The sequence below is a fragment of the Thamnophis sirtalis genome, unplaced genomic scaffold (genome assembly GCF_051295495.1).
Source record: "Thamnophis sirtalis isolate CommonGarterSnake01/CBP01778 unplaced genomic scaffold, rThaSir2_p1.2 scaffold_3, whole genome shotgun sequence".
Classification (NCBI taxonomy): Eukaryota; Metazoa; Chordata; class Lepidosauria; order Squamata; family Natricidae; genus Thamnophis; species Thamnophis sirtalis.
The window spans coordinates 99,428,965-99,573,143 of NW_028261383.1; the positions used below are offsets into that span (position 1 = coordinate 99,428,965).

Here is a 144,179-nt window from a genome sequence, read left to right on the forward strand (position 1 = left end):
TTCTCTAATATAAAGGTAAAGGTTCCCCTCGCGTATATGTGCTAGTCGTTCCCGACTCTAGGGGGCAGTGCTCATCTCTGGTTTCTGAAGAGCCAGCTGAAGAATCCAAAGACGTCTCCGTGGTCATGTGGCCGGCATGACTAGATGCCGAAGGTGCACGGAACACTGTTACCTTACCACCAAAGGTGATTCCTATTTTTCTATTTGCATTTTTACATGCTTTCAAACTGCTCAGTTGGCAGAAGCTGGGATAAGTAACGGGAGCTCTCTCCATTACGTGGCATCAGGGATTCAAACTACCAAAATGCCGATCTTTCTGATCAACAAGCTCAACATCTTAGCCACTGAGCCACCCTTCCTTCTCTAATATGCCATGCTAAAAACAACCTGTAAATGTGTGTCCGTGTCAATAGAGTTGACTTGGGGCAAGTTTAATTTTTGTTTTAACTCTAAAGTCTAAACCGGTCGGACCCCGATTATTTGAGGGTCTGTTTCCCTTTGTGAACAAGATCTGCAGGTGAGACTGTTTTCTCCCACTGTCAAATTCTTGGTATTCGATTTTTTAAATCTCTCCTTCATTATTTTATAAGTAACTCAAGGCAGTGAACATACTGAATACTCTGTCCTCCTCTATTTCCCCACAACAACAACAACCCTGTGAGGTGGGTTGAGCTGAGAGAGAGTGAATGGCCCAAAGAAAGCTTTCATGCCTAATGCAGGAGAAAGAGACTTTTAGGGGTGTTGGTTAACAGGCATAAGAAAGGATGTGCTTAGAGTTGTCTGCCCCTTTCTTTGGGATCGGGTTTGAATGTTCATTGATGGAATTTATCGCCTTGTGTCTGTGTCTAAGAGACATATTTCCCAGTGACAAAAGCTCACAAGGAACACACTCCCCTTTAGACTTTCCCATTTAGCCTAGAAAGGCTGAGGACAAAGCTGGAATGCCAGGGAGGGAAAGTGCGGAAGTAACCAATACAACCCTTATACTCCTCCACTAATGCACTTTAATGATGACAAAAGGGAGGCTTTATATCCCTAATCAATCTCTTTCTTATCTGTAGTCTGTATCAGTTTCAACAACTAAGAAGCTGCATAATAGTGCCACCTCCTGGAAATAAATAATAGATGTTGTAGAACATGCCCTACTTCGTAAATACTTAAAAGAAACTTTCTCCCTCCTTTACACACACACACACACACACACACACACACACACACACACACACACACACACTAGCTGAATTGCTCACAGAACGCAAATCAAATGCATTTTGACTGTTTTGTTTGATATTGGAAAGCAGAAGAAAGAGGAATTGGAACTATCTAGAAGAGCTATTAATATTATTTGGTGCTCTAACATTAGTATAAAATCTTCCTTTTATTTCTGGGTATTAATATAAATCCCAAACTGTTAAATGACCAAGACAAGATAGCTACGTCAGCTGGTGGATAAAATCCTGTTTGCCCTTCTGGTCCTCTTTGCTGCCTTGAGATTTTTTTTTAACCTTTTTGTTTTTAATGGCAAGCAAAGTTTGATGCTAAAGAAAAGACAGTGCTCCTTAAAAAGTTTTCTATCTGCCTCTGTCTGTAAATGCTGAATTTAGATCATGTTCACAGCATGGACTAGAATCAGTGCAAATAACACTGTGCTTGATATAGAAATGTCCACCATGAAATGATGCTCCACACCAGCCTTGCCCAACCTGATGCCTTCCAGAGACCCATGCTGGTTAGGTGCTACAAAAGTTCCTTCCCAGCAGGTGCTCAGATAAACCAATTACAGAAGGACTTCATTTCTCTAATCACATAACATCTGTTTTTCCTCCTAATAGGCTGACTCATGACATGCTTAAACCAAACACTGGATTCATTCATATATTTCTGGAACACCACAATCAACAGAATCATTGTTCAAAATTATGGGAACTGAAGTTCAAATACTTGGCCACAATCAGTTGACAAAGCTGCCTTAAAGATCTTGGGACCTCGATTCTTAAATGACTCGATGCACCAATCTGTCTTCGCACCTTCTGTCTCCAGGTAAGGCCTTGTTGCATATTTAATAATCACCTGAAGTGCAATCAATAGACATGAGCCCAGGACTTTCTTTGCAACCGTCTTCAGGGCCTTATCTGTACCTGTCAGTAGTGTATGAATTCTGCTATCTTATTGAGGCAATTTTACATGCTGGGTTATTTACCTCACTGGTTCAGCTTGCTATGTTTCAGTGCTAACATGGTGCTATTTTTCGCTCTATTTTTATCACTTTTTAAAAAAATAAAGAAAAAGATTCTTTAGCTGTGTTACTTGACCCACTGAAGAGTCAAAAAGAGGTTAAGCACACATGGGCATATGAATAATTCAGACCCAGTGAGAGGCAGCCATTTGTGTTGTTCTAGAGGCACCATAGGGGTAGTGTCCATGATAAATAAAGTGTTGTATTGGCCATTCCCGCTAGCAACCAAGCACTGTGCCTGAGAGACTGAAATGAGGGTTGTTCTATGACCTTTTAATCACTATATGGCAGCTCTTGACATGATCTGGCCCCAAGGAGCTGGAAGCAAGAGTATCACAAGTAACACACGTTGACAAGGAACACTAATGCCAGCAGAGTGATGCATTTTTCACTAAGCCAAACCGCAAAGAATAAAAAGTAGATGGAAGCAGGAGCAGCGAGACAGCTGGACACTTTCTAATTAGCAATGGCATTTGAACTGAGATGTTACAGGCCAGATTTTATGTAGTTCCTTTTAGAACCTACTGGATTTGCGGCCTGGTTGGGAAAGAGTGAATACTTGCAGCAAAGCGTGTGTTAAAGCTATTTCAGAGGGAAATCCATTCCTGGACCTCCAACGGTTGCAGGAAGAGCTGTGAGCAGCAGCTCAGTCTTCCAGAGTCCTTTGGAGAAAGGGGAAAGCAGGAGGGATCTCTTCCTTTTTCCAGAGATCCCTAAGCAAACTTGCTTCCCCAATGCCATCAGAAGCAGGAACACAGCAATTGGGTAACTGCAGCCAGCCCACCGAACCGATCAACTTTTTTGCTATTAAAAGGAATGGGGTGGAAGTTGCCCATCCTATGTTCCTCCTCTTAGTTTGAGTCTTTACGCATCCAACAGAGCAAACCAGATGATTTCAGGAAATCCAAAGGTAGAAACAAAATACCATCCAATGATAGTGGACAACCCAAACTAACCCACAGATGACATTGTTTGCTCATTGGCCACAGATAGCAAGACTCTGCAGAAGCGAGACTCAAAAAAAGAGAGAGAAAGGGATAGAATCAGTGGACACTTGGCAGTACACATAACCAAGTATTTTCTTCTTAGAGAGAAGAGAATATGCAGCGGTTTTTACTGTCATGCCCTTGGTTAGTTTTCACATTTGCACTGTGTCTTCTGGACCAACAGGAAGAATCCAAGCTAAGACTCTCTCATTTCTGCCATTTCACAAGCCACCAGATAGTTAGCCTTCAGTCTTAGCTGCTGCCTATTATATTTTTTTATTTTTAAAAATCTGTATGGCTACCCATCCTAGAGTAAAAATCTGGGTGGCTCTCAACAAATTTATCCTTTGCCTTCCATGCAAATTTTGCGTCTTCTGCAGGAAAACAAGGAGACAATGCAATTGCAAAGCTAGAGCAGTTTGTTTCCTTATTGGCACATAATTATTAAGGGAGATGCTAGGCAGCTGCTTGGCTGCCCACAAAGGCTGGTTGAAGGGCAGAGAAGGGAAAAGAGCAAAGCAGAAAATGCCGATCTACTTTCATCTTTCAGGTTCAAAGATGCCACCTACCTATATTTTTAGGACAGGAGATCAGTAGCAAGGAAATAGGTTTGACTTCCTAAACACCCATTAGATACTATATGGAGGATTCCTTGTAACGCTTCGCCACTCCTTACTGTTCTCGATTCCTAAGTATTTAACACTTAGTATGTTTTGTTCTGTCCTTTACTTTTTTGGTGGGGAATACCTTCTTCTTCTTTGAATAGTAATTTTATTAAAGATTATAATTACAATAGCACAAATGAATATAAACTGAAAAAAATAGAGGTGAAGAAAATAGAAAGGAAAGTGTGATTTCCTGCCCTCAACTATTCCAGTAACTTACCACTTTCTCTTAAAATACAACAAATGATCTCTTCTTCCCATATCCTCTTATCTATAACAAACCCATAAAGCTTTCAGTCCTGAAGTCAGCAAGCCTATTGTTATCAGACATAAGAACATGTTTTAACCTGTGTCAAATAAATCAACTGTATGTTCCTCTTTTTGCTTCTAACAATTTCAATCTTTTGTCCCTTCAAATAATGTTCTAGATCAGTGGTAGTCAACCTGGTCCCTACTGCCCACTAGTGGGTGTTCCAGCTTTCATGGTGGGCAATAGGAGTTTGCTGTAACTCTGCTTTATAAATTTTATAAAGTTACTTCCCTACTTTATAAATCACCATTACTGTGGAACTGGTGGGCGGTTAGAAATTTTTACTACTACCAGAGATACAAAAGTGAGCGGTAGGTATAAAAAGATTGACTACCCCTGTTCTAGATCTAGAACATGATTTTTCACTTTTCTTTTGTCCCTTCTCATTAAATTCTTCAATGCTTTAACAAGCCTCTATTGTAAATCCAGGATAGGAAAATTTTATATTGCCAGTATAACATCTTTTTCTATATCAAGCTCTATCTGATTAGGTAGATCCTTTTCCTCTACCATAACAGCATTTAGAAGTCTGCTGGTATCTATAAGGTAAAGGTAAAGGTTCCCCTTGCACATATGTGCTAGTCGTTCCCGACTCTAGGGGACAGTGCTCCTCTCTGTTTCACAGCCAAAGAGCCAGCGCTGCCCGAAGATATCTCCATGGTCATGTGGCTGGCATGATTGAATGCCGAAGGAGCATGGAACGCTGTTACCTTCCCACCAAAGGTGGTCCCTATTTTTCTACTAGCATTTTTTACATGTTTTTGAACTGATAGGTTGGCAGAAGCTGGGATAAGTAATGGGAGTGCACTCCATTACGCGGCACTAGAGATTTGAACCGCCAAACTGCCAACCCTTCTGATCGACAAGCTCAGCATCTTAGCCACTGAACCACCATGTTCCCTACTGGTATCTAAGTTAATTAAAACTAACTTCTGGATCTATTGTTCAAAAATATCCTTTGGTAGTTAAATATTTTCCTTCATTTTTTAATTGTAAGTCAAATTTAACTGTTCTTCCCCTTTACTGTAGTTGTAATCTTTAGTTTTAAAGGTGCCAACTGTGGTTTCAGCAAGATGATTATTCCCTCATCTCCCAGAACTCTAAAACCAACCCTAGATCACTATCTTGCAATCTCCTCAGGAACGGCTGTCTAAGCATTTGTGGGCCAGCTCAAGTCTTCTTATTTGGAGAGGGATTATCAAAAAGTTGTTCTATTTGCTTTTTGACTATCTTCAGTCTGCCATTTCTGAAAGCTCATTGGAAACATTTTCTACTTTTGTCCCCTTCCATTTAAAAAAGGGGAGGGAGGGAGAGAGGGAGGGAGGGAGGGAGGGAGGAAGGAAGGAAGGAAGGAAGGAAGGACGGACGGACGGACAGAAGGAAGGAAGGAAGGAAGGAAGGAAGGAAGGAAGGAAGGAAGGAAGGAAGGAAGGAAGGAATTAATTAATTCAGGGGGAAAAATAATATTTTAAAAAGACAGAAAAAAATAACTACCTCAACACAATGTGCTTTTACAAATTATAGGTATAAATTTAAATTTAAATTGAACTCTTACTCTATGATCTATCATCATTTTTAGATCATCTATTTTTTCTCAACATCAAACCTATGTATCCTAGATTTATTTTTCGTTTCTCACAAAAGTCCAAATGGCTTTTCCAATTGGCATTGAACTCAAGTGTCTTTTCTAATCAAAGCTGTCAGTAGCCAACTCTGCAAATTCATCTTCACTGTTCGCTCTTCCATTGTGGACATCAAATCTTTCCACTGCATTTATTTACTATTTTGAAGTAAACTTCACACAATTAATTCAACTTAAGATGACAGACCAACTCACATTGTCAAGAATTTTATAGAAAAAGGATAAGTAGCAATAAACAAAAGAGGATAGAGGTAAGAAAAAATGAGTCTTCATTTACAACACAATTTTCTATATCTCTATATACCTCTATCATTGCAAAGTATCTTGTTTACATCATGTCCACTGTTTCATTCTTTGACTTTTCTTCTTTAAACTTCTCATCTTTTTTTTTCAGGTTCTCATCATCCAATGACAACTTTGCTCTGCCTTGTTTATCTGTTTAGTGATTCAGTCTGACTATATGATGAAATCACCCCATATACACATTCACGACATACCCAATTTCACTTGCATATAACAAACAGATCAGAAACAAATTCATCTTTTGCTTCTTTCAATATTAATTTCTAATAACCTACCATAAATCTTGGTTACAAATTTATACAACTTAAGATGTCTCCATCCATCTTTAATAAAAAATTATATCAAGATATACACATTCACTTGCTCAAGTTTGTGTGTGACTTGCAGTCATTCACTCAATTTTGCAGTGGCTTTTTAAAAATCTTTAAATCCATCAGAAATAGAAAACCAACTAAACATACTGGACTGTTTAATGACTGTGGGGTCCTTGGTGTTCTCTGGTTGAGCTCAAGAGGTCAAGTTCAACTCTGAGCTACAATTATTCTATTATCTTCTTCTATTGTTCAATGACTTTAAATTATTATTATTAGAGCAGGATGAGAAACTCAGTTTATCCATGGTGTAAAAACTACAGGGAAAATAGCATTCAAACTATGTTTGGCACTGAAGCAAATAATGATGACAAGAGGGGAACAATGAAGCTTAACTAAAAGCAAATTAAGTCATTAGGTCCAGGTGACCCTCAGCCAAATGCTTTTAAAGAATAAACTGTTAATTTTCTAACAAAAATACACTGCACATTCCAAAGATCAGCCTCCATACTAGAAGGATGACACATAGCCAATGCGCTTAGAATTATTGAGAGCAGGGCAAAATGATACTTTTAATGAGACCTCAAGGATAGGCTTAGATCTTACCTCATTAATACTGTAATAAGTATTTGAAAGATTGTTTTTGTATGAACCTGTCCAGACATTAAAGGTCACAAAATCCCCCTTTGAGGCCATGTTTACAAATGCTTGTTAGATCCATTAGAGAAAGATGTTTTCTGAATCACCCCTAAGCTACAGAATAGTCCCAAGAGTTTTATAGTCCTTGCTCATTCTGTTTTCAGGACAACCGTCAAGAACATTCCTTTTCACTTGGCCTTTTGAGTTAGCCTCATAGCTTAACTGATTTTGTTTAACTTATTTGTGTTTTATTGTAGATCAGTCTATTTTTTTTATTCATTTTAAGTAGTCTGCAAGTAGAAAGGGAGGATATAAAATGGATGATCATCATCCCTTTATTTCTCAATTTGTAAATATGCCTCCCCTAACGCCCTCCAGGCTTAAATCGAATTTTAAATGTTTCTTGCAATATGCTTATATAATGGGGCAGGGACATGACCATTGTCTTCTTTATCATTTCTCTTCAGCATGAGAACGTTCTTCTTTCTAAAGCCTACATACAACTGGCTAAATGTAGGATTCTGACAGTAATTCAGACTGAAGGCAATCAACAGGAGAACTAGATGAAATACATCACTTGACTGGCATGGGATTTCATGATTCTGAAGACTTCTCAGACAAACACCAGTATTTTCTCTCAATATCCCTGGCCATTTCACCATCCTGTGCCATGACGGCATAGTGATTAGAATACAGTACTGCAGACTAATTCGGCTCATTGCCAAGAGTTCAATCCTGATGGATGGGGCTCAAGGTTGACTCATCTTTCCATCCTTCTGAGGTTGGTAAAATGAGAACCCAGATTGTTGGGGGCAATAGGCTGACTCTGTAAACCGCTTAGAGAGCACTATAAAGCACTATTAAGCAATATATAAATCTAAGTGCTATTGCTATATTAATTAATATCAATGGAAGGTAGCTCAAAACGTAAGAGAGATCGTCAAACTGGAGAAGGTTGGTATAAAGGGAAACAAAGAGCCTACTTCACTTGCCGTGAAATCTGATTCTATAGAGCTCCAATTTTCTTCCTTCCCCTCACGGGATGCTGACTGCATGAAACACTCGATCCACGCACTGTCAAAATGGAAAAATCAAATGGAAACAAAGCTCCGGGGAAGTTTTTAAATAGAATCCTGTTGCTTTTTTTGCTCTCAAGGGTGTCACACACCAAATTACTGGGATCGCCTTCTCTCAAAAGGATGGTCAACTCTAAATAAAGGCCAGGGTGACTTCACTTCTGACATATCAATATTTCCACTATATATAAATAGTCCAGAATTGCTATTATAAGTGCCAATATTGCACATGCATGTCAAATTACATAAACATTATTTTTAATAAACTCTGTACCTTGGCTAGAAGTAGGAAGGACATTCTCAAGAAAAGCCTCAGGCAAGGAAAATAGATTTATTGTATCCACATTTTAAAAACTGCAGGAGATTGATCTCCATGCAAATGAACCTTTTTTCCCTCTTGAAGTTAAGTTTGTCTGAATTTAGCAAGCGTCTGAAAAGCATCCATGTTGATTAAAGAGTTAACACTGATTAACCCAACACTTGCAAAATCTAATTAACTAAATAGACCAATGTATCTCCAATATCAGTTGTCTGTCCATTCTCAGTGAGTCGAACCCTCTTTTGAGCTAGGTCTATATGAAAGACAGCTTCATCTAAAATGGGAGACTTCTCAGCATCTTCCTTCCCAAGCACAGGAACACGTCGGGGTCCCCGGAGAGGATCATCAAATCGCATTAATTTTACTTTGGAAAGATCTGAAAAAGAATTTAAAGACATAATTGTAAGAGAGGTAACGTTAGTATATAAATCACAAGAAGACTGATGCAAAAGACGTAACAAAAATGGATAACTTTAACAGTATAAGCTGCTGTTGTTGCCTGCCCAGCTTCCTGAAAAAGTGCCTTGATAGAGGCTTACATTTTGCTCTTCGGGCCCACTGCTTTAAAGGATGGAGAAACCCTTCAGAATTAAGGCTTAATTAAAAGGCAAGGGAGGAGTGGAGTACACACGACATTTGATTAAAGATGTGACTCATTGAGCAGAATCACCTAGAGAAGAATCCCCATTTTTCCATCCAGACAGAGATGCATGAAGGCTTTGAGTTCCCTGAATGTTCTATTAGACTTGCAAATCATGTTTACATAAGGAGGCAGAGTTTCACCCACAATTCCAACCCTCTTAAGATACACTGAAGCTCTGTCAAGCTAAACTTCCAGGAGCAATTACTACATAGTACTGACTCCATGAGGGATTTGGGGAATTTCCAAAAGATTGTTTAATTGTTTTAATGATGTTTAAGATGTAGATTGTAATGATATTTCAAGTACGTTATTGAAAAAATTAACTGAGTACGGTCTGTATGTTAACACAACAGAACATTTTTTACAGAACAAAGTTTTTTTTCTTGCTTTTTTTTACGCAATGTATTAGCAATATGAACCACTTTCTTAAATTGTGCTCCGTGTTTATCAGTGAAGAGCCCACTTTAAAAGGGCTCTTCACAAAGAAGTCTCTCATCTGCTCACTCAGGTTGCTGATAAAGACTAGCCCTTGAGAAGTGTCACCTCCTCATCATTTCCAAGACATTCTCCTAATATCTTTCTCTGATGACTTACATAAAAAATAGAGGGACCACTTAATATATTTCCATGTTAACACTAAATTGGGTGGTATTACTAAAAGACAAAAATAGATTTCAAGATGCTCTTTAAAGATTAGAGGAATTAACTGAAAATTACAGAATGAAATGGAGGTTCTTCACTTAAAAATCAAATATACATTACCTCGGTAACAGTACTTGTGAAAAAGATCTTGCATGCAAAACTGAATACAAATCAGCAATATGATGTTGCTGGGGCAAAAAAATCAATATTGGGCTGAGTGTAGTTTCTAAATTATAGGAGACATAGTTCCACTTCTTTTACATGGGTCTGATTCAATCATAGTACTGTATTGAGGTTATGGGTGCCACACATTAAAAAGGATTCAGAGTAATTGGAATAGATTCAGAGAAAAGCAATGAGGATGATAAAGAACAAGAAACCAAGTCCCATGAAAAGAGATTGAAGGAGTTTAGAATATTTAAAAGAGAGAGAGAGATGATAGCGGGTTTTCAAAAAACTGAATGGATGTCACACAAAAGAAAGACAGGACTTGTTCTATATTGTTAGCAAAAAAAGTTCCTAACAATCAATGCAGTTTGATAATGGAAGCAATTACTCAAGATAGGTGATGGATTGCCCTTCACTGGATATATACAAGTAGAATGTAGACAAACAAAGAGGATACATTAAAATTCCTGACCTACATAGGAGATTGGATTCAAAGGGCGGAATAACCCCTTTTAATTTTATGATTCTCAATGGGATCACTTACCTCCTAGTGAGAAAGAAGTTGAAAACTGTACACAAGCACCTCTAATCTACACACGGGGAAAATCTAATCTAAAAAAACTACACATTCCTTCTCTACTCCTTAGTCTTTGTCTCATTTGAATCTGTCTCTTGTTATTGATGGTCACATATACATATTTCCTTTTTCCTGGCAATGCCTATAATGACTCTCACCAGGCTAATTTTCTATTTCAGCATATACATGTCACACAATATTTTCATGCAAAGGCTGAACATTAGATAAATTGAATTAATTAGACAATTAATTAATTAGACAATTTATTAATAATAGTTCAAATTTATTAATTAGATAAATTAGATAAATCTTTATCTTCATTAGATAAAGGGCTAAAGGGAACTGAGCATTGGCTTAAATGTCTCTTTCCAACATTGTGATGTTAATTAAGTTCCTCCAAAAAAACCACCATGTTAAACACGTCCAAATCCTGTTACAACAACTGACTTTAAAAGTCACCTTGTATGATATTGTTTTTTCTGATATATTACAGCCAGGAAAAAATCTATATGTATATACTTGAAGCTGCACTGAATAAACATTTGCAGGGTTGACAACAACAACAACAACAACAACAACAAATAAGCAAACCCCTCCACCAAATCCCTCCATTCTCTTCACTGTTGTAATTTTAGATCATTATGCATCCCAAATGGCTTCACTTTAAGGGATTCTTAATGGCAAGTATCTATTTTGGTGAAATACTGCCAAGTAGTCCAATATTTTCCTTGTGAAAAAAGGTAGCAAGATGTCATCTTAAAATTATCCTATTTAAAAATAGCAATGTGCTAGAGGCAAAGAACTTCAGACCGTTTTAGGAAAATCTAACAGCAACTATCACAAAACGTAAGGAGTTATTTTTCTGGAAGCTAAGACTCTCATTTACAGAAGTCTCTGCCTGTCATGTCTAAGACACTTCCCTTCCCCTTTTTTTAGTATTTCATTTCTTCATTTCTAGTAAATTATGTTACAGAGGGGAAGCTGAGATGAAAATCAAGTAATGGGTTTAGCGGTTATATCATTTTATATGCTATTGTGAAGGGGAAAGGGAGGAGCAATTATAGGCTGGTTTGATACTATTCTTTCCATAAAACTAGAAAGTGTTCCAATAAAAGCAGCTAAGTTATCTGTTTTGTCATGAGGTACAATAGTCTTTTTTCCCCTTTTTTGAAGAAACCTTTTCAAAAACTACAATCCACTTTTCAAGGAATTGCTAAACAGAATTTTCCTAATGAGCCGGCTATTTTAGTCTTCCTAAGTTCACAGTTCCCTTTCATCAGGCAATCTTTTTAAGTGTCTGCCTAACTGTGACATCTTCTGAAACAACCATTCAGAAGAATTACTGATTTAGTCTCAATGGCTTTTCATTCACTTCAAAACGGGTCTGGTTGTGGATCTCTCATAATTGCCTGCCCAAGTTTGAAATGTGTTGTACTGTTTTCGTTCGTCTGGCAAGACAAGTTATGTATTTTTCCCCCTCAACTGTTTTTTAAGAAAACAGATTCACATCAAAATATGAAAACTGTCCCTTTCCCTACGATCAAAACACACAAGCAGCTGAAGTGATGAGAAAATAAATTATCTGTGGAAAGTTTGGGCCTAGATATAACTCCCTATTTGGATATAACTGCTGGCATCAGCAAAGACACAGAGCAAACAGGACAATATCTCCTTGTGAAAGGAAGCTTTGTCAACTCTTCAGCACAGCAGCTATGGTTCGGGCTCAAAGTCTTGGTGACTTTAAATAAAAGATTACAATTCTCACGAAGAAAGGCCTTTACTGATTAATGGTAAGAATTTAAACATTCAATTTATGAAGGAGAGTGTGGAGTTAACTTAAAAATAAAAAGTTTAACAATCTGTGTTCTTAGAAAAGAATCTGTGCAGGAGTAGAGTGTAAAAAAGAAAAGGCATACAAAGACAGTGTCATGAACTTCCCTTTTCCCCCTCCTGGGACTAGAAATTTGGAAGAAAAAGCATTAATCATTCAATGATCAACATTAATCATATAGCTGATCTATGATATGATATAGATCATATATTGATCTATGATCAGAGTGATCATATAGCTATCAGCTTCAGCAAAACATGATTATGTCATGACTGGCTGCTCCAGCAGGCCAGGGGGCTTGTGAAACATCCAGCCCCATGGAAATTGTGAATGTTGCGTCTTTTTTAAAGTGTTGTCTTTGTCTATTTATCCCCCTTCCCTTGTCAGTTGTGAGCCGCCCGGAGTCCTCCGGGAGTGGGCGGCATACAAGACAAATAAAATGAAATGAAATGAAATGAATTATGCTCCCCACAAACATTTTATCTGATGGCTTATTTGCTAGATTTCTATTTTTCTTTTTTGTTCAACTGCCAAAGGAGTCAAACACTTCCCTCTCCCTCCCCTATCTTTCACCAAAGCAAGAAGGTTGTGAGATACAAATGAGCTGATTGACTTGCCCTAAATCACTCTGTGAGCTTCTATATCTAAGGGTAGACTAGAACCTGGATCTCCGCATGTTGGCTGGCATCGTAACCACTACACTATATTGCCTCATCACTCACCACATAAATTTATTGTCAGTCAGAACTATCCATCTGCCACTGCACCTCTTTTGCCATAGAGGTTTCCTAAACCAAAGGACCTTTAAAAAAAACCTTCTTAATATTTTACCAGGATTAGCAGCATTTAATAATCATACTGATGTTAATATGCATTTTAGTTTCAGTCTATATTTAACCACATGTATCCAAATTTAAGCTTTAGAATAAGGAAAATAATGTAATGATAATGAAGCAATTTCTATATTCAGAAGTTCAAGACAATTCTTGTTACAACAGTGATTTGGAAGCATTTTCTATTTGAAAAATACAACATTGTTTTACTATAATCTAAAATTACAAATGTGATTTCATCTTCACTAATAAAATATATTAAATTTAACATATTTGGTTTCTACTAACTTAATTTCCTTTTGGCAAGCTAGAAAGAACTACTTTTTCACCACAACACTGAGTATCATTTCTGGCTATTGAGTGAGGAAGTCCATTTGCTTTTTTCCTTTAACATTGCAAGACATTATGGTCTATTGCTTTGAGATAAATAGAGTGAATACTTCTCACTTCTAGCATATCTCCAGAAAGGTAAGACTTAAAAGTTCAATCATTACAAAAGTATGAAATGAGCAGAAGGGGTAACTCAAGACACATATGACTAAATTAATGCATCACTCAAACTGAAATTATAAATCTGCTGAAAGCCAATAATTATCACCAGTAGTACCAATTGCACATCTGGAGTTTTGAAACCAGCTCCTCTACGTATCAGAACCTCAACACAAACTCCTTCAAGTCCAGATCATAAGGGATTGAGCTTCAGTTGGTCTTAGACAAGAGATTTAGATATAGTGCTGTAGGCTTGTGGAGACCAGAGATGTGTTCTATTTCTTCTTTAAAAAATCTAAAATCTGTCTGAAATAAAAACTTGAACCTGAGTCCACATCTTACCTTTAATTCCTCTGTTCATCTTCACTAAGCGTCTTATTATTGCATCTCGGCCATCCCCTTGCCTGACTTCAATCTTTGTAGAAAAGTGTCCATTTGCTGGTTGAGGGTTTATTAGACAGATAGACACACCAGGCTGTAAAGAAAGTTTTTTTTTAAATCTGTATTTTGCATGGATTTTTCAAAGTCAACTGGGGACACAGAATACACAGGCTTATACCTAGCATCTCATCAATAAGTCTGGTTTCCAATTGTGCTACACATACACAATAATTTCTTCTATTATCTGTAAATTATCTGCACTCATTTCTGACACAGTTGTCAGATTTTCCATGTTCTGCATTATACTCAGATATGCTATTGTGGTGGTGATATTCTTACAGAACTGATGGATAAACAGTGGGGGGGGGAATCATGGAACTTTTGATAAGGCAACAAGATTACTGTATGGACAAAGATGGAAAGAACTGGCAATACCTATGACAGAGAAATGGTTGGTAAAGATGATAGAACTTGCTGAGATGGCCAAAATGACTGCCTAATTAGGAAAAAAGCCAGTATCTACATTTAATTGTTGACTGGAAACCCCTTATGGACTTCTTGCATAAAACAGGGGGGAAATGAACATGATGTATGATTTTGACAATTAGATATATTATAGAAAGAAGAGAGTCATAATATAACTTTAGAATAGGTGTGTCCAACCAGCGGCCCACAGCTAGTAATGCAACCCCACAAGATCATAAACTTTTAATGTTATTATGTCATTTTACATTATAAAACTGTATTATATATTTTGTATGCATCTGAAAACAATTCCTCTTCACGCTCTGTGACCCAAGCCGAAGTGTTGGATGCCCATGCTTTAGAGAAAGAAAGAAATTTACAATTGTATGTATAATTACTGTAAAGGAAATCAAAGGCACTCCTTTATCTTTTTTCTTTCTTTGCCATTTTTCTTCTGCCATTTTTTCATTCTGTACTTTAGCTTTTTCATTGCTCTTTTTTCATTCATTCATTCCTTGCTCTTTTTTCCTTCTTAATCTATTTTAGTTTGCATTAATTTTTGCTTTAATTTTAATTGAAATTAACACTTTTAATAAAATTGTACCCAAAAAGACAATGAAATGGGGGAATAGTGCAAAGGAAGAGACTTGATAAGTAACCAAGAGGAATAGGATAGTTAGAAGTGATGATCTGGGTCCCAAGAGGGGAAAACTTTTAGAGGGGCAAGACTAGGGTAGAAAAGTAGTTGCCCTTCCCCTCCTTCAGCATATGATCTTCTTACCAAAAGACAAAGCAGCGAAGAGCAGCACCAGAATAAGGGACAAAGGGGGAGGAGGCACCCTAATGTGGATGCTAACACCAAAATCAGTGAGTCATGTCTATGACAAGATACACAGCTGTGATAAATTATGAGAAGAGGATAACAAGATGACAGTCAAATCAAGGAAGACTGGTGGAGGGGATCTTAATAGGGATAATATAACAGATAGATGGATAGAAAAATAAGTCATGCTAACAGAGAAAATAGTATAGTGCAGATAACAGAATGAATTGGTATGCAAAGGAAGTAGGTTAAAGCTGGTACACAAAAGAAATTATCAACTGTTGAATTAAGATGTTGCCAAACAAAAAGAGAAAAAAAATCTAAAATCAACTGTAAAAATACAAAAGAAAAGAAAACTGCAGTGATTAAGACTTGTTGGGAATCGGTTGGAATCAACTAGGGCATTAGGGCAAAGAATGAAACCAGAATATCAGGGAGAGAACTCAAAGTTATAATAATAGAGCAGAATGAAAACACAACAGGAAAATCAAAAGATTATGAGAACAGTACACTGATGACATAGAAATAAGCTCTAAGAGATACAATAAATAAGTTATTGTATATAATAGTAAATAAACATAACTTGTGCAGTAAATAAAAAAGCTTCACTATTCATTTCTCTACCAAGATTTTATTTCCCATACTGCAAACTGTGATTCACCATCTTTTTTTGTTCAATGAGGGCTGTCAAATTTCCTGCCAGGGCTTCTATCATTCCCAAGCTTTTGACATACATCAGATTGCAGTTCGGGGTTCCTAAACTGCTCTCTACTCAACAGTTCAATTTGCCCATTTGATTGAAGCACAGAATCTTCTTATTAAGAGAAACTGCCACCGAATCCAATTCAAAAATGTGGTACATGTAAGAAATTCAGCAGCCTTGACCAAAGCTGTCACAAAAGGATAATTAATACAGCCAAATGCTCAGTCTTTCTACCCACACAATAAAGTAATACGCCGTGTCCTGAAACAGCTCGAGTTTGTGCTGTTCAGAAATATTCCAGCATTTTCATTCAATATACTTTACAAATTATGAGGTGAAGTATTTAATTATATATGGTAATTGATCTAAAACCTAGCCAGTAATTCCATATTCTGGAACAAAGCAAAACTAAATATTGTGATAGAAGGTGGATATGCAACCAGTTACTGTTGGGCAGGGATATAATATATAAACACAGAAAGCATCTGAAACTCCTCATTATGCTTAGAGTTGTCACTTGTATTCTTTTTAATTCTAGGACTGTTATTATCCAGACAACGTTCACAATTAAAATTAAACATGAATTAAAGTAATAATATTATAGCAAGAGAGGAAAAAGCCCCAATGCACTATTACCATTAATAATTGAGCAAGTAAGAATACACAGATAAGCTGTCTCACCTTCCAGTCTTTATATGCTACAGAGGAGTTCTCTGTAGTCACTTCACACATCATTTGTCAAGCCCTACACAAAGCAATCTCAGTAGAGAATGACACAATTGTAGCTTGGAGAAGAGAAACATTTAATTCAAGGGGTGACTCTTCTAAGGGAAGCTCAGTTCTCAGAGACTTCTAGTCAATTCTATGGATGTAAGGAGTATAAGATGCACCATGATTTTGAAGAGGTAATTTTTTTTTAAAAAGTCTTTGCATTCTGCAGGCCTCCCAAACCCTCTACATGTCTCATTTTTTGCACACAAAAAAGTGGGGACATGCAGAGGCTTTGGGAGGCTTGTAGAGTGCTCCTGGGAGCTCCGGGGGGGGGGGGGGGCGGCAAGAACGGCCCAATTTTTGTTCTCTCTTTTTTGCCCTCCCCAGCCCTCAGGAGCACTTTGCAAGTCCCCTCCGCGTCTATCTTTGCAAAGGGGGTGGGGTTTCGGTAGGCCAAAAATGCTGTATTCAGTGTATAAGACATACCCAGATTTTCACCCTCTTTTTATACTCCAAAAATACGGTAAGTAGGAAGCAGCAACTTTCTATAATAACCAAAAACAGATACTTAGGTAAATCTCAGGAACAGCCTTAGCCTTACCTACCATCATGTTCCTAAATATGTTCTGTTCAACTGATGACTTGCAGATTGTGGATCAATTCTTACAACACCCACTAGGATTTTATTTTATTTTATTATTATTTATCACATTTGTATACCATTTTAATCTTACAGAGTCACAGGAGATCAAAGGGTATAAAAGACTCACAGAATCAAAATATATTTTAAAAAAAACATTAAAGACAATCAATTTACATAAAAGGAATAAAAAAATTAAAACCAAGTGCAACACTTAGAAAGAATGCAGACTAGCAGGCTCTACTCTATCATAGGATGTCCAAATTAGTTGACAGAAGCATTTTTAAGAGCTTCCTGGAAGGCCAATTAGCTTTGAGGCCAGCTTCGCCTCAGGAGGAATGATATTCTATAGTGGAGGATATAGCAGAAAAGGTGCCACCTGATGAAACTCCCTAGCTGACAGGACTCATATCCTGCACTTTGAATTGGACCCCTTTAAAAACAATGCAAACTAGCAAACAGCGCAACTTATTCAGCAGAGGTATAACGTCTGCAATTTTTGGAATGCACCTAACTGCCCATGCCACCACATTTAGCACTGGCTGAAGTGCCTAGATACTCTTCAAGGGAAGCCCCATGTAGACAGCACTACAATTGTGCAATCAGGAGGTGACTAGGACATGAGTGTCTGACAATAGACCTAGTCGTTACTTTTAAAGCCCTACATGGTTTAGGACCTGGTTACCTGAGAGACCGCCTCCTGCCATTTACCTTCCAAAGACCGATAAGATCACACAGATTGGGCCTCCTCCGGGTGCCATCGGCGGGTCAATGTCGGCTGGCGACCCCCCGGGGGAGGCTCTTCTCTGTTGCTGCCCCGGCCCTATGGAATGATCTCCCCACTACTCTTCCGGCCTTCCGTAAAGCTACTAAGACCTGGCTGTTCCGGCAGGCCTGGGGCTGTTGATCAGCATCCAGCCCCATTTTAAGTGGTATGTATGTTGTGTAATTTTAAATAACCGTATTTCTATTTTTAATTTTTATATTCCCTTGTTGTCTGTAAGCCACCCAGAGTCCCCCTGGGAGTGGGCGGCATACAAATGCTAATAAACTTCCAAACTTCCAAACGGGAGCAGAACACAAAGCTGAGCCAAAAGCATTCCTGGCCACAACTGCCATGTGTTCTTTGAACAGGAGCGATGAATCCAGAAGAACCCACAGAATGTGCACCGAGTCTGTCTGGAGGAATGCAACCCCATCCAGTAGCAAAGATGATGAATCCCCAGATACAGAAAACCTTAAACCCAAAGACACTCAGGCTTGCCAGGGGTTTAGCTGGGTACGAAATAGGAATGATGGAAGCAGAAGTTTGATGAAGTCTAATGTAAAAGTAAAGCTCTCACAGAAAACAACAAACCATTGGGAATAACATTCCTGCAGGGACAAAAGAAGAAACAAAAAAAAAAAACCCAAACTTACTTCTACTCTGAATACGCAAAACGGCTTTCCAGGGCAACAATCTTCTTTAATTTTCTCATCTCCTTCAGAGGCAAATTTTAATTCTATATGTTCCAGCTTTAGAAGAAAATGGGAAAATCGTTTTTAAAAATCACTTCAAACATATTAATAAGAAAGCTCAATTGTATCAAACAAAGTGTTTCATTGTTAAATAAAATCATTTTTTGTGACTGATTAATCAGTTCTTATTTTTAAAAATTCCACAGCTTTGATTCTTTTTCTCTATAGATTTAAATGGATCTCAAGTTCAGAGGTCTGAGCCAGGAAGTGTTCCATTTTGGGCAAGTTTGGCAGTTTCAAAGTTATAAGATGTTTTATTGCTTCAGTGACTATTGCACACGTCAGATTCCAACATTCCATTATTTTTTTCACACATCAAAGCCTTTACTTTCTTCAAAGTAACTGTTCAAATCTCATTAAAAAAACTAGGTGTTTTTTTTTCTCACAACAAATAACATAATCAACAGAGTTATTGAAATAAATATACTAACTGTAATCATAGTCCTTTGCATCTGAATTTTTCTAAATTGGGCAGCTAAAAAATTCAAATAAATATACCCCCACTAAAATCAGTTAGAAGCGGCAATTTCTATTTATAGTAAGAATCATTAAATTTAGAGAAGGAATAAACACTGCCCAAAAAAGACTGAGAACTTCCAATAATTTTCTCAACTTGGGGGAAAACAACAATCTCAATAGGGTAAAACATACATCTGTCCAGGCGATAATAGGAAAGGAACATGTTAATTATACGCTGGTTTCACTTACAGAAGATCATTAATATTGATTTCAGGGCTCTAATTCTGGATGAATTCTTCCACTAAATATTTTTCATTTGCCAGCATTATACAGGATTTGATTGGATTAGGAAGCTATTCAGATAAGAACTGGAAAAGGTGCTTCAGAGGAGACAACAGCACACTAGGCAAACATACAGATGGCTCTTTAAAGAAGCCACATCTTTTCCTGAGTTTGATATGAGGTAGCTATGCAACTTCTCAAAAACATATACTTGCATTAAGCAGTCATTGGCAGGACACAGCAAGATGATTGCACCAGCTGTTCCACCTTAATTCAAAGCTGTATTTTCCTGGGATGGGTAGCTATTGTACAAGTCTGGGAAAAGATGTGGCTTCTTTGAAGAGGCACCCATTGATTTATCAAGGATGGCCACCTACCTGAAGCCAATTTTTCAATATTGCATATCCCTACAGTTGGATTGTTATTGTGACTCAAAATGAAAAATAAATATGGAGTTTTCTTTTACAGACCCATGTGCATAGGACACATATGTACACGTGCATGTACACACACACCTTATAGATAGACTTTGTATAACTAGCTAGGGGTTGAAGATAAACAGGCAATGGATATTGAGCAGTGTTTCTCCACCTTTGCAGCTTTTAAGAGGTGTGGACTCCCAGAATTCTACAGCCAGCATGCTGGTTGGGAAATCCTGGGAATTGTCCACACATCTTAGTTAGCAAGATTGAAAGACAATGATGTAGAGATTTTTCAGCAACAATGAATCTTACCAAGAGCTGAATATCATTAAAGCTTTCCTAGCAAATGCTCACCTCTAAGGAATTCGTCAAATAGACTATATTCTCCCGCAGGACAGCCTGTTCATCGAACTCCAGCTCCAGATCAAGCACATGGGATCCCTTCTTCTCTAAATTTTCCTACCAACAATAAAAAGCACAAGTTTTAAAATGCATCAATGAAATGCTGAGCAAATGTTTGATAGAACTTTTCTAGTAGGGTTCCCAGCTGGTCTATGAGTCCCAACAGAACCAGTTGCGAGCCAGTTTACAGAAGATTGCCAATTCCAGCCACAATTTTGAAAGCTCTTAAAAGTAACTTGTTTTTGTCTCAAATCTACTTTTTAATATTTAAAAAAAGCCCATTTAGAAAAATGTTTTAAAAGAGAAAACTATTTCTATTATTATTGTTATTTTTTAATTAACTAAATGTATATGCCACCTGACTCCCAGCAACTCTGGCAAGCACATAAAATGAAACATCTCCAAGGGGCAGAACTTGCAGATCAAAAGCCATATGAGGAGTTTCATATACTTTTAATAGGAGAGCCTTTGCCTCCCTCCAACAGCTTGCTGAATTTTAATTGTTGGGGACTGCTTTGCAAAAAAAAAATGTATATTTTTTTTGCCAACTCATAATGCACATGCAGTGAGTATCTAATAAGCCTTTTGGTGTCTGCAAGAGACCAAAACAATACCAAAGCAAGCAATACAACATTCCAAGATAAATGAGGTATGAGACTACATACCTACTCAATTCAGACTAAAATTAATACCAATCAATCAATCAAAATACAACTGTAAGGGACCTTGGATGTCTTCTAGTCCAACCACCTGCTCAAGCAGGGGACCCTATACCAAACGTGTCAAACTCAGGTCGTCACAGCAGCATCACATGACTTATTTCCCCTTCACTAAACCGGGCATGGCATGCCCAGTACATGATGTATCGAGCCCGCAAGCCGGGCCCTGCCATATACCATTTCAAATAGGTGGTTGTCCAGTCTTTTCTTAAAAACCTCCAGTGATGAAGCACCTACAACTTCTGAAGGCAAGCTGTACTATTGGCTAATTGTCCTCACTGTTAGGAAGTTTCTCCTTAATTCCAAGTTGCTTCTCTCCTTGATTAGTTTCCATCCACTGCCTCTTGTACTTTGGAAAAATAGGTTGACTCCCTCTTCTTTGGGGCAGCCCCTCAAATACTGCTGTTACCCCTAGTCCAGTGATGGCGAACCTTTTTTGGCTCACGTGCCATAAGTGGACGGAGCGCAGGGGGGTCGTGTGCAGACGTGCCACACCCATAATGCAATGTGTGACCGTCCCAGTGCACATGGAGCTCCATGTCATTTTTTGCATGTTTTTTTCGGCCTCCCCAGGCTCCAGAGGCTTTACAGGAACCTGGAGAGGGCGAAAACATCCTCCCCCGCCCCCTCCCCCCCAGACGCCCTCCGGAGGCTTCAGGAACCTTCAGGAGGCTTCTCTGAAGCCTCCAGAGCAGTCAAAACGACCCTCCGAGCAAACCGGAAGTCACTTCCGGTTTGCTCAGAGGGTCGTTTTGAGCACTCCGAAGGCTTCAGAGAAGCCTCCTGAAGGTTCCTGAAACCTCCAGAGCAGTCGAAATGACCCTCCGAGCAAACAGGAAGTCACTTCCGGTTACTCGGAGGGTCGTTTTGGGTGCTCCGAAGGCTTCAGGGATCTTCAGGAGGCTTCTGGAGCAGTCAAAACAACCCTCCAAGCAAACCGGAAGTTCGTTCCCGAACTTACGGTTTGCCTGTAGGGCTAGTTTTTTTGTGCTCCGGAGGCTTCAGGGAAGCTCATGAAGCCTCCAGAAGGCCTCCGGGGGCGTGGGGAGACTCTTTTCGTCCTCCCCAGGTTCCTATAAAGCCTCTGGAGCCTGGGGAGGGTGAAAAAAATGGCTTTAAAAAAGGACGAACTCAGCCAAATGGTTCCGCGTGCCACCTCTGGCACGCGTGCCATAGGTTCACCATCACTGCCCTAGTCCTTCTTTTCTCTAGATTGGCCATACCCAATTCCTGCAAACATTTTTCATACCTCCGTTAGAAGTGTCCAATAAAGACACAGGTTAGAAAATAATAAAGCTGAATACTGCATAATCAATGGTGCAGTATGGCTACTCTCAAGGTGTTTGGAAAGGGGAAAGCAGATAGTTATAGTAGTAAAGCAACAGCAACTCAGATTCCTAATCCAAAATAATAACTAATAGTGATTTTGGGTTGGAGGGAATCACTGTTATCTTATCCTTTTCCTCCTCTCCTGAAAGCTGTGTGTTTCAGCAGGAAAAGACCATTTGATTAGTGCTGAACTGAGGTAAACAAAGACTAGATGTCTAGTATTTATGTGCTGTGATGGGATTTACATGCTCCCCCAAGAGAAACAAGCCAACCTCTACACAAATAGGGGAAATGTTCCTTCTTACATGCCAAAAAAACAACCCATTAACCATCTTTTTTTTTGAAGTGTGCAGCACATAATACTCATTAAAATTAATATCTGTTGTGAAATATATTGTCATAGCCTTACTTTACTTCCTGTGTTCATCATCAAGTGACACACAACTTTATTGCAGAACATCTTCAACGTATGCACTAAGAATCTATTAGGATTTCTAGCATACTTCAGGTAATTCATACAGAAGGAAGAAAATGTAAATGTGGTCTAAATAAAACATTTTTATTGGTTTTCCCCATTATTAAAACATCACAGCAATCTTTCTCTTTGAGAAGACAGACTACTATGCAGTGTTGCAACCAGAAGCTGTAGAGTAGAATAGAAATCCTTGCTGCAGCTACAGGCAGAAGGCGGCATTTTCCAATAACAACACAGTAACTTTTCCAATTCAAGAAACACACTAAGTAAAATGCAACCACTAATATAATTTATTCTTTTAGTTCAAATTTTTAAAGTTTGTTGAAATGATACTGCTTTTCCTACTTGAGCTGAATTCTTATTTGAATTCAAGTACATTCCCAGTTGGAAGTAAATTAAACATTTAGCTAATCATGATTATATAAAGAGGGAGAAGGTGTAATTGCCACAAACAATGTTCTTTTATGTTCTTAAATGTTTAATTGATTGATTGAGATCTACCTGTAATGTTTCAAAGCACAATCTTCTCAAGGAATCTATAAGGGCAAGATATTTATCAAGGAATCTATAAGGGCAAGATATTTATCAGCCACCTGTACTATCACTTACATCCCTGGACCTGTTCTTCTACCCCACCCCTGAAACATGCAGTCAAAATTCAGCAAGTGGTCCTTCATCAGCTGAAAATTGAAGTGGTGAGCAATTTCACACGCAAAGTCCTACCAAGTAACCCCATGGAAAAATTTAGCCCTGTCCACTTTAAATCATCAACCTGCTCACCCTTTACGTGTTTCCCCAAAAGTTGTATTCCACAACAAATAACTAGTGTGTCCTTATTACATATAAACAATGTTCAATAAAATTAATGTCGATAAAATGCCATTTCAAAGTACAGTACATGTTTAGCAATAAACATAAATAATACCTTCATAACTCCTGAAGGAAGGATAAGATACACAGTTTGACTTCAAAGGCAAGTCTATATAAAATATATTACAGTCTAAACTGGATGTAACTAAACCAGAACCAACAACCAGGTAATATTTCTCTGGTTAGGGTTGAAGTGGGGGATGATAGATAGATAGATAGATAGATAGATAGATAGATAGATAGATAGATAGATAGATAGATAGATAGATAGATAGATAGATAGATAATCTATTTATATCAGGACATCTCATACAAAACACATAGTAATCTGAAACAGAAATAGTTCTGATGGGACACAACTTGTATGATCCTGTTCATTTTTTCTCCCTCTGAATTTTCAAAAAAAAAAAAAGAGTTGTGTTTCCATATCACTATTCTATCCTGCGCCATACTTACATTTTCTTCCACATCTCTGCATAATTTCCAGGAGTCTCATAAAATGCAAGAAGCAAGCCTATAAGCAGGAATTGTAGCATAAATAGCAAAAGGCTGACCTTAATCATTGCTACAAAAGGCATAACCCTTTTCATGTATTTTTTCAGTTCTGGCAAGGAGCTGAGTTCAGTGGCAATTATTTTGTTGTCTGGAAGCTGTCCTCCATTGGTCTACAACAAAAAACAAACAACACCCAATTATTCTTCTATTGACAGTTCTATAGGAAAATCAAGCACAAATACCCCTCAATTGGATCTTTTATTTATTTTACCTTCACCAGTCTTATTATTGTACCGAGTTCTGAAGCTCAATGAAGTGCAGATAATCTACTTCATAGGTGTCAAAGTCGCAGCATCATGTTGCCATCATGTGACATATCAAGACGTTTTCCCTTTTCGTGGAGCTGGGGTGGGCATGGCCAGTGCATGACACATCCGGCCCACAGGCCACCAGTTTGACACCCCTGATCTACTTCCTCCAAGACTTTCTGAAGCTATCACCCACTATCTTCTCCATAATCTTCCCCCAAAAGAGAAGGTTGGGAGAACAGTCAAAACAATGTTCTCATTTGTTTCTCATTTGTTTCTACAATTATCTGCTAACCTTTCTATTTGCTTAAACATCATTGTAGATCCCTTTTCCCCCTGAAGAACTGCTTCACCCCAATTTTAAATGCTGCTATTTAAAAGTTATTCTTTAATGAGTTCAGAAGACCACTGGGAACCCCTCTATCCTGCTAAGCCATGTTTCTATATGTAGCCATGCTCTAAATATCACACCTTGCTCAAAATCATTTAGGACAGCTATTCCCTCGGGCTGTCACAATTTGTGGTCCACCGAGCAGAACACAGCTGAGTAATCACACCCAGCCTGCTGAGCTGTCCACAAAGATATCAAGAGGGCTCCTGATTCTTGCTGGCTACCTGAACTACAAAAACAAAGGAAAGGGAAACAATTGGCTGTCAAAAGATACAATAGCCTATGATGCCATGTTGACAGCCTGAATTGGGCTTGCAGGATCTTAAGCTGCAAAAGAAAAAAAAATCTGTTCCAGGCATCACTTTTGAATACTACATCCATAACTCACTTTTCTCTGCCAGATAGAGTTGCAGCAAAAAAAGTAGGTTATTTCAAGCTAACAAAGCAAGCTGTCTGGAAAAATCCAATCCTATTCTCCAAGACTGTGCTGCCAAAATGTGGGGGCACGGAAGCAAATTTCCTTCTTCTTTTTCCCTCTAAAGCAAAGTATAGTGTACCCCCACTAGTCTAAGGATACTTCTATTATATTGCCACTTCACAAATCCTAAATATTGTTCCTGCAACAGTTTGCAACTGTCCTTACTGCAATAATCTAGAACTCCAGGTAAGGCAACCCACATGCTCTCTGTCCAATCTAGGCAGAAGTGCAAAAGCTCTCCCACCATTGCTAGTGGCCTCTCCTTTGTTCCATTTAGTATTGTGGTAAAAATAAAATATGTGGCTAATAAGTAAATAAAACGAGGCATAAGGATAGCTAATGGTCTTGCTTTTTTCTGCAGATATTTATGTATTGCATTTCTTTCCCTCCACGTTCAAATAACTTTCAGTTTTTAATTATCATTTAATAATTAATAATGATTAATTACTACTTTAATTATTTATTTATTTCAGGTTATGTAAACATCCAAGAAGGCTTGCAATAAAGCAAAACACAAAGCATGACGGGGCAAGCAAGTTAAATTCATACCACTAAAGTCAATTAAAAGTTAAAATCCTGGCAAATAAGCAATGTTTTTTTCTATTTTCCTAAAGATTTATTTAGACTGATTCTGGATGTGTATAATTAGCATGCTGGTTTTTAACCCATGTTTTATTTATGGTCCCCGTTTGCATAAACAGGAGGTTAAAAATATTTGAAGCCACGAGAGAAATTTAGGCAGGATAATCACCTGATAATGTTTTCGTAGAACCGACAGTGTGATGTGCTGCCACGGAGGGTAGTTCTTGGCCACATAAATGGTGCAGTGGGATGGCTTCTGTGGTATTTCTTTGTTGCCCTTCTAGAAAACAGCAAGGAAAGTCTTGCTTAGCAAAATGCGTGAAACTTTCAAACAATAACTGCAGAAAAAAGGACATGGATACTTACTTTTCCTTTTCCTGGTGCCATGTAGTTTTTTAGACGCAGACGGAGATCATGGGCTACTTCTGTCAGATACTGGGAAGACTGGACCAGGATTTCATCTACTACCCCAGGCACAGGCCAGGAAGCCTTCATGATGGATTCAGCCTTTATAGTTAACACATATGGATTGGGGGTGAAGAATCTGGTGCAATATTCCCATCATTCTGCAATATACAATCCCTCCCTCGTTCGCCAGTGAATGAAAAGCAGTACCTTGCCCAACAAGCTCCAAATATATTCACACACATGAGGGCAGATTGGAGCTAGCAGGAGAGTCTGTGATTCAATAAACTGGAACACCAATTCTCGGTGCATTCCTTCTACGGCAAGTTCCCGGTACTTGTCTTTCGCTGCCTGAAAGAGAGCCAGCAAAAGCACCGTTAAAACTATTCCAACGGTCAATGGAAAACATGGCATAAAAGACCATTTCCTTGCTTGTAAACCACTTATACGCCCAAAGTAGATTATTATAAGGGAATGATTTAATTTTGTAGACCCAAGCACTAGCTGGAATTCGAACCAAATAACAGCCTGCCAGTTTCATATTACATATCTTTATATTATGAAGGTTTCTGAAAGAGAAGTGGATCACCATAGACATAAAAGTCAAGGATAACTGCAGTGGTATACTATGTACTGTTATTTTGAATCGCCCAATATCAGAAACTACTGTAAAGAAGTGTGGAAAATAGAAGCAATAAATATAATCTATTATTATGCCTGGAGAGTTCAGAGAGCCTTGGAATGGGGTTGTGCAAAGGAGTCAGGGCACATTATTACCAGCTATTGTGTATATATTGGGGAACTGCTGACACCTCATGGACAATTATGAAAAACGTTCTCCTTCTTATGAGCAATTGAAAGCAGAATACCGTTTTTTATCCATTTGTCTTTTGATATTTTTTATAAATAACCATTTTCTTTAATTATTTGGCCTCTTATTTTTTTTCCTCTTTCAATTCTAATTGCCAATCTGATCATAATAATTCTAATTTATTTAGATTTAATTAAGTCTAATTTATTTATACTGTCCCATTTAGCACAATTCTTAATCTCTGCTCCTTAACATTGAGGATAGATCATTCTCAAAAAGGCTATAATTCAGCAGGCGGTTATGTTTAAAGTCCAAAGTCAATCTTTGCATTTCCCATTCAGTCAGGGTTCTGCAATCTTTTTTCAGATGAGTTTAGTAATCTCCTAAAATACACACACTTTTATTTTACAGCACGTTGGGATGCTATCAGAGCATGAAAAATGAGGTTGGATGGCTTCACAAAGCCCATGGAGAACAAGATGGGAGAGAAACTGGGAAGGTACAGATTGCCCCGCTAGAGCTCTTCATAGGTTGTGGCCTGCTTAAATTCTGCTAAGCTGAAGCTGGTCCCCATAAGTTCCATTATATGATTGCTGGATACAAAGGGAATACTCTCCTGGGATTGCTGTTGGCAGGTTAATTCCAAAAAGGGCTCCTTCTTCGGGATGGCCAATTGTTTTATCTTCACATACGAGTATAGAGAAATAGGGAAGGGGTTGATGCTACAGGTGGCGCAGTGGTTAAATGCAGCACTGCAGGCTACTGCTAGATCAGCAGTTCAGCGGTTCAAATCTCACCGGCTCAGGGTTGACTCAGCCTTCCATCCTTTCGAGGTGGGTAAAATGAGGACCCAGATTGTTGGGGGCAATATGCTGACTCTCTGTAAACCGCTTAGAGAGGGCTGAAAGCCCTATGAAGCGGTATATAAGTCTACTGCTATTGCTATTGCTATTGCTATTACAGTCTTCTAGATTTATTAATGGTGACGATGTTATAGAATAGCATTGGGGGGAGAAGGGGTAGGAACATGGCCTTAGAATAAATAACAATATAACAACTGACAGGAGGAAACATGGTAATGTACTGCAATTTGACCATGCAGGAAAAGACAGTCTGGTTCTTTTCAGATTGCAATCTACACAATAAAGTCAAGGTGATTGGAAAGATGAGCTTTCCAACATAAAATGTCATGTTAGTTACTGGTAAAACATCTCATAGCAGCACAACTGAATTCACAGGATAGAGGTGCAGTGGTCTAAAATTTCATCTCCCAAAAGTGCCCTGGTTCTTCACACTTCTGCCTCTACCTCCCGCTCTATATAGTAGTGTCTAAATAGCTCTTACTGCCCACAATTATCTTTTAAGGTTTACCTCAACTGGCATCCAGCCTCTAATCTGCCATACCAAAAAGACAGAGCTCCCACCACCAGTGCTGCTTTTCTGGCCAACTGAAAGCAGAGAGCGGATGAAAAGCATTCTATAGCACCACCTCCTGGCCCTGTAGTACTGAGGCAGTTTTCTTCCCCCTCGCCTTTATGATAGACTCATCTCACAATATTTAAAAAAAATCAAACTTTATTTTTTTTTAAAAGATAGAATGTGAAAATCTGTAATGTCTGTAATTTGTAGCTTTTAGTAATCAAAGGGGAAAAAACCCATTCAAATGCATAAACATTATCATTGGAAGTGTTCTTTCTTTTAAATGCTATTTTATACTGGTTTGTTTTAACATACTATTAATACATGGCTTACATTTCTTGCAATTTACTTTGACATCATTTGTGCTAGAAAGCAGAATCAAATGTTTAATAATCTACATTCTGAAGAACAAGTACCCTTACCTGAAATTCAAAGAATCCAGTTTTAAGAGCTTCCTTAAACATCATCTTCTCATAGTTTTGTTCTGTCTTTATTATGCCTGCATTCATTTCACTAAGGGAGAAGAAAGCTAGAATTAGAATAGAAATGGAATTAAATCCAAGGTTTTGTGACAGAATCCTATAAAACTGCCATAAAGTAAATCAGATCATGCAATACTACCACAGGACCATGCAAGATTGCCATAAAACATTAATTTTTATTATTATTTTTTTAGAAAATGTAGTTTCCCTTAAGCAAACAAGTTGACCCTTCCTCAAGGATACCTGGCAAAGACCCTGTCGTTGTAGGTTCTGGCAGGCCCGCTTCTTAAACTGTCCCAGTTAGCAAGCATTTCTTTCACCCACTCCACCCATGTATAGAGGCGGAGAATGCCAGCATCTGCCATGGATTCCACAAAGTTTGCATCTTCAACAGTATCCCCTGCGTCAGCCAGCGCCAGCCGCATGCCTGAAAGGGAAAGAGGTTTCACTTTCTAAAGCAACAGCAAAAGACATACAGTCCAACAGCTGGGAGGCACCACTCTTGCTGTGAAAGGCTACGCAAAGCATTCAAAGGAGGCATTTTTTTCAACTCAATTTATATAAGTAAAGCATACCCTATTTAATGCCACCAAAATCACTTCATTCACTGTGCTGTTCCCAGGCTTTCGCTATGCTTGCATGAACACACAAGCAACCGTTTCCTTAGGATTACCAATGAAACAAAGTGATTTGTACATCCTAAAGCACACACATGGGCAACTGGGAAAAGTAGCAACCTCAGATCTTCTAGAACAGGGCTGTCAAACTCCTGGCCCATGGCCATGCCCAGTTTAGCAAAGGTGGGGGGGAGTGACGACACCATGATGACGTTGAGTTTGACACCCCCGTTCTAGAGGATGTGGCTCTGTCACTCTGCAATACAGCGTAAGTATTTTTATTGGGAAGGAACACCAGAACTTAAAGCAATTATAAAAATGTGATTTTTGATTTGTTAAATTTCCAATAGGTTATGCATTTAAGTTTTTCATATGCTGATCAACAAGGTTTTCTCTTTTAAAAACAGGGAAGGCTGTTTGACTAGATAAACTGTTATAAAATTGGTAATATAAACTCTATTATAAGATAGACATTACTGATATATTATACAGCCAAGCAGAGTTTTCAAAATTCAAACATAATCCAATGTGTCTCCTTACCATCAGCTGAAAATTTATCTATAGCTTGACTCAAAGTAAGAAAATTGCCTGTAGATTTAGACATCTGTTAACAAAATCAGGAGAGAAAAATATAAATAAGCATATTTAAAAGATGGTCTGTCTATCAGAATCAGACCCAAAACTTAAATCTAATGGGGGCAAAGAAAGAGAAGTATATTTTTATCTGTTAGCTATTAAAAACACTGCTAAATCCGCTATCAACCCAGACAAAATACAAGATAAACTTGCAAATATCACCTAGTTACCCCCAACAAATCTTGGAAACCCCTGACTGATTCTTGGATGAGGGAAACTATCGAAAAATCTCGGCGCTATAAATCAAATAAAGAACGCTGTAGACTAAACTGGGGAAAAAGACACCAAAATATTATAGAAAACAATGACAACCTATTTTGGCTGTGATGTCTATAAACAAACATGGGTGGGTCCATGTAGTCACTAGGAATCAAACTCAACTTTAGAAAGTTTTCTCCAACCCAGCTGTTTGTACTATGTGTATTAATATAAGTTCTATTTCAATAGTCAATAGAAACTTCAATCTTCTTTGTGCAAGTTTCTGAAAACAACTTTCTTGTGAAATTGTGTTTGTCAAAAGTTATTCTCTTTTAAGAGCATAGTTAGAGAAACCAAGGTTTCAATAAGCTTCAAAAACAGAAAAGGGCCACAAATATATATTTGATACACACTACAAAATATCAGTTTGGATTATTAAAAATCAAATGTGTGTGTGTGTGTGTGTGTGTGTGTGTGTGTGTGTGTGTGTGTGTGTGTGTGTGTATATATATATATATATATGTTTTCTGAGGTTTTCGCGGGTGTTAGTATGTAGGTCTCTAGTTGTTCGGGTTTTCTCCCGCGTAGAATTGGATATGTCTTTGCGACGTTTCGACGAAGTCACATTCGTCATCTTCAGGCTGCTGCTGACTACTTCAGGTTTGGTGTTTCCAGGAGTAGTGTGGGATCTTGGCTGTTTGTCCCTTATAACTGCTGGTAGGGGATTAAATTTTAACTGCCAGTAGGGGATTAAGTTTTAACTGCCAGTAGGGGATTAAAACTGATTGAATGGGGGCTTGGGTGTGTCTTGATTAGGTGGAAGTGTGTCAATATTTGGTGGAAGGGTGTTCTGTTCTGATTGTTTGGGAGGTTGTGTTTCCTGTGAGGGTAGGAGGGGTTTTGAAGAGGCTGATTGTGCTTTAGCAGTTTGGCTTCTGGTTCTGGGTCGTGCCTCCTCATCAGTTTGTGTTTTTGGTTGTTTTCTTTGTGGATGTTTTTTGGTAGTATTCTGTGTGGCTATTGTGAGTGTGGGCCTGGTCTCATTCTTCATGTTTGGGATTCGTTTGTTAATGAGGGCGGGTTTCCAAAGGGCTGGCAGGCGGGAGGTGTCGTCACGCCTGTTCATGCTATGTGGGTGTTTTTCTATTTCGATTGCTTCCCTGATTATACGGTTGTTGAAGTGTTCGGCCTTGGCGATGGTTCTTGTCTTATTGAAGTCAATTTTATGTCCTGTGGCTTTGAGGTGTTGGACCAGGGAAGAAGTTGGTTCTTCTTTTTTGATTGCATTTTTGTGTTCTTCAATGCGTGCACTTATTCTTCTGTTGGTCTGTCCGATGTATGTGGCGGGGCAAGTAGTGCATGGGATTTCATATACTCCTTGATTTTCTAATTCAATTTTGTCTTTGGGGTTTCTTAGGATGGTGGATATTTTCCGGTCTGTGCAGAATGCTGTCTTGATGTTGTGTTTGCGGAGGATTTTGCTGATTTTGTCTGTGGTGCCTTTTATGTATGGGAGGAGGGCTTTTCCATTTTCTTGTTCTCTGTCCTGGACTTTAGTGGGGGTTTCTTTTTGGATTAGGTTGGTGATCTTATTTCTTTGGAATCCATTGGATGTCAGTACACACTCTCACCAACGTACTGACATCCAATGGATTCCAAAGAAATAAGATCACCAACCTAATCCAAAAAGAAACCCCCACTAAAGTCCAGGACAGAGAACAAGAAAATGGAAAAGCCCTCCTCCCATACATAAAAGGCACCACAGACAAAATCAGCAAAATCCTCCGCAAACACAACATCAAGACAGCATTCTGCACAGACCGGAAAATATCCACCATCCTAAGAAACCCCAAAGACAAAATTGAATTAGAAAATCAAGGAGTATATGAAATCCCATGCACTACTTGCCCCGCCACATACATCGGACAGACCAACAGAAGAATAAGTGCACGCATTGAAGAACACAAAAATGCAATCAAAAAAGAAGAACCAACTTCTTCCCTGGTCCAACACCTCAAAGCCACAAGACATAAAATTGACTTCAATAAGACAAGAACCATCGCCAAGGCCGAACACTTCAACAACCGTATAATCAGGGAAGCAATCGAAATAGAAAAACACCCACATAGCATGAACAGGCGTGACGACACCTCCCGCCTGCCAGCCCTTTGGAAACCCGCCCTCATTAACAAACGAATCCCAAACATGAAGAATGAGACCAGGCCCACACTCACAATAGCCACACAGAATACTACCAAAAAACATCCACAAAGAAAACAACCAAAAACACAAACTGATGAGGAGGCACGACCCAGAACCAGAAGCCAAACTGCTAAAGCACAATCAGCCTCTTCAAAACCCCTCCTACCCTCACAGGAAACACAACCTCCCAAACAATCAGAACAGAACACCCTTCCACCAAATATTGACACACTTCCACCTAATCAAGACACACCCAAGCCCCCATTCAATCAGTTTTAATCCCCTACTGGCAGTTAAAACTTAATCCCCTACTGGCAGTTAAAATTTAATCCCCTACCAGCAGTTATAAGGGACAAACAGCCAAGATCCCACACTACTCCTGGAAACACCAAACCTGAAGTAGTCAGCAGCAGCCTGAAGATGACGAATGTGACTTCGTCGAAACGTCGCAAAGACATATCCAATTCTACGCGGGAGAAAACCCGAACAACTAGAGACCTATATATATATATATATATATATATATATATATATATATATATATATATATATATATATATATATATATATATATATATATATATATATATATATATATATATATATATATATATATATATATATATATATATATATATATATATATATACCGTATTTTCACGACCAAAAGCCGCACCGGATTAAAAGCCGCAGTATCAATTAACGTTAATTTTTTAAACTTTTTCCACATATAAAGCGCACCGGGTTATAAGCCGCGCTCAGAGACCCGGCTCCCCTTGGTTCCTCATCGAATCACGTGCGCAGGTTGCAACTTGGAACTCCGTCTGCCCGAGTTGGGGCATTTTCTGGCTTGGGACGCTCCGGCGGCTTCTTCGGGAGGCAGCCCGCCGGCTTCGGCGAAGGCTGGGACGGAGAGCGCGGCGACCGTGGAGCATGTGTAAAGTACTTTCGCCCCCACGCCGGCCCCCCTCACCGCGCGCCGGCCTTCGGGGATGAAGGGGCAGGACTTCCCGGGTGGAAGGCATGCCTGGCTCTGCGGCTCCAGCCCCAGCACCTTTCGGCCGAGCCTCTCCCGCCAGGCGGCCGCCTTCCTCCGCTGAGCGGCCCCGCGCAGCCTCGCCACCCCGGGAGATCGCCAGCGCGGGGGCCTGGGGCGCCGCGGCCAGGGAAGCCAAACCAGGCGGCGGCGGGCAGGGCGCCCGGGTTGCGGTCCCCGAGGCGGGCGGGTGGGCGCACGTGGCAGGCGTCGGCTAGCGGGACGTTTCTGGCGCGGGAGGCTTCGGGCTCCGCTGCTCTCCCGGCTCTTGCCCGGCCGGCGTGGTGTGCTGGGAAGACCGGCGCCGCACCGGCCACCCGCGCGCCCTTGACCGGCAGCGCAGAGCCGGCTGGGGCGCGGAGCAGAGTTAGGCAGGGCGACTGCCGGGGCGGATGGGGTGCTCGGCGCCGGCAAATCCTGAAGGGCTGCGCCGGTCTGCCGTCCCTTCTTGCGGCGGCGGGGGTGACGGAACAGCTCAGTCTATAGGGGCTGGGAACTGGGTGGCTCTCTGCTCGCCCCCCGGTCTCCGACTGAGAAAGTAGCGAGGTTGAAGGGAGAGACCCGAGGGACGTGTGCATGCTTGCGAGCTTCAAGTTTGAGCGTCGGGAGGGAGAGATTTTCTATCTTTTTTCACACATAAAGCGCACCGGGTTATAAGCCGCACTGCTGGTTTTTGATAAAATTTTAGGATTTTCAGTGCGGCTTATGGTCGTGAAAATACGGTATATATATATATATATATATATATATATATATATATGATAGAGATATAGAGATAGATAGATAGATAGATAGATAGATAGATAGATAGATAGATAGATAGATAGATAGATAGATAGATAGATAGATAGATAGAGATATAGAGATAAATATATAGAGATAGAGATAGATATATAGATACATAGATATATAGATATAAATATATTTATTATATGCTAGAAAAACAATGTGGAGAGGAAAGTCTAACAATTAAATGTTCCATAAACTTTCTGCCTGCGTTTCCATATTTGGAAAAAGAACTTTAAGTCATGTTAAGTTCAGCTTCCTAAGTAATATCACAAATTAACATATTACTTGCTGCTCCTTAAACTGAGAAAGGATTTAATTCATAACTATAGTAATCAGAGATGTTCAGTATAGATTCAAAAAGACATCATACCTTCTCTGAATTAAGGAGAAGATGCCCATTTGCTCGGACAGATACAGGCCATTTTTCTCTGCATTGGAAGACAAAGAGTTTCATTGTTTTACATGATTTTTCATATTCAAAACAATCTTCTAATTTTTAAATAAAAGCACTATTTTAAAAACACTGACTGTGCACTATTCTTTATTTTAGCATTGTTTTTTCTCTTATTGGTTATGCCAATGTAATAATTCTTTGTATTCCTCTGTGTATTATTTTCCATCAAATACAGGTAATCCTCGATTTATGACTTACCTTGAAACAGACACACCAAAAATACTTCACTAAAGGGATAATGTAGAGGAATTTGTTGTCTACAGGTAGTCCTTGATTTATGACCCATACTGAGCCCAACATTTCTGTTGCTAAGCAACATAGTTATTAAAAGTGAGTTTTGCCCCATTTTCCAACCTTTCACAGTTGTTCAATGAATCACTGCAGTTGTTAAGTTAGTAACATGATTTTTAGGTGAATCTGGTTTTCCCATTGACTTCGCTTGTCAGAAGGTCACAAAAAGGGATCACATGACCTCGGGAGACTGCAACCGTCATAAGTGAGTCAGTTGCCAAGTGTCTGATTTTTTTAATCACCAGACCATGGGGATGCTACAATGATCATAAGGGTGAAAAATGGTCATGAGTCACTTTTTTTCAGTGCCACTGTAACTTTGAACGATGACTAAATGAACTGTTGTAAATTGAAAACTACCTGTGGTTAGAGACAAATTTTACTCCAGACTCCAAATAGTCTAACAATTTTTCTGAAAGTTTGTGAATTATTTAGCACTAGCTATAATTCTGAAGTACTGTGACCTACACTATGATCGGAGTTTAATATATATATTTATTAAGAAATTCTGATTAAGTGCATAAAACCTTAAGTGCATCAAGTCTTTATCCTAAATCAAAGTTCACTACCACATGTTCAAAAAGTATGTGAAGCTTTAGATGTAGCAACTGGTGGCATCTTCTGTACAATGGTAACCATTACTTCAACCCATTTTTCTGCTTCATAGATTTAGTTGTACAATTAAGGTCATGGCCATGCTACAAGAACCAAATTTATTTAAACTTTACAGATAACTATCTAAACACTTTCCAATAGAATTAACTTAGGGCCATCCAGCCCCTAAGGATGCAGAGCAGCCAAAAGTCATGATACTTCCAACAAAATGCTTCATACTGGGATAAGGTTCCTTTGCTGCAATAGTCTTTTATTTTCTCTGAACGTAGCAGTTTTAATCAAACCCAAAAAATCCCATTTTCTTTATCTATCCACAGAACATTGTTCCAACAGCTTGATGGATCAAACTTGTGTTGTGTAAAGGAAACTCTAATGCTAGCAACCAATATGTACAGTTTTAAAAGGGGAGTGCCGCTGGTTGTCTCAATGCAATTCACCACTTTAAGATTGCTGGGCTTCACATACTTTTCCAGTGGAAATAGTGAACACTGCAAGTTCAAAAAAATATAACACAGTAAGTATCCTGTTTGAAGTGATGTTTGTTTTAACCAGAATCTCTTTATCAACTAATATGACTTTCATGAATCTTAAATCACCTTATAGGTCACAGTATTGAAGAATTATGGGTAGTTCTAATAGTTCCCAAAGATTCTTTCACTCCCTTAATTGCTAGAATAGCTATTCAGAGCCTGGAGCAAATTAGCCTCTAACAAGTTGAAGCAATAAAATATGACTCAGAGGAATGCACGGAATTATTATGTAACTGGCAGAGACAACAGGGAAGAAAAATACCTATAGAAAAAAACCTTTCCATCCCTCCCAATGCACTGTGCAGCAAGCATGGGATCCTGATTTCACCCCATTTGCTTCAGTAGTGCAGAGTAAGCCAGATGTCCTTCAGACAGAGAAGAACTAATGATTATCCTTGCGGGAGTCCTTTTCCCACCTACTGGTATTGTAGGACTTACATCTGCAAAATAATGTAGCTTGACGGAAAAGGAAAAAAAGGTAACTAACAAGCATTCTAGGCATCGTAAGATAAACAGTCTTTCAAAGCTCATTAGCTGGGTCGCACATGAGTGGATCGCACATCAGCCAAGGAATTCCTTATGGAGATTGGGATGATCTCAGTGAATCTGCAACATTTACTCATACTTGAGCCAAAAGCATGATAGGAACTTTCCAATGTATTTTAAAAGTTCAATACAGTGGAAAGTAAACTAAGGGTACACGGTACAGTTCATGGACATCACACCTGTACAAATTCAAATTGGGCAAGCAGTAAAAGACATAATTAATTAACATTGGGAGACTAGATAGTCAACAAGAAGTGATTCAGCAATGTATCGATTACACACGTAACAAACTGGCTCATGCTTTAATTCCATACTCAAGTCTTGTAAAAGAGCAATTCATTTTAATATAGTTTTGCCTGCTCAGACTTCTTTTCCTTTTCAAAGTTTGCGCAGGTTGTGATTACTTGAATTAATACAGCTGGAGATGCAACTTTTCACAGACTAACCTCTGATCTGGCCACATGGCTACATGATTGTAAAGGTAGTAAGACAAGTGATTTGGAACAAGATCCTTGCCAGAAGCACGTATATCCACTGGATACCAGTACTCAAACTCTTGCTTCAGTTTATCCAAAGCCTCCTTAGGGATTTTTGTTGCGGGGAATGGAGCCGTCTTAAAGAAGATGTAGTCCCATACCTCCTCTGTCATTTGGCTTGCTCTGTGTATAATAGGCAAAAGTTATAAAAAGAAAGGCTGCAGGTTTCCCTACTAACTGAGCACCTATTTGGTATGATTAATACATACACCATCACTAAATATGGTTTCATTCTTCAATGAAGAATGCTTTTAATTTTAAAAAAGGACCTAATTTTAAGATCTGAAACATTTTAAATAAGAAAAAAAATCAGTTGGTATTGATTTATTAGAATTTTTAAAGTATCAAAACAAACCTAAGGGTTACCCAAGATTAGACATTACCAGAACTGTAATTCTAACAGATTATTCTTCCATATATCAAAATTAGATGTAGCTGATGAAAACTGTGCGAATTTTCACTGTTCGTTTGTTTGTTAATGATTGACAACAATCTGTTAGTTAAGAAGCAGTGCAGTGGTTAGAGTGCAGTACAGGCTACTTCTGCTGACTGCCAGCTGCCTGTAATTTGGCAGATCGAATCTCACCAGGCTCAAGGTTGACTCAGCCTTCCATCCTTCCAAGGTGGGTAAAATGAGGACCCAGATTGTTGTGGGCAATGTGCTAACTCTGTAAACCGCTTAAAGAGGGCTGTAAAGTACTGTGAAGCGGTATATAAGTCTAAGTCTATTGCTAAGTGCTAAATTACCCATTACCCTGAAAATCCTGGTCTGAAACTAGTATGTTATTCCACTAGTTCTGAAGTCAGAATCTACCATTAGAGTTAAGGTCACACTTATAGATTTCTCTTATGTTTTAACCTCATGTGTGGCTCAAAATAATCTACTTTGTATTTTTTTTTAATTTTCTTTAGGAAATGCAATCAATACACTTGAATTAAGACATCAAATGCAACAAACTGTTCCCATAATGACCCGATTGGTAGTTTTTAAAAAGCCATGATCCTATAGATTACTTAACATTATTCCTGTCATGCTAACTTGAAGATATTATATAAATAATCAGCATCATAAGTTCTAATATTTATGGCAGATAATAAAAAATAGCCATTTAGAGCAACATTTGTGACTGAGGAATGGAATGGAATGGAACAAGATCCACATCTTTATGTTAGTATATATCTGTGAGCCATGACAGAGATACACTCAAGACACAGGAGAGACATATCCATTTGCTTTTTTGAGTTTTGTAGGGTGAAATTAAGTAAAATGTTTTCAGAAATTTAGTATATATATTTTGCTTCCTATTTCCTGGGAAATAACCCCAAAACACAAATTTCACTGTTGAATGCAATATGACTTACAGTATGTTTACTTTTTATTTCTTACAAGACAAGGCAACATTTGCAAGAGAAGGCACTTACCACACCTTATCACCACTCCCTTCTCACCTAATGCCCAGTGGAGATTCTCCTTGTCCATTCAAATTATCAGGCTGTAGGAAATGAGCAACTGTATAGTAGGCCATGTAGATAGTAGAATCAGAGAGAGATTCTATTAACCACTGCTCATCCCAAGGCATACGAGTTCCTGGAAGATGACAAAATATTTTCTTAGGCATTAATCACTGACATTTAATATTCTATCCTCTTGCATTTATGGAAGAGATGAGGAGGGAATTGTCAAAACTATACCTAGTCAATCTCTTACCATATGACACTTTGCATTATATTAATGCAAAGGCAAACATACTGCTTTCATGAGAAATCTGACTTAAACATATTTAGGCACTACAGGAATTTATATTGATGGCCAAACTCAATTCTAAATCAATATACTGTAGAAGATAAAAGTCCATTAAAAGTACTCTATGTTGAAAATTGAGCTGTTCATACATCATATGAGTCTTTTCATAGGTTTTCCAGTTATATACTAACTGGTCGATCATATATGGAAAACGAATAAAACAAAATAATAAAAGTGTTGATTAATAAAACACTGTTACTGGCTGATCAATAGAGCAGTTTTCCTACCTAGGCCGTACGTCCTTGAGCAGGCATGTTCCTGGAGCCAATTCAGGGTGGCTTCAAAGTTTTTTCTGGTCTCCTCACAAAAACTGGGAAAACCAAAGCATTAATTATCTATATGTCATATATTAACCCTCCTCCCTGGCACAAACCCCACACCTACGTCTCAAGGTTTTTCAGACATTCATGGGTCTGCTGCTTCCAGGTCTCTTCACCATAGTCCAGGTACCTTGGGGAAAAGAACCAAATATCGTAGGGAGTAAGAAAGATGATCTTGACAGAAATAGGCCGGATGCTTTACTAAAACAATGAATGGAAAAGCATGGCTTTAAGTCCAAAACAAGCAGTAGGAACTTGGAAGAGTTGCAAAAAGCAGAAAAGTGGTAATCAATGCAACTGTAACTTTTATTTTATTTTCAACTTACCATTGGTCACAGAGAGCCACCACACACTCATCTGCAGATCTAGATATAACTTGTTTCTCGGGTTCCATATAAATCATTGCTTCACCCTGAAATAAGGAAACAGGGAGGAAATGGGGGTTAAAATGCTGAGACAACAAAGTTGAAAAGATGGAAATCAGATTATGATTATTTTAGCATTTTAATACTTCATATCAGCAAATTGGATGGGGAGGGATATGATTCTAAGAATCTCAAAGAAGGGACTGTAGGACTGTGTGATAATCCCTTCTTTCATGGAATTCAGTATATTGTATGGACAACAGATATTACAAAAGGCAATGTGACTTATATTTAATTTCCCTAAGTAAAATTGCAGCCATGCAAGTTCGTTTTGAATTTTATTTTGGTATCAGTTCTCTTAGACTGTGCATCTTACTGCACCTAGGAGAGCACAAGACAATCACAAAAGATTTTCCTGTCCAAAGCAGGGGGGGAAAATCTGTCCTTAAATGATCTGATTTCTCAAGAATGCCTTTTCCCCATAGCTGCAAAGGTGCCCAATGGAAGTTCTCTAATGCCTAAATTGCAAAATCTCAAACCACAGAAAGTGGGTTTGGGAGCAGACTACTTGCATGCTTTAATTCAGTTCTCCCTTATACGCAGGCGAACAGGCATACTCTGCCCTATATTTCGTTGAGAATGGATGAACATACCACTTACAGAAGTTACAAAACTCTACTACACTGTCCTCTGGTGACTAAAATGTGAAAATACACTTTTGTGCAAAAGAAAACCCTCCAATACAAATACCCCAGCTGCACAAGTTTTTAAGGAAATAGCAGTGGGAAACAATATTTAAGAAAAGAGTCTTTCTTAAAACACTTGAGAGTTTATCAAGCTTGGCAGTTTCAGAGATACAACATATCTCTCCTTCTCTTGTGCATGTTAAAATATTTTTCAAATCAAAAAGCTGCTTTAAGCATGCAGAGAAAAGATTTATAGGCAGAAAACGAAACAGTAAACTCTGCTGTATAAAACTATTTTTAAAACCCCAATTATTTCTATTTGATCCAATAGGCTAAATGTAATTTATTTTTCCATTAAAAGAAATGTGTTTGATTTCAGGCTATTGGTGGGGTTCTTGGTGTTCTCTGAGCTTGGTAGTTTTCTTGCAGTCATTTCACTATCTATCTAGGTCAGGGATCCCCAACCCCATGGGCCGCAGGCCAGTACTGATACACAGCCTGTTGGGAGCTCCATTTGCGCATGCACAGGATTAGGTTGTGAGCACAAAACCATTTTCTCCACCCCCACCACCGCTGCTGGCCCACGGAGCCAGAGAAGTTGGGAATACTTATCTAAGTAACATCTTCAGTGTTAGAGATGCTTTTTGGCAAAAAAAAAACCCCACTCCCCACCACCACCACCAGCAGTCTATTTCTCAAGCAATTCTATTACAATAAAACCAGCATTGTTTTGTAAAAACAAACTGGAAAAACTGTGTTAAAACCTCAGAATATCAAATGGATTATATGTTTAAAAAAAAAAAACACCTCAAATACAGCTTGATTCCTGCTAACTACGCAGACATGTTGGTGCAGCTTTCATGGCAACAGTTAGAAAATCATAGGCCACTGCCTCTTTCGGGAATACTTTAGCCTCCAGTCCTGAGATTTCCTTGAGGTTTACATACTAATCAGATCAAACCTGCTTGGCTGGTAAGCCCAGAGAAGATTGGCCAGGTGCTGCTATCTGCTAAGGCAATCAATATATGCACACACAAACCGTTACGTACGTTGTCTACCATCTTCTTCTGAATAAGCTTCTTGACATCCTGAACTCTCTGGCCTTTGAATCCATCCACAAGCATTACCTAAAAAGAGTAGTCATTGCAGAGATTAGAATCAGCACTGGCTCATTTAGAATCTGGGGAAGGCAAAGTGGCCTCTCACCCTCTTCATTCTAAGAGATGTCCTACTGGGAATGTCGAGTTAAAATTGAATGGGAAGGAGTGCTCTGAGGCAACCGCTTTCTTGGGCAAAGCAGAGTAGAAGGTGGGAGGGGAGCCCATTTTTGCTTCTTGCAAACCAGACAGAGACACATATGTATGCTGCATAGGCTACAGTAAAGCATCCTGCTTAGTTTTTGTCTACGGGGAAGCAAGTAGATAAGTACCGCAGGAACAACTTCTCATATTTGGAACTGCATCCCTCTCATCTGCTAGTGCATAATTGATGGAATGTGTGCTCAGAGATAATAGGGACTTTGGAGAGATTTCATATTCTCCACACCTAAACTCCACACCTCCCAAGGCGGGAAGGGGACGGAGGCTCCTAACATGTGAAAGGGAGATATGTAAGGCAGGCATGCAGAAAGAAAAGTGTTTTTTCATGTTCAGTTAAACTTACTCCTTCATAAAATCCTTTCAGGTATACTCTCTCTTTGGCTTCTGCAAGTTTCTCTCTGTCGTTCTGACTCTGGATCTTCAGCTCCTCACAGACCAGTGGAGCAGAAAGGTGGCCATACCCAGGGATCTCAATGATAGGTATCTGGGAATATAATGACAGCACTGTGTAGTTTTCAATCATGTAAGCAATCAAGAATCTTATAGGAAATTCAAGCCGGACTCCTTTAGCCTTTGAAAATGGAACTGCTTTTTATGGTTGATCAACTAAACAAATCTTGTTTTCAGTCTTGTGGGCTAGAAGCATAAAACATAAAAGAAAAGAGGTGAAGCCTATCCTGTTAATTGTACTCATGTGTAAGAATCTTTAACTTATATAGTATGTGGATATATGTTCCACCAAACCTGGGTGTTTTGGTTGTTTCCTGAAAAAAGGATCAAAATATTAACAGAACTTACCAGTGTTATCAATATTCTATGTAGCAGCCATTAACCCAGTTTCAAAAATAGTATTTTGTGACCACTTTGCACAGCGCTTGGTAGCTTAAATATCTCACGCTCTACTAACTTGCATGCTATAATGGATCCAAGGCAATGACGGCAACAACAGCCTCTGCCTGTCCCCTTCTAATGGATAGTTTCAATTTGCGCAATTTGAGGATAAGAAGAGTTTCTTTGCAAAAGTGAGAAGAGTCTAGGGTCTTATCTGCTGTCAGTCTGCCATCACACAAAGATGTTTTTATTGGAGCAGACATTTGACCTTTTGAGTTGGTTTGCCTGCCGAATTAGATGTTAACTGAACAGCTACTGTTACTTTACTTTTACTGATATCTCACACCCATTTCTCAATGGGTGCCTGATTACCTCCTTAGCTATGTTCTTAACTGATATATTACTTATAATTTCAGCTGCATTTTATTCCTATTTTATATGTAGTTATCCTGAACTTTTTGACAAACAAAAAGAGAGAGAAAGGTGCTTGTTTAATTAGCAAATGAATTTATTTTTCATTTCTTTCCATTTTCTATCTTGCACTGAATGTACTACCATTCGGCTTGTGCCTACAAAACTGGGTTCCCAGAAGGGGGATAACTATAGTTAAGGGAATGATGGGTAAGTACAGATTTTCCAAATTAGCTCAATCTCCTCTACTCAACAACACCGATTAAATTACAATCTGACTAAAGTAGCTGGGATATTGTGCAAACCCAGCCTCCAAACTGAATGAGAGCAAAGAGAGGTTTCCTAAGACATTTTGCAATGGAACATTTCTCTTTAAAATAATGAATGGAGCTGTCTTATTCCTTTGCCTATGGGCAAGATCAGGCTGTCAGGATCTACAACAATTCTCAAATCTCTTTTGCCTTTGCTCATTTAATTGGAAAAGCAGCCCAGCATTTCAATAGGGCAGAAGCCCTCATGAACTGCTAAGCTCCTTGCAGTTATTCTTGTGCCACTACAAAGCTATGCTCGTGGGAATTTTCCACCCAATAATCAAAGTGCTCAATGCTTACAATAATCTAGTTCATTAAGTAAAGCACATGCCAAGTTAACAAGAAGCCTTTCCAAAATAAATACAAGCATCAGGGCTAAATTCAAGTCAATCCGTTTCTCAGGAATCTTGTTTCTCAGACCTCTGGAACTGTTTTCAAGAGTGTACAAAAACAAGCGTTGTTTGTTAACCCTGATTTTACTGAATACAACTTGGGGAATAAATGGCATTTCCTCCTATCTCTTCTAGATATAAAAATCTTTCTTCTGTTTTGATAATGAGCCCCTTCAAAAAGACCAACTTAATGCAAGATTTAGCAGCTGAAATGTGTTAAGAAAACAGCAAGTAGATATCACATCAGTTTATTACATTCATTGGAAGATCCTGTCTGCATTGTTTCACCAATATTTAGCAGACTTATAAATCTGATTGAAATAATTACTAGTATTTAGTAAAAACATCTATAGCATTCATTTCTTTCTGTACTTACAGGTTCAAAAGGCAGGACCATTTCATCCTTAATGCCGTACTTCCCTCGAAAAGCCTATGAAGAAAATCAGAAACAAAACACCACAGATCAGATCCACAAAACCTAAACTGAAGAGATGTTTATTTCTTCTGCACAAGCTGACTAGTTAACACCAGCCACCTGTACAAAAAAACTTTTACCAATTTATAAAATACTCAGATCAATTGGTAAACATATCTTTAATGCAAGCACTTGTACAAAGGGTGAGAACCATATTAAATGGGCACTTCCCAGCTCTCCTACAAAGTGATTTTTCTAAACAAGAATGAAGAAATGTCCAATTCTTTTTAATATTATTAATAGATCTTTATTCCACCTTGTTATATATTGTGGTCAACTCCAATTTGTTTAAAAATATCAGCCTGGGTCCTTATTTTATCGACCTCGGAAGGATGAAAGGCTGAGTCAACCTTGAGCCCCATCAGGCTGTGGGCAGAATTTGCCTGCAATACTGCATTCTAACCACTGCGCCATCACAGCTCTTAATACATAGTTTTGTCTGCTCAGCACAAAGAATTTTATGTAGATCCACATATGCCTATTAAAAATATACTAAAAAGATAAATGAATGCCAACAGCACCAGGTGTCAATACATTCAGAGGATCTCCATAATTCTTAAGAATCTCACCGGTTTCTTCTTTAAGTCTTTCAGGGCTGTGATGTCATCTGGAGCATCAGATGGTACACTTGTAACCACTCCAGTACCTTACAAGGAACCATCAAGAAACATAGATCAACACATTGTTAGGACAGAATTTGCACTAAATGTGAACTCCGAAAGGGATGGAATTGTACATTTTAACTTTGCCTTGTGGTTACATATTCTCCGTAATCCTCAGTGAGGATAAATCTGACAATGTAAAGGAACATTTTTATCCATAAATTTAGAGCCTTGGAAAAAAATGATGGTTTTAAATTATACAGTGTATAATTTATGTTTTATCCATCATTACAGCAATCCAGAATATCCACATGACTGTATTAATAGGACTACCATGTGGAATCCTAGACCCCTTTATGCACATTTTTTCATAAATAATAGCTATATAAAGTCAATATATTTTAGCAGTAACCAAATACATGCTCAAATAATGAATCAAATGTAGTTACTACCAATTATAGGCACCAGATTATAGATGGACTAATTCTTCATTACTAGCACAAGAAAGATCATATTGTAAAAGACAACATGTGGATAACCTTAAATCAAAGTAAAAGGAGAAGAAAATACGAGTCACTTTCATACAGTACCTTCATATGTTTGTAAAGAATCCCAAGATTTTAAAGGAGACAAAACACAGTAGTTTAATTTATCTTCTTGTTTTGATGACTATACACAAGAGCTATTATTCCTCTTATGCAATCCATACAAAATATTATTTTGCTTGAAAGAGCAGAAACAAGACACTGCAGAAAAGTTTACTTAGTGTAGATATTGGTTTCTGGGCCAATATCTCCAGTAATCAATAGAAAGATAAAAACCTTTCTCCTGTAAAAAAAATGAGTGCTAAAATGCCATAGTTTTTACCTTTATCTTCCTTAATAGTCAACATTGGAAGAGCATAGATGACTTTATAGGATGTCAGAGGAGCAGAAAGTGCAGCACCAAGGATCTCCTACAGAGAAAAAGAATTATGTTAAAAGTAAGGGAAGTATGTGTTCCTGTTTGACATATGCAAAATAATTCAAAACTGACGAACTTTCAAAATTGGGAATGCTGCTTTAAATTTGAAATCATGGTTCTGTGTTCAAAATAGATCGTTCCGAGTCATTTGAACTTATTTCAAGCTCAGACTTCTGGAATAGCTGTAGACCAGTGGTATCAAACTCAATTTCATTGATGACCACATCAGGATTGTGTCTGACTTTGAGGGAAGGGGCGTGGCCAGGATGGGCATGACTGGCGTGGGTGTGGCCAGCTCGACATCACTCATTGAGGCTCCGTTTTCGGGCCGACAGCCTCCTGCAGCCCTCTGCCAGCAAAACGGAAAGCAAGCTCCATTTTCGCTGGCAGAGGATTGCAGAAGGCCGTCACAGCCGAAAACAGCCTAGAAAGGCTGCGTGCAGTCCTCCTGAACTCTGTTTTCACTGTCAGAGGTACCGCAGGCTGGTCCTTCGCTGTTTCCAGCATCCCCATGGTTATGTGATCCAAGTTCGGATACTTGGCAACTGACTTGATATTTATGATGGCTACAGTATTCTGACTAGCAAAGTCAATGGGGAAGCCAGATTCTCTCAACAACTGTGTTACTAACTTAACAACTGTTGTGATTCAATTAACAACTGTTCAGTGAACCAAAAATTTGGGCTCAGTTGTCCATTAGTCAAGGACTACCTGTATTGTATATTAAAGCAAATCTAAAGTCCTCAGAATCTGCTTCATTTTTTGTTAGAAGATCCTTATTAGAAATAACGTTCACAAGATACTCACTTCTCCCATCAATTCTTTCACGACAGGTACCACCCCATTGGTTTTTGTGAAGCCTTGGTAGGACATATTCCTGGCTGCCCTCTGTGTGCAAATAAAAATATCCCCATTCCGAGTCTCAAACCCAATGTACTTCATATCAGGCCGAACCCAACAATTAGTCTGCCCAAACATGGTTTCTGGTCTCAAAGTAGCAGCTACCAAGAAGATATTCTTTCCTCTAAGGCCACTGTAAAAGAAAGAAAGGGCAGTTTAGAAAAATATATTTAAACAAAAGTTCACTTAAAAGATAAAAACAAATAGTATTTTCTAAAATCTATGCCAACATACTTAGTTAGGGTGTTTTTCTTAGCATGTTCATCCCAAAGTGCATTGCTAAATGTCTATGAAGATTCTCAGTCATCTAGGATATGGTTGTCCCAAAGGTGCTTTTTTTCAAGAGGCAACTGGACTTTCTGGTTTTTCTTTGAAGATGTTTCACTTCTCATCAGAGAAGTTTCTTCAGCTCTGAAGCTGAAGAAGCTTCTTGGATGAGAAGTGAAACATCTTCAAAGAAAACTAGAAAGTACAGTTGGCTCTAGAAACATCATCTTTGGGACATACATCTTATCAGTAAGCTGTCCCTTCTAAGTTGACAATGAAACCTATTCACTATGGGAACTTTCCTCTTCTTTTTCCAATCTTTGCACAAAGACAATTTAAAAAGACAGCACATCTTTGACTTACAAACATGACTGTTTATTGTGTTCATTTTGTAAGGAATAAACACAGGGAAGTCACTATATCAATAAATTCAAAAAAAAAAAAGTAATAAAAATGTTCTTCCAAAACCATCTGGTGCATTTTTCCATTTTTAGATATAATCTAAATTACCATCTTCTCTAAAGGAAGCCACGTGCACAGATCCAAGAATAACCAAGCATTGATCCATATTGTCAATACAACCTGATGCATTTCTTAAGGCTATTCAGTTCAGTGGAACTGATTTCCAAGTGCCTTTAATTGTAGATCAATAGATCTTTTCATTTTTTCCAATGTTGAATGCCACAAATAAGACTCAGGAAGTCAAAACCTATTCCTCTCTCAATAACTTATATCCAGTGGTATCCTGTCCTCTATGTGAAAATTTCTACTTAACTGATCAACCTACATGGCATAAATTAGTCTAATCTTAATCTACTTCATCAGCAACCAAAAAGCCACACATATCTGAACACACTTCTAAAACCTTTAATATGTGTTTTCAATAAACTTTTAGCTTTCTTCTTTTTTTCTACTAACATCAGTATAAGTAATTATGCCGAGGCCTACCTTAATTTCAGAGGGTAAGGCTCTATCACCTTCATTTTGATTAGTGTGTATTCTTGAGGTCCCACACCCTAAGAGACAATATATAAACAATTGTGTCACTTTCATTTGTAATCTCTTAGAACTATTCAGTCAAACCAGTCTTTATACATTAGACCCGGCCTGCCAAACTCCCAGCTCACGGACCAGATGTTTCACATGCTGGCCACGCTGATGTCCAGTTTAGCGATGGGGGGGGGAGTCCCAATATGTTACATAATGGCGCCATGATGATGTGAGTTTGACACCCCTGTATTAGACTACAACAAAATCATTAGGGCAGGGGTGCCAAACTTGTGCCATTACAGACTTGTCACATGACGTATCACGTTTTTCCTCTTCACTAAACCGCACATGGGCGTGGGCAGACATGGGCTTCACAATGCTGCATTAGAGTGATTTGTGTATTAATCAGATCTTTGTTTTTATTGTTACTGTGAGCTGACTAGGATCATTATATGATATAGGTGGCCTTATAACGTCTGTAAATAAATAAATACATTACTTTGGATTGGAAGAGAAAAGTGTGTTTCAGAGTTGGGATGGTAGCAGTGAGAGGAAGTAACTCAGGTAATACCTGTTAGCAACTCCTTAAAGCATCTGCATCTTTTCCCAGAATCACAAGATCGGTTTAAACAGTTGCAGACAGATGCTATATACATTTCAAGGCATCTTATTTTTCATTAACGTGAAGCATTACATAATCCTGGTATTAATAACAAGGAAAGAATTATGCCGCACGCTCCCAACTAGAAAATAATGCAAGAAATTGGTGATTCTATGGAAATCTAGTATAAACAAGCTGCTGGTGACACAGAAGCTAGTGTCCAAGCAGCTTTTCCAGAAGCTTGAGTGCCTAGGTGACTTTCCATTTTTATCTTCTCTGAAAGTTGACTCAAAGTTCCAATTTACAAATAACTTTTAAATTATCTTTCCTAATTCTGCTATTTGCATCCCAATACTATAAAAAAAGTTATTGAATCAAACTCAACTCTCCTTACATCCCTGTTTCCTTGAACATAAGACCTCATTGGATAATAAGCCCAATCGGGCTTTTGAGTGCATGCCCTAAAATAAGCCCTCCCCCAAAAAATAAGTCCTTCCTGAAAATACTGCAACCCAGCAGCAGCCATGAGGTAACCACATTCACTGCCTCAAGCACCTCAAAATAATAAGACCTCCCTGAAAATAAGGCCACGTGCTTATTTCGGGGGTCAAAAGAAAATAAGACTCTGTCTTATTTTCAGGGAAACATGGAATTATACTTCATCTTCTTGGCAATGATATATAAGAAGCTGCCATTGGTTTAATCTGGAGTACTTTTTCAATTTGGGACTCCTGGTACTTGAGATTCTAGCAAATACTAACCAAGTTGGACACGCCTTGGCTCTTTTTTTTTAAGATACTAAGATTGGGTAATCCACTGCTACTACTACTATTGATTATGATTTCTAAGTTCTATCTAATTTCCTTTAGTTTTCTGTTTAGGTGTTTCAGTCAATTAGATGACTGAATAAGCTTAACCCTTTAAGAAAGAAAAGGCTTTCCGTAAAAAATCAGGAGACAGTAGTGAAAATGGGCAGGGTGGCCATTTTTCCTGATCCTCCTCTTCCCGCCTACCCTCTGGCTTTAATCTCCAAAGTCTCAACTCATTAAAACATAGTCCTATTTTTTAAAAATCCTTTATTACCTCCCCTGTTTGTCTATCATGATCCATGCAGGGTTGACCATCTTTTGGTGAATAAATAGTATACCTACAAGGCAAATTAAGTCATTGTTAAAATGTGGGTACATCCTAGATATTGAACAGGGAGTATTTTGCATTTGGTTAGTGTAATTGAACATCCATGCCAGATAGTCTCCTATTATGCAGACTAATTCCAAGGAAAATTATGCAGGAGCATCATTTTCTTTGCTTTAATTTCACTTTTTCCAGAGAAGCCATAAGCGGGGCCACTATAAGTAATAATGCTGTACTGAATTGGGCACTTATGCCAAGTAACTTTAGCAGCCAGACATAAAATGGAACTGCTACATTCAGAACCATATCAATATTCTTTGAAATGTGTGGATCAGAACTATAATAAACCAGGAAAGAAAGTTGGAAAGTTATTGGTTCACTGAATAAAAGAAACAAAATATTTTATATCTGGAGTTCAGGCTAACAAAGATTATTTATATACGGAGACATAATCTATTGATCTACCTTACTCAGCTGTGTCTAGTGAAGTTAGCTGTGACTCAACCACAAATCATTAATTGTATAGAAATATTGAAGTGGGAGATTTTAAAAAGCTGCCATAACAAATATTGTTTACAAGAAACTCCAAGGACAACTTAGGCCATGAAATAGGAAAAACTGTGGACCTAGTAGAATTCCATCAGAATGGTACACAACCACAGAATATTTACTGGCAAGTATAATCTTAAGACATTTGCAATAAATCATTTAAGCTATTACTATATTCAATTATAGTAATATAGAAAACTGATATTTATGTAAAAAAAAGTTTTTACCATTATGTATTCTTTTTTTAAAATTGCATAAGCTTAACTAAAGAAATCAAATAAAGATAAAAAAGGAATTTCAAAATTAAGTATAATAAAAACATTTCAAAAAGGATCTTTCAATAACACATTCTTCCCTTCCTATCCATTTCATTTTCACAAACGGTTAACTGCTCTTATATAACTATGCACTTATTTACTGAGACATAAGTATTTTCAATTTAATTGCATTATTTTGACCACTGTGCTTTGTTTTTTTTCCTTTGATTTAATTAAAATTTAGAGAATATGACAGTTAGAACAATTAATCAGTGGAACAGCTTGCCTCCAGAAGTTGTGAATGCCCCAACACTGGAAGTCTTTAAGAAGATGTTGGATAGCCATCTGTCTGAAACGGTATAAGGTTTCCTGCCTAGGCAGGGGGTTGGACTAGAAGACCTCCAAGGTCCCTTCCAATTCTTGTATTGTATTGTATATTGGGTGTTAATGTTCTGCAATATGTCAAAGATCTCTCACCAAACAAAATCATAAATATGGGATGGATGGTTCAGAGAACCCATAAGCAAATCACCTTCACTACTGTATTTTTGACATAATTCAAGCAACTAAGCAACAGGAAACTGTGTTTAATGTTTTATAAATGGACACATCAAGAAAGCACTTACCGTTTTCCAAATTTGATTTTCTTTCTTTCTCTGAGAGTTAGAAATTGCCACCGTACGAAAGCATCATAATAGGGGTTGACATCGGTAGTAATAAAGGAACGTCTCCAATCTACCTGGTAAATCATGAAATAAAGGTCGTTCATAGGTGGAATCCAAAGAAATTAATGGAGAAAGGAGAAATTTAGTTTTGAATTTCATAAATAGCAATCACTATTCCCATGGCAAACTGCTTTTAGAATTTCTAAATATTGAAATTAGAATGTAATATGGTGCGGTTATATCTATCCTTAGCAAAAGCAATCTTTACATACTATTTCAATTCTTTAGATTGTTTGTCCTCAGTAAGAATATCAAATCGCAAGCCTAACATTTACAAAAGAAATGTGAATGCCTTTGGACAGTTTTCTAATAGATACTTCTCATAGTCAGTGTGCAAACCGAGGCCTACATATCAATAAAAAATAGAAAAGCATAAAAAAATGAAATACTTTTGATCAACAACATAAGAAATATGTAATACCTTTAGTCCCATGCGTTTTAAATCTTGAAGAGCCAGAGGTGGGAAATAGCCAAGCCAATGTTCAGCCTCTGAAAATTTTATTATTTCTTCATCAGAGAGGCCTAAAGATTTCATGATGCCCCACTGGTATTTTGAGGAGCCAGTCTTAGCAGCAGCTTTACTCTTTAAACAACAGGGGAAATGTATATATCTCACAGTTAAATGCAATATTTTCATTATGTGCATAAAAAAATCATTAAAGTTATAGAAGGACAGAAAAGTTCGTTAAATATTTCACATTAGATGAGAATTCCTACAAATTTACAGTTGTATTGCAAGATGTAAATAATCTTCTAAAAGGAACCATAAATTATTCATACTGCAAATCAAAGCTGGTTACCAGTAGCTTTATGAATAATTTCAAAAGCTTCATGAAGGCAAGCAAGTCAGGCTTTTATCACTGGGAAGGGAAGAAGAGAGAGTGAATGATATAGAACTGGATGGCAGGAATAGAGAAAAAGGGAGAGAAAAAGAAGACACAGAAAAAACAAAACAATAAGTGATGGTGTGCCAAGTTAGATACAGTCCTTGCGTATAAAGGAAGGAGGAAAACTACTACAGCCTTGCTTGAGTACCTTTTTGCCCTTAGCTTTATCTTTAATGACCACTTCTTGCTTTGATTCCTCTTCCTCCTCCTCCTCTTCTTCATCTGGAAATTCTGGTGGACAGCCATACAGCTCCATTTCTCGTTTCAGCTTATCAGCACATGCCTAAGAGAAAATACACTAGAGTTCTGTAAACTGTTAGGGCACATGGATGTAAGATCTGGATGGTGCCACATACATTTATATATTTTTATGGTTGGTCACATAATCAGCCAGCTGTTTCGACTGGTTACTATTATTTCTAAACCTAGTTTGTTATTGCTCCTCTGTGGCAACAGTTAAAATCGATAAGGCTATACATCTTTTACTCTGGTCCATGCAAAGGATGACTGATTCATCCTCTGACCCTGCCAAATTCTTTAAAATGTTATGCATTACTTTTCCAAAGAGAGTAAATGGATATTTCCACTCCACCTGTGCAAACAGAAAAGCTGTTTTGAAAAATCAAGTAGATTCTTCTATGGGAAGAACACATATTTTCTTTAATCTTATCTTTTTTCTCGGACTGTAACTTCTGGAACTTTCTGGAAGCTTGTTCATTGCTACCCATGTTTTACCAACGGTTTTTATAATTGAGAAGCCTTTAAAAAGCAAAATTCAATCTTAGAAACAGGTTGTTTCCATAGTCCCACTGAGTGTACTAAATCCACTGAATATACTTAAAAGTACCATAAAAGAGAACTGTGAACTGTGGAGTCCTTGGTGCTCTCTGAACTTGGATTTTTCATTACCTAACTAGGTAACATCATCATTGCTAGAAGCACTGTGCAACCCCACTCCCTTCTACAACAGATGACATTACTTAGTTGGGTAATAAATTGTCTGCAAGAAAATGTACAAGCTCAGAGAGCACCAAGGACTCCACATTTAAATGTAATTTTTGAATCTGGGCTGGTCATTTTAAGCATATAACTTTTAACACCAAAGAAAGCAAATTTTACCATAGATGTGAGCAATTTTGAAATCAGCCACATGATCAAGGATTATTAGGTCCATAAAAAACTTTAGATTTAATCCTAAAAAGGGTATGGAAGTTTCGACTGTAGCTGTGTGATCCTACAAACAGAAGTGATTGTTTTAACAAATCTTTGCTCCATAACATCTTTTGTGAATTGAATCTAATGTATTACAATGCCCCAGAATCACCTATATCCTAAGATGGGCAATTCCAGTATACTAACCAAATGTGTACATGAGATACCTGCTACATTAAAATAAATAGATTAAAAATAATGTTGTTGTTTTTTTATTCAGAAACGGAATGCATTTTTGTCCATACAATTAAGTGATTTTACCTTAATGGGCATGCCAGTACAATGAAGTCCAAAAGGAAATAGGCATTTCTTTCCTTTCAATTTCTGGTAACCAACTGCAAACTGTAAGACACATAAAAACGAGATCAAGCATTAATGTCTGAGAATAGGAAAAAGAGGGGAAGATAAAACACAAATGGTTAAACTACAAATTATTTATTAAAATGCCTCAGCAATTTATTTCCCTTAGGAAAAATTCAAGCAAGATACAGAATTTGAAAGAAAAGAAGCCATTTATTTCAATGTCTTTTAAAAATAGAAATTAGAAGCAGTTGAAATCCGATGGCTGCTTATGGTACAACAGCCAAATTAACATAATTTTCATTGCATTCAATGGGACAGTTTTAGGTAAACCTATATGTGATTCTAAGATGATAATTTCTCTTCTCCTCAGAGGTTGTAGACATGAAACAATACATTCTTAAAGTCAGTACGAAAATTATTGTTAGGGTTGTAATACTATTAAAGTAGCATGCATTAATATAACAAAGATAATATTACATATAATAAATGTTTCAGCAATATGAAATTCCATGGTCAATGAGCTGAAGAGTTTGCTCTAAATGAAAACTTTCTGGATTGAAACAAAGAGAATAAGATCTATTATTTCAAGACCATTTAGTTATTTTTATATGTCTGAATTTTTCTTTTAATCTATTTCTCTTTTATGTTTTTTTACCTGTGATGAGCCACTCAGAGTTACCTACATGACTACACAAATAAATAAACATTAAATGTGTCATTAGAAAAATAGCAGATTTTATACATTTCTATTTTCTATTTCTATTTTCTTTAGAAGTGCTTCACAAAAGCACTAATAAAAATTCTTACCTCACATTTTGATAAAGAAAATGTGTGTCCTAGGTGAAGCCGGCCATTCATGTATGGATAAGGAAAAGTAGCAAAATATTTCCCATTGCTGAATGGAGATTCAAAACATAATTTTTAAAATTAATTAATTAATTTTCAGAAATTCAGCTTAAACACAGCTAAGGTTATGGTCCTATAAATATTTCTTGACTTGTCACTGCAATATAGTATGCAATATAATATTCAATAACAGGAACTTTGAGGGCCACATTTGAAACAAATGAAGTGACCTTGTTTAAAAATTAAAATGTTATAGAAGTGTTAATTGAATGATACCTACTTAAAAAAGACTTAAGCTACTAAACCTGGGTTTTAACTGATTAAGTTTGTATATCATTAAATACAGTGGAAGATATTCCATAACGTCTGAACAACAGACAAATTCACACAATAGAATATTTCCTTGCTCATAATTACACATACCTCTGAAAAGCTTCACAAAAATGGAAATTTTGGTCTGAATGAAGGACAAATAATTGAAAAAGAAAATTCTGCATACACATACACACACACACACACACACACACACACACACACACACACCCATGGGGTGTGATGGCTCAGACGTTAAAGACACTGAGCTTATCAGATGGCAGTCTAGGTTCAAGACCCAAGTACTGTGCAAAGGGGTCAATTCCTGTTATTTGCCCAAGCTCCTCCTCACCTAGCAGTTCAAAAGCTTGCAAATAAGAATAGATGAATAGATACCACTTCAGTGGGAAGGTAATAGTGTTACCCCTCAGCATATAGTCATGCTGGCCACAGATGCATCCTCCAACAACTGTGGCTCCCTGTCTAAAAAATGGGGATGAGCACTGCCCTCTACAGTCAGGCATAATTAGGCTTTACCTTTACTATAGCAATAGCAGTAGACTTATATACCGCTTCATAGGGCTTTCAGCCCTCTCTAAGCGGTTTACAGAGAGTCAGCATATTGCCCCCAACAATCTGGGTCCTCATTTTACCCACCTCGGAAGGATGGAAGGCTGAGTCAACCCTGAGCCGGTGAGATTTGAACCACTGAACTGCTGATCTAGCAGTAGCCTGCAGTGCTGCATTTAACCACTGCGCCACCTCGGCTCCTATGTATGTATGTGTGTGTATACTATGTATGTATGTGTGTGTATACGTATTTGTATACATACATACATACATACATACACACACATACATGTATGTACTGTATATATGTATGTATCCTACAACTCTCCAAATTTGAGACATGTATAGTTGCATGCAAAGGAACTTCATTCTGCTAGAACATTCCAATCAGATATAAACTCATTTTCCCCTCTGTTCGTTTTTGCTACAACCAAAGAGAAAAAAAACTAATAATTAAATGGTACCCACAAGCAAATTATAAAACTATGTAGTAGAATGCCATGCTTAATTTTGATTTTCACTCAGAATTTCTCAATCCAAGTCCTTTTAAATGCACTCAGCTAGATGGCAGCACTTACCTAGCCTTGTTCAGCTGGATTGAAAATTACTAGAAATCCCAGAACAGTAGGTCAAACCAGAAATTAATTGAGGCAGCAGTAGCAAACCACTTCCGTACCATTATCAAGAAAACTACATGGTTATTGCCATGTCGTCAGCTACATTTGGACCTGATTCACAAGAAGGTGTCACTGCTCTTAACTTTTTATGGGCATCATAATGAAAAAAACATTAAGATAATTATACCCTATAATATTATATTATATCATATACATTTGTGTATGTGCATTTCTGATTCAGCTGTTCAGAAAAAGAAATCTACAGGTCCATCTCTGTTGAGATACCAACCTTTCTACTGTTCTAGCAAGTTGTTATGTATTTGTCATCTATTTCTTAAATTCTTCTTAACGAAAAGGTCAGGAATAATAACTCAAGTTGGAGATTTCAGAAATGTAGATGCACATTTGAAACCTATATGCCAGAATATCAATTCTTAGTACAAGTAGTCCTCAACTTACGACCACAATTGTGCCCAAAATTTCTGTTCCTAAGCGAGACAGGTGAGTTTTGCCTCATTTTATTATTTTTCTTGCTAGACACTGCAATGGTAGTAAGTGTGAAAAATGGTTATGAATCACTTTTTTCAGTGCTGGTGGAACATCAAACAGTCACTAAACAAATGGTTGTAAATACAGGACTACTTGTATTTCAGTTTTCATTAGACAAAATGACAGATATTAGCCAACTCTGAATTTGATGTTTCCAATGAGACACATATTTTAGTCGTATATGGAATGTCATTTTTGGATTTCCTAGCCCCTAATCTGGCCTTACATCTCACATGGACTTCATCTTTCTGAAGGAATATTTTTAAGGAAAGTGTTATATTGCATTCATCCTTTAGGCAGGAAAACTTCTATATTAGTTCCCATATTGTATCTGAAAAACATCTTATTAGAGACAGATTCTGTGTGACTCATTATACTATCCATAAGCTTGCTACTACTCAAAAAATTAAATTTAAATGTTGTTTAATACTAATTTTCTACTATTAAACGCATAGTTAATTTTTTTTAAATTCCATTAGATTTAAAATTTACACACTCAAATATTGAAATTCTCAGCCACATGTGAAATGAGTATTCTCACCTTTTGTGACTTGCTACATCTTGTGCATTAACTTCAAATGCTCTTTCATTGTGCCATTTCTGTTGGATTTCCTCTTCTATTTTTTTCAAGAAGTCGACTTTAGCTGTCCCTTTCCGTTCCTTAAAAGAACAAATAATCCCTAATTAGTGTGATTAGCTTAAATAATATAATTTATGTTAGTATAGTATGTTGTATCATTATTGTGCAAGAACTTTGAATTTCCACACAAACATTATACCCTGAATATTAACTCTATAATATTATCCAGGTATTATCACTTATAAAAAATTCAAAAATATTACAAACTTAAAAATATTATCAATTAAATAAAATTACTGCCCTCCTTTTCATTTGAGTTTAGATAGTACTTATTTTGTTAAGAAATTTAAGCCTGCAAAAAATCAAGTTGTGCCAGTTCAGTAATTCATTTTAGTTCTTGTCACATTTTAAAAATAATTACTACATATTAGTTGGGGATTTACACTTTCACATTGATTGGATAATGAAAGACCCATTTATCTAAAGAAGTGCAAATAAAAAATTGATCATATTTTCACATTTACTCAATTATTGTACTACTATTTTTCTATTTGATAGACATTTGATAGCATTTACAGTGTTAAGAGTATGTAGCTAGTCCTCACTTACCAACCACAATTGGAAATGGCAATTCTTGTTAAGCGATACAGACATGAAAGTGAAACAGCATGTGACAATTATGAAGTCAGTTATGACATCAGTTCCTTCTGTAGTCATTAAGTGAATCACCCATTAAACACAATGCCATATAACTGTGATTTGGGACTTCCTTCCAGCTTTCCCACTGACTCTGCTTGTTGGAAATCAGCTGTGAAGGTTGTAAACAGTGATCAAATGACAGCAGGATGCTGCAAATGTCACAGATGTGTACTAGTTGCCAAGCACCCAAATTGCAATCACATCACTGCAGGGATGTTGTAATGGCCACAACATTGAGGACCAACTATGAGGGGTTTTTTTTAACACCATTGTAACTTTGAATGGTTACTGAATGAGAACTCACTGAGGACAACTTGTATTAGCCTAAATTGTGTTTCACAATTAGAGACAAATTGCTTAATTTTATTTGATGCCCTGTTCCCTTCTGTATGGCAATTGGAGATGTGCAACTATCGTTAGTAAATATAAATAATAGTGTGGGATGTTATGCAAGCTGAATATCAATCTGGCAATTGTTCTTAATTAATGAAGCAGAAAAGTTCCACTTGTCATATTGCTATATATTGAACCAAAAGTCAATGTCAAAAAAGTATTATGTTTACAATCAGCACATCAGTTGGAAATTTACATGACAACTCCAATGACACCTAAAATGCACTGTGAACTTATCAAATCATATTTACTTCTCCCTTTTGGTTAAACAGCAGCTTACAATCAAAGCAAAACAGCTAACCAACCCACAAAGCAGGTAAACAAATCAAAACTTATCTAAAACTATTATTTTCATTAATCAGGAAATCACACTTAGGATAAAGCGATCAATGTCTCACTCTGAAATTTGGGTGAAATTTACTATAATATTTTCATTATATGTAAAACATCTTACTGGTTTGTGCTAACAACAGCATAATCTATACTCTTAAAAAGTCATAAGAACTTTTCTTTTTAAAAACAGAAACCTAATAAATTTCACAGAAGACAGATCTCCAAAAAAATGAACTCTTCCCCACCCCACCTCTGAAAAGGGGTCCTGTCCTCACTTGACTGTACCATTGTAAATTGGATATGATTTCCTAGATACTTGTGCAAAAGACCTTTCTTTTGTTAAAGTCTGCAAATGAGATATTAACCAGAAAGTCATCCAGTTAATCCAAACAAACCCAAGCAAAATAATAATTCAATTTTCAATTCAATTTATTAGATTTATAGGCCGCCCAATCCCGGAGGACAAATAATCTGGTATCGTACAACAAGCAACAGGAAATATTTGAAAAGAAGCCTCCATGTATTCTTTTATCTTTGTTCGCAATATGCCTCCAGCACAGGATAACCTAGCCATAACCTAGTCATAAAAGCATTCAATTCCCTTAATCCCCAGTCAGCATGTTCCATATGGGAATTCAAATACAAGGTGGCAACGAGAATGCTTCATTAGATCAACTTTCCCCAACCAGATGTCTTGCAAAAAATGCAAGGGTTTCGGACAATTCTCAGGAAGAACTATTTTATGCTACCCGTCGTAAATAGCATTACAACTCTGCTTATTTAGTATCCGTTTATAAACCATGTGGAATTTAACCCGGAGTATTCCAACCAGCCTCCTTGTAAGTGAAGTGATGCGTCCCAGCTCTGGGTATATCTCAATAAATGACAGCATAAGAGGGAAGGGGGGGAGGCCTCTTCGCCCCTTTTCTGCTTTTTCCATCATCCTCCGATCCATACTCGTGGCCCAATTGCTAGCTAATCCCCCTAAAATCAATCCAGGCGAGCTGTCACCCGATATTCACCGTCATCGCTTCTCGAGAGTCTGAAAGACTTCCACCTGCAAGCTTACGCCCCTACTCCACGCCGCCGGTTCTCCCACAATGCATTTAAACTAAAGGTGGATCCGGTTCCTTCGCAAAGACTTTTGGGATGTTGAGTTTGCGCAGAGCTAACACAGTGCAAGGTACCCGCCAGCTGAACTACAATTCGCTACAAACCAAGCGTTACTTTACAGTGCTTGTCGCGTGGGATCTTCCCCCCCCCCCACAAACCGCGAGGTCTGGAATTGAATACTACGTTTCCCATAATGCACCGAGAGGTTGAAACCTATCGATGCTCACCGATAGGAGTATCCAAATCTTACGTTTCAGTCTTTCTGATATTTGTGTTTATGTATATTTGATGTCATAAGCGGAAGAAATAGAGGTGAAAAAACTTTTCAGAAGCTGTTGCAAAATTGCAAATGTAATCAGTGTTGATTGTGTTTCCATTCTTTTAATTGTTTTTAAATACTTTTCTTCCTACAGAAAAAAAATGTCTTCTAGTAAAGTAAATATAACTAATTATAATTTTGATATTCAAGTTGGTTGGATTATATGATCACTATCATTTAGGAGTTGATTCTAAAATGCATGCCAAAGGAATGCATTTTGCAGGAGCAAAAATAAGCCACATAGTCCTATGTGAGGCTCACTATCCTATTTTTTTTCTGCAAGTTTCCTAAGTATGCATAAGTTGTGATATATCCAAGAAGTTTTTCGGTGCCACTTGATGTTCAATTTGATGTCATATTGCAATGTTTCTCAAAGTGAAAAAGCATTCCAAGAGATAAAGGGTTTTATTAAGCCATCTCTTGTTAAAAGTATGCAAGCTTTCAAAATTGCCAGTGAGGCAGAGCATATTTTTACTAAGTAACATATCCTTGTTCATATGAAAAAATCATACAATATTGATGAGAAAAAATTAACATGAGGATAAAAATAGGTATTTCTAGAAAAATGGACTGTTATACTACATTGATGTTTTTTCAGAGTTTTATTTAAAATAGTTTTCTTATAAACCTTGCACATACACACACACAAAAGAAATAGAAGATGGTATTTTGTATTTATACTTATATGCAGTTAAAAATTCAAAATTATTAGGAAATAAACCCCATTGAAATCTATTACTACATAAGCAATATTACTTTTGCTATATACTATACTGCACATACATAACAATATGCACAGGGAATCAAAGCACTAACAAGATTAGACTTATCTTGTGCAGTAATGATGCAGCAATAGCATTCAAAATATGACAGGAAGTGCCTTTTTAGTTTCTAAATCCAGAGAACCTATCAATGATAGGCATTTGGGAAACTAAAATAGTTCACAGATTCATTTGTCTTATTCATCGCAAGTATTAGCCCTGAAAATTCCTTCAGTGAAAAATTACTTCCAAAGATGTCTGTGATACGTCTGTCTTTAGTTTACTGTTTAGTGTTTACTGAAATTACTGTACTTACATTATTTGGCTACATTCATAAATTCACTATCTTACAATAAACTAATGATGAATATAAATCCTACTTTTGAGTAGACAATTCCAAGCCTACAGAATTAACCCTCCCACAAATTTCAAATGAATATACTATATTATAAGGAGCACTATCTAATTTTAAATAATATGAAATAGTCAAATAATATAAGTGTTAGATCGGGTAAAGGAAAGGTACACAAAGGCTCTAGTAACAACAGCTCTTTATTACAAGTCAGGTAAGCATCCGGCTGAAGGGTCTGGCAGCATCCCCTTTTAAAGGGATCTGTCAGATCTTTTGACCAATGGGATTAAACCTCTGTTCCCGCCGGAGCAGAGGACCTTGGTGGAAACCTCTGTGGGGGGGGGGAAATATCTAACAATAAGATGCCTGGAAATTTTAATATATGCTCCAAGAGTGTTCTGTTTACAGAAGAGATGGTTGATATATTCATTTAAAATTCCTTTAGATCCATAGCAGAAATTTAAAACACAAGGAAACTTTTGAACAATGTTAGAAATAAAGAATATTTTTGTAGTTTTGTTCTTTAGCTTCATGAAACAATAAATATTCTTACTGAAAATATGCTTTAATATTTTGCGGTATAACTTGCTAAATGAGCACCTAAAAATAAAATGTATTTATATTACTATTTTTGCTGCATCACCTGATTTTCCAACTCTAATTTCAAGATTCTGTATCATCTGATTTCTGTCAATTTGGCTATCTTGATAAATGAATGAAAATAAAATTATTGCATTATTTTGCTTAGAACATTTTATTAAGTAACATTCATAAAAACCAGCACTGCATAGAACAAAATAATACGGCTTAAACTTTTATCAATAAATATTAGGATTAGCATAAATGGGAAGGGTCAAATATAATGTCTTTGTATACAAATTCCAGTCGCTGATGTTAATTTCATTATAGCCAGGAATTCAAAATATTTAGATGTATTTCTCTTGATTTTATCCCTAGAACACAATAAAATAGATTGGACTAAGAGTGATTGGCCTAATTCATTGGGTATCTATGGCTGAAAGTGGCTTTTCCCATCCTATTCCAAACATTTAAACCGTTATACTACTATGGCTTTTCTGTGCATGTGTAGATGTGCATACTGTACATGATTAGTGTGTAAATCATATGTATTTTGGTAAATATTTTCAAGTTACATATCAAGATTGATAGATACTGCTTTCCTCACATAGTATGTTGTTTCTTGGGGGATTTAGATGATGTAAATTTATGGCATATTAGCTTTCATCTTAACTTCATGCTTGAAGTTATATCCAATGCTAGAAAGTATGAGAATTATTGGGAGAGGCGAGATTGTAGCCATGTGCAATTTAGTTATGCACTTGAAGAGAATCGTTCGTGTACTCAATACAAAGTTTTCCCTAATGCTAATAAGTCAATCACCACGCATTTGCTGAAAATAGTGTAGGGAAAAATTCACCCTTGGGGAATTAGCACGACACCGTGCACAGAACGCAGATCATTTCCGACTCGATCTGTGCCAGATTAACGTGAGTTGTACGTAGGAATGTATTCGGCAAAGGCTCGGAAACACACTTTTTACGCTGCGCGGTTTCACGTATTCCAACCACCCGCGCTTCGGCGTCAGCTCTCCTCAATTAGGAGCTCTCTTTACAAAGGTCTCAATGCGTGTTGGCTCGACCTAACCTGCTGAGGCCTCCCACCGGTTCCCGTTCCCCCACTCAACCCTTGCTACTGTACTCCCAGCAGCTTTCGGATTGGTTCCCTTCACTCGAGGGCGCTGTCGCGCGATTGGCTGGCTCTCCTCGAAGCTCCGTCGTCCGATTGGCTCCGCTGCGAAACCGGGTGCCCGCCCCTTCTCCGATACCCAGCAGGTTGCGTTGCGCCCTTCTCGGTTTAGCTAGTTCCTGGTCTGATTTAGGCCCAGGCTCGGCGAAACGGGGGAGGGGCGAGAGTTAGAGTGCTGCTGCTGCTGGCGAGTGACTACTTGGCGGGAGAGGGAAGAAGGGACCGGAGTCAACGCGAGGGGGGGGAGGGAGGAGGGATGTTGTCCGAAGTGTAACTGCAGCGCCGCCGCCGCCGCGACCCTCCTCGCCATGATCATAGAGAACGTGGACGCGCTCAAGTCCTGGCTGGCCAAGTTATTGGAGCCGATGTGAGTGCGGGATGGTGCGGGAGAGGCGCCAGTGGGCGGACGGGCGGGGGTGGGGGCGAGCTCAGGGTGAGGGGACTTTGGGACCTTAAGGCGGGGATGATGGGGCTTGACCCGGGGTAGGAGGGTGGGCTGGCTTGGGAAGGGGCCCGCAAAGGATGCGTAGCGCTGGGGCTAAAAGAAACCGAAGGACACCAAGGAGAGGGAGCAGGGGGCGCGGGGTCCTGCCGGTGGCGTGGAGGGTCCTTCCGTCTAGATTCCGAGCAAGGCATTGTAGTATAACAGCTACAGAATAAGCTGGGAATTGGGAGGTTGTGAAAGAGAGACACGTGAGAATGAAAGGGGTGATGAAGCGCCTGAGTTTCCACGGGGACAAAAAGCGGTTTTTTTTGCTCGCCTTACTTGTTTCCCAAAACGTCCCGGTCGTGGTTTGAGAGTATTGCGGAGAATGAGGGTTTGACAAGAGAGGGAAGCTCCTGTTCAGAGGCGCTGCGTGGAAGTGAAAAAAACCAAAAAACGTTTCTTTAGGGCAGTGGATCATAAACTATAGCAACGCGGAGAAGCAATGAAACTATTGTCCATCCTTCGCTCGGACCCGTTGTCTAAATTTGGGTTCGAATTGAGTACTAAAAAAAGGGGAGGGGACTTTTAGAAGAAAGCAAAGGACTAGGATAATGAAATATTATTTTTTTGCCGAGTTCGATGGTATTGCTAAGCTAACATACCAAGAGATTTTCTGAATTTTTTTTTATGCAAGCACATTGTCTATAACTTTGAGAGATTCTGAGCCATTTAAGTTTTGAATCCTGAAACATTTTGTTTTATTTCGTCCAACAATTTGTCCTTATAGCAGTTATTATATCTTTCAGGACATTCATGGGAAGTTTTTGGAATACACCTTTTTATCTTCTGTTTACTGTGTCAGTTGTTTTGACAGAGGGAAATATTTTATTGAATAGCTGTGTTATACTATAATTGCATATATGTTTTTAAGTACAAATTGTTGCTTATACTACAAACCACTTAGTTATTTCAAACTGACACTTAAGAAATTAAAGTGTACATGTTGCATTGAAGAGTACTATGCTGCGTGACATTTAAAATTATGAGTAGAAGTTCCAGAGAATATACTTAAATTATCTCAATTCTTAATTTTTGTAATTATTAACTTTTCTCTTTGGCCTTGAATATTTAACTATGTTATCCCAAACTTTACAGCCTATTTTAAGTAGTTTTGATATCTCGTGAATTAAGTTCTTAAACTGGAATGCTGATTTGGTTCCCTAAGATAAAAATAAAATGAGGTAGAATAACATTGAATTATTACGTTGCATAAGCAGCTGGCATTTCTAACTAACCTGTGGAGTCGTTTGAATTTTTATACCATATAAAATTGTAGAATTATGAATGTTTGTCCAAATTTCCAAGCACATTTGAAAGGCTATTTTAGTGTTTATAATTTAGTATTGTTTTTTTATAGCTGAATGCAAAAGTTTAGTTAACCATAGCTATTTACATTTCAATAAATCCTTAAGTGATGAGAATATAACCTGCATACGGTTAACAGTTACCGTAAGCACAGTACCTTGCTTTAAATCTCAAGGCATGTTTGCTATTTGTAAGCAGTTGTTTATGGATAAAAAAATCTATGTGGAAAGTAGAAAAGTCTGGACACACTTTTAGTCAGCATTTTGTAATATTTATTTCAGCAGAAATATCAACTTCCAAATAAATATTTTCTCTGACCACCCAGAAGTTTTTCTGTTGCTGCTTTTGGACTTTTTCCCTGACTATTCATTACAGAGATCTTCTAGGTTAGAAATCCTTGGGACTGTTAGCATGAATGGCATGCTGGAGCTTTCTTTCCACAGGTTTTCAGTAATTTTCAACTGGGAACTGTACAGACTGTAAGAGCTTCATGATTGATTTGGAAGTATCTTTCAGATTGTTGTCCTGCTGAACTATCCAACTTCTTTTCAGCTTCATTTTCTTCACTGGCTGTGGGACATTAGCATGAAGATCAAGACAAATCTCTGCCAAAATTACCTGGAACTGGACATATCTATAAAACACAATTCACAGATTGCTGCAAACTACCTGCTGAAAAGTTTAGCTAACACTGGAGAAGTTGTCCACAGTACAACATTCATTATACAAGAATGCACTACAAGGGATAGTTACCAAATAGAAACTTTTTCTCCAACCTCATCACAAAAGTCATCATCTAAGGTACGCAAAAAAAAAAAAACTTGAACACGTCTAAAACATTTTTGAACAAAGGGGCTTGGACTCATGAAATAAAAATTAACGACTTGGTCACAACCTTACACACAATATACATTTGAAGAAAAAGAGTAAAGCATTTGAAGAAAAGAATATCTTAGCTGCTATTAACACAAGATGGCTCTATTATGTTTTGGGATTATGTGGCAGTCAGTGGCAAAGGAAATACACAAATAAAAGAAGGAATGAATTCAACTTAATATCAAAATATCATTGATGTCCCACAGTCAGTGAAGAAACTGAAGCCAAAACGGTTGGCTATTTCAACGAGACAATGATCTGGAACATACAAAAAATAATGCTCTAGAATAGTTTGAACAGTCCACAGACTTGCATATTAAATATCTGTGGAGATCTCAAACATGCAAGGAACCCTAAGAATATTGCCTATAAGAGTTCGATAGAGAAGAGTTGGTGAAAAAATATTTAAAAGCAAGAATAGAGTCTTAGTTGACTATAGGAAATATTTGGAAGTTGCTATTTCTGTCAAAGGAAGTATTTACAAAATACTAAACAAAAGATGTTCAAACTTCTCATCTATCATATTTATTTTCTATTTAGGAATTCATTAAAAGATGCACTTTAGTTAAGATTGCCTAATTTTTTCTGTTTAATTGTGCACTTAATATACATTACCAAGCAACAGAAGTCTGTCCTATGTTTTATTATTCAACAATTAACATCTAGATGAAGATTTTCACACTCAGATTTATAGATCAGTTGATTTTATTTGCTTTGTTGTCACTACAAAAGTTTCTTCTTTAACATGGCTATATTTAATCTTTTAGTAAGTTACATAGATTAAATAGATCCCAGTTGGTTGAGTTCATGTAAAATATCCAAAGAATTTTAGAGCCATAACAATAATATATCAAGGGAAAGCCATCTACAAAGAGATATACATCATGAAAAATCTTGGCAAGTCATCATGGTTCTTCACTGTCTTGCCTCATTCCCTCATGCAATAAACCAGTGGTGGTCAACCTGGTCCCTACAGCCCACTAGTGGGCGTTCCAGCTTTCATGGTGGGCGGTAAGGATTTGCTGTAACTCTGCTTTATAAATTTTATAAAGTAAAGTTACTTCCCTACTTTATAAATCACCATTACTGTGGAACCGGTGGGCGGTTAGAAATTTTTACTACTAACAGAAATATTAAAGTGGGTGGTAGGTATAAAAAGGTTGACTACCCCTGCAATAAACAAACATAGTTTATGATCCACAATACCTGAGTTACTATGTGAACCATAAACTAACCATATCACAGCTTAGTACATTGTATAAATATGACCAATATATAATGCAATATGTGAATTATTTTCAAGCCAAGCCATTTTGGATAATCAACTTGATGTTGTACTATTAAGTTAATGTTGAGAAGAATTGAGTTTACATTATTTCATTCATAAAAAGCATAAACAAAACATTGTCTATGTAAACAAGGATCTATCAACACACACAGTGTACATATTTTAAATCTTCATTTCAAAACTAACAGGAATATACCAAAAGTATTTGTGTATTTTGTATCTTGTAAATTTACAATTGTTTTAAGCCAAAATATTACTGTACCTCGGGATTTTCAAGTCTGCAATGACTCTACTTCCAGAAACCCTGCAGATACGTAGAGCTGAATCCTAAGATCTTTATCTCATGCCATTGAAGTGGTGTTCAGTATTCTTTTGCAGCCAAATATGCAAAATAAGGCTTTTATGTCAAATATTTTATTCTGTATATTTGTCTGCAAGAGATCTTGTGTTTTTCTCCTTATCACTTTCTTTAGTTTTTCCCGCTATAATTTATAACACTGTTGTAACTAAAATATGATGAACACTTTCAATGTCAATTATAACTTATATGCTAGTATTTTAAAAATCAGATCATTTAGTAACTTAAACATCACTGGATTATTGGATATGCTCCCAACCTATATTTGGGTTATAATAAAAATATATTCCCAAAATAGGTTATTCTTGGGTGAATACTTATATCATAATCTAAAGATTTCTATATTAATAAAGTTGTGTTTATGGTTTACTTTAAAAAAAATTCAGGACATAAAATATTTTCAATTATCTGATGGAAATGATTATTAGGACATTTTAAAAGTGATATTTTTGTAAGGAATAAGATAGTTATTCAGCTTGGGCAAATGATTCAGGTCTAGACAATTTGTATCTGTTTCCTCCTGAGCCCTGGATATATCTGATAATATTGAAAGTTAAGGCTGGTGCATGGCTTCAATACCATAATAGTTCAGTTAATGCCCAATTACTTTTGAAACCAACTTCTTGTACTACACTCAGGAAGGAAAGCTATTAGTTTGGATGGATTGACAACTTTGCACAGAACAATCTGACATGACAAGCAGAAAAACTGTTAAGGGAGAGGAAAGAAAATGACAGGAAGTCCCGAGATGACTGACTGAGGTGGGAGGAACAGAAACAGGAAAAGAATCTGAACAAAAACTTGAGGAAAGAAGAAAATGCACCTCTGAAAAAAAGATAGAGAGTATCTGAGAGAAAACTAATGAGGCTAATCAAGGATCAGGCAGGCAAAAAATTAAAGCATTTTGCCGGAGCCAAATAGTGTCTTCTAAAACAGGAACCATGGGAAATAACAGTAAAATAATATGCATAAAATTGCTAAGCCTGTAGTAATGGAGGAAATTTAATATGGAGCCTATAATATGGAAAAAGTAACTATTCATTTAACATTTTTAAAGGCATTTTTATGGACATAAACCTTCAGTCATCACGTTGTGGCTTTTGCTGTGATCTGGTAACACTACAGAATTCTGTAGTGTGAAAAGTATGGTAAATAAGCTGAATCTTACATTCTAGTCTTAACTAAATGCTAGTTTACTTTTTATATTAATATTTTATTCTTAATAACATTGAACTTATCATTAGTACGGAGCATTGCTTCCTATGTGAAATGTTTTGGTTAGCTCTTCCATGTTTGTACATTAAATTTTCTATTTGTATACCAGTCACCCATGTAGAAGATGTACTAGAACTCTCTATGTGAATAACATACTGCATCTTCAGAGAAGCTTATTACAACATATATTCTTGTGTTAGACTTCTGACGCTAAAAGTTATATGCTAATAAAAGTATTTTTCCTCAGATGTGATGCTGATCCATCAGCCTTGGCTAACTATGTTGTTGCACTGGTCAAAAAAGACAAGCCAGAAAAAGAACTAAAGGCTTTCTGTGCTGATCAGCTAGATGTATTTCTGCAAAAAGGTACAGTTATTTATATTTATTAATAATGTATTATAGATATACATATACATATTTCTTATTACTACATTGTTGCTTTTTTAAAAAAAATATAATTTTAAAGTAAATGATTTACTTAAAGACCTTCATTTGTTGGGCAGATTAAAACATACTAAGGGCAAAAATATAAATTCCTGCCCCAGAACATCCCATCCTCGTGGGAAACCTATTTACAGATCAGGAAGCTACAGACTGTTCTATGAGTGAGAGAAAGCTGTATATTCTTTCCTTATTTATTCAGATAAATAATGGATATACTTAAGGCAGTAGGATTGGAAGATTACTGTGGTTTGAAACGGGAGGAAGAAACATCAGTAACCTGCACTGTGCTGATGATGCTACTCTGATATCTAAAAATGCAAAGGATCCGCAAGCTCTAATAGTAAAAGTTAAGGGGCACTGTGAAAAATAGGACTAAAATTAATTATAAAGAAGACCAAACTAATGACAACAAATGCAACAACCAGCCTTGGAATTGATAATGGAGATACCAAGGTAGTGGATATATTCTGTTTTTTTAGGATCAACCATCATACATAAAGAAGCAAGTAAAGGAAAGTGTCATATTAACACTTTCAAACTTTGTTTTTGGAAAACAAACAAATGGAACATTGAACAAATTAACATTGAGGTCTCATTCATGGCAGAAAGGACCAATAACAAATGATTCTATTTGGGGATACATTAGGCAAAACGTAGCGCTCTGGAGGAGTTCTAAAGCTGAGAAAAATAAAAGGCAAGAGAAGAAGAGGACAACCAACAGCAAGATGGATGGATTCAGTCATAGTATGATGAGCCTTTGGTTGGAAGACTTGAAGGACAAAATTAAAAACAGATCATCATGGAGAAAATCTATGTGATTGCTAATAGTCAACACCACCTATTGACAGATAATTAATATAAATGCCTGATTCACTACAAAATGTTGGTGCTAAACATAGGGAAATTTGCCCCAGCTGAGTGATAGCCTGGACTCAGGCTTTGCTCATCTTAAAAGGCTAATGAGAATTGTTATTACTTAGAAGGGAGACTCCTAGGAACTCAGTGCTATAGACTAGACCAAAAAAATAAAAAATAACTCAAAAGATGGCAATGGCAAAAACATTTAAATGTCATTTTGGTAGATTAAAACATTAAACAAAGTTCCTCATCAGGCCAAGGCCCATCTTACTCCAGCATGCAGTAGACCTAGTTGTCTAAGTTTGGAGAGCCTACCAGGACATAATACGTCAGTGTGCATCTACTTCCTATCTGCAGCTCTAACATGGATGAGCAAGGTAGAAAGAAGCAAGCCACTGCATCTCCACTTCCCAACTTTGGTCCAAACTGAAAACAACCTACCTTACCCATGCTATACAGGAAGGCCAGTATGATTGTTAAGACTTGTTATTTTCTCCAGAAAAGGTAATCATCCAGCATAATTTGGGAATTTATAATGAAACTATATGATGTTACATATGCTTTTACTTAAAGTAAAATTGGTGACATTTGATTTTATCCAAGCTTGCCCAAATGCAGGGAAATATTTTTCAGCATCCTAAATGCAACAGCTCAAGTCATTGGGGAAAAAAACCCTAAAATTTCAGTATGGCAGCCATGATTTTTGTTCTCAATAGGCTATAAAGTTAGTGCCTTGAGGAAATTATACTGGTTTTAAAACGAAATTTATACCATCCTTTTCAGCAGACAGAATGATCTCCCAGTGGATTCTTAATATAGTTTTAAGAATATGACCCTGAAATCTGAACAACTATTTTAGGCATAATCAAGGGCATGGCAAGCATGCAGTATTTAATGTTTCAAATTAAAATGTCAGGTCTCAATCACATCACAATTTATGTTTGAAACAGTGTGGTACACTAGTGATGCTTCTATTACTGGAACACCAAGTTTGAGGCTCTTTAATTTACTGGGCTTGAATTGATATGGAGGGGGAAAGGCAACTTTAATGCAAAACTAGAAAGTTAGGTTCATTAGAAACATGATTAATTTTCTTGATTGTCTCCCACAGAAACATCGGGTTTTGTTGACAAACTATTTGAAAGCCTATATACTAAGGATTACCTAGTTCCTAATGAACCAGTAAAACCAGATCTGAAAACTAATCAAGGAAAAGAAGAAATCAAAGAGGAAGCAATGGTAAGTTTTTCAATATAATTTCCTTAATACTTAGAGGAATCCTATGCAAATCTATTCAGAATTAACCCCAATATTGTTCATTGAGCATACTCTAAGGTAGTTGTGCATAAGCCAAAGCACATCACCGAGAAGTGAAATGTAATGGGATTGAATCCCAGGTAAGTAAATATAACACTATTGCCTTATTCCAGTTTTACTTGATACTCCTATTTCCCCCCAAATAAGACCTAACTGGAACATAAGTCCTAATGCATCTTTTGGAACAAAAATTAATATAAGATCGGGTCTTATTTTCGGGAAAACACAGCATATAGTTTTCCCTTTATTTTTGAAGGAGACCTGATTTACCATACATCAGGGGTCCCAAACCCCTGGGCCAGGACCCATCTTCAGGCTTTGAGCCATTGGGAACCAGGCTATGGAAGTGGCGGGTGTGGGTGCATAATCCCTAGTATGCTACCCCTTACCTATATTATAAGAACATTACACTATAATTGGAAGACTTATATTTCTATTCATATATACCAAGTTTTAAATTATATCATATATAATAAACAGGGATTTTGTTACTTCTAATGCTAATATTTTAATTATTTACAAATATAATTCTAAGTGAATGAAACTAATATAATTAGCCGAAAAGAAATGCATGTGAAACAAGTTTCAGAAATTTCTGCTGGAAGCTGCCTAATTGTATTCCACACTATATTGTCCTTTCTGATATTAAAACCTGCACAAATTATGTAAGGGAGACAGACAACAAGAACTTATGGAACACTAATCTGAATTGGGAAGACTATGTTTTTTTTTTTAATAATAGGGGATGCTAGAATTGTGATACTTATTCTATACTTAGCTAGGCATGTACCAGAGGTGGGTTGCTCCCAGTTTGGTCGAACCGTTAGTAATGATTTGGCTGGGTCGCAGAACCGGCATAGACCCAGGCCAGCCATGCCGCGCCCCCCCCCCCCGAACTAGTTCCCCAGTCTCTTCTGCCATTGCTGGCATGTTTCTGCACATGCGCAGAACAATTTTTGGTCAACTGCGCATGCGTGAACAACGCACAGCTGATGGGCAAGCGAAGCAAGCAATGTGAGCAGCGAACTGGTACCAACCAGTTCAGGAACCCACACCTGCATGTACTATGTTTCCTGATAGCAGTAGCACTTAGATTAATATACCACCTCATAGGCTAAGTCAACCGGTCAGGATTGAACTCTTTAAGAAAGTTTGTGGCCATGTTGATTATTATTTTTTTCTGAACTATTTTCTGAATTGTTTTCTAATTCCTTTTGGGGAGGGGGGGAATTCAGGAAGTCTCATTAGTAAACAGGAATTTCCATGTTTGATGAATTCTATAAGGAACCACTGTGATGATGAGTTGAGGCACAATATCTTATTTATAATGGAAAATTTCTGTACTCTGAAGATATTCAACCATTTGCTTTCATTTTAATATGCTCTTCCAGTCCAGATATTATCAGGGATGCATAAAAGGTTTCTTGCAAGGACTGCCCTATGGATGAAACAGACTGGTCCATATTGGCTGGTCCATATTGGATCAAAACACGTGTGCTTAGTGAGCATGGATGGAGCTTAAATACATATGTTCCAATGTGAAAACAACAAATAAATAAAACCAGTAGTACTGATGGTTCCAGCACTAGGAAAAAAGGGATAGAAAGATGGGGAAGGCATTGATTAGTCAAGGAAAACCATTTGAGATCCGTGAACTAGTTGTATAAGAGAAGAGCTATGATGAAGGAAGAAGCTGTGAAAGTCAGAGAAGTATGTGACTCTGTAGACCAGTTAGGTATGCCATGCTAAATTTGACGATAGGGAATGTAAAGCAGGCAGGTTGGCACACAGCGTAGAGAAGGAAAGCGAAACATGAGATACCACCCACCTTCTCACATCTTTAGATTTTTCTTGGATAAAACCTAGAACATTCAGCCATAATTTGGCTGAATCAAGACCCTATCTAGAACAATCTACTCAAACTCTGAGCCACTGTGTGCTTGTTTTCATGCAACAAATACAACAGATTTTGCAGTTCATGCAGTCCCCTATGTTGTTTAAAGTCAAAGATAAAATCCATTCAAGAATTGTAGCTAAAAGATAATTAGATCTTTGCGGAAAATGCACTCATTCATAAAGACAAAATCTAATGTGATATCAAGTAGTTTTCAGTGTTGCATTAAATGTGCTTTTATATTTGTATTTTTCATACAGTATTTCATATTTTATTATAGATGCTAAATACTGTGTTAAAGAAGGTTATTCCCATTTCAGAGGTTCGTATGGAATAATGCAAACATGTATTCTTGTCCTGCTTGAATTGCTTCATAGCTTGTATTTTGTTTATTTAATTACAAGGTCAGAGGCTGCCATTTTAAATATTGCACTTTCATAACACAATGGATATTTTATCTAGGAGTAAATGTAATTGGGAAAATAACATGTGTTAAGATTAATGTTTTATTAACTCAGGCTGCATTACATTTGAGATCTCTGCTATATTTAGATAAGGTCAAGTGAGAGATGATATCTTTGTATCACATAGTCCTCATATTCACACTGTGATTTTTCTGTCTCCTAAATTCTGCTCTTTACTAGCAAATTATTCATCAGAAAAACTTCACTTGAATTTAAGAAAAATTCTGACTTCCTAGGGATAATTTAGAAACAAATTGTCATGGAGAATATCTAAGTAGTTGCTAAAAGTTATCACCAATTTGATGGCACATAATCAAATAATGTTTTGCTTATTTTTTAGAAAATATTATACAGTAGCTAAATCTTGTCAGCTATATATTTTGTGCAGACCATCTCTTTTAGAGTTCAGAAAGTGCAGTTCTACTAATGAAGATTTACACTCCAAAATCAATTTCCATTGAAAATCTGAAACACACTATTAATGACAGTCTTAGAAGGGATCTTATAAATAAATAAGTTGCCTGTTTTCACAGTGATTAATTGCTAATTTAAAAACTAGTGTAGGGGTTGAAATTTTCTAAAGTTCACTATGCTATGAACAGAAGCAGTGGTACAAAAGCATATCTTAAGGTATTTTATTACTTCACCACACTTTGGTTTGTGCTAAAAACATTTGAAAGGAACACAGTAGTGAAAGACTGGATGAAATACAAGTATCTGTTGAAGTTGTCACTTTGGATATCGACATTACCTAAATGAACACAATGACAAAGTGATGAGAAGCATTTGAAAGGGTGTTTTACATAGCTCTAAGGTTCTCTTTTGGTTCAAAAATAAAGCGCAAAGATGCATGCAAAAGTTTAGTCAAATGGTATGCCTTAATAAATCCCTAAATGAACCAGTCTTGATACAGTGTCTACATAGTGCAAAGTTAAACTTGACATTCTTCTGCAAATTTCAGTACATACTTAATAATAACCATAACAACAGAGTTGGAAGGGACCTTGGAGGTCTTCTAGTCCAGCCCGACCCCCGGCTCAGACAGGAAAACCTACACCACTTAAGGCAAATGGTCATCCAATCTCTTCTTTAAAACTTCCAGTGTTAACTTCTGGAGGCAAATTGTGCTACTGATTAATTGTTCTGTCAGGAAATTTCTCCTTACTATCTGCTTGCAAATGTTAAGGTTCGAAATAAGAAAAGAATGAAGGTGTCAGGGTGCAAAGGTTTCAAAACCCTTTTAATCAACATTTTGGAAACACCACTTTTGGCAGAAATAACAGCTCCCAAACATTTCCTTTAGCCAGATAGAAGTTTTTTTTCCTAGTCTGGCTTCCTGCTATTCTACAGAGTTCTTCTAGCTTAGACATACTATTGGGTCTCCTAGCATGCAATGCTCAGATTTCACTAATGTTTAAATCTGGGCAAGAATTTCTAAAATCTTTTTTCTTTCCTGTATTTCAGACTGATTTGGAAGTTTATTTCAGATCATTGTTTTTATTTAGTTTTTTATAAATTTCATTACGTATTTTAATACAGAATAAAAAGCTAACAACAAATTAATAGAATAAAAAAAAGAGGAGAAATGAAAGAAAAGTGCAAAACCAAAGGTGCTAGAAAATAAAGAATTGTAAAGAATGTACTTCCAAATTTTCTTTTAAAGCAGGTGATCTCCAGCCTTGGTTTCAGCTACATTTTTTCATTGACTGTGGGATATTGTGTGATACATTGATATTTGGTTGAATCTCTTCCTCCTTCCATTTGTGCACTTTTTCTTATGCCACTGACTGCCGCACAAGCTGAAAGTGTTAATAGAGCCACCATTGTGCTTAATGGTTGGCAATGGTGTTTTTGTTTGTTTATTATTTTATGCACTTGAGTCAGTTTTGAGCATGCAGAGACAAGCCCATGCTGGTTTTTGGCAACATTTTTCAAATATGATTTGCTATTGTTTTCTGCCATTGGTTGAAAAAAGTGGCTAGGTGCCTAAAGTAGAACTAGGATTCACTGTTTCCTGGTACCTAGCCCAATGCCTTGAGCCACTGCATCTAACGCTTTTCTTATTGTTTTGCATTTCTGTCACAAAAGTGCTTTTTCAAAAGGCAACTGGACCTTTTTGTCTAGATGCCTCTTGAAAGAGCACCTTTGGGGCAACCATGACTTGGATGACTGAGAATCTCCAGACATTCTGCATTTCTACTTATTTTAAAATTTTCTTCAAATCCTTCGTTCTTCCAACCCCCATCCCAATTGTAGATTACCAGACAGTTCAGTGTTTATTTCAACAAGCCCTTTACAGTGTTTTGAGGTTCTGATTTTCAAATTGGACCAATTTGATAGCAGGTCCAGGAGAGATTTTTCTTGATCTTCCAGGTCCCGCGTAACTTTCATTTTTTAACTAAGTCTCATTACAGGTAGTCCTTGACTTACACCAGTTCATCTAGTGATTGTTCAAAGTTGCAACAGCACTTACAGCTATTTTTCACACTTTTGACCTTTGTAGCATCTCCATGATCATGTGATCAAAATTCAGATGCTTGGCAACTGGTTCATACTTAGGACTGTTGCTGTGTCTCAAGACCTTGTGATCACTTTTTGACAAGCAAAAGCAATGGGGAAGCCAGATTCACTACATAATTGATACTGACTTACCAACTGCAGTGATTCATTTAATAACTGTGGCAAGAAATGTCATTAAATGGGGCAAAACTCACTTAACATTCAAAAATTGAAGTTCAATTGTAGTCATAAATCAAGGACTACCTGTATTAAAATTGACAGCTCTTCCACTTCATAAGAGTGAACTGTATTCGTTTTAATTTGCTTGGAAGAGCCCATGATTGTTGAAAGTAGACAAGAAAACCATCACAGCCCAAAAGGCTAGAAGGGTCAAAATATTTGTTAATCAGGCTACCGTAGATTCTTTGCTTAATGCTGTTAAGTGGATCTGATGTGTTTGTCAGAATAAAGTAGTGTTGTCTTAAGATTCAAAATAAGTAAAAAATGAAAATATAAATTTTAAAATGTCCATCTATTTGATTTGGAAATTTATATTTCAAGATTTTCAAGGCTGATCCACTCGTTCCATAAGCTAGCAGCAGCTTATTCCCATAAAAACAATAGGTATAATGTAACATTTCTTTTTTAAATTCCTGATCAGAAATCCAGCAAACTAGGGCTTGCCATTATTTTCATAGAGAACTCTAGTGTCATGAATCCTTAGTTCCCACTATTTGCCCTTGTAGTTTTCAAACTTGAAATAGTAACCCAAGAAAGAAAGAAAAAAATGGGTTTTTTTTTGTTCTGGGAAAGCATTTGTGAGTCAGGATTTCATTGGACCTGTTCCAGGTAGTTGCAGCCTTGCTTATTCCATATTTCAGGCAAGACAAATTCCAGACACTTTTGCAGGATGAACAAGGCAAGGATGGACACAATTCTCTTCCTCTGTGCTTTAATGCTTCTAGTCATTCCAGCCCCAGTCCTGTCCTGAAGCTTTCTTTCATTTCTGCTGCCACCATATCTAAATTCAACCACAGCACCACTGAACAAAAAGTACCCATGCCCATCCCTTTCCCAAGTATGCTAGGAGTATGTCCTAGCATACTCCTCCTCTTTGCTGTTGCTGTCATCACACCTGGATTTCAGGTACACTGGGATACCTACTCCTTCTGTCCCGTCCCCCCCCAATCTTCCTTTTCTCCCTTACCTTGTTGCTCCATACCACTGTTTTGATTTTTGCTATTGTCTCCTGATTTCAGTGAATAAAATCCATATATAAATTGCTTTTTTAAAAAAAATCTAGCATCTGTTATTTTTTGTCACTCTGTGTTATTATCATTGCTTTGTGTCTCCCATATCGTTGGGTTTTATTTAATAATAATTTTCATATTTGTTAGACATTTCAGGAATCTTTTGAAGAAGACAGAGAGAACAAAAAGAAGAAATACACTAGCCCACAGAAAAACCGTTCAGATTCTAACGAGCAAAGGTTTGTGTTTATTCATAATTGAAAGTATATATCATCTTCTTTATGCTCAGATGGTCTGCTGTACACTCTGATTGAGTTAAATATGATTCATTTGCTGTATTTGATCTGCTCTGGTCACTAATTCAAATGTTGGTGTCTAGCAAGAATATTTTTTCATCTGTGCTGATGCATTTGATTGAGTATTACAATCTTTACCAGCACAAGAAAGTTTGAGAGAGCATTTGTGTTTATACAGTGCTCTACCAGGCATACTGAACTCCTAGTCATTCTAACTGGTAGTGAAAATTGATTATATTTGCTATCACTTTTTGATTCATGATTTTTCTCAAAGCTTCGCGTTCCACACATTATTTTTTGTGAGGGGGGGAAGCTTATTGCTACATCTTATTGTTACATTCTAATGCTATGAACATTTTAGGTTATTTGAAAATCCTCTTCTTCATTTTTTTGCTTTTGAATTTTAAATAGACCCAGAGAAAGAAAAAGAGATGATGGCAAATGGAGAGACTACGACAGATACTATGATAGGAATGACTTATATAGAGACAAATATGACTGGCGAAGGGGAAGAAGTAAGAGTCGTAGTAAAAGCAGAGGGTTAAGCCGAAGTCGGAGCCGCAGTAGAGGCAAAAGCAAAGACCAAGATGCAAACAAAGACAGGGATGCTGGCAGAAATATTGGTAAGTTGCTATTATATCCAAGTAAGGCGTCATGTGAAAACAGATTTCAAAATGTGTGAATGTGTGTGTATCACCAAATTCTGATAAATAATTAGAATTGATTTTAAAAATAGCTGGTGTCAGGCCTAGACAATAGATCAACACTGTGAGAGTTCAGGGTGTGATTACTTTATTGCAATTCTACCTATATTACAGGAATCTCCACAAACTGTTTTCCTTCTCTTGGGAACTGATAGGGTTCCATGGAGCCTAGAGAAGGCATCAGTCCTCAACCTCTTGCAACTGTGCAGTGATTCAAGGTTAATTCCCAGCTTCAGTCCTCCTCCCTGTCTGCTGTGCATTTTCCAACAACAGACTATAAGGTGCCTTAATGCAGGGAATTATTACATTTGTTCTAAGGCCGTGATGGCGAACCTATGGCACAAAAAACAAAAAAAACATGTGCCACAGGTGGCATGCAGAGCCATTTGTCAGGGCATGTGAGACAATGCCCTGTCAGCTGGCCAGCACGTATGCATGCGCTGGCCAACTGACTTCATCCTTCTTTTGAGGCCATTTTTCACCCTCCTGAGGCTTCCCTGAAGCCTCCAAAATGCGAAAAATCAGGCCTGCAAGCAAACCAGAAGTGACTTCTGCTTTGTCCATGGGTTCATTTTTTGCCCTCCAGAGCCTTCAGGGAAGCCTCCTGAAGGCTCCAGAGGTCAAAAATCGGCCCTATGGACAAACCGGAAATCACCATTCCCGAACTTCTGAGTTCCCCATAGGTCTGTTTTTTGCCCTCCGGAGGCTTCAGGGAAGCTCCTGAGGCCACTGGAGGGCATCCGGAGTGATGGGGAGGCTGTTTTCCTAGAAAGCCTCTAGAGCTTGGGGAAGGCGAAAAAACTGCAGCAAATGTGTGGGGGTGTCACTGATTTGCGCACATACGCACGTGCTGGGGGGTGACACACATAGCATTATGGGTGTCAGACGCCGGTGCACAACTCCCCCCCCCCCCGTGCTCCCTTCGCTTTTGGCAGCCAAAAAAGGTTTGCCATCACTATTTTAAGGTATACTCTGATAGATTGACGCCTTCTCTTATTCTTTGTCTACTGCTGGATGTTGCTGTTCTGAATTATGCCTCTATTGAAAAAAGTGAATGCATGTTACTTATTTCTAAATAATCTCTACTTCTATAAATTGCATTTATGTTATATAATAAAATAGTATTTTATAAAAAATATCTAATAATTGAAATAATTTTTGTAAGGTCACAGTTTTCTTTTCTGAAAAGAAATGTCAGTGAACCTAACTATACAGTTTTACTACTGTCAAAAGTGTGGTTTTAGCAGAATTTCAAGATTTTACTTGAATAATAATAAATTATTATACTGTAATGTTAAGTTTTTATGCAGAGTCATGACATCTCAGAAGAACTGTGGAAGAGTGTAAATTTACCTAAACTTACTTCGAATTTTCAAACAGATCACAGAGATCGAGCCAAATTCAAGTGTGAAAGAAGTGACATGGACAGTTCATACAACCCTGTGTCTTTGTCTTCCATAAACTCAGCTGAACAGTATTCCACCGGAGCCCAATGTATTCCTAGTGCTGTCACTGTGATTGCACCAGCTCACCATCCTGAAAACACAACAGAAAGCTGGTCAAATTACTATGGCAATCATTCCGCACCTAATTCATTTGGCAGGAATGTTCCACCAAAAAGGCGGTGTCGAGATTATGATGGTAACTGAGGCTTCTGCTTGTTCTACTTTTGGTTTTTCATGGCATTTTCAAAACTTGATATAAATGAGACTAGCATCATATAGATCAGGGGGTCCCAACCCCTTGGCCATGGCATATTCGGAACCAGATTTCATGAGCGGTGGTTCGTTGTGCATGTGCATGCGTGCAGCTCGATTTGTGCAAGCAGCAGGCCAGTGCGCATGCACAGCTCAACTTGTGCAAGTTGAACTATGCACGTATGTATGTGCCCGCTGACTCACCACTCACATGGCCTGGTTCCTCTCTCCATTCACCCACCCCCGCCGGGCCGCCAAGCCACAAAGGTTGGGAACCATTGATATAGCTCATATGTATTTCATTCTACTTCGTTGACAGTTTTCATAATTAATTGAGTACGAAATGCCTGTTCCAAGTTTAAGAATCGTACACAAAACACCCTCAAGGGGCCTACTCAATGGGTCAATGCTACTGTTGTTTTGTTTTGTTTTGTTTTGCTGTCACGTATCTCCCTGTGGGCCTAGATTACACAGCCACTCAAAAGGAGAAATAAGATGGGATAATGTCTCCTATTTTCTGAGATTGACTTGGAGAATACAAATAGGGACAAATAAAAAGGGTCCCATGTTGCCAATTCTCCATGCACAGTACTTCCAATCTGTACCCATAAATATGCTCTATGTTTTGATATTTACATCAAATAACATGTTAATGTCTTAATCTGAATATTATGGAGAAAGACATACAGTAGGCTGAAAACTCTTTTTTCAGATTATCATTTGATGTTGTCTCCCCCCTTTATTTATTCTAGAAGAATGGTTCCTTTATAGAGGAAAATATTCAAAAAGATTGCAGTTTTAGCAAGGTGATTTAAGACCAATGCTTATTTTCATGTGAAATGGACCATGCAATGTCATTGCCCATTGCAGTACATAACAAATGCTTTCATTAGTATAAAAAGTCTTTAACAAAACCTCCGTTTTTTTGTATAATGAATGGGTACTACATAGTAAAATGAAAAAGATCGTAAGCATTAGTTAACAGTTTAACAAATAATGATTCTACGTGGCTTTCTACCCCCCCCCCTTCCTCCCCTTTTCTTAATAGAACGAGGATTTTGCGTTCTTGGTGATCTTTGTCAGTTCGATCATGGAAATGACCCACTAGTTGTAGATGAAGTATCTCTGCCAAGCATGATTCCTTTCCCACCACCACCTCCGGGACTTCCTCCTCCACCTGGAATGCTAATGCCCCCAACCCAAGGTCCAACCCACAACATGAGAATGCCAGGCCCACATTTACATCGGCCGCCGCCACTCGTTAGAATCCCTATACCAAGTAAGATTTTTATTTATTTATTGTAAAATAGTCAATTATGTGTAATAGTAACAATACTGAATGGGAACAAGGGAACATAAGTACAGGTAGTCCTCAACTTACAATCCACAGAATTTCCATGGTTAAGCAAAATGATTTTTAAGTGAGTCGTGGCCAATTTTATGACTTTTTTGGCATAGTTGTAAAGTGAATCATGCAGTTAAATGAATCACATGATTGTTAAAACAAATCCGGCTTCCCCGATTGGCTTTGTCTGTCGGGAGCTGGCTGGGAAGGTTGCAAATGACAATCACATGAGCACAGGACGCTGCAACACTTGTAAATGTATATCAATTACCAAGCACCTGAATGTTGATCACGTGACCATGAAAATGCTGCAATGAGTACTGGTGGTAAAAAAAACATCCGGTGCCCTTGTAACTTCAAACGGTCACAAAACAAATGATTATAAATTGAGGACTACCTGCACTTTAAAAACACCAAAAGACTATCTGGCTGGCTAGCTATTTATCAAAATCCTGGCTACATTTTGGGTCAGGGCTGCTACAAAGTAATCAAGGGCATTATCTGTTTCTAGTAATCAATGTGAGGCCAACTAATACTGCTAAAGCAACTACAAAATATAAAGTATAGTCTGAAGATATGAGAATCTTAAAAAACTGAGACTTGGGTAAAGAGTCTGTAGATAATGTCTGTAAAGGAAAAAAAATACTGCAAATAACTGCCTTAGAAATGGTTTGATTTCTAGAACAATGATATAAGCTATCTGGGTTATAGATTGTTCACTTTCTCAAATGTGGGATATTATTAGGTTTCCCATTCACTGCAGATACTATAAGTCTGTCATTGGCCACTCACAAGGAACACATGTATACTGATTTTCTTGGAGTTGTGTTAGGTAGCTAGTTTGGTCCAACATTTGATTTGATTTATGAGTTAATTTCTACACTCCTCCTACAAATCCCTTACTATATTCATAAAGGGACATCATGTATAAAAATAGTTTAAGTGGCCTGACTACCATTTCTGTTTTATTCCAGGACCTCCTTCATCTCAATCCAGTTTAATTAATAGCCGTGACCAGCCAGGAACAACTACAGTGCCCAGCCTTGCACCAATGGGAGCAAGGCTACCTCCTCCACTACCCCAAAGCCTACTGTATTCAGTATCAGAACGTAAGCAAATATTATTTTCTGCATCTCACATAATATAGCCATGTTTATTAGCTGCAAATGGGAAATAATTGTCTCCCATTTCTCTCATGAGGGTCATCTTTTGTATGACAAAATATAGTTTACATCTGATGAAATGAATTGTAATCCTTAACATTAACAAGGCATAGGTTATCATGGGACTGCCTGTCTCTTCATCTGCCTAATTGATTCAGTCCTGCAAGGTTGATCCATCCCAGTTCCTTCGCTCAAAGCAAGAAAAAATAGAAGGTTCAGGAAAGGGAAGAAAAAAAAGCAACTTTACGTTATTTTCTTGTCTTGTGTGCTTGAAGCATCTCCATGTTTTCCAGCAATGTCAGGAACACCCATTTCCATCTATTCTAGATCAGCGGCCCCCAACTTTTTAAGCACCAGGACCGGTTCTGTGGAGAGAGGTTTTTCTGTGGATTGGAGAGAGCATGGTTTCATGTGTTGTTTGCATCCCACAGGTGGAGCTTCACTTGTTTGTGTGGACCGGTTATTGGCATGTGGCGGACTGGGGACCCCTGTTCCAAATGGATACCCTCCTGTAGGCATATTACAGAGATCTCAAATCTGGGATGTTGATGCAAAAAATTAAGGGAATATGTTGCATTACAATTCAAAACATATCCTGCCAGACTTTTGAGCTTTGAACATTTTGCTGAAGTAGTTTTTAACTGATGAATGTGTTTGTTTTTATTGATGTGCTTTCATGTTTTAATAGAAAAAAGGGCCACCTTGTAACTGATCGTTAATTGATTTGAGAATGACTTTATTTGGAAGACAGGATGTAATTTTACAAATTAAAATTCTTTGTTTTTAAATAAAAAGGAAATATCTTTCTCTCTCTCTCTCTCTCCCTCTCTCCCTCTCTCCCTCCTTATCTCTTAATAGATACATATGAACCAGATGGCTATAATCCAGAAGCTCCTAGTATTACTAGTACTGGTAGATCTCAGTATCGACAGTTCTTTTCAAGGACTCCAATGCAACGTCCAAATCTTATTGGCCTAACATCTGGTGAAATGGACACAAATCCAAGAGGTGTGATCTCTTATATGAAAACATTGAGGGTTTGGAATATTGTGACAGATTGTAGAGAGGCTGAGAAAGTAACAGGAGGAGAATTATTCACAAACAACTAATACATAGGAGAAGATTTCATTAATAATTCAACTTTTAAATGGTAGCTCAATCCAGACTGAAATATCTGGGAAGGAGGGATTAAAATATTCAGTCTGTGTAAAAGAACTAATTAAATGAGAACTAGAGGTTACTATCAGTTCCCAAGCACTGGAACATTTTATTGAAATTTGTGATTCTTGCTTCCTCCATTATGCTAAACATTCTAAGAAAACATTATAAACTTGTAGTTATTTCAGAAATAATTTGGTACCAGTGAATGGAATGAATAAGTGGTATGCAGTACAGAGTGTTTTTTCTCTTTAGTCTTGTCATTAATGCTGCTTGTGCATTCTCCAAGAATATCACATATGTTTGTTGAGTTCATATATTTATATGGATTTCAGTGATGGGTTCCAGATCCCATTGCAACCGATACGGGGCTGGGCGTCCACCACATGCATATGCGCAGCACGCGCACAGCAGGCGCATGCGTACTTACCGCCTGCGATGCTCCAGCTGGTGGGCGGAGCGTCGTGCAGGTGCCGTATGCTCCTTGCACGTAAGCCCCGATCGGCTCAAATACAGGTAAGGAGGGCAGGTGGGCCCTCCGGAGCACCGTACTGGAATGGTACCTGGTCCTCCCAGCAGGCACCGGTACGCCCCGTAGCCCACCACTGATGGATTTATTCAATTTGTAACTCCTAAACATTTAAACTAGAATAATCAGGAAATAGATTGCTGGTAAGATCAGTAAAGTAAACTCAAAAAGAAATTGACCAATTTGTCAAAACTTTGTTTTAGTAAATTAAATGAACAAGCAATATTTATTTTTGGAGGCATTTACTATTGCTACTTATATGCAGTATCTCTTATAATTGGAATTGTTAGCAATTTTTCAGTGTTGGATTTTCACTCAAATAATATTTCAAAGAGGGAGAATGGTATCTCCAGCAGATTTCCAATTTTGCCCTTTTTTCTGTTGTGGCGGATATAGAAGTTTCAATACAATATTAGCTTTATTTGTGTAATTCCTACAGAAGAAATGTATGGGAGCAATGATGTGCTTCAAGTATATTGATCTTTTCTTCTAGCTGCTAATATTATCATACAGACCGAACCTCCAATTGGAATTGCAAGTAACAACAGTAATGTGTCCAGAGTGGTGCTTGAGCCAGACAACAGGAAGAGAATTCTGAATGCTATAGAAGGACCATCTCCAAAGAAACCGTGGATTGGAAAGTAAGGACATGTGTTGCTAATTAATTACATAATTGAATCAAAATCAGACATATTACATAAAAAAAACTATGCAATCTGAAAATCAGGAATTGTTATGAACATTTTAGCCTAATTTAATAAAATTAATGTTTAAACCAGGGTATATTAGAGATTCTCAGTCATCCAGATCATGGTTGTCCCAAAGGTTCCTTTTCAGAAGGCAACTGAACTTTCTGGTTTTTCTTCTCATCCAAGAAGCTTCTTCAGCTCTAGCTGGATGGTGGGGAATGGAAGTATTTGTATTCCTTGCAGACAGCTGTCATTTGCATTGTTTTAGAGAGTTGTTGAGCCCACTTGGAGGTTTGTCTGTGTCCTCAGGGTCACCTGAGAACTATGAATGGGTATGGAGTCTTCTTGGCTGCAGGATGTTTTCTGCCCTGTGAAGACAGGGGCAGGCTGTTGAGATCGAGTCTGTGTTGTCTGCAGCTCATACTGAAGTGCAAATGGTTCCTGTAGTCTGCAATTTCTCTGGAAATCATTCATACTCCTATACCCCACCATTCCCCATCATCCAGTCAGAGCTTTAAAAGTTATTGGATGAGAAGTGAAATGTCTTCAAAAGAGGAAAAACAAGAAAGCCCAGTTGCCTCCTGAAAAAGCACCTTTGGGACAGGGTATATTGGGTTATATATTGCTGTGTATTGATTTTTATGCCACTTTTTATTGTTTTTATAAATAACAAAAGGTGGTTAAATGTATAATACTCCTTCTTTCTTCTATTTTCCACATAATAATAACCACCACCACTCTGTGGGGGCTCTTGGGGCCAGGTTCAGCCAGCCGGCTTTCATGCCTAAGGCAGGACTAGAATTCACAATCTCTTAGTTTCCAAACCAGCACCTTCATCACTACACTACACTGGTTCTTATTTTAAGTTAGGGAAAGTTCAGTCATGTTCTGCTAAATGTAAACTCTGAATATGGCAAATCCTCTGCCTGCAGTTTTACCACCAGCCTATTATTCTATGAATACTCTTGGCATTATTTTAATTCTTACATTAAGAGGCTTTAAAAATAAAAGATGGTTGTTTTGCATAAATTATTTTTTTTAATTAATTAATTTAAAATTTTTAACACATGAAGCCTTATTTTCTTTCTTTTTCCTCAGACAAACTAATAACCAAAATAAGCCAGGGTTCCTGAAGAAAAGCCAGTATACGAATACTAAATTGGAAGTTCGTAAAATACCACCAGAATTGAACAATATTACTCAATTGAATGAACATTTCAGCAAATTTGGAACAATTGTCAACATTCAGGTAAAATTAAACACTTATGTACATTTGTATACAACAAGAGCTGATGGGCTTCAAATTGCATGGCATTTGTGGATAGTATTCGGAGAAATTTTGCAGCAGTACAAACTATTGGCTAAGGAAACAAAGTGCCTTAGGAAGTGGTATTCCTCCATTTCTCAAACATCAGGAGACAGACTTTGATCAGTGACACTGTAGTTATACTTCTCATTCGATATTATATAGCGAAATGGACAATCTTATGTTAAGAATGATAAGAGTACATTTTTTCTGTAAAATGTTCGATGGTGGCATAATTAAATTTATTTCCAAGTTGATATGAAAAATTACTTTTTCAATGTTTAGGGGAAAAACACTAAAGCAGTGATGCTTTATTATTGTAACTGCCAATATGGTGTTCTGTTGTAAGAACTTTCAGTTCTTCACTCAAAATTGCTTGAGTGCTTGTTTTTAGCACATTATTAATGTGCCACCTTATGGCATTATTTGCAGATGGCATCAATTTAGAATTCCTATACTTCAATGTTGATGAAAATGCGGGCAGCTAATGCTTAAAAACTGTTGCAAAGAATTTTGTAAAAGTGTTTTACCAGAAATGATAGCTCCGCAGTAAATTACAACTAGTAATTGTGGCTTAGACATTTTGTTGCTGTGTGATTAGACTTTGCAGATAAAAAAATTGAATTTTTGTTCCTTAGGTTGCCTTTAAGAATGATCCTGAAGCTGCTCTAATTCAGTATTTAATGAACGATGAAGCCAGAAAAGCTATTTCTAGCACGGAGGCAGTGTTGAAGAATCGGTTTATACGAGTATTGTGGCACCGGGAAAGCAACGAGCAGCAGCCCTTGCAACAGCAGCAACCGTCACAGCCGCAGCCACCACAGCTGCAGCAGCAGCACCTGCCGCCAACACCACCTCTTCATCAACTGCATGTGCAGCCACAAATTCTGGCACAGCCTCCATCTGCTACAGTGCACAGCAGTATGCCAAAGGTGTAGTAGTCTACTGTAACTTTAGTTCTTTGATCTTCCCAAATTCTGATCTTTGGGCTCTATGATGATGGTTCAAAAAGATGAATGCATAGTAATATTTTTCTGTTTAATGTGCATTCATGCAGGTGGCTAAACCATTAACTTCAGGTGCCTATGTCTTTAACAAGGTTCCAGTTAAACATCGACTTGGAACAACCAGTGGAAATCAGCCAGATTCTCAACATGTATTACATAACCAGTCCAATGCTACTACAGAGGATATTCAGGTAAGAGAAGTGGATATGGAAGACTTTCTGATCTCAGGACAAACTACTACAAATATAATCATGCACTATATTAATTACAAGCAATGATATTTTAAAAAAGATTGAGCAATTATATTAGTTGAAAAACTGACAAAACGAAAAGAGATTTAAGAATCTTTTAAATGAAGATCTTATTTTTATTTTTAATATTTGTTTCCTAATATTGCTTCTATCTACAATTTTAACGGAAAATAAAATATATCGTGTTTCTCTGAAAATAAGACAGGGTCTTATTTTCTTTTGATCTCCAAAATATGGCCTTGGTCTTATTATCGGGAGGGCGGGTATTGTTTTGTGGCAGGTGGGGTGGGTGAGAAGCGAGACACGCGTCTTACCTTTCCAGCCCCGTCGCGTTCCTCGCCATTGTGTCCAGGAAAACAAATTATAAAAAAAACCTCCTCACGAGTTCATATTTCTCAAAGTCACAAGGTTTTTTTACAAAATGTTTCCCTGGACACACCGGCAAGGAAAGTGACGGAGGTGGAAAGGTAAGACACGCTAGGGCGCAATTTGGAGATTGGCAGGTGGGGCAGGGGATGATGGGGTGGCGCGGAGGCTCCTGCAACCTGCCCATTCCGGTCAAAACAGCAAATCTCCGCTACCTGATGGAGGATGAGGCAGCGGGAACCAAGCACCTTCCTATGCCTCGAAAGTAGCTTCACCCAGGTGCTGGTGCAGGGACTGGTGATGGCAGTGTCCACCAGCAGCGTGAGGATGTTGGTGGTGCCTGACCTGCTGCAGGCCAGGCGGATGGAGGAACTGAGATTGGCCGCTGGTGGCCGCCAACTGCTTCATCATCAGTGCCACGTTCAGGTGCTGCTGCAGAGCCTCCTGGAGATCCAAGCCCAGTGGCAGCAAATGCTTGGGAAAAGGCAGCATGAAGTCCCCCATCAGCCTGGATAGGGGAGGGCGACAGGTGGCTCTCCAAGGCAGCTGCCCCGTGCATGCCTCCTGAATAACTGCAGGCAGGAGGCGCTGTGTTCAGGCCCAAAGCCAGTCTCAAAGTGCGTAATTGGTGCACAGGCTGCTGAAGAATCTGTGGATTGGCTGGTCCTGGCCTAATTGTGGAGTGCCACCACAGGCGGAATGGAAACTGCCGTAGCTTTCCCCAAACAAGATCATAGAGGCGAGGTGGCGCAGTGGTTAGGGTGCAGTACTGCAGGCCACTTCAGCTGACTGTTATCTGCAGTTCAGCGGTTCTAATCTCACCGGCTCAAGGTTGACTCAGCCTTCCATCCTTTCGAGGTGGGTGAAATGAGGACTCAGACTGTGGGGGCGATACGCTGAATCTGTAAACCGCTTAGAGAGGGCTGAAAGTCTAACTGCTATTGCTATCAGGTTCATGGCAGAGTCGTTTTAGTAGTTTGGGGGGGAGGGCTTATTTTAGCCCATGTCCTGAAAAGCCCGATTGGGCTTAGTATCAGGATATGTCCTATTTTCAGGAAAACACGGTAGATGTTTTAAAATTTTGTTCTTTTAAAATTATGATTATATTTATATATTCTCCAAATTCTTGAAGGGTTGTTTGTTTGTTTGTTTTTGTATTGCTTGGTTTACTTTTCCATTGTTTCTGTGTTGGGTTGGTTATCACATTTTCTGTTTTCAGAGGTTTTTGATTATTATATGTTGCACCTTGGTTTTAAGAGTTTTGTTCCAAGATTGAAACAAAGTGCCATTTTGAACAATATTATTTCTAGTGTTCCAAACATGCTAAATCCTATGGCTTCATTTTTGGTTAATGGTTTGTTTTTAGTTAAAGTTGACTTGTATACTGATTTTGCATATTGAGCTTTGGCAGTTTAAACATTGACTTATACCAGAAGGGTATTTAAACTTTCCTTTGGAAGTGGTTTGCAAAATATAGTACATTGCCAGATTGCACTTGTGTGGCTTTTTGAAAGAAGTTGGCTAGATGAAGAAGCCCCTCTCAAATTTGTAATAAAAGAGAATGTCTGAGATTGTTTTTTTATTATTGTTGTCGTTTGATGTCATCACTGAGATCTGGTGAAGTAAACAAAATTGGTTGTTGATTCCTCCTAAGCACTGTGGCTGTTGTACTGATCACTCTTCCTACTTTTGTTAATCTCAGACACAAATAGAGCACATGGACTTGTTTCACATTCCTGTTGTTCTCTATAATTGAAATATCTTAATTTTTTTTAAAAAAATCTTAATTTGCTGAAACAGAATACTCAAAGCATTTTGAATGTGTTCCATTGGACTGTTTTTTCCCCAAATTCAAAACAGCATTTTTTCCACTGGGTGGACATTTGTACTAAAAGAATTGCTATGTTAACATCTATAATTACGTACAATGCATGTAAGCTTTGTGAATAATAAATATATATATGTACAATGTATAATTGTATAATTATACAATGCAATAATAATGCAACCAGATTTTGTCCTTGGGCAACGCTATGACCTCCCCACTATCATGGACATTAAAAAATGTCATCAGATTGCGTCACCCAGCAACATAAGATGCTTATTGCCAATATGATCAGCAAGCATTCAAAGCATGACAGCAGCTGGACAAGTCCAGAGAAAATCAAGTGGTAGAAGCTACAAGATGGCCATCACATTTCCTTCAATTACCACATGCTCAACTGATGCCACATGGACTGGTCCCCTCAAGCCCATTACCGTTTTTGCAAGAATACCCCTTGGCACTATGAGATTAAGTTGTCATCGATGCTGCAGAAAGTGTGGAAAAGAAGGTGGCTTACAGAACTGATATATGCAGAATAAAAACTGGCAAAAGTCTGTCACTGCAAGGAGAACAGCAAAGAAAACTCATAGAAGTCATAGCCAATCCCTATTGAGGCTAATATGAACAGTTGGACTCAAAGGGAAAAAAAACCTTCTATCGACTAGCAAAAATGAACGCCAGGGCATGCAATATGAACATTGAGCACCACCTATGGTTTGAAGACAAAAGTGGGTAACAACATTAAGATGAACTCAAAATCTGGGAACACTGGCAGCAGTACTTTGATAAAATCTCTAGTGTCGAATTTCCACACCCACCAATTTCTGATGGCTCGTTTAATGCTAGCCCTGCAAGATACATCTTAAGCTATAGGACACATGAAGAATTCAAAAGCCCCTGGCCCCAGACAGTCTGTCATCATCAGACATCTGGAATTTAGGACTTTGCAGCATAGCAACTGACCAACTGACAAACTTCTTCAGTGCCATGTTGGCTATATGCATGGTGACTGGGCCACATAGTTACCCTCTTCAAGAACAAAGATGAGCTAGCAGACTGCTCCAACCACCAACCAACCCCCTTCCTGTTGCATACAATGAATTTTTTTAGCAGATCCTCAACCAGCCCCTCCATAACATCATTGAAATCAGTATCAACCAGTGTAGTTTTATCAAAGGTTTGAACACCACCAACGCTATTTTTACAGCCTAGAGAAAAGAAGAAACCTGGCTTTTTTTGACCTGGAAAAGCTTTTGGCCATGTTCTGCATCAGCTTTATACCAGAACCCTGGTATTATGCACTAGCAGTCTTTCCAACAGCTTTCCTGTGACTGTTGATATGCATCAGTGCTCAGTATCATTGCCATTGATGTTCATCCTCGTCATATTCGTGCAAAACTATGGAGATTCTCCATCATCCAGGTCATGGTTGTCCCAAAGGTGCTTTTTCAAGAGGCAACTGGACTTTCTGGTTTTTCTTTGAAGTGATTTCGCTTCTCATCCAAATGTTTGGTGTTTTTGAGTGTTGGAAGATTCTGGAGAAGCTTCTTGCGTGAGAAGTCAAACGTCTTCAAAGAAAAACCAGAAAGTCCAGTTGCCTCTTGAAAAAGCACCTTTGGGATATTCATGCAAAACCTGCAGAACAGTGGCCCTGGGCCTGTCAACCACATCCTGCTCACATCTACCACCAGGGAAGAACTGCAGCACTGTATCTAGGCATGAACAATCATCTTAACCAATTTGATTTGCATCTCAATATGAGGATGACCAAATATCTAGAGACCAACCAAAGTATCTCCACTATTCAGGTTAGCGCAAAGATGTAGTAAGATAAACTCCTTAAATTACTTAGGATCTTATTTGCAAAGTGATGGTGGCATTATTGAGGTAGTGTATATATGTGAAGGTGAATGCAACATGGCTGTGGAAGAGGAAGATCCCTACAGTGCTCTGCAATAGGCATAGGCCAATTCACCTAAAACTGAAAGCATATAAATTGATGGTCCACCAGTATAGTGCTGAGTGCCCTTTACATGCCATGGAGATGTGCATACTCTGTTGGTCATTTGACATTTCCCTTTTTGACCAAATCAGCAATGAGAAGTCTGGCAGCAGATAGACATTGCACCAATAATAGAAAATGTGGGGGAATGGCTTGCAGTGTTTGTGGCACATACTACAAGCAACACCCATATTTTCACCTGCACTGTCCGCAACTTTAACATTGATGGCAAATGTCTGTGTAGAAAACCAAAGCAAAGATGGCAGAATACAATGTGGATATGAAAGTCATCCACTTGCACCCGCTTGCTGGATTTGATCGCATAAAAGGCACCTGAGGGCAGAACAAGAAGCAATTGATGGAAACTAATCAAGGAGAGAAACAACTTAGAACTGACGAGAAATTTCCTGACAGTTAATCAGTGGAACAGATTGCCTCCAGAAGTTGTGGATGCCCCAACACTGGAAGTCTTTAAGAAGATGTTGGATAGCCATTTGTCTGAAACGGTATAGGGTTTCCTGCCTAGGCAGGGGGTTGGACTAGAAGACCTCCAAGGTCCCTTCCAACTCTGCTATTGTATTGTATTAAAATGGCATTGTTTAATCTGATAAATGGACTCTGCACCTGCAGGAAAACGCTAGATTGAAAAAGACTTATACAGTACATTTGTTCACAATTACTAAATTTTAAGGTGTTCTGGTTATTCCTATCATCTCTAAATGGAATAGCTTACCTAAATTAGAATAAATAGTTTTACTATAGCCACCAATTTATCCTCTGTTTCTTAATATAGTGACTTTAACTTTTTTTTAAAAAAAAAAAAACATTTCTGCCCAAATTTGGATATGCAATGTAAGTTGCAATTGTCAGCTCTGGTATTGTAGTAGCACCAATAGACAATCTAAATTTCACCCTTGCACAATCGGCAAAATACCATCTGAGAATGTTTGATTTGATCTTTTTAAAATAATTACCATAAATAAATAGTTGCACAAAGTTTAATGGCACCATTGATGTGTTGTCATAATTGCTGCTTTCAGATGTTTTCTTCTTCAACAACACATACAAAGATGGTTTACAGTTCTTCCAGTATGAAGACAGGAAATAAGTCTGGTACGGGAAATAAATCTCATGATATCCAAGAAGTTCTTAAAAAGAAACAGGTAAACACATATCACTGCATTGTATTTAATAGCTATAACCTTTGAATGGAATAGGATTTGCATCAACGACATGAATTGTTTCTTGAAAAATTCAGGTAGTCTTTGCAGGTTTACTCTTTGTTTGGGAGAATTACGACTGAATATAATCTCTGGTTTTATAGTCTTATTCAAACACTGTAAAGTCTGCCACTCTTCCTTGGCATTTGAAGTCCATAGAAACATCTTCTCATTAAAATAAGCTTGGATTTCAAACTTAGTCAGAGTAAAAAAAAAAAAAAGATTGATTTGACATTGTAGGAAAGTGAGAGACAACTAGAGCACTGTTTGCGACATTGAGCTTATTACAGGGTAGTTTGAATATAAACCCAAAGCTATTTATAGATATTCTTTGTTGACATGTATGATGAAGGTCAGTAGTAGCAGCTTTCCACAAAAACATGAACATGAATTATCTGAAACCAAACCCACAGACTTATCAGTGGTGAAAAATAATTACTGTTTTCCGGGGAATTATAATGCTGCAGAAGAAAATAACTTAATCCAAATGACAATGTTTTAGATCATCTAAAGATATGATTTACATTTCTTTATTGAATATAGTAAAATCAACCATTTTTACTTTAATGTTTGCTTGTTTGTTTTTCATGGTAGGAGGCAATGAAATTGCAACAAGACATGAGGAAAAAACAGCAGGAAATGTTGGAGAAACAAATAGAATGTCAAAAGGTATGACTGAATTGTTTAACATTAACTTCCAAGTTTTAATTTTGTACATATTCTTTGTAAACATATTTAATGGATAGTGTGTAAAAAATCTTTTCAGAATAGCATGGTATTTTTGTTTTGACCTTTATAGATGCTAATATCAAAATTGGAAAAGAATAAAACCATGAAACCAGAGGAAAGAGCAGAGATCATGAAGACTCTGAAAGAGCTAACAGGAAAAATTTCTCAGTTGAAAGATGAATTAAAAACTTTCTCTGTTGTTTCTACAACATCAAAGCTAAAGTCTAAAACTGAAGTAAGTTATACAATTGTTTTGATTTGTTTCTATTTTAGAATCTGCAGTTGATTCAATGCCTGTGGGCTAAGATTACCCAAGACGTTTTACGTGGTCTGAATGAGCACTGTATTAGTATAATATCCCTTCTTTTAGTTATATCTTTTAACATAGAATTATTTATTTAGTTTTCGCTATGTCACATTTTGGATTCTCTTCCCCCCAAAAAAACCCACATGATACAACTTATCACCATGTTTTCCCTAGAATATTGGGAAATTGAAACCTAAGTAATAATGTATAAAAATTTAGAAGAAAATAAATGAATTCTTTGCTACCACTTCTCTCCTTTCAAAGGCACAAAAAGAACTCTTAGATGCAGAATTGGACTTACATAAAAGATTGTCTTCTGGGGAAGATACAACTGAACTGAGAAAAAAACTTAGCCAATTACAGGTGGAGGTAAGTTTGTAGCGTAGAGTGCCATCTCAATTCTGGTGTTAGGTATATACAGTATCCCCAAACAATTAACGTATATTTCTTTTGCCTAGGCGGCTCGTTTAGGAATCTTACCTGTTGGTCGGGGAAAAGCAATGTCAGCTCAAACTAGAGGAAGAGGACGAGGTCGTGGAGGAAGAGGAAGGGGTATTGTGAATCACATGGTAGTGGACCACCGCCCCAAAGCATTAACAATTGGAGGCTTTGTGGAAGAAGAGAAAGATGAAGTGCTGCAACATTTCTCAGTAAGTTAGCAATTTGTAACTAAAACTAAATATATTTCAATGTCTGTGCAGTGTTCTGGAATAATATAAAGGCATGAGTGTCCTAAAAGAAAAAGGATATTTTTAATATCCTTTATTGGAACTGTAACTGGACAATCTTGTCAATCTTTGTTAGTTATGGAATTAATCTAACTTTCACTGCCTTTACACTCCAGTGAATCTGCCTAACAATCAACATCAATTTGCTTTAATGTTGGAGATTAAATGCCAACTAATTGTTTCTTTACATAGATAATTACGGGATTTTTACGAGCTACAAACAAATAGCAATTTGATAAACAATTTTCTGTCTGTCTGAATCATCACTTTCTCTTTCACTGTTAATATACTTAAAAGTTTATCAAAAGCAAGAACATAGTTGAAAAACATTTCTAAATGTAAAATAAGTATCATGTCAATTATATAAATAAATATTGATTTGTTAATTTGTTTCAATGATACTACCATTTAGAAATTCTGGCTAAAACCGTATGTGTGCCTGATGAAGAATGTGCTCATAAAACACCACAGAAATACTTTTAAAATAAAATACATATAGGATCGGATTTGCAGCCAAAATTATGATATTCTTGAAAAGCCCATACTTCTCATGCTGTGACCTGGCATTAGTTTATGAGCAATTATGTATACTTTTCCTACATATTTGGGGAATTAAGTGGTACCTAAAATGCTAAGAAAAAAGATTGTTGCCCAAGAACATGAATTTTATTGAGAAAGTTCAGAGGCCTTTCTAGAATTCTTGTAGCAAACAAGTGTTTTCTAAATGTCTTGGTCTACATCTCCCATTGACCATATTGAATTGAACCAGTGATTAGAAATTAAGGTCCAAACATTTGGAAGGCATCAGTTTGCCTATGTATACTTTAATCATTAATAATACATTGGTCATCGGGGGTTTTTAGCAGTGAAAGAAAGTAAATCTCAATCTTTTATGTTTTCAGCAATTTGGAGATATTGAAGGCCTTCAAGAGGAGGAATCTCCTTTAAGTGTTGTTTTGACATTTAAATCCCGCTCTGAAGCTGAAAATGTATGTAACACGGGTTAAATTTTTAAAAAATGTTCTACTACTCTCTATCCAGTTTTTTAAGGGAAACATATTATGTAATTGAAAGTACCAGCAAATATATACTGGTTTCAAATGAACTATTTTCTAGCATTAAACATTTAAATCCTGTTGCCATGTTTAAACTGATAATAGATTATAGTTCAGCCAGTTACTAATATTTAACTTAAATTATCAAAGAACTTAGATTCACTGATAATTATGCAGTGCAGAGAGTTCTGATCAATCACTGTAGAATTAATGAAGATCTTTCTAATACGCTGTATAGCTATTGATTTATCCTGGTATATAACACATTGTTTTCTTACTTAAATATTCCACCTTAGGCTGCCAATCAAGGTTTAAAGTTTAAAGACCGACGACTTCATATATCATGGCATAAACCTAAGTTACCCTCTGTGTCTACAGAAACTGAGGAGGAAGAGCCCAAGGAAGAGGTATTAGAATAATATTTTAATAGTTTGTCCTTTAAAATTTCTTTAAAACTAACATTGACCATCTGGTTTTGCGGTACACAGCAACAGTGTGAACTGACGGTCCAACTGCTCTAGTCAATAGGAATTCCTATTGGAGAAATTAGGAGGAATATTATGTACATAACCCTGAACAAAAAGCAGAATATAAAGCAAATCAGTAGATACATTCATGAGGCACCTACCGGTACTTCTACATATTTCAGCCAACTATTGAAGATTGTCTCTTCATCACGCCTTCCCTCTACAAATACTGCTTGCATAGTTCTCTTCTACTTTTATTCTCTTTTTGCCATCAACCGTTGTAATGAATGCTATTTTATGGTTTTAATTTATTCATGTTTCTGAATTTTCATGATTTTGTTGTAAATTGTGCTGAATTTTAAACTAATGCAATGTGATATATGCATGTAATAACAACATTTGCATGCAAACATTTTAATGATACTTTGAAAGCCATCAATTGATAGGAAATATGTTTTTCAAAAAATGGCAGATTGTGTTTTATTATGAAATATTTCTGATCTATAATTTGCTAATATTATAAATAAAGCTACTTGAAATAATGTGTCGGTCCTTTGAGATAGTCCAAAGAGGAAACCAAAACCATGAATATAAACACTATGTTTATTTGTAAAGTTTGTAACAGAATTTTGCAAGTGTGAAAGTAGTTCTCCCCCCCCCCCCCGCCCTTGCCTCTGCTTTCCAGAGACTAGGGAGGGTCCTTTCTAACCTGCTGTCTCACCCTCATTCCTTTTGTGGCCTGAGATATCTGTTGTCTGACCATTCTGTAGACTGCAGTTCTTCCTCCTTTGTCCCTTCTGCCAAGGTTATTCTCACAGTCCATTACAGGATGGATCAAGCATTAGACAAGTAATTTTAAAAATATTTTTACTTGTACTCTTTCCAGAATGAGATGGTGGTCTCTAAATTTGATAAATAAATATAATTAATTGATTTCATAGCATTCAATATTGCTGCCATTACACAGCTATAATTTTTGTTAGTATTTCTTTGCATGGTTATTCCAAAGTGGCTAGATTTCTTTGGAGATCATCCCAAGAAAAAATGTAGTCTTATGAAGGACTTAAAATCACTATAATTTTATAGACACATTAAATTTTCTTTCTTTAGGAGACAGAAACATCAGATTTATTTCTACATGAAGATGATGATGATGAAGATGAAGATGAGGATGAATCCCGCTCTTGGAGAAGATGAAACTTCAAGAGGAAGCATATAATTTTAGAATTGTTCGAACTCAAATTTTTAAAAAATATTTAAAGGAAATCCATGAGCCAAAAATCTGTTTTTGTTTTTTGTTTTTTATAAATATATACATTAAGAAAACAAATGTGTTTGATATGTAAACTTAGCAAGTAAGTAGCTATGATCAGCCAAAGGCCCAGAGCTTTTACAAAGCTGTAAAAATGGTTGTGATCTTATAAAAGTGAAATATATTGATCTTTCAAGCCCAACTTTTGTTCATTCTGATTTTAAAGTATCGATTTGTTTTATTAAATATCAATGACTTCGTAGTTTTTGTTAGCAATATGGATACTGAGATGAGAACAAGAAGTCAAATTCATCAACATTGTCTAGAATTTGTTAATTCAGAATTCCTTTCATTGGGTGGCAGACAGCTTAAGTATATCTTGACTGAAAAACAATCAGGAATTGCACATATGTTTGTGAACGAGCTGCTTTTCATATATCCCACTATCTGAAATATGGTTATCAGAATGATAGTAGTTCTTGCCAGCATTGGTGATAGTGATTCCTTTTGTTTCTTTCCAATCTTTACACATTCTTTTAATTGCCATTAGGAATGCAACTGACCAACCACTTCTGCTGTGATTTCACAGTTTAGTTCAGTGGAACGTATCAGCCTTAAAAATCTATTAAAATGACAACAGCAGGAATATTTTTTAACAGTATTAGTAATGTGAAATTATTTGTTTTGAAAATACCCTTTCTCTAGAACTCGCTTCAGTATAATTAATGGCCACATTTTATTTTTTAAGGAAAAGTCAATGCACTGTTCCAAGTAATGTATTTCCTACAACCCACAGAATTGCAAATCAAAAACAATCTTGTTTTAAAATAATAGATACTAAGCCAGCACTTAGAATAATATTGTGAGTTCAAGTTATAACACATTAAAATTAATGTGGAGTTGAGGAAAAAGTAAAACACTGATTTAAGCATTTTTTTTATCCGCATGCTGATAAAAATGTATCTACTCTTCCCCCTTTTAAAAAAAAAACACACCAAAAACCGGTAGTTCATGGTGTAGATTTGGTAGTTTATGTTACTTTTTTTAATGCAAGGGCAATAGATCTTTATAACCCATGTCTTGCTGCTATTAAGTCTAAATATGCCCTTTTGTGGGTCATCTCTTAGTGCTTTTGTATACTGTATCTCATAGTCAGTGGTGAGGAAGTGTAGCTATTTGATACGGCTCCCCAAATAGCCTACTATAGGACATGCTGACTGACTTTAAGGACAGTAGTTAGAAAGACTTGAAGGGCCATTGTTATCCCCATCCTAGCCATAGGTAAGAGCAGCAGGTTACGCAAGGAACATGTGATGTCATTGAATTTAAGTTAATATTGGTGAAGCAAGGCAAAAATTACTGTGTCAATTCCCATGGCATCTCTGCATTTATTAATTCAAAAATGTAATTATATACTTCAGGTTTCTTACATTCAGATTAGCGTAGCGGTACTTAATTGAATCTAAGTGCCCAAACACCTAAGTTAGTTTTCGGGTCTTGCTACCAGAACTTTTTTTTTTCCTTCCTCACATTTTGGGAACGATGTACATTGTTATAAAAGCACATCCCATTTGAATTCCATCCATAAGTGAATAAGAGTGTGTGCTACCAGCTCTTATTTGCCCTTTATGTAAAGGCCTTTGTGTTCTAGATTATTGCTACATTCCTACTAATGTTGAATCTCAGTGAATTAAGTTATGACAATAAAGCACGAATATTGCACACTCTTTAACAGGCAAAGCCTTGCTTTTCTCCCATTGCCTGTGATATCTTTAGAATGCTTATGGCTCAGTATGTGGCCATCACATATATTGACCCAGCAAGAAAAACGCTTGAATCTGGACAGTTAGTTAATAATAGAGGGAACAAAGGGTTTATGTATACATATATAGAGATGCGTATATATATATATAAAGAGCTATACACACACAGATTTTATATATATATATATATATATATATATATATATATATATATATATATATATATATATATATATATATATATATATATATATATATATATATTGTACAGGGTTTTTTCTTAGAATTGTATAATTTTGTAAATATGTTTGCTTTTTTTGTGTACTAAAAACTACCAGCATCTAGATTTCCATAAGAATTCTTGTATTTTTGTATCTGGAAGACTGCAGTTGACTGAACGATGCTGTAAAAGAAATTTCCTTAGCTTTTGGACAAGACTGGATGGGATTCCTTTTCATATGGTTTTAGATAACTTTTGTTAGCATGCTGTTCAGGAGAGAATGAATATCTTTACTCAAAAGTGTTAGCTTTTTTCATGGAGAAGAGATAGGGGCCAACAGAGAGATTTATTAAACTTTTTCCTTTCTTTCCTGTGTTTTTCAGTATAAGTTGACACGCATAAATCCTCTAGTAACAGCTTAAATGTAATTTCTCACCCTAGAAGCACAAAACTGAGTTGTGCCCCTAAATTTATGCATTGAAAGCATACTATTGTGTTACTGAGAATGTAAGTAATGGGCAGCATAGTGATAACTCACTTAAACAGAAAATAGGAAACTAGTTCAAAGTGACCTTCATTTTGATGTAGCTATGAAACTCCCCGTGTTGTGTATTAGAACCTGGTTTTTTAAAAAAAACTATTGTGTTACTGGGTAACTTCTGGTACCACCTGCTGTGAAATTGTCCTTTTCATAGTCATAAGCCATAACAAAAAGCATAGTATAAATATACCCGCAAAGTACCTTGAAAGCTAGGTATTCTAATAAAACTATAATATCCCTTTCTAACCACTTAGCAATGTATCTCTCTATTGGCATTAAAAAGAATGTCATAATGTAAATGCTCAGTGAATCATCCCCTTAAAGCTTTACAAATATTAATGCTACTACTATATAAACTGTTGGTTTAACTGTGGTGTATTTTTTAATCTTTACATATAAAAATGCACAGCATCTGAAACTTTTCAAAAAACAAACAAACCATAATCGCCCACATACAGTGGAGATGCTTCAACATTTTTAATGAAATCATGTGAAAAGGAATATTAAATTCCTCTCAATGTACATTAACTTGTATTATAGTTTTTACAAGATTGTGAACTTGTGTAATAGTATATTAGGAGATATTGTTGGATTTCTAACTGTTTATACATTTAAATTCATACATGTAATGTTTGTTTTATTGATTACACTTTGAATTTCTAAGATGCATGTTGACTTTTTGCAATAAAGAGATAACATGGAATGGTTTAAAATTAAAAAAAAAAAGTTTGAATTGAAATTTGGAAAAGTAACCATTCCAGAGAAAAATATACTCAGAAAAGAGCTGTATTGCTTGCTTTCTTTAAAGATGTGTACATCTGTGAATGCGCGCATATGGTGTGTGTACGTGTGTATATGTATATGAATATGTGTTTATAAGGTTTATCATTACCAACCTTAAAACGCATATATTTTGCTGCTCCAAAGCTTGGAGTAACCCATAATAAAACAATCCAAGATTCATCCAAGAGACAAAATAGTTTCGTGACCATGGCCAAAATCAATATTGCGTTTTTCATCCTGTTAAATTTATTGAATTTAGTGTATCGAAAAATAAGTAATGATATTGTCTTCTTAAATAAGATACAAAATGTTCAATATTAACAATAGTGACCAGCTGAAGAATACATAAACCTTAAAACAATATAGCAGGGAAAAGCTGAGATTGCATTTTTAGTTTAGTATTAGGAAAGGGGCTGACTCAAAACATTTCCCTTTAAAAAGCCGCTTTCTCATAAGTGTCAGTACATTATGTCTCCAAAAGTTCCTAAATTATGAATTTGGCATGTTGGAGTTCCTTGAGATACAATTGTAGATTGAGATACTTTAAAGACTTGTGTAAATCCTAAATTTACATGCAAAGAAATGGAATTATCCACTTACAAAAGAAGTTCTGACCCACTGCCCCAAATGCGTTTTATCTGACAAGTTCATTCTTTTATCATATAAAATAAGCATTTTATCACTCAGGTAAATCTTACCTGCCCTATAATGTGTAATTGTCATCTAGGAAGTGAAGAAATTCCACGCTGAGAATCTCTTACTCCACTGAATCGATGCAAGATAATACATTCTTTGAAGAATGAATTTCTCACACAGGCTGTATATGGTTGTGTTAGTCCATGGAAAGAATTCAAAATGTCTTCATTAATATCTCTTACCCACATGATTGAAGTCTGAACAAAAACCATCTGAATAGTTATTCACTGAGAGAAATGTCTCAGTAAAGGACAATATTTGTAGCTCGGTGACATGAGGGGTCCTTGGTGCTCTCTGAGCTTAGTTATTTTCTCGTAGATGTTTCTAGTTGGTCACACTACATGGAGGAAATGATATGGTGGGGAATCATATCTCTGGAGCAGAGGAGAAGTAAAAGCATAAGAAATGGATGCCAATTAATTTTTATTGGAAGGCCTTGATTAATGGGAACTTACTGAATATCTGGCTGCATTTCATAATATACAGAAGCACCCCTGCAACACAGAAATAAGAACACTTTCTTTAAAAGGCTTCCTTTCCAGGGTGTAGGGGAACAACTCACTTTCTAAAGCTGTACAAGTAGTCCTCAACTTATAACTATTTATTTAGTGACCAAAGTTCCAATGGCACTGAAAAAAAATGTGACATGAATTTTTCACACCGACTGTTGTAGCATCCCTATGGTCACATGATCAAAATTGAGACTCTTGGCAACTGATTCATATTTATGACAGCTGCAGTGTCCCAGGGTCATGTAATCACCTTTTGTGACCATCTGAAAAGCAAAGTCAAGGGGGGAAGCCAGATTCACTTAATAACCACTTAACAATTGCAGTGATTCACCTAACAACTATGGCAAGAAAGGTCATAAAATGGGGCAAAACCCACTTAACTGTCACTTAGTAACACAAATTGTGGTCATAAATTGAGGATTACTTGTGTATTTGGAATTTTCAATTACAAGGGCCATTTTTAATAATTAGGATACTAAATCAATTCCGCAATGGTGATAGTGAACACACTAGGAAAAATAATGCTGTTGCCTTTAAAACTGAGGCACCCAAGTGGCGTAAAGAATGAGAGAACCCAGTCCCTAAATTTAAGAAATACTGTATACTTCTGCACAATAGGTTTTTCATGCACACAAGTACTTCAGACAAAGCAAAAAAAAAGAATATTAAGGTGAGGTCAAGTCTTTATATAGGGTACAGAAACCAATGATACATTCAATATATGTGATGGATCAGAAAGCAATGAATCAAATAAAAGACATTGGATTAGATATGAGGAAAAAAACATCCTTAATATATGTTGTATCTCCTCCTTTCTCGTCTCAGCTTGTTTCTTTAAAACTTGGCAACCACTCACAGATTTTGGAATACAGCCCTCCTTTGAAGAGGCCCGTTTTTTTCCACATCAGTGGAAATTGTTTTGACTAAATGAAAAATATGGCTTTCTAAACTTCAAAAGGAAACATGGATGCCATGCTAAAATGTTAATGTTACTTTTATTAAAATGGTAATAGAGCCTAAAATTCCAGGTAAAAATGCTTTTGAACCTTGTATATAGGATTCTGCCATGAAGTGAACCAAAGCAGATGACTGAGTCCTAGAAAGGGACAAGAAATAGCTCATTTGTTATTACTATGGAGGAACAAGAAAGAGCAATTGAATTTTCTGCCTTTGGTATCCAGCAGAACCTGGTTTGTAATAGCTGCTGAGAATCCTTCAGAGGAGAGGGGTATATAAACCAGAGTTGTTTCTTCTTCTCTGTGGAGAAAAAGTGAACATATCCCTCAGTTTCAGGCCAGCACAACATGACCCATGTATTTGACCTGGCTTCTGTTAAGGAAGCAGCAACAACACTGGAGATAATCTGATACACAAAGGTCAAAGTGAGCAGATACTGAACCAGAGAAGAGCATGCTTCAGCAATATCTCTTCCACTAAATGTAGCCCTTTCAACTGATCAAGAATGGACAAACGTTTAGGAGAAATGGCACATCCCCTTGTCATTTAAACTGAGCTTGCTTGTGCTAAACCAAACCTTTTTCACCAATTAAAGGCTTACTGTGTAAACTTAGTAATAGTCTTTATTTTTGTTTTATTGCTCTTAATCTTCTTTGTGAAGATTAGATAGCTAAAATATTAATAATGAACCTTTTGGTGGCCTCTATCCTCTACCAGTATTGGATTGGATTGGATTTATTCGATTTGTATGCCGCCCTATTCCCAAAGGGACTCAGGGCGGCTGAACAAAAGCCAAGGGGAGGGGAGAACAATACAGAAAAGCAAGACAAAAACAAAACAGGACAATACAAACAATTTAAAAAACACAACAAGCACAGCCAATTTGAGTAGGGGTGGAAGTGCCTGCTGGGACAGCCAGGTCTTAACGGCTATACGGAAGGCCTGAAGGATGGCGAGGGTCCGAATCTCCACGGGGAGATCGTTCCATCACAATATATGTGATGTGTACATTCCTTAGTTTCTCAATAGAAAAAAATATATAATGAATCTGCTTCAGTTCAGCCTGTTTTTCTGAGCTGAATTGCAGGACTTCAATTCTTAGTATGTTCAATGAGAAAATCCCAAGTATTTGGGATGTCTTTGTAAAAACATATGAGGTGACGGCATTCATCTCCCTAAATATTTGGTAACTGTAAATATATACCCTAATTTCGTACTCTGATCTTGCAGCCATTCCACACATGTCATTTTCATATAATTTGAGACTTTACTAGTATATTAATTGAAGCTTGCAATTACTGTAAGGAGGCTTTTGATTTTTCTTGGACATTTCAGGGTAAAATTTCTAAAAAAAACTTGCTTTGCAATTACCAGATCTCTCCTGGGGAGGGCACAATTCTCCATTCTATGCCAAAGGTCCTTTTCACAATGTGCCAAAAGTCCTTTTCACTTCTTTGATTCTGATATTAAAATCAGTTGTGCATGGTGGGCAGGGAACTTTCACTTTCAATATTTGAAAAAGAATAAAGCCCTCTAATAGCCCATGTGATTTGTGTAATAAGTATGTAGAATGTATTGGTTTTTCATCCACATTCTCAGATAAAGTGTTCTCCATTCTTAATCAATTTTTTCTTGCCTCTCATTATGAAACCTAGACCTCACATCATCAGTCACATGAATTAATTATTTTCTTTTACAGACATTTTAATATCCTTACATTACAGAGAATCTCCTTCACTCATTCCCCAATCTGGCAGCAGTCACTTATCTGCCTGCTAGCCTGCAATTTGCAACCTCCTGCGGGCTTCCCCATTGACTTTAGTTATGGAGGAGCCAGAAGGAAGTTTCCTCACCAAATGACTATGGGATTCAATTAACAACAGCAAACAAGACTGTAGGAGGTCTGAATAAAAGTGAATGGGATTTATTTAAAAAAAATGGAGGTTTGATTATGGCCAAAGGCTAAAATTTATGTCAGAAAGTAATTAATGCCCTTTAGGTTGTTATAGGTGGGTTTGAAAGCAAGAATTTATAAGTGGTAATAGTTGCAGAATTATATTCCAGAGAATGGTGAAAATGGAACATGAGAGAGAAATTTGGAGGGGGAAATGTGCAATATTTTGAGCAAATATGATTTTGGGAAAATTTATTGTAATACATGAAAAGAATGGATGGCTGGGAACAAGTTGAGGGAATAAAAATACATGATTCAGCCTTTTGGGGAACCCAGAATGAATGAGAATAGTAACTATTGGGTGAGTATTTGCTTATAAAAAGATCTGTTTCAAAAATGTGGTGTAAGAAGTCTATTTGTATAAAGGAATGAGATACAGTGGTACCTCAGTACTCAACGCTAATTGGTTCCAGGAGGTGCGATGAATACCAAAAACAATGATTACCAAACAAATTTTCCCCATAAGGAATAATGTAGAGAGTCACAAGGCAGCCAACACTGACAAGTTCTAATTTGTGCATTGAGTATCAAGGAAATGATGAGTACCGGGACAAAATGTCTGTGTCAAAATGCGTTGAGCACAAAATTTGATGAGTTTCAAAGCAGTTGAGTACCAAGGTAACACTATTTAAATATAAATAAAAAGGAATTAACATAAATAAAGCAGTGGTGTTATGCAATGTAATCTAGTTAAGATATTTTTTTTTAAGGAAATGCAAAGAGAGATTGGTGGAAATTGAAAAATGGCCTGGGAAGTGGGTGAAGAGGACTAAGTAAGGAGTCTCCAACAGAATAAAGGGAATTTTTTAAAAAATGTGATTAAATGAATGAGGATATAACTCAGTAAGTGAATCCTGGAAGGAGGACTGTAGAAATTTTTATCAGAATAATATTGACTCTTCAATTATGTTGAAGAATAGCATGAAAATGAGTGTTGTGTTAATGTCAAAAAGTGCTAAAAGCCACAAATACTGTGAGAATGTTATAAATGTCAAGGCTGCAACTGTATATACTTAGGTGAATGTTAATATATGGATCAGGTTTGCTTGCAAAATGGGTTTCATTTCACAAGCAAAATGAATTTGGGTTTCATAGGTAGTGCATAGCTGAGATGTTTGCCCCTTAGCAGGTGGCTGAGAAATGTATAAAAGTGGGGGGGGAAAATTGTAATATGGGTCATATGTGGGAAGGGCTTTGTGGGGACAGGAGGGAGAGCTACATGTTGGACAGCCAGCATGTAAAAGATGTCCTAGCCCACAAAATGGGGGAAGGCATGGGAAACATATGGATCCTCGTTAGTTTTTTATAAAGTAAAAGGAGGGGAGGGGAAAAATAGTTTCTGTCTTAGAAGAGTCTATTAATGTAACCTTAAATAAAGATAGATATAATACTTGTGGCTGTCTTGTCTGAACCTAACTTTTATTGTCAATTTGTTGATTTAGAGAAAGTATACAATATAGTAAATAGAACTGAATTATGAAATGTTTTGCACAAGGAAGCAGTTGAAAGTCGGCTGCTCAATGTAGTAAAAACTGGATATAAAGAAAACCAAGCATGCAGGAGAATAAATGGGATTCTTAGTAAATGGTTCAACACTGAGTACAGAGCAAAACAAATGAAGATATCCCCTTGATCTTTAACATATGTATAGATAAATATATATACATTAAATGTTTGTGATTATGTGTTTTTGGTGAAGGGAATGTGTATTTAGTTTTATATGCAGATTAGGTCATGTTGTTGCTGAGAATTCAAATGAATTGCAGTGAATTTTAGGTAGATTATATGATGTTAAGTATGGATCTGAAAACTGATGTATCAAAGATGAGGGTAATTATGTTTTGCAGGGAAAATGGAGTATTTATGATGCACTGTACATAAATCACAAAAAAGCAAGAGCAAGTAGATAAATATACACACCTCAGTGGAAATTGAGGGGAAAATGTTTAGACATAAAAATGCTAACAGAACGATAAGACCTCTTATGATTTGTTCTAAGGAATGAAAGTTGGTCAAAAGAAACAACGGGGATAATATACATAACATACGTAATATGTTTTTGCTCACTTTGTTTATAGAAGGGGGACCTAGGTATATCAGGAGAAATATGAAAAGAAAATGCACACAGTAGGAATTGGATACTTAAAAATATGTATTGTAAAAGAAGAAGAGATGTCGTAAGAAAGAAATGAGTAAGAATGTGAATTTAACACCAAAGTGAATGACCAATATGAAAAAAAATACTTGGTTTGGTCCTATGGAGCGAATGTGTCTTAAATTACAAACATGTATATGAAAGATGAGTGATGGTATTGTAAGGAAAGGGAAAACTGGGAAATCTGTGGATGGATATAGTTGATGAGATGATTAAAAAAGAGGTTGGAAAATTGCAGATCAAAGACAATGTATTAAGAAGTATGCAAGTGATGTGATGTTTCACGACATTTTCCCCTTCGCAGAGCTGGGGTGGGCATGGCCTGCGTGTGATGTATCCGGCCTGCAGGCTGCCAGTTTGACACCTCTGCCCTATACCATTTCAGACAAGTGACTTTCAAGTCTCTTCTTAAAAACCTCCAGTGATGAAGCACCCACAACTTCTGAACTTCTAATTGTCCTCACTAGATTAATTGTTAATTGTTCTCACTAGATTGCAAACTAGATTTATAACATTTCCTTTCCCTATCTAATTCCTTTAATTCTTTTGAGTATTACATTTTTACTGTTACCCAACTTTCTCCATTTGACATGGTGCTGTTTACGCTGAAAGGGAATCGCGGGATGGATTTCATGGTATTGTTGAACAGTTAGAAAAACCACTGAAGAGCTATGCCTCAGCATGCTGGAGAGTTACTTCTAGCAGGACATTTCATCTCTGTCTGTCAGGCTTAACTTCATCCATCTTCATCTGCAAGTGGAATCTGAACTCCAGTCCCCTGAGAGGAAGCAGGAACGCAAAGCAAATCCCTTTTATTGGAAAGCAGACAGAATGGTTTTTATGTTAATCTGCAGATAAACATATTTAAAAGCAATATCTGTTCTGACCCTAGCAATGCTCACTCAAGAAATGTGATACTTTTCATAATATTTTGGCAGTTTTATTTTATTTCCAATATAAACTTTAATGCGCTTTTCCAGCCACCACGCAGATTATGATGATCTTTCATATTTTTTTTCTTTTTGTGAGGTTGCCTATACTTGTTTAAATTATTTCTTCAGCCATTCTTTTCTTTTAACCATAGTGGAAAATGAAAATGTGTTGTATTTATTGAAGCTATTGTGGATTTCAATTTGTGCGGTTGTAGCATTACTGAATGGATAGAAAAGGCTGATCTAGCAGATTGAGCTGGACCGCTTTGACACAGCATGCATAACACAGGACCATTTCCATACTCTCCGTATCGGTAGGCAACTGCTTCAGCAATGTCCTTGCATTTTATCTTCTTCTCTGAGCCTTCTGTTCATGACACCTGGGGCAGCTCTGCCTACATAGAGGTGTTAGTTATAGGTCAAGTAGCAAAAACATTTGGTATTTGTGCATTTAGTTGCATACCAATTAATAAGGGGTTATTGTGGTATACTAGATTCTCTGCCAAAGTGGGATTCTTATATGATCTTACATGATCTTTGAAATTTTTGCTGAAAAGCATATTGATACCAGGCATAAGAAACCAGGAGCTGGGCTAGAGTTCAAAAGTGCTATGAGTTTATCTCATGTTATACAGAGGACTCTGATCTACTGACAGTCAAGGCAAATTGGTGCTAAATAAGAGTCAAGGGAATTCCTATGGGAGCATAATGACTCCAAACTGATGACACTTTTGATCCCACCCTCAAACTCTGCCTGGTCACCTCCTATAATTGAATTGGGTTTCACTCATTCTACTTGAGTTCATCACTGCCAAATATTGGTCCCAAGAACGTGGTAAGAGGGTGCATATACTAATTTAATAAAGCCACTATTGGAAAAATCTGTAACAAGATTGGCGTCTACTTAAATCTGCAAATAGGTGTCTAAATAGAACCAATTTTAAGGTTGGCACTGATTCTTTTTCTTTTTTTAAATTGTATTAAAACCATGTAGCCATTCAGTAAGAAAATTACTGAATGGCTACAAAGTGAGGATTGTCTGAGGGGTACTAGGCTGAGAAGACTGCTCTTATTGTTGAAGAATTGCTTCAGTTCTGCAGTCACTAAAAGATTACTTTTTAACCATTTCTCCTAATAGTTAGTGGTACTGCCAATGAAAATATCATGACCTAGAGGACAGGGATGCTTTCAGTATGACTTTCCAGAAGTAAATTGACCACAAAGAAACACATATTCAGAAATAACAGAATCAGCTTCATACATCTTTCTAAATTTCAAGCCTACACTTTTATATAATAGCAGAGAATTATCTGGATGGATATGTAGTAAATGGTTTTTTTTAAAGGACTTTGAAGGAGAGTGAGGAATGGACTTATTACATTTAATTGAGGAATAATCTCATCTGGTCTATTTTGGGAAGATAGATTGACTTTGGAGATTGGACATTGTATGTATTTAATCAATCAGCAATTTATAAGAGATGGCATTAAAAAACAAATATGGATATTTGATCAGGAACCAATTAGGGTTAATTTCATATAATATTTTTATTGCTTTTCTATTGTTAACTATTCTGTTATTAATATAGTATGTAGATGATGGTAGCAATTTGTAAACAGATTTAGTAGTTTAAAATTCTTTTGACTTGTTTTGCAAGGGGTGGGAAACTAACATTGTTGTATATGATATTAATCAACATTCAACTAGGGATGATATAGGGGGTGCTCAACCTCTGGTCCATGGATATCATCACAGGGGGTTCACAAAGATTTGAAAAAATGTTATGATTTAAATCTTAAGTCTTGGCAGTCCATGGTCATGGTTTGTGGCCATGAAAGATATTTAAAGAAGGTGAAGAAAAGGTTGAGAATCACTGGTATAGGGTATATATGAGTTAGTCTTTTTTTTTAAAAATGTACTTTTTTCTGTTTGTTGTATTTGTCTTGTTTGTTGTATTTTTTCTTCTTTTGCCCTTTTAAAAAAATAATATTTAAGTGTTTTTATTTTAACTCTCTGTGAATAAACTAAATATTATACATTAAAAAGAAAAGATATTAACCTGGTCTATATGAATAACAAATTTCACCCAATTTCTCAGCAAAAAGTGCATGAAAAATCCATGGATGGATGGATGGATGGATGGATGGATGGATGGATGGATGGATGGATGGATAGATAGATAGATAGATAGATAGATAGATAGATAGATAGATAGATAGATATTTTTGTGCTGTTTAGATTTGCAAACAATCACAAATGTTTACTTGTTTTTTGTGAAACATTAGCAGAGGTAATTTTAAATTAATTTAAAAATTAATCATTAAAGTAATTTTAAATTAATTTAAATTAAAATAAATTTAAAAATTAAATATCTGAAGTCTACTGATTTTGTATGCAGTTTTTCCAAGCATCTTGCATGAAATTCCCTTGCAAGGAAATTGGACACCAGGTAGGTCTATTTAATTGTGGATTAAGTTCCTTTTGAAGGATTCCTTCCTAGAAAATAAATGTAAATTGCTGGATGTGCCAAAATTCCAGGTTCATATCAGGTTAAAGATCCAATGGAAAACAATCAAGCTCAAAGATAGAACATATGATAGAACATATATGAAAAACAGGTCTTCTCTGGAATTGGGCCTGTCTGCTTAATGACAGAGAGTAGGAAACCTGGCAGATTCAAAGGATTCCTTCTGTCTCCCTCACAAGTAAAGGCAATATCTTTTCCTAACCAGCCAAGACAGCAGGACAATTAGGAGAAACTCACAAGGTTCTATCACACAACAGCTGAGTAACATCAAACCACCCTAGTGAGGACAGATTCTCATAAGTGTCAAGTGAATATAGCTGATACCTGATGCCTGAGCATTGGAGATGAATTGCTCAGAGTGAGAAACCAAGGAAGTTGGGTGGGTCAAAAGAGAGGAGAAATTAAGGCATTCTTTGGAGGGCACAAAAGACATTTTTTAAAAATAAAGATAGAAGGTTTCCTATTATTTCCTTTGTATGTGAGCACCCTTGCACTTGTGCTTTAAAATTTAAACACTTAAGGCGGCGGTGGTGAGGCCCCTCCTGAAGAAACCGTCCTTGGATCCAGCAGTTCTTAACAACTATCGTCCAGTCTCCAACCTCCCCTTTCTGGGGAAGGTTGTTGAGAAGGTGGTGGCCTTACAGCTTCAGCGTACCTTGGAGGAAGCTAACTATCTTGACCCCTTCCAGTCTGGCTTCAGGCCCGGTTACAGCACTGAAACCGCTTTGGTCGCATTGACCTATGATCTCTGGAGAGCCAGAGATGGAGGCTACGCGTCCATCCTGGTTCTCCTCGACCTCTCAGCGGCTTTCGATACCATCGACCATGGTATCCTTCTGCGACGACTGCAGGAGGTGGGGGTGGGCGGCACTGTTTTACAGTGGTTCTCCTCCTACCTCTCAGACAGGTCGCAGTCGGTGTTGGTGGGGAGGGAGAGATCGTCCCCGAGGCCCCTAACCTGTGGGGTGCCGCAGGGCTCGGTTCTGTCCCCCCTGCTATTTAACATATACATGAAACCGCTGGGCGAGATCATTCGGAGGCACGGGATTAAGTACCATCAATATGCGGACGATACGCAGTTGTATCTGTCCGCCCCGTGCCAACTCAATGAAGCGGTGGACGTGATGAACCGGGGCCTTGAGGCTGTTAAAGACTGGATGAGAGCTAACAAACTGGTACTCAACCCGGAAAAGACCGAGTGGCTGTTGTGTTTTCCTCCCAAAAATTTGGCTAACGTTCCATCAATCAGGCTGGGGGGGCAAAATTTATTCCCCTCAGACAGGGTCCGCAACTTGGGAGTCCTCCTGGACCCACAGCTGAGTTTTGACCACCATTTGTCGGCTGTGACCAGGGGGGCATTTGCCCAGGTTCGCCTGGTGCGCCAGTTGCGGCCCTACCTGAACCGGGAGGCTCTCACAAGTCACTCGAGCCCTTGTGATCTCTAGGCTGGAATACTGCAATGTGCTCTACATGGGGCTGCCCTTGAAGAGCATCCGGCGACTTCAGCTAGTCCAGAACGCGGCCGCGCGAGTGATCATGGGCGCACCACGGTTCGCCCATATAACACCAATCCTCCGTGAGCTGCGCTGGCTACCTGTTGATCGTCGGGTGCACTTCAAGGTCTTACTTACTACCTATAAAGCGCTCCATGGTAGTGGATCTGACTATTTGAGAGACCGCCTCCTGCCAATTACCTCCCTGCGTCCCATCAGATCGCACAGAGTAGGCCTCCTCCGAATTCCATCCGCCAGTCAGTGCCGACTGGCGACTACGCGGAGGAGAGCCTTCTCAGTTGCAGCTCCGACATTATGGAACAACCTCCCCGTGGAGATCCGTACCCTCACCACAGTCCAGGCCTTCCGCACAGCCCTCAAGATCTGGCTATCCCGTCAGGCCTGGGGATAGGATTACTCTCACCCCGCCCGAATGTTGAGTGAATGTTGTGTTTTTATGGTTAATTTTCTTTTAATCACGATTCTTTTTTTTAAGTCTTGTCTTGCACTCCCTTCCCTTCATTGTTGTAAGCCGCCCTGAGTCCCCTCAGGGAAAAGGGCGGCATATAAATCCCCAATAAAATCCTAAAAAATTTTTTTTAAAAAATCCTTGCTTACTTGGTTCTTAATGGCTGCAACCTCCCTTTGCTTCTTCTGCAAGACTTCCAATGGCTTTTAATAGAAATGTTACTGAAACAATACTTATAGTGTTCTTCTTCATATGAATATTCAAACAATTGTTTTTATAGTCTCCACTGCTCCGAGAGGAATACAAGGTCAAGCGTGTGACCCGCTGAATGAGTCGAACCCCGAATTACTTGGGTCAAGTCCATGGCTGTCATGGAAGCCATGAACTCCTGAGCCCCGTCAGAGCGTTACCAAGTGTAGGCAGGTTGAAATCCCCCAGAACCATAAGCCTGGGGAACTCTACCGCCAACTTGGCTACTTACTCGAGGAGCAAGGGGAGGGCTGTTGCAACGCTGTTGGGAGGTAGGTACGTTAGCAACAAACCCACTTGACCTCCAAGGTCCAACTTCATCAGCAGGGACTCACACCCGACAAGCTCTATTTCTTTTACAAAATGTTACTTTTACTTTACTTTTATGTGAACAAGAGCTAAGGCAGGGGTGTCAAACTCAAGGCCTGGGGGCTGGACCCGGTCTTTGAGGTGTTTCGATCTGGCCTGCAGGGCCGCCCTGGAAACAGCAAAGGACCAGCCCACAGTGACTCTGCTAGCAAAAAGGAGGGGCGTGTGAGGCTTTCCTAAACTCTGTTTTCATTGACAGAGGGTTGCAGGAGGCCATTGAAAATGGAGCTTGCAAGGGCCATAGGTGGCCCTCTCCATTTTCTCTGGCAGAAGACTGCAGGAGGCTGTCGCAGCTGAAAATTGAGCTTGGGAACCCCCTTTCCGCTGGCAGAGTGCTCAGGCCATCACCGGCGCCCCCAACAAGAGTGATGTTGAGCAGACCATGCTCACCCTGGCCATGCGCACTCCATTCCCTGAGAGGCCAAACACAACCCTGATGTGGCCCTCAATGAAATCGAGTTTCATAACCTGATCTAGGGGAATAACTTTCTTAACTAAATAATGTAAAATTGCAGATTTCCTAATTAATAGTGTTAGCACATAGCACAACAGAGAGCTGAGAGCACAAATTCTAATCTTCTGCTTTCCTAGGCTGCATTCAAAATACCTGCCTCCCCTGAATACTGACTGCTTCCCAAAAAAGTCTTCGCATCATTTTTAGCCTTTTTTGCAAGCTGTTTCAAAGTTGAGAAATCAAATCCTGCAAATCACTGTGATTCTGGTTCTGAAGAATACCAGAGTTGGATTAGTGAAAAGAAGAAAGTTGTGTCACTGAGGAGCATATAATCTTTCAATAATATTTTAAAAATACGTTTTTTTAAAAAAATAGTATATGAAAAACATTGTTGGAAGAACAATGTTCCTAACATTGCCCACAATATTCTGACTGGAGCATCTGCATTAAAAGAGCTTAGCCCAAAATAATTCAGAGTTTTGTTTTTTGTCTTGCTCTTGATTACAAGTCAATCACACTGTGAGACAAAGTGAAGCAACTACACAGGTGTCAGTTGTTGGAGAGCAAAAAAAAAGAATAGCCTTTACCTGTTCATTCTGACCTCCCAGCTACTTGCTCTTTTTATAGGATGATACTTTTATCTTACGGATGATGATCCTCTCGCCTTGCCAGGATTAATGTTAAGGTAAAATTAAGCTGCCAACTTGTTTCTTAGCAATTATAACAAAGTGTTTTTCTACTGACTTTCTCCAGAATGGATCTAGGCTAGTGTAAGAAGTCTAAAATCATTTTGGAGAAAGTTGTAGCTTCTGAATGTAGATATCAGCCACAGATTGTCAGCTGCTGAAGCTAAAGTGTCCTGTGTTAAATTGGCCAGTTTAAAAACACCTATCAATAGAGAAATCTGGTAGGTCAGAGATGACCATTCATTCTTCTACCAGGTGCTGTTGTTGACAAGTTTCAATTAGCAATAATCGCGCCTCAGATAAACCTCATTGGCTACGATACTGCCACTGCAGTAAGAGCCGAGATGGCGCAGTAGTTAGGGTGCAATACTGCAGGCCACTTCAGCTGACTGTTATCTGCAGTTTAGCTGTTCTAATCTCACCGGCTCAAGGTTGACTCAGCCTTCCATCCTTCCGAGGTGAGTGAAATGAGGACCCAGACTGTGGGGGCGATATGCTGACTCTGTAAACCGCTTAGAGAGGGCTGAAAGCCCTATGAAGTGGCAAATAAGTCTAACTGCTATTGCTACTGCGCAAAGCTTTGTTGTTGACAAGAGATGTTCTACTTCTTACAGTTTTTTGTCTTTCAGTTTTATTTAAATTAGTTAGCTCTTCCTTCAACAGAACCTATAAATCTTTATAAAGCCTTAAGAAGGCAAGTTTTCACGTAAAATTTATATTATCAAATTACATTGCATTTACCAAAAGTTATAATTAACGTTGCTTTGTGGAAAGTTTATAAAACTTTCATGCACATGGTGATATTCAATGTATGATTAAAATGTGTTTATTATCTAGGAATTTCATACATTTTTCATATCCCATTTCCACTTTCCACTAGCTAGTAGCTAACCCTTGATGCTGAGTACTGAGTAGAAATATGACTACATGCAGTATGTATGTAAAAATGTGAGTACGCCACAAAGGGATGGGGAGAAAGGTGTGAGGTTAAATAGAGTTGGGAAGATTGTGCCATTCAAGTGGGGAGGGAGGGAGATAGATATCATTATTTTGTACAAGGTACAAATGGTTTTTTAAAATAAAATAAAACAATAGATGAAGAAGGGATTTTATAGCCAAGTTCCATTCTTTTTTTTTTTAAGAGAAAGCAGGCCTAAGATTTTCAGCCCAAGACTTTCAATAGGATTGTTTGTTCTGTTGTTATTGTTGAACTAAAATACTGTAAGCATGATAAGCCTCACTAAATCTTAGCACACTTTTCTGGTTCTGAATTGAAACAGAAAAAGATGGATTTTCTGTCTCCCTGCTTGCGTTTTGCTTTGCCATCATATTTCAATAATAAGATCCCTTCGTTGGTGTTGTTATCAAGGAGAACTGGAGTATGGTGATAACTGGAAGGCCTTTTAATTCCTATCTCCCTTTCCCCCTTTTGGATTTTTGAATTTGCCTGAAAAGCCAAAACCTGAAAGCCTACTAAAATAATAATTCAAAGTATAGATAAATAATTAATGGTTACTATTTATTTATTTTTTACAAAATGTGACCACCTTCAATTCATTGGTTTCAGTTAACTCCTATTATATGAATAGCAGTGCCTTATACTGGCATGAAAGACTTAGGGCATCCCTATTGGAAAACTAGAAGAGAGTGTCATTGTTTGTCCCTAACAAGAAAAAGAACAAAGATTTATAATTAATGTAGTGTAACCTATCTACAGCTCTGTCGATAAATTTAGTGATAGCCAGCTACAGAACTATATAAAACAGTATCCACATATTCTCAGTGATGCACTTGAAGGTTTAAGAGCCCTGGTAACACAATGGTTAGAATGCAGTATTACAGGCTAACTCTGCCCACTGTTAGGAGTTTAATTTTCACTGGCTCAAGGTTGACTCAGTCTTCCATTCTTCCCAGGTCAGGAAATTAGGACCTGGATTGTTGGGGGTGAGATGCTGACTCTGTAAACCACTTAGAAAGGGCTGAAAAGTATTATGAAGTTATATATAAGTCTAAGTGCTATTGCTGTTTTTATTAAGAAAAAAAGCAATTATGAGTATATAAGTAGAATTTTTGCTAATCAAATTGCTAGTAAATAGAGGACTGAGATTAAACACTTTCATATGACTTTAGAAATATACAATTGGTTTGACTGATAAAATAAAAATTAGCAGGTCGTTAATAATGTCATAGCAGTTAGCAGCATCTAACTAATCGTGGCTGATCTTTAAAACTAACCAAATAAAACCCGATTAGTATTTAGATAGGAGACCAACCAGGAAATCCCATGGTTATTAATAAGACTGAGAAGTAGAAAAATTATCCCAGAAAAAAACAATGTCCATCCATTTCCATAGGGTTGCCAAGGAAACTACTTATAGTAACTGATTCCAGGACACAATGGCTTCTCCTCAATACTTCTCTTTAAAAAGTGTTTTATTGCACTGCATTTAATGTATACTTATACTATTTAGGTAACTGATAATATTTGGAACAAATAGAACAACAAATACCTCGTAACCATGTATTCATTTGCTATGATATTATTCATTATAATTATACAATTAGGACATTTTTAAAATCAAAATTAAACCCTATATACAATGTACGAGGAAAGTATAAATGAAAGTCATATACTTTATATTATCAATATTAGAACATGGGCACTTGATGGGTTTCCAGAAGTTGCTACACTACTTCTTTTCATTATCCCTAACTATTAGCTACACTGACTGGATTTGATAAGGACTTGAGTACAAAATACCAGGGGGGACGCAAACAGATTGCTACTCAGTAAAAACAGACTAAGCATTTTAAATGGGCATCAGTCTGATTGTAAAGAAGGGCTAATAATAATGAAATGCTCTTTGTGTCATTTCAACACAAATTCTACTCACATTTTTGTATTTGTATCATGATTTACACATAGGTACTAATATCTCATCACAAATACACATGAATATGTCATTTGGTGAGAATTCACTACGGCATCAGAAGTAGCACTTTAATCATTTCAAGTTCGATTAACTATTGATACACAGAATTAAGCAATTGTGAAGATACTACAGCTTTCTGGGAAATCTCCTTGATTATCCCAAATTGCTATTTAAGAAGAGTCACTTTAGGATTTGATAGGAAGTTCTCCAACTGGACAGACCTGGGGGATGTGAGCTCTGAAGAGCCTCCCATGAACCCTGTCTGACAAACCAACTCCAGGGATACTTTTTAGGATCAAAACCCCCTGGAGGGGGGGCAAAGAAAAGGCAGCATCTCATCAGACCCAAGGGGAGGCAACAGGTCCCTTACAGGTCGGAGATTTGCCCTCTGAATCGGAGTAGGGGTGGCAGCATGGCAACATGGCTACACAAGCAACTGAACAGTAGTGTGAGGTTGAGATGAAAGACCAGTAAGAAAATTCATTTAACCCATATTCATAAATCAAAACTTGGAAAAGGCAAAGAATCTTGAGAGTACAAATAATATTAATAGGCAGATCTGGATTTTGGCAAAAGGAAAGAAAGGAAAATGGAAGGTTGAAACACTACCCCCCCCCAAAAAAGAGATTTGTTTGAAACAATTCGAACAGAAAGGGAGAAAGCAGGGAAGTGACAAACTCACTCAAACACAAACTCTAAATTTGGTTTTGGATTTGAAATAGAAACCAAACATTCCAAAGGAATTACTTCGTCCGAATGTCTTCCAACTAATATATCTTAAGCAACTCCAATTAATGAGAGGTGGAATGCAACAATGGAGAAAGGTCAAGAAAAAAGCACTATTTTCTCACTGACAACTGATAACCTAATCTTGCCTGTGTGGGAAGTTTGAATTAACCAACTGCCATAAATCAGAACTTGGAAAAGCAGGAGGCGAAAGAAACATACCTGGGTTTGGCTGTATGCATGTGTGTTTCAATTGAGCAACTGTGGCCAACGAGAGGTGGAGAGTGGCAAGGGAAAAAATATTAATAAGGTCAAGAGCTGGGAAAATATGAAGTTTTTTTCCCTTTTTTTCTGCAAAAGGTCAAGATGGCTCCAGCTTCTCTTCTGCTTTCATATTAGTTGAATTAGCTAAATTTAAGGTGGACCAGGACTTTGAAATAAGATCTGTATAACTAACTGCAATTTTGGAACTGGACATTAAGGAACAACAAAAGACCAAGATGGCTCCCAATGTTCTTCTCCATAGCAGCTGAATTAGATAAATATAAGGTGCACCAGAACTCTGAAATAAGAACTGTATAATTAACTGCAACTTTGGAACTAGACATTATGGAAAGGTGGGGATTTGAAGAACTAGGTGAAATTATAAAAAATATGCATAAATCATTAAAATCAAGCATAAATAGAATTCAGAATTCAGAGAAGCAGGTATTTAAAGAAGAAGGGAAGAAAGAAGGGGGGGAGATAACAAAGGGGTAGAAATGGTTGGAAATAAAAAGCAGACAAAAAATTCCATTGGGTTTGGCAGTGGTATAGGAAAAATTGAAAAAAAGGGATGTGTCCCAACAAAAATAAATAAAAAGCAGACAAAAGATGTTTCAGAGGTTGACAGTGGCATAAGGAAAATTGAAGGAGGAGGTTACGTCCCAACAAAGGAAAATATAAAATATTTATTTGACGGTGGCTTAGGGAAAATTGAAGAGGGTGGATGTGTCAGAACAAAGAAAAGGGAGAAAGCAGGAATAGAGAAGTAGGACAAAAGACTTACTAGGAAAAAAACAGACAACTAGAAATTGTTATATGGGAAAATACAAAGCTGAGACAAGGGGTTTACTCCTGAATATGACAATAAAATTAAGTTGCTAACTGATTGATTATGATAATGGAAAGATAATTAAATAAAAGTTAAAATATATGGAATATGGACAAATATGAAATTGATATGGGGAGATTGTAAAGCAGAGGTTTGTATTCACTTTTATACATGATAATTAAACTAAATTGCTATTTGATTGAATATGACAATAGAAGGACAATTAAGCATGGGTCAATATATACAAAGCATGGACATATATAGAACTTCTAAGACGATGACAAAGTGAGATGTGTACCGCTTGTTATTCTATATAGTAGATTACGGGAATTGTAATGAACATTGAACAGTAAGGATTGCCATGTATAGACAATTAAGGGTAACCTAAACCAAGATATGGAAAAATGGAGAGGCAACATGAAATATACTTACAATGGGAAACTATTGAGATTTAAAGACAGAATCACAAGGTGGGAGCATGTAAGGATGCATAATTATATAAATATAATGATGAAAATAGCTGGGAATTGCAACCAGGTCTACATCTCGGCCAAAATGAGGCTTGGTGGGTGGGTGGGTTAAAAGCACAATGACTATATATGTATACTTTTTTCTCTCTCTTTTTAAAAAAAGAAGGAGGAAGATATATATTAAAATCAAATATACATATTGAAAAGGAATTATAAATACCATCAACATAAAATAGCGCTTGCTCAGAAGCTGAAATACACCAAGTAAATGAGATGAAGAGTGTGAAGTAGAGGGGAGAGATAAGGGAAGAAGAGAGGGAGAAGAGAGAGGGTAGGGGAGAAGAGGAAGAAAGAAAGAAGGAGTGAAAGGGGGAGAGAGGAGAAGGAGAGAGGAAGGGGAAGTAGAGAAGAGAAGGGCGACAGAGGGAAGAGAGGTAGGGAGGCAAAGGAGACAGGGAGAAGAAAGTGATGCATAAGGTACAAATATGGTGTATGAAGAGCAGAAGAGCCAATAATTGTTTTGGGGAGTTGATGGCAAGACTAATTGATGTAAACACATTAATACAATACGATGTTGGCTATGTAATAATATACATATGGTTATATGTTATGAAAATGAAAAAAAGTGTGTGTGTGTGTGTGTGTGTGTGTGTGTGTGTGTGTGTGTGTGTGTGTGTAGAAGAGTCACTTTGGCCATTGAATGTCTAGCTACACCACTGGACAATTTCATTTATAGACCATCTGCTAAGTCAGGTAAAGGTGGGTTTGAAAAAGCACCTGGAAAGGTGTTATATAATTCATGGATACCCATTATTTGGCATCCCTTTTATGTTCTGAACAATGGTTCAGTATATCTAATAATTGCATTCTTTTTCCTGATTTTTCCTGCCCATTTTCCCAAGAAGAGTACTCCAGTTTGGATGATAAGCGATATTAGCTGACTGTAGATTGTCGTAAATGTTCCCAGAACTTAGATGTGGATGTTTTCCATACATTTCTTTCTGAACCACACTAGGAAGTTTCATCACATGCAGGGAGCTCAGCCAGGTAGTCCCTGTAACTTAGCAACTTTCCTTTTGCTTTGTTAAATTAAGCTGTTCAATCTCCTTAATGAATAAGAGAATCAAGCCAGGTAATTGATGCTTGGCTATTTAGCTGATGAATAATTGACAGTGTGGGTAACGTTAGACATTTCCCCAATCAGATAGTACAATGATACTATCATTGTACTATAGCAATGTCATCTCTCGAACAGTTTCTCTCCATTTTTTTAATATCAGGGAAATCTGCTTTTCAAATCAAAGGTAAAAGACACGTTGTCATGACTTTGATATGCTTTAATTTCAAGAGAGAATTGTGTTTAGGCTATAGTCCAAAGTTTATTCACATTTTTAGGAGTGCATTCTCAAAAGTATAGGAATCACTTTTGTGCAAACAAAAACAGGATTTAACTTTACAAGCATTATATTTACCCAAAATTAGTGATAAAAATATAGTACTGTTTCATTTCATGGAAGGGAGGGAGGGAGGGAGGGAGGGAGGGAGGGAGGGAGGGAGGGAGGAAGGAAGGAAGGAAGGAAGGAAGGAAGGAAGGAAGGAAGGAAGGAAGGAAGGAAGGAAGGAAGGAAGGAATTCACCTAAATGGTATGGAATATTTAAGTCAACTAATTAAATTCTTCTGATTTGATTGGATGCTATTGTCAGTGTTCAGATCCATACACTGAGAGAAAGATATAATTTGAATACTATTAGTGAATTGCTTTATTCAGTGCTACTAGTTTGCAATTATATCCAAAGCAGGCAAATACAGCGTGCCAATGAATTATTGTGCTTAGAGAGAAGACAATATTTAGCCATTTTTATAACTTGTTCTGTTTCAGAAATGTTGACAATAAAAACATTGTAGCACAATACTGATTTTGTTAATAGAGTCTTTGTCAATACAGATATGAAACCAACTATATTCAAAATAGTAAATCCTTGTCTTATCTCCTTTCCATATGTTATTGAAGTTGGGCTTCTAGAGATGTGGAAAACGTCACTAATTCAGAAATTTTTCCTGTTTGAGACAGGCATTTCTGACCTTCTGATCTTAAAACAGGTCAATTTGAGTCCTGACAGCCAGTTTTAGATTTGAAAATGAGCTGTTTCACTTTCAAAGAACTTCTAGAAAGGTCATAGCAATTTCAAACTCAAAAGAACTATTTCAAATTCAAATAATTTCATCCAACCTTACTAATAACAAAAAGATACCCCACAAGAAAAGCACAAATGCAAATGGCAATTCTCAGTCTACATTCGCTATCTCTTTCTCTCTTATGCATACACAAATGTTATTTGTGTATGCATTTTGTTATTATGAATAGATTATTGATAAAACAGAAGCTTTATCAGGCTTTTGGAAAAATTGTTTTATTTCAAATCATCCATCCATCCATCCATCCATCCATCCCCAACTGTGAAAACCTTGGATCCCATTACAAGCACATTATTATAATGATAAGGGGAACCTTCCATTACATACCACCAATTTTTCTCTCTGAATGTGAATTGAGCTAGAGAATAAAAGCATCCCAAATAGGCAATCAAAGCACCTTTTAAGTCTATTATGTTCATAACAAACAAGCCATCAATGCAGTCTCATTAATGTAGTGTTTCCTCCTCTTCTTCCCACCATCTCTGAAGTAACTATTAATTTATGGAAATGGAATGATCTCTCAAATCTGTTGCAGTGTCCCCTTTATTCAGGTAAATATAATTTCTTGGTGGCAAAACATCTGAGCTCCTAACTTGTCCTTGTTTATACTTTGAAGTCCCCTGCTTGTAAGGTGTAGACAAAAGTGACAGGTTCAGAAACATTAATATTTTACATGTGTAATGAAAAGACTGCTCAACTGTTAACTATTAAGCCAAAAAGGAGTGGGGAGGGAAGCATATGGCTACATTTTAATGTTGGAAAATATCGGACGTCTGCAGGGGTGGGTTCCAGCAATCACTACTGCCAGTTCGCTCATGGGTGCACTGCGCAAATTGTTCTGCGCATGCACAGAAGCAAAAAACAAGATGGCAGTACCTATGGTGCCACCCGGAGAACCAATTTGGGGGCAAGGCAAGTCTGGGTCGCTGCCGGTTCCAAACCTCTATCAGTACAAATTTATAGGAACCTACCACTGGACATCGGATAGGAGAAACAATCCAGTTGGCTATCATATTGGCTGTTGGTGCTGCTAGACTGTGCTCTTAAACCATGCCTTGTCTGAAGTTCCCTCAAAAGAAACTTCTTTTTTATCTTAAGCCCAACATAATTTGTAAAGGGGTGATTTGTTTGCTAGAGTTATAGCTCACCTTTTATACAAGAGTTCAGGGTGCTGTACATTAGTGTCTCTTTCCCTCCCCCCAAGTCCTCTTCCCCCCTGCCACAATAACCCTGTGAGGTAGGTTGGGCTGAGAAAGAGTGATGAGCTCAAAATTACTTTGATGGCAGAAAAAAGATCAGGCCTGTAGTTCCCCAGTGGCAGCCCCTCGCCTTTAGTGCTATAACAAGTGAGTTCATATGTCCACAACTCTGAAGGTTAAGTCTCTGTTTCATTGGTTAAGAGTGGCATGCTGAACATGAAAAATGACCACACAAGGCTCTTGGCATGCAATTTTATGTATTTATTTCTAAACAATATACTTTTTTCCAAAGGAAGAAAGCAAATGAGAACTAGAACTGAAATTTATCCATCTATTAATTACCTCTGGTGTGATGAGGTTGCCTGTAAATACTGTGCCACTTTAGATAAAACTTTCATGCAGCTATTTAGGCCCTTTGAAATATAGATGATTTCTTTTAAATTTTTTATCATAAATCAAGCCATGGAGCAATGCAGTAACACACCAGTTCCCCCCAATGAGAGATTGTCTCTCCGCCTTTTGCCTTTCAAAGCCAAGTTCATGTTCCACCTGACCAGTTCTTGGGCTTGATGGGATAGGAGGTGATGGCAAAGAAAGCAGAAATTTTTACCATCAAGTCCTCTGCTCCCTTCCCCTTGGCTGACTTCCCCTTCTGCCAGCAGATTTAAAGGGGAAGGAAACTCTTTTGCTTTCCCAGGGCAAAGAAAGGAAAAAAGCAATTATTGGTCACAGCAGATTTCTCTCTGGCCCTTGGCCCTTTCCTTTGGTCCCTGGATTAAGAGAAAATGCTTTCTGGGGTGGCATCTAAATCAATTTAGAAGGCTTTTTTAATACCAAATACCAAAAACCTCTCTGGGTCTGTTTGTCCCTATTCATCTTTCCCATTGAAAGTTCTTTTCATTATTATACCATCCTGTAGCTGGAAAATAAAGCATGGGAAGATTACATGGTCATCTGGCTACTTTTCTTAATCCTTTAGTTGGTCATGATTATGTTTATACAATATATTTGGAGCAGTGGTGGGATTCAACTTTTTTACTAGAATCTGTCAGAATAGAATAATATTCTGATAGTACTAGAATAATATCAAAAAGATATTATAAAGAGGGCTGGTTAAGAGTGTCAATTTTTCTATGTATTTTTCAGTCGGTCTCAATTTTGGCAATGACATGGACAAATCCATGAAATTTTCTTGAAAACAATTTTAAGAGTGATTTACCACTGCTCTCCTCTTCCTGGAACTGACTGGCCAAAATTCTACCAACTGGCTTCCATGCCGAAAGCAGGATTGTAATTCAGAGTCAAGTTTGCAGCTACACTAAAGTGAGCCTCCAAATCAGAAGTGGTATTCAGCAGGTTCTGACCAGTTCTGAAGAACCGGTAGCAGAAATTTTGAATAGTTTAGAGAACCAGTAAATACCATCTCTGATTGGCCCCGCCCCCATCTATTCTCTGCCTCCCAAGTCCCAGCTGATCGGGAGGGAATGGAGATTTTACAGTATCCTTCCCCTGCCATGCCCACGCCATGCCACGCCCACCAAGCCACGCCCACAGAATCTGACTATAAGACTAGATTAGCCCAAAGCGTTAGCTGAAATGCATAGACTAATTTGTGGATCAGAAAATCTTGCAAATGCAACTCCACATCTAATTCTGTCTTGGTGCTTTTCCATATATGCCTTTCTTTTCTTTTAATTTAATGTGGAGAGGTGGCCAAATGAGAGGATGAGAAAATAGATCAGCTCAGAAAAACCCAGGCAGAATTTAAAATCAGATTTTCTTCTTGCTGTAGTGTCCTAATTGGAGGATGCTTTCTCTGCTGACGGTGTCAAGAGGAAGTAACAAAATCAGAGGAGAAAATCAACAAAGTTGCTAATAAAAGTAGCACACTCATCTTTCAACAGTGACTCAAAACATATGCAAAAGGGGCCGGATAGGGATTTAATGCCAACACAGTTTTATGCCAGTTCAAAGATGGGTGGAGTGCACTTTAACTCAGCGGTGGAGAAAAACTTAATGGGGTGATTGTCAGGACATACTGAATCATAAACATTAAAGCTGGGATTGCACAGATGTGGCTGGCTACTTTATGGGGCTCAGTGTGTTGCTTGAGCACACTGATTTAGAATAGCTACAACATCTGGTTTGGGGAAATGATATAATTGCTCTATGCAGGAATTATACAAAGTAAATCCCTCTTCCAATAATAATATAAAGGAATGAGAATTGAAAACATCTAAACTGGCAGTAAAGGAAAACTGGATTTGCTTAATATTTTGAGGACCAAGACTCAACTAAAAATACTTGAAGCAGTGATGGGTTACATTTTTTTTTACTACTGGTTCATTCATGCATGCACAGAAGCACCCAGATGGGTGGATGGAGCCTCCCACCACCGCCACTACCGGTTCGCCCGATCTGGTCCGAACTGGCAGAAACCCATCTCTGACTTGAAGCCATTATAAATGAGAACTTCTGAGCACATACGATGACATTTCCCCACTAAATGAAATGTCCCATTCTTCCACAACTCCCTGTGCTCTTCTGAAGAGGAAGATTCCCACAAAGATCTGTCATTTGTATAAAATAAAGCACTGGATAAAAATTGTCTAGAAGTTATAGTAGATCTATAAGAGCCTGCAGTTCTGGTACTAATCCCCTCCCCCAAATGTGGGTCTGTTACAGTGGTGGGTTTCAAAAATTGTTCGAACCTACTCTGTGGGTGTGGCCTCCTTTGTGGGAGTGGCTTGCCGCCCATGTGACCGGATGGGAGTGGCTTGCTGCCCATGTGACCGGATATGAAGATGCCGACGACACTTGTCAGAACCACCTTAAATTACCTCACACACAGCACTGGCATGCATAAAAATATGATATAAACTTGTTTTTTAAAAGGCATCTTTGGTTTGCGTTAAAACAACTTCAACACACGCAATGTTCTGATTGTACCACAAACGCAGTAGTCGTCCTTACCTTTCACAGAGGCACTGAGTTTTATAAATATGAGCATGATAGTGTAGAATAATCATATCCAAGGATTAGTGGTGGGTTACAAAAATTTTTGGAACCTCTTCTGCAGGTGTGGCTTGCTTTCCGGGTCCACTCTTGGAACCTCTTCTAACCGGTTCGGTAGATTTGACGAACCGGTTCTACCGAATAGGTGCGAACTGGTAGGAACCCACCTCTGGTCTGTTACTTTCCTTAATCATACAGAGCCATGCTTCATGGCTGCTGCTGAGAGTCCCCATGGAAAAAATCAAAAGTGAAAACCAATTTTGTGTTGTAGTTAAGGTATTGGCCTACAAACCAGAAATGATCTTATGTTAGGCATGAAAACTGGTTGGTTGATTTTGGTCCCCTCCCTCTCTCCCTCACTCCCTCTCTCTCTCTCAAAATCTCACCTCATAGGGTTCTTTTGAGAATGTAGAAGGAAAAGGATTATTGGTATGTTTGCACTTTGTGTTGTACATTAAAAAAAAGCATAAAACAAACAAACTTGGCACATTCATACAATCCCTCAAATCTGGTCGAGTAAAGCCAGCAATGGTTCTGATCTTCTCTAAAGTTTTTGAAAAGACCTTAAGCAGGAAAGTTATATATAGATACTGAGTTTACACAGAAAAAAAATTGTTATACTTAGACCAGGGGTGTCAAACTTGCAGTGTCACGTTGTCATTATTTGATGTATTGCAACTATTTTCCACTTTGCTAAACTTGGGGTGGGCATGGTCAGGGCATGATGTATCTAGCCCACAAGTTTGACACCTCTGACTTAGACAATCACATCAAGACCACAAAAGCAATGATGCCTCCTGCCTCTATGAAAAGGTCTTCCTCTGCTATTGTCTCACTCCTGATTACTAGGAGACTCTGTAGCTCCAGAGGCTGAATTTTTTTCCCATTTCTTTACATAAGTTTTCTCAATCTTTTAAAAAAACTTTTAAAGAAATTACTAAAATGAGGCACTTCTATACCCCTCTCTAAGGAAATTAATCCTGACTGTTCTTTTGAATGATAGACACCAAAGCTGAAGCTCAAATACTTTGGTGACCAGTAGAGAAGAGAGGATTCATTGGAAAATACCTTGATGTTGGGAAAGATTGAAGGCAAAAAGAGAAAGGGGAGGCAGAGGCTGAGATGGTTAGATAGTATCTTCAATACAATGAAGTTGAATTTGGGTGAACTCTGGGAGACAGTGGAGTATAGCCTGGCATGCTATGGTCCACAGCAGAGGTGGATTGCTGCTGGTTCGGTCTGGTTCAGCTGAACTGGTAGTGGAATTCAGGCCTGGGTCGCAAAACTGGCAGCGGCCAAGGCCTGCCATGCCCACGAACTGATTCCCTCACTGCCATTTGGCCGCCGGCATTTTGGATTTTAATGACTGTGCATGCGCAGTTCACTGTAAATTGTTCTGCACATGCACACAGAACAATTTATATTGAACTGTGCATGCGCGCGTGTTGAGCATGGGTTACAAACCAGCGGTAACTCCAGCAGCAACCCACCCCTGGTCCACGGGGTTACAGAGTCAAACATGATTTAGTAACTCAACGACAGCCCTTCCCTACGAATTCAAAATCCATCCTCCATGAAAGTGTGACACCACTGTACTGAAAAACAGAAGAATAAACAACACGAACTATTATTTTACTCCTTATTTGTAGCTGTTAAAAATTGCCTACATTTTTCCTCTTCCGGAGGAAGTAGAGACAGAAGTAGTTGTACACTGTAATCTCTGAAAATGTCCCAGTAAGGGGACAGAAAAACAACTTTTTATCTAATATTCAAGACCAGTATATGGCTCTGAATTTCAGATTTTGCCATTCTTAGATCACTGTTACTTGCCCCAATACAAATGTTTACCTAAGTAGACATTTTCAGTTTACACAACACAGAATCCTTAGGACAGCATAAAAATTTTGTACAATTGAGAGTTATTATTTAAGTGTGAACTGAAATATTAAAATGTTTGAAGACTGTCAAAGACATGTAGAATTCCTGTTTCAGTAAGAAACATGTAAAATTTTCAAGGCTGAATAAATACATGCCAATTGTCAAGCGCCTGAACACTGATCATGTGACCATGGGGATGCTGCAATGATTCTAAGTGTGAAAAACAGTCATAAGTTTTTTTTTTCCCAGGGCTGTTTGTAACTTTGAACAGTCACCAATGATTTTAAATCAAGGACTACCTGTGTCATTGTCACTTCACTTCTTTGCTTTCTTCCTGGTTATCTGCCATAATAATCAGTTTGAAATTTGAGATCTTTAAGTGCTGACCTGATGTGCTGAATTTAAGTCCTTCAATGGAAAGTTGAATTATCACGTGTTACCTCATCAATATCACAGACCAATTTCATCTCAGACAGGGACAGTCTGCTCTCCTATTCCCATACTAAATGTTCTGGGGTGGTGTTTGCAATTCCTCTGGTATGAGAGCTCTGGGGCCAGCTTATATGACTGGCAGCTTTGTCTGGCTGATATCTCCATCAGGAAGAGGGCCTCTCTGGTTAATTTTGCTGGCTTTTAAAGGAAAAATATGAAGCACAAAAGCACATGGGCCCACCTTAATTGGTTGGGGGGAAAGAAAAATAGAAAACTCCCTTTAGCCAACAGATCAACTTTAGGAAATAAAGAGAAAATCATAAAGACATAAAATCTGAAAAATATTATATGTTGCAGTCAATTCAGGCAGGTATGGATCTTAATGGCCACATCTTTCCTTCAGTTTATCAGTGGGATAGCCCTGGCTCATTTGGCCTTTAAGGTCCAAGCTTTCCTTGATTTGCAGTAATTTGCAGAATTACCTCCCTTTTGACTGGTCCTGTTCACAGTATGGGAAAAATTTTATGAAGACTCTCTGTCTGCAAAGTGTGTCCCCAATAAATGGAACATACCTTCTGGGACAGTCCTCCTTTCCTGCAATCTTAATAGACACACATGGGATTTGTCCTTCTCAGCCTCACTCCCAATAGGCTAGACTTGAGGATGTACCTGCACTTCTGCTGTGCAAGTCTATTATGTAGTGAAGAAAATATGGATTTGAACAGCAAAAATGCTAGGCTGGACCGCAGGATCTGCTGCACTGAACCTCTCTCTCATGAAAGACTGCAAAGTCTCCAGATGTTTATACAGTTTATACCTCATTGGACAATAAACTCTTCAACGCTTGCTTAATATATGGAGAAGAAGAACGGAAACCAAAGCCTCCAGAATTTCGGACTATATTATATTCTCCCCCTCCTCACAGTAGCACCAGGGCCGTGGGCAGCGAAGGACTGGGTGAACTCAAGGGTGGGGGAAGCCAAAGGGGAAGAGTTTTATTTGTTTGTTTGTTTTATTTAGTTTGTCAAACATGAAAAAGAGAACAGGTATAAATATAAACATAAATATGAACACATATGGGTACGAATAAATGGAGACAGTAGGATAGGGACGGTAGGCACGCTGGTGCGCTTATGCACGCCCCTTACAGACCTCTTAGGAATGGGGTGAGTGTTGATCATTTTGGGGGTCATAATGCAGCCCCGCGAATAGACAGATATTAAGAAGGTGCGGACGTCAGTTTTCAACAAACTGCGGGGCAGAGAGAGCAGCTCCCCACACCCCGGCGATAAATTCCTTGGGCTCTAGAGCGCAGCCGCACCAGAAAGCGCGCGCGGCTGCAGCTCCCAGTTCGGGCCCGGGTTTTTCATTTCTACCTCACACACAGACCCACACCCGCCCCGCCGTCCGCCCCCCCATCTGCACCTAGAGAGGCGAGCCTTCTTTCTCAAGTTCGCCGGACCAAAAACCAAGAAGGAAGGCTCGCCTTCGAAGGGAGGGGGGTGCGCTTTTCGTTGAATTACGCCAAGCGCGGGACTGACGGGAAGAGGGCGCGGAAGGTTTGGACTCGGGAAGCGGGAGTTAATTGAGTCCAGCCGGCTTAATTCCTTGAGACGAAACTTTTCCGTCCGGGACATTAGTGTGTGGTTTTGTTTTGGTTTTTTTCCCCTTAGGGGGTTTGGCAGAGGTTCAGCTTTCTGGGCTGAGGCGGAGAAAGCACAGCCCGGTCTCCCTCCCGGGCTACACCTTTGGGGCTCCCTTCGCCTTCCCTCGTGCCAGCCCGAGCACGCCTGCGCACAGGGGGTGCCGGTCCCATCACGACCAGGCGGCTTGTGTAAGATGAGTGAAGAAGCCGGGATGGAAGCGGGAGGGAGGGAGGGAGAAGAGGGGGGAGAGGCGCGGAGAGAGGGGGGGGGAGAAGAAGAGGGAAGCTGTGTCATTGAAAATAGCTCACTTTGACAGTCGCCAGCCAGAGAGCCAACCCTGACTCGATGTCAGGGGCTGTCTACCTGCAAGGTGCGCCAAGATGATGGGCATGAACGCCAAGCAGCCGTTCGGCATGCACCCGGCCCTGCAGGAAGCCAAGTACTCTAGCTCGGAGGCGATGCGCCGCGTGTGCCTCCCAGCCCCGCAGGTATGTAGATGAAGCATAATTACTGCTTTAAGGCATATTTTTGACAGGCCCCGGCTTAATGTTTTTTTCATGTCACCAGAACAATCGCGTCTCTCTCTCTCTCTCTCTCTCTCTCTCCCTCTACCCACCCACCCCCGTCGCCCCCCAGATCCACATGTCTATTCAAGCAAAGCATCTTCTGCCTTCATATTAATTTTTATGACCTGAGCTTTGAGGAGGAATCTCTCTGCTTTTGAGAGAGAGGGAGAGGGAGAGAGAGAGATGTTTTTGAATCCAGACTTGACAGTATTCCCCATTGACTTCGCTCTGCGCGTTCTTGCTTGCAGCTCCAGGGCAATATATTTGGAAGCTTTGATGAGAGTCTGCTGGCCCGGGCTGAAGCCTTGGCGGCTGTGGATCTGGTCTCCCACGGCAAGAACCACCCTTTCAAGCCAGACACCACCTACCATACCATGAGCAGCGTCCCCTGCACCTCTACTTCGTCGCCCACCGTGCCCATCTCGGCCCCAGTTCACCACCATCACCACCACCACCACCACCATGCCGTGGCGCACCAAGGCCTGGATGGGGACCTCTTGGATCACCTCTCGCCCGCGCTGCTGGGGGGCCCCGAGCACGGCGCGGTTATGGCCGCGCCAATCCACCCTCATGCCCATGCCCACCCCCACTTGGGGGCGGCCATGGGCCACCTGCATCAAGCCATGGCTAGCATGAGCCACCCGCCGCCTCCGCCGCCGCCTCCTTCCGCCGCCTCGCAGGTCCCGGTGTCTCACAGCGGGCTGGCCTGCATCAGCGACGTCGAGTCGGATCCCCGGGAGCTGGAGGCGTTCGCCGAGCGCTTCAAACAGAGGCGGATCAAGCTCGGCGTCACCCAGGCCGACGTGGGCGCGGCGCTGGCCAACCTCAAGATCCCGGGCGTGGGCTCGCTGAGCCAGAGCACCATCTGCAGGTTCGAGTCGCTCACTCTGTCGCACAACAACATGATTGCCCTCAAGCCGGTCCTGCAAGCGTGGCTGGAAGAGGCGGAAGCCGCCCACCGCGAGAAGAACGCCAAGCCCGAGCTCTTCAACTGCGCCGAGCGGAAGCGCAAGAGGACCTCTATCGCGGCGCCGGAGAAGCGCTCGCTGGAAGCCTATTTCGCCATCCAGCCGCGACCCTCGTCCGAGAAGATCGCCGCCATAGCCGAGAAGCTGGACCTGAAAAAAAACGTGGTGAGAGTCTGGTTCTGCAACCAGAGACAGAAACAGAAACGCATGAAGTACTCCGCGGTGCATTGAGGCACCTGCCCGGCCGGCTGGCCACACTGTCGGACAACGAGACCTATACCTAGCACACGACTCCACGTGCACACACACAGTAGACCAAAACATTGCTCTACCTAAAAGATTAAAACAAAACCCGACCAACTATTAGCAGAGATCTCTGCGGGGACCGTCAGACCGAGTAACCGGGCCACTGAGATGAAATACCTCTCCCCCTTTCCTTCGGCTGCCCATCCGCCGCTGGGTTAAGTTTTGCTCAGCCTTCTGTTACCCTTCTCTGCAAAACCAATTGACCCAAACAAGGGAAAAAGAAGAAAACGTTTATTCCCTACCCCTTCCTTTTTTCGGCCCATTTGTTTTTCTGGGTTGATCTTCTCTTGACTGTGTTTTTGTGCACTACGTTTGTCGCTTTTGCAGGAAGAGTTGACGTTGGAGAGGTACTATTTTTTTTAAGGCAAAAAAGAGATATAATCGTAGATACAGTTTGGGGATGAACTTAATTACATTTATACAGTGAGGCGCGGGGGGGGGAGGTGAGTGGGAGGGAAGGTGCCCATAAAATAATGAAGATTTATTTATTGAGATTATATTGGGAGCCAGAAGATTATTTTCCAAAAATTGTAAACTGAATTCAAGCTTAATTTGCATTGATTCGTCACCTTATTTAGTCAACTGCATGCTGTCTGAGATCAACAGAAATGCTCCAACACTTTCTTAAAGGGGAAAAAAAAAGCTTTATTTTTAGTGCAACTAATGGATCGTGTGTCTGATCATTCTTATTAATTCAGAGGTAAAGAATTCCAGTTACACTTACTTGGTTTTTTTTTTTTGAAAGAAAGGTGAAGGAAAGAAAGGATATTTGAAATAAGCCTGCCCTGAATCAAGACATTTTGTTAGAATAACCAAAAGGATGGCATACGTACTCTAAGCACTTTCACAAGTTAACAATTTATTTTCATGTCTGTGTTTTTTTTTAAATATCTCTCAGACCCTAAGCAGGCTTTTTGCCATTGACTTCTCTAAGGTAAATGCAATCTTTATTCTTATTTATTAAATTCAGTCCAGTTGAAAGGAAGCACTTCTATAGCTTTTTTTTTTAAAGTCAGGGTTGCATGTGCACAGGACAATCCACACAACTAAGGAGAATGCAGAAGTGTGACTTGAGTAAACCTTCTCTTCTTAAAACCTTGCCTCTTTCCATGGACTTTGCAGATTAGCTTCTGTTTTTTAATTGGATCACCAAACATTCCAACAGGACTATGGAATTGCATGGTTGCACTGGTGTTTGCTTGGAGAGGAATCTTTTAAAAGAAATACCTATTGTCCTTCCACCCCTTTAAAAAAAGAAATTAAAAGCTTTTTCTGCACTAAGGGCTTCTTTCTCTCAAATGTCTTCTACTGAAATTTTATACTTCATGACTGTAATTTGGGCATTTTGTGCACTTCTTTACCAATTTCACTCACCCCTCCCTTTTCCCCAGTAATAATGCTGAAACTTCTGAAATAAAATGCTTTATTTTTTGACCAGAATTGATTTTATTTTCTTCATTCCCACCCCAGGTTTTTCACAACAATTTCTCTGTTTTTGTTGGAGATGGAGGTGTTTTTTAGACTAAAAATTAAGCAATCAGTATTGAAATAATAAGTCTGTTGGATTTAGCAATAAAACCATTCATGTAGATGGTTTACACTTTCTCAAAATACTATGTGTGTTGTGATTAGTTTTGAACCAGATTTAACCTGTGTATGTTTTATCTACTTTCAGGCCAGCAAATCAATGTATCAACCGTTTTGGAAATAATACTAAGATCCACATCTAGAAATATAGTTTTTAAAAATGTTGGATTTTTAAATATAAGGGGTTAAAGGGATTTTTAACCCCTTATGGTTAAAATGTACTATTTCAGAAAAATAGCTATACAAATTGTGTTGCTGTTGATTGTTCTGCAGTAGTTCTCATCTTTATAACAATGGAACTTTATTTTGTCATTGAAGGGAAAAAAATAAAGCATTCAAAGGCTCATTTGAAATTCTGTTTAAAAGCAAAAAGGGCTTTTGCTTATGAATCCCAGAAGCACCTTAAACAATTAAAAATTAATGATCAGGGCCCAGTGATCTAATACCTTGCCTTTGCCTTTAGCAAATAGCAGGCAATAAAATTCCAACTCAATTCTATCCTATCTAGGTTTTTTTTTAAAAAAAAAACTGGCTTTATCAAGTAATTATATTTTGTTCATGAAGCTCTTAAGCACTAATCTTCCTCAAATGTTCTGATTTCACTTTATTTTCTCAAAGAGCCCCATTGATTCTCCCCAATCAAATATCCTTTAATAATAAATGCCCCTGTGTCATTACATTATATTGTGGGTTCTGAAATTTTAAAATAAGGTTGATGCAATATTAATTGGGTAACATGGTATAAAAAGGACACACAGCAATTCTGCCAGCATCCTGCCTCTACTCTGCACTAGGATTTGAAGAAAAGCTCTTTGGAGTGGGGGTGGTGGATAATTGTTCCAGATCTTTAACAATAAATCCAGGTAAGATTTTTAAAAAATGATTTTCTCTGTCATTATCCCAGTTAATGAAATCTGTTATATTTTATATTTTATGGACATTTGTTTTTTCTCCTTTATATACAATTTCTATAAAATGTAACGGTATTTATGCTATTCCGCACAATCAATTAAATTAGATCTATAGTATAGATAATTTATTTTCTTTCAGTTTGCAGTTAGCAAGGAAAACTAGATAAATATCTTTCTCAGTAGTGGATGTTTCTCAAAGCCTGAAAATATATACAGATCTTTTATTTTAAGAGAACTTTGAAAAATCTTGCCTTTGTTCATCCTCTCATTTTGCTTTCCTCTTTCTCTCTCTTGTTCTTGCGATGTTCTTGTAATCCTGGATCTGGATTTTTTCTCACACTGTTCCATAAGCATACATTTGAAATGCTTTTCTTTTCCCCTCCGACTTTCCCAACATAGGCTTTCCGACTTTCAGAACCTGGACAGTTCCCGACAGTTTACTGTAACAATCCCGGAAAATCCCCTAGTATTTTTAATAGAACGTGACTGCCTTATATTTACTTAATTTTCAAACTTTATTCCAGGATCTGTCATTTCAAAATGGGTTTATGTACAGGTATAACTTTAAAGAAAACTTGTAAAATGAGAAAAGTCTCATCTTTTACTTATAAGTAGCTACTGGACATTATTAACTCATTCCATGTTTTGTTCGACATTTAGTAGCTCATTCCATTTTCATTCCATTGTTTTCCATTCATTCTCTTAATGCTGAGAAACGCTACGTATTGTTAAAGTAAACAACCTTCTAGCTAGAAGAAGAGGAAGCGAAACTTTTGCAGATATAGTTTGTCTGCACCTAAGTGGCTTAAACATTGATTGTCCTTTTGAAAACTGAACTTTCAAAACCAAAGAAAAAATATGTAGCAATAACAATGGTAACCGAGAAAAGAAAAATAAGCAAATTAAGTGAAAATCTAATCTATTTCTATTACCTTACTTAATTTTTAATGTAGGTAGACCACACTGCCTGTTTTGTGCAGGTAGAGTTTATTGAAGAGAGAAGTAATTTATTCTCCCTGGTTTAAAAAAAAGTTTAATATGACATTCTTCCATCTGATGTCTTATCATGTTAGCTGGAGGTTATGGCTGTTGAAGTCAACACAAGACTGGCAAATTTGGACTAAACTCTTCAGAATTTCCTTCCTTCCTTCCTCTCCCTCCCTCCCTTCTTCATTATTTGGAATGTGTGGGAGCACAGTAGCTTCTCACTATTTAACATTTTTTACTTTAATATTAATTTTAAAATATGTTCTTTTGATGGACTGTAGAAGTGGAAGGCAGGCAGGGAAGGTGTCGTTTTGGTGTCGGTCAGAGAGAGAAGACCTTGGCAGTCTTGTGAAGATACTAAGAAACCCCATGTTCCTTGAGAATAGGCTATTTCCAGACCCAGCTGTGGTCCTATCCACCCACTGAGCTCTGGGGACAGTTTGGATAAATAGCAATAGCACTTAGACTTATATACCGGTTCACAGCGCTTTACAGTCCTCTCTAAGTGGTTTACAGAGTCAACCTATTGCCCCCAACAATCTAGGTCCTCATTTTACCGACCTCGGAAGGATGAAAGGCTAAGTCAACCTTAAGCCGCTGAGACGCCAACTGCCAAATCCCACGCGTTTCCTTGAAACAGAAATGCCTTTTCAAGTGAAGTGAAAGGGAACAAGAAAATGGCGCGGAGACTGTAAACCGGGGAGAAAGCTAAATCCTAAACCAAGGTGGACATCTGGGAATCCTTTGGAAGCCTCTTGAAAGTGATCAGAAATTGACCGCGATTTCTCTTGTTCGGCTCCAGTCTACATGTTTTCTATCTCCAGGGCTTAGAGGGAGCCATTCCGGTCCGAAGATAATTTTTGTATGTCGCTGAAGATCGGAACCAGATTGCTTCCCCGCATTTCAGAAGAGTTGGGAAGGGGAAGTCGCGTTCATTCTCTGAAGGCGCCTACTACGAATGCATGAACGCGTGTGTTCTAGGAGTTCGTTTTTCTGCTCCCCCCCTCTTAAAACGTGCCCGCTCCTTCTTAGTGGTCACTTGGCCTCAGTCCACTCCCTGCGCTTCCCAGCCTTGTCCTTCTGCCTCTGCCAGACGTCGCCCGATCTAGTCTGCTGTCGAGAGAATGAACGGATCGCGCGATCCGTTCGGGATGCTCGCCCGTTCTTCTGCATAAGTATTCGAGACCGAGTGCATAGCGCAAGGCAGCGCAAAAGGGGGTCTGTCTGCGAAGAACGAGAAACTTGGAGAAAGTTTAGCTGACAAAAAAAAAAAAACAAAAAAAAACCAGACGTGGCCGGATAACAAGATTGGACCCGCGGGGATTGTCTTCTGATCGAGTAAATAGGCAGGGGATTGGGCGAAACGCCCAGGGTAGCAGACGGCTGGATAGAAAGGTTAAGTACGGATGTTTGTAAAAGCCCAAATCGCGCCGCTTCCTATGTAAATGGCCGCTGTGAAGGCGCGCGTTTCCTCTTGCCGGGGCCTTTTCCGCTCCTCCTGAACCAGTTGCTCCAGGCAGCCGCGGAAGAAGGCAAAGAGCAGCCTCTCAAAGGCTACACCCTCCCACGGGACTGTAGACAAAATATATTTCTTCACATTTCAAAATCGCCTCCAGCATCAAGATATTCAAAGTGAGTATCTTGGGCTAATATGAAAAGCCTTACCGATTTCTGTTCCTCCCCCAGTTCTTGCAAATTAATCTCTGCGCTGTATTTTAATTGATTTGGGAGGGTTAAGGAAGGGGGTTGTTGCTGAGAAATAATTCATCGTGACATTAAAGGAGCAAAATGGGTGAGGAAACTGTCGTAGTCAGCGGTTAATCTCAACAATAATCAAGGTACTAATAGGAAACGCCTTGAAGATTATAGAACTTCGTGGATCAGTTGAACCATTGTAACTGAAACTCTTGTTTGTAAATGGGAAGGGAGGGAGGGAGGAAGGGAGGGAGAGAGGAAGGAAGGAAGGAAGGAAGGAAGGAAGGAAGGAAGGAAGGAAGGAAGGTCCAGATGCAACCCAAAGTCAGGTTTTTCAACTCATTCCACATACCTTCCCAGCATTGAAACTATTCTTCTAGAACTCTAGAAGTTTTAACAGGAAAAATGTTGTCTCACAACTTTGGAATCACAAAGTTTTCCTCTTGTTTCTACTTCTTGGTTGTCTTTAATTGCCAATAATGTAAGTGTAACAAAGAACTCTGTGACAATCCAACGTAACTGCAGCTCTTTTATTTATTGAAAATTTTCACCAGTTTGTAACCAACAATAAACTCTAGGACTCATAGTCAGTGTTCCTAAAAAAGCTACAGAATTCCATATATTTGCTCTGAACTTGTAAGATAAATACCTATCTCCAGTGATCTTTATATAGATACATAATGCTCGGCACATTCATCTTGGTCCTGGGCCTGATGAATGAGCAATGTAGCTTTTTTGTTTGTTTGTTTAAGTTGTCATTTCTTCAGCAAGATATTTTTTTATTAATGTTGATAGTTTTTTTCTGAAATCAAATGGGTGTTCACATTAAATATCACATTCCCATAGACTTGATCATGCAGTAGAAGAAGATAACCTTTTTTTCTACCTGTCACAGAGACCAAGCAAGAATTATACTAAGCTAGCATACTAGTGAATTTTTCAAGACTTACAAACTCAGATGGGAAAGTTAAAGCTGCCTAGCTAGAGTGAATGATATAATTAGAAACAACCTGGAAGTGGAGGCTCTCTTCCCAGGCTTAAGGACAACTGCAGTGAGGCAGATGAGCTGTCTCGAAAAGGAACAGTGCTGAATAATTCCATTAAATTAAAGTATGAAATGGAGGCCGAAGCAGTAAAGGATTCCCCCCTCCGAATTGGCCAGGATTCCTTCCTATAAGCTTATATTTATTAATCATTTCACTTATATTCTTTAAAAAAACAAAAGGTTTGGTGCAAAATGAAGCACTAGCTTCTAATATCATCATTATCACCATCCTTGACAAAAACATGCTTGCCTCATATGGGATCCAGATGCATTCTGGGATGACTGGTCACAATTGAGGAAAGGAAGGAAGGAAGGAAGGAAAGAAAGAAAGAAGGAAGGAAGGAAAGAAAGAAGGAAAGAAAGAAAGAGGGAGGGAAGCTAAGGTTAGGGGAATGTTCTGGATAGTTATGGATGATTTAGGAGCAAGCAACTTCACCAATTTCCCTTCTGATATGTAACTATTGTGAGTGTAATGCCTAGCACAATTAAATTGTACTATTTAATTTTTTCGTGTAGTCAAATAGAGGAAATGAGGTAATAAATATGTTGAAAATTTGCCTCTTAAATTGGAGAAAGGCCTTCTAATCACTCGTACCATTACTTCTCAAGGAGAACCTCAATGTTTGGGAAGATCCAGGACTGATTGACAAAACAATAACCTCATATAATATATTCCCCTCCTCTTCTGCTACATTTGGGCCTACATCTCCTTTCCTTGATGGCAGTATATGGTGATTTCCCCCACTCTCATATTCTTGAAAAATACATAATATGCTGAAGTTAGGATTATGAGTAAATTCTATTCTAAATTGTGAAAGGGAAAGCAAAGTTGAATACCATAAATGTTCTCTATAGAAATGTTTCGGGTAAGGGCTGTCAAATATTTTCCAATGATTGCTTGGTTTTAAAAATACTGCTCAATGATTCCCCTAATAGTTGACATCAGTGTCAACTGATGCATCAATTTGCATCAATAACGGGCATCAATTTGCTGGCCTGTTATATTTTATTTGAATGAAGAATTCAGTCACATGATAAAAGTTAATTTGGCAATGTTGATGGCTGATACCCTATGCTATATTAACTGAAATTAATATTTAAAATACTTTAGTCTTGGGCTGACAAACCATGTTCAGAAATGAAACAGAATAATTCAGTTTGGTTCTTCTAAAGCCATCACCCTTATCTGACTACATTGTCCATGGTGGTCTTACGGGCAGTGTTGCCCGGTTATTGATGAGGCGTTCTGTGGTGTAATAGCTGAAGTCCTGCAAACAATTGATCACAGAAAAGGGCCTGGGAGACAGTGGCTCACTTGGCCAATGATGTTTGGCAATAGCAAAGAGTCATTATCTACCATGCTTTCTTAATATCTACATTAATTGAATGGTTCAGATCATCAAGAAATTGGATGAACATGTTGTTGCAACTATATTAATGCCATCCTTCTCCCTGCAGTGTTGTTTGCTTACATCCAAGGGAATCTGTGGAGATGATGAACTGTGTGTGACATCAGGGATGCATGGAAGACCCATTCTCAACTTATTCCCTTGTAAAAACTGGATTAGAAAATTAGATTGTTTTTTTTCTAGAATACCTTGCTAATGTGCCAAATCCCTTCCACTGTAGTCCCAACCTATCTGGTGACAAAAGAGTGGATTTCCTGCTACCAGCTCTGAACCAAACTGTTTTCCTGCTGAAATTCACCCCCAGACTGGAAAATTCTGTAATATTCCTTTTTCATCATTTTGTTTACTTTATTACAGTTTACCTTGTTCACTTGTTCTTTACATCCTTCGCCTGTTGCTCCCAGATGGCACACAGTGTAGTTTTTTTTTAAAAAATAAATGCATAATTAAATGGTTTACATAGCAGTTATATCTATTTTTACTCAAATGTATGGCTCATAGAATATCCAACAGATTTCTTTCTTGGGGGCTGCTCCTTCTTAGATTTCTAGTAAACTTCAGTCTATTTTTCATCTACAGCCATATTTACTGTCATTGTTTGTTGTTCCATGGGATTGTTCAACATTCTCATAGCTTTTCTATGAAATGATGCTTATGAGACATTTGATGTTAGATCAGTTTTACTTGGATATTCCAAAGAACCTTTTTACATTCCAAGCCTTGACACGATGTTTACAATTCTTACAAGTTCCACAGGCTTCTGTTCATCCAATGTTAAATAACTTAACAAGGTTGGGTATCACTTCAAACCTGAACATAAAAAGGGCAAGTATAACATATCTGTTTATAACTTATTAAACCCAACCCTTTTTTCCAAGATTGCACCGTACTTGCACAAAACAGCAGCATGAGCCCAGGAAAAAATGTAGCTGCTTTAAAGAGTTATAGACAAGTGCTTTGTGAGCATCCTGATATGTTCTGAATCACCTTTTTGATCTTTGAATTCAAAGCACTTTGTAGCCCTACAGTTAATATTGACAAGAAGTTATGCAGGAAAGCCCCAAATCAGTACTTTTTCACAATATTTTTGCCAATGAAATTTTCATCAACCATGATCAGAGTTTCATTTGCTATATTCAAATTTGCAGTACAAATTCTAAGACTGTATTAGTAAGGGTGAAAAAACCCATAGTCCTAAGTTTTTCTGGGAACAAAACCTAGTTAACTTTTCTGAGTAGATTTGTGTAGGATTGCATGGTAAATGAAATCAATGGGACTTATTCCCCCATAAGGACATTTCTCCATAAATTCTTCCTTTAGACTGAATTGCAAACAAAAGCATTCTAGCATTTCTAAATTTAATGTCCTTACTATATATGACAACAATATGTATTTGGAGAAATGATGCAAGAACTAGAAAAGCCAATTATGTAATAAGTGTTCCAGGAAAGGATCTCTCTTATGAAAATAAACTTTGACCTAGCTGTGAGAATTGGAAAATAAAAGAAGTCCGTGGAGCACATCTGAGCAAAAGAGAGGGTGCTTTGCAGAAGCCACTAACAATTGATTTTTCCCGTGCTCTGTTCTGTGTTGTTTCCTAATATCTTGACCTATGTCTCCCGAGGACAACACACTGGAGATGAAAGCAAAGAAAATCAAACCTGCCATCGGCACCATTCACTCAATTGATTTTTACATGAAATTTGCCTTCATGCTCCAAGGATGGAAAAATGATCCCATTAATAATGAATCAGGAACACAAATGTGGGGGAGAAAATCAATAGATGCACCTTTGGTGTCATAAGGAGATGAGAAGTGATAGGAGAAGGAATCTGATTCCAAATATTTGTCTGGTATCGCAGAGGTGTAGGAGATAACTACATGGGTCTTTTTGAAGCACAGGGGGATTTTCTGTTAGATGTATTGCAAGGATATTTTTGGGAGGAAAAGTTACAGCAGTAGAAGTAGAAAGTGGGTAGTTGATATATATTTTTCTCCGTAGTCTAACATTTATGCAGCCTGCCTGACAGTTCTATTGCTGGAAATAGATTGAATGGCAACAAGTCCACATTAGAACTCTGGGCTCTGGAAAAGAAGGATGGCTTTGCCACATTCTGCTTTCTTTGCTTCATATCTAGTGAAGCTACCAAGGATCTTTCTCTCCATCCTTAAAGCAGTTTTATTCAGGTAGTCCTCAACTTACAGCAGTCAGTGTGGTGACCACTCAAAGTTACAACAGCACTGAAAAAAGTGACTTATGATAGTTTTTCGCACATATGACCATTGCATCATCCCTATGGTCACATATATGACAATTGCCGTGTCCCAGGGACATGTGATCCCCTTTTGCGAACTTCTGACAAGCAAAGTCAATGGGGAAGCCAGATTCACTTAACTGTGTTACTAACTTAACAATTGCAATGATTTATTTAATAACTGTGGCAAGAAAAATCGGGAAATGGGAAGCAAAACTCCCTTAACAAATTCTTCACTTAGCTAGCAATATAAATTGTGGGCTCAGCTGTGGTCATATGTTGAGGACTATCTGTATCTGAAATATTTTGGCAGTAGTAAAAAAAAAAAGGAAGATCAAATGAATAACAAATGTGACCCAAAGTGAGGGTAGCATTGCATGGACAATGTGTGGGTTCCAGGAGACTTAAGTATGAGTCTCTCATCTGACAGAAACTTATTGACTCTCATCTGACAGAAACATATTGAGATGCTTGTGGTGATCCCAGGTCAGGATTCGTATCTAGCCTTGGGAAAGCATAAATCTAACCAGCTTTGGAGAATCCCATCTAGACTGAGATACTCTGGGAACAAAACTATTTATTCCTGAAATCAGGCTGCCATGTCCTTTTATTGCCCAATTCTGCTGCTGCTCTGCTTTTTTTCCCTTTCTCTTCCAGGAAAGTGATCACCAGTTTAATAGCTAGCATGTTTAATTATTGGCCTGCAAGGATATGGGATATGATTATGGTATTGATCTTTCTCATATCCAGGAAAAGTCTTCTTTCTGAGAAATCCAGAGAAGAAAATAAATGACTACAAACCCATCTGCAAATGCATCTCTTCTAAGAACTTTTATAACCAAATCATTTGGGCCTCTTCTTGATCTGACTACTAATGAATGTTTTGAAAGCCTTTCCTTCCCTGACTTTCTTTCTGCTTTGAGATCTAGAACAAACTCCTTGGTTTGGATCCTAGTTTTTTGCCCTGTGAATGAGATGAACAGTCACTGTTGTTTTGTATCTTCATCCTTTCTTCTCTTCTTTCCCAAGAAATGGATTAAGGTTACTGTTGCACTCTTTTCCATCATAAAGAGTACATGTTTCAAAGTTAGTTTGTGGTGGCCTGATTGAGCTAAGTTTTCATCTTTTATGTTCTTCTCCTTGAATGAATATTAATGTTCTCACTCATGGTCAAAATTCTTCTCACAATTTATATTATTTGGAACTGAGCATTAAAACATGCTATCTTTTGCTTAATAATTCTTAAATCACAAGAGTGAGGGGGAAAGTCCCTCTGATTGATTTAAGGAAGGACTTTACAGAAATCATATTATAATAAAATTTCACATTTTGTAAAAGTGACTAATATTATTCTAGATTTATAGTTGAAAATATGTATTCCTTCTAATTCAGATGGTAAACCTTTTAACAAAATCTATCTATATCAAATGAAATTAGAAATAGCTGTTTATTTAAAAGTAAGTATTGATGAAGAAGGATTTTTTAATATATGCTGCATTAAGAAATAAATGTTATGTATCAAATGTAGCCCAATGGCAATATCTATAATTACAACATTCCTTAACAACATAAATAGCATTTGTAGCATTTGCAGCTTCTTAGACACTTGAAACTTGTTAAATTCTTTAAAACTAAAAGCATATACTATTAATTTTATAGATATTGTTATGAATAAATCAATTTGATATGTAATGCTAAGAAATGAGTGGAATAAAATTTTGAGGTTCCTATTTGCCTAAACAATGAGATAGTGTCTTGATGTCTATAGCAAGAGTGTCAATGGACCTCAAATTATGACATACAACAAAAATAATATTTAGAATTTACTGGACTCCATTATGTTTGTATAGAAAAGGATTATTAGAAAAAAGCATTTTGTTGCAGATGTAATAAGGATAATTCTTGTCTAAACTTAGCTTTTTATGATGTACTACACTTATTAAGTTTTAGGAGAAGTATTGGATTTTATTAATATAATTGTGTGACAACTAAACTTTTTATAGGATAGTATTCTCTTGAAAGAGAGCCGAGGTGGCGCAGTGGTTAGGGTGCAGTACTGCAGGCCACTTCAGCCGACTGTTATCTGCAGTTCAGCGGTTCAAATCTCACCGGCTCAAGGTTGACTCAGCCTTCCATCCTTCCGAGGGGGGTGAAATGAGGACCCAGACTGTGGGGGCGATATGCTGACTCTGTAAACCGCTTAGAAAGGGCTGAAAGCCCTATGAAGCGGTATATAAGTCTAACTGCTACTGCTACTGCTACTAATTTGACAACCAAACAATGTTAATGGATTCCCCATGCCCTTATTTTGGCCAAAAAAGTAATATTGCAGCATTGAGAACACGTACACCCTTTTCAGTCAATGGATTGAAGACTTGATTGCAACCCAACTATACCCCCTAACCCTAACCTCCAACCCCAAACCGCCACTATAAATGTAGTCTTTGGATGGACAAATAAGTATCTGAAATGTAACTTTAGCAAACAAGAAACTTATGGCATATAAGAGTCATGTTGTGGCAAGATGGGTGGCAAACAAATTTAA

General features: G+C 37.9%; 3 protein-coding genes, 1 long non-coding RNA gene and 1 pseudogene across 6 annotated transcripts in view; 3 read left to right on the forward strand and 2 right to left on the reverse strand.

Annotated features, from left to right (window-relative positions):
- Nucleotides 1–8,485: 8,485 nt before the first annotated feature.
- Nucleotides 8,486–60,000, reverse strand: LARS1 (leucyl-tRNA synthetase 1). The gene is made up of 32 exons (XM_087709596.1): nt 59,916–60,000; nt 57,430–57,548; nt 54,802–54,889; nt 53,953–54,033; nt 52,628–52,762; nt 52,014–52,175; nt 51,494–51,606; nt 50,011–50,074; nt 48,285–48,352; nt 46,977–47,202; nt 46,074–46,161; nt 45,174–45,250; nt 44,506–44,559; nt 42,528–42,668; nt 41,915–41,992; nt 40,141–40,226; nt 39,879–39,944; nt 39,722–39,804; nt 39,140–39,278; nt 37,601–37,813; nt 35,089–35,146; nt 30,398–30,461; nt 29,484–29,667; nt 29,181–29,271; nt 26,739–26,879; nt 26,490–26,630; nt 26,293–26,403; nt 24,424–24,534; nt 20,429–20,533; nt 18,813–18,908; nt 14,013–14,145; nt 8,486–8,863 (listed from the first exon to the last, which is right to left on the reverse strand). The coding sequence occupies exons 1-32, from the start codon at nt 59,919–59,921 to the stop codon at nt 8,658–8,660; spliced, it is 3,528 nt and encodes a 1,175-aa protein (XP_087565722.1). The 5' UTR covers nt 59,922–60,000; the 3' UTR covers nt 8,486–8,657.
- Nucleotides 60,001–63,306: 3,306 nt separating this feature from the next.
- On the forward strand, nt 63,307–97,758 carry RBM27 (RNA binding motif protein 27). 3 transcript variants are annotated; one of them, XM_014065768.2, is made up of 22 exons: nt 63,307–63,572; nt 68,982–69,100; nt 71,148–71,275; nt 73,528–73,569; nt 77,608–77,699; nt 78,168–78,379; nt 79,841–80,101; nt 81,206–81,436; nt 82,477–82,611; nt 83,524–83,673; nt 84,846–84,993; nt 86,140–86,290; nt 86,986–87,279; nt 87,447–87,545; nt 92,839–92,961; nt 93,613–93,687; nt 93,818–93,982; nt 94,319–94,423; nt 94,513–94,704; nt 95,685–95,771; nt 96,134–96,244; nt 97,415–97,758. In XM_014065768.2, the coding sequence occupies exons 1-22, from the start codon at nt 63,514–63,516 to the stop codon at nt 97,499–97,501; spliced, it is 3,066 nt and encodes a 1,021-aa protein (XP_013921243.2). In that variant the 5' UTR covers nt 63,307–63,513; the 3' UTR covers nt 97,502–97,758. The 3 variants fall into 3 exon arrangements, with proteins under 3 accessions (XP_013921243.2, XP_013921241.2, XP_013921242.2); XM_014065766.2 differs by having other exon boundaries at nt 63,308–63,572; nt 87,405–87,545; XM_014065767.2 differs by lacking the exon at nt 73,528–73,569 and having other exon boundaries at nt 63,308–63,572; nt 87,405–87,545.
- Nucleotides 97,759–114,541: 16,783 nt separating this feature from the next.
- LOC148048076 (U4 spliceosomal RNA) lies at nt 114,542–114,655 on the reverse strand (annotated as a pseudogene).
- A 15,550-nt stretch (nt 114,656–130,205) lies between these two features.
- On the forward strand, nt 130,206–132,222 carry POU4F3 (POU class 4 homeobox 3). The gene is made up of 2 exons (XM_014058884.2): nt 130,206–130,393; nt 130,720–132,222. The coding sequence occupies exons 1-2, from the start codon at nt 130,286–130,288 to the stop codon at nt 131,668–131,670; spliced, it is 1,059 nt and encodes a 352-aa protein (XP_013914359.2). The 5' UTR covers nt 130,206–130,285; the 3' UTR covers nt 131,671–132,222.
- Nucleotides 132,223–134,115: 1,893 nt separating this feature from the next.
- The window catches only part of LOC148048077 (uncharacterized), a 19,969-nt gene continuing 9,905 nt past the window's right edge, over nt 134,116–144,179 (forward strand). The window contains exon 1 of the long non-coding RNA XR_015695788.1: nt 134,116–134,195. This is a non-coding gene — a long non-coding RNA (uncharacterized LOC148048077). The remainder of the gene's footprint in view (nt 134,196–144,179) is intronic.

Bases quoted from the DNA above. Each gene is read 5' to 3' on its own strand.
- LARS1 (XM_087709596.1), bottom strand. The intron at 40,227-41,914 runs GTACGTAACGGT...TCCTTATTTCAG, and splicing joins AGAAGAAGATGGTAGACAAC to GGTGAAGCAATGATTTATAT. The intron at 39,805-39,878 runs GTAGGTGTGGGG...TGGTTTTCCCAG, and splicing joins TGTCTGAAAAACCTTGAGAC to TTTTTGTGAGGAGACCAGAA.
- RBM27 (XM_014065766.2), top strand. From the start codon at position 63,514: ATGATCATAGAGAACGTGGACGCGCTCAAGTCCTGGCTGGCCAAGTTA. The intron at 71,276-73,527 runs GTAAGTTTTTCA...ATTTTATTATAG, and splicing joins AAATCAAAGAGGAAGCAATG to ATGCTAAATACTGTGTTAAA. The intron at 84,994-86,139 runs GTAAGGACATGT...CTTTTTCCTCAG, and splicing joins AAGAAACCGTGGATTGGAAA to ACAAACTAATAACCAAAATA.
- POU4F3 (XM_014058884.2), top strand. From the start codon at position 130,286: ATGATGGGCATGAACGCCAAGCAGCCGTTCGGCATGCACCCGGCCCTG. The intron at 130,394-130,719 runs GTATGTAGATGA...TCTTGCTTGCAG, and splicing joins TGTGCCTCCCAGCCCCGCAG to CTCCAGGGCAATATATTTGG.